The 122,990-nt window shown below is 48.2% G+C and overlaps 3 protein-coding genes and 1 non-coding gene across 11 annotated transcripts; 2 read left to right on the top strand and 2 right to left on the bottom strand.

Moving 5' to 3' along the window:
* Positions 1-6,053: 6,053 nt before the first annotated feature.
* On the bottom strand, positions 6,054-29,453 carry NUDT19 (nudix hydrolase 19). Of its 2 annotated transcripts, none has more exons than XM_014342610.6 (3): positions 26,719-29,439; positions 10,472-10,679; positions 6,054-8,093 (listed from the first exon to the last, which is right to left on the bottom strand). In XM_014342610.6, the coding sequence occupies exons 1-3, from the start codon at positions 27,430-27,432 to the stop codon at positions 7,888-7,890; spliced, it is 1,128 nt and encodes a 375-aa protein (XP_014198096.2). In that variant the 5' UTR covers positions 27,433-29,439; the 3' UTR covers positions 6,054-7,887. The 2 variants fall into 2 exon arrangements, with proteins under 2 accessions (XP_014198096.2, XP_054959136.1); XM_055103161.2 differs by lacking the exon at positions 6,054-8,093 and adding an exon at positions 14,843-15,126 and having other exon boundaries at positions 10,546-10,679; positions 26,719-29,453.
* A 6,784-nt stretch (positions 29,454-36,237) lies between these two features.
* RGS9BP (regulator of G protein signaling 9 binding protein) lies at positions 36,238-42,836 on the bottom strand. The gene has a single exon (XM_055104316.2). The coding sequence runs from the start codon at positions 42,823-42,825 to the stop codon at positions 42,118-42,120; it is 708 nt and encodes a 235-aa protein (XP_054960291.2). The 5' UTR covers positions 42,826-42,836; the 3' UTR covers positions 36,238-42,117.
* A 1,031-nt stretch (positions 42,837-43,867) lies between these two features.
* ANKRD27 (ankyrin repeat domain 27) lies at positions 43,868-121,537 on the top strand. 7 transcript variants are annotated; one of them, XM_063599540.1, is made up of 29 exons: positions 43,868-44,018; positions 59,835-59,966; positions 69,016-69,126; positions 72,366-72,522; positions 74,489-74,643; positions 75,334-75,393; positions 75,481-75,534; positions 75,613-75,678; positions 75,766-75,842; positions 76,829-76,950; positions 78,588-78,666; positions 79,485-79,617; positions 87,476-87,568; positions 89,728-89,855; positions 90,412-90,494; positions 91,729-91,844; positions 92,595-92,687; positions 95,928-96,125; positions 99,006-99,065; positions 99,180-99,299; positions 100,919-100,963; positions 102,777-102,899; positions 110,686-110,883; positions 112,592-112,711; positions 114,122-114,283; positions 116,421-116,532; positions 118,491-118,569; positions 118,765-118,837; positions 120,167-121,537. In XM_063599540.1, exons 2-29 carry the CDS (start codon positions 59,865-59,867, stop codon positions 120,185-120,187), a joined length of 2,940 nt encoding a protein of 979 aa, XP_063455610.1. In that variant the 5' UTR covers positions 43,868-44,018; positions 59,835-59,864; the 3' UTR covers positions 120,188-121,537. The 7 variants fall into 7 exon arrangements, with proteins under 7 accessions (XP_063455610.1, XP_003816255.3, XP_008967511.3 ...); XM_003816207.6 differs by having other exon boundaries at positions 120,163-121,537; XM_008969263.5 differs by lacking the exon at positions 75,334-75,393 and having other exon boundaries at positions 120,163-121,537.
* On the top strand, positions 110,047-110,179 carry LOC112437957 (small nucleolar RNA SNORA68). Its single transcript, XR_003026454.3, has one exon. It is a non-coding gene; the product is annotated as a small nucleolar RNA SNORA68 (small nucleolar RNA).
* Positions 121,538-122,990: the final 1,453 nt, after the last annotated feature.

Here is a 122,990-nt window from a genome sequence, read left to right as displayed (position 1 = left end):
GAGGCAATGCGCTCCGTCCTGGCAGTAACCAGCCCCTCGCTGCGGGCTCCCTGCCTGCCTGGCCTCGGGCCTCCCGCACCCACCGGATGCCCGCGCACGCTGAGCAGGCCTTGAGGCGTCGGAGACCACGTGGTCCACCCAACGGCCCAACAACGTAAGGCACAGCGCCACGCGGTGGCCAGGAGGACTGACGCGCGGAGGCCCCGGGAGGCCCGGCTAGGGGTCGCGTGATTCTCTCTTTTGCAGCCAGCAGGACTCCCCTGCAGGCCCCGGGGACACTCGCCTGTCCCCCCGGAGGGACAGAGGGGCCGCGTGCGGCTGAGACCGTTGGAAACCACCTTTGCAAAATTGTAACTGAGGAAATTGTGATGGTGAAAGAAATCAGACCTAACCAACTCCATCTTGCTTCTAACCTTTAAGCTGTCCTTGTTTATATCCTGGGCGGAAGCCCAACTAACCTTGGGAAGGAATTCAGTCCATGGTTTGACTCTGAAACAAAATTGATAAGAGCCTGTGAATCCTGAAAATGTGAGACAGGTCTCAGTTCATTTAGAAAGTTTATTTGGCCAGCAGAGCGAGGTGGCTCAGGCCTGTAATCCCAGCGCTTTGGGAGGCGAGGGGTGCGGATCACCTGATAAGGTTAGGAGTTGGAGACTAGCATCCTCGACATGGTGAAACCCCGTCTCTACTAAAAATAGAAAAATTAGCCGGGCATGGTGGGGAGCGCCTCTAATCCCAGCTACTTGGGAGGCTGAGACAGGAGAATCTCTTGAACCCGGGAGGCAGAGGTTTCAGTGAGCTGAGATCAGGCCACTGCACCCCAGCCTGGGCGACAGAGTGAGACTCTGTCTCAAAAAACAAAACAAAACAAAAAATTTCGCCAAGGTTGAGGACAGGCGCCCCTGACACAGGAAGTCCTAACGACATTTGCTAGACGTGGTCGAGGCACAGCTTGTGTTAAAGTTGGAGGGTGTCCAGGTTCTTGGTGTCTTGAAGAAAGAATTTGACAAAAGGCACACACAAAGCAAGGAAGGAATGAAGGGTTTTATTGAAAAAGTACACTCCACAGTGTGGGAGCAGGCCTGAACACAGGGACTCAAAGGCCCGGCAGAATTTTTGTGAATTTAAATAACTTCTGCTTGGGGTACGCCCGATGTAAATGAAGACGGTGAAGTAAAGTTACGAAGTCATTTACTCGGTGTATGCCCTATGGAGAGGGTATTTCCCCTTATAGCTGAAGCGTGAATCGGCCTTATCCGGACCCTATTTTCCTGCCTCACTTGGTCTTTTACATTTTAGGGAGGCATGAGACAACAATCCTTGGATCAGCTCAGTGGATCAGCTGACACCACCCACACCGATAATCTGCCTCAACCAGTTCTGCCAAACCAACCAGGAAGAGTAAATAGCAAGAAAAACTCCAACAACCTCTGATTCCATCTTCAACCTGGCCAATCAGCACTCCCCACTTCCCAAGCTCCTACCCGCCCAATTGTCTTTAAAAACTCTGTTCCTCGAATGCTCGGAGAGACTGATTTGAGTAATAATAAAACTCCAGTCTCCCACACAGCCGGCTCTGCGTGAATTACTCTTTCTCCATTGCAATTCCCTGTCTTGATAAATTGGCTCTGTCTAGGCAGCGGGCAAGGTGAACCCATTAGGTGGTTACAAGTTCATTATTTTATTTTTAAAGAGACAGGATATGGCTCTCTTGCCCAAGCTGGAGTGCAGTGGCACAATCATGGCTCACTGCAGCCTTGAATTCCTGGGCTCAGTTGATCCTCCATCTTCAGCCTCTCAAGTAGCTGGGACTACAGGCATGCACCACCACGCCTGGATAATTTTTTAATTTTTTTGTAGAGATGGGGGTCTCGCCGTGTTGCCCAGGCTGGTGTTGAACTCCTGGGCTCAAGCCATCCTTCCACCTCAGCCCCCTGAGCAGCTAGGATTACAGGCATGAACCACCACACCAGGCCCTCAGTTGGTCCTTGTTGCCTGCTAAGGGGCCCCTGTCCTCCTGCTTTCTCTAGGCCAGCCTACACCCCTTAAACGCTGTGAGCTGGAAGCCTTGGTGGTGAGGAAGAGTCCTGGTCAGCCATGAATCCCTGGGTCTTCGTGGCCTCCTGGCAACATTTCCACTTGATCTGCACCTTTTGGAAAGGTTCCTGGTCCTGGATTTCTTCCCAGCTGGCCTTCAACTGGCAGGGCTCTCCGAGTCTAAACGAGTTAATTTGCTAGTAAGGGAACCAACAATATGACAAAAGACTGCAAGAGTTTGGAGAGAGCATGGAAACTGTGGAGTTATTATTTGGGGAACAGAATGCTCACATGAGTATGCAGTTCTATAAGAAAACTGGATTGCATGAGGTCCCACAGATAACATGCACTTAAACTCTCAGGCAGGATGGTTGCAGAGGAAAGGTGTGTAGCTGCCAGTCGGGAGAAAAACACAGCTGCAAAGTGCATGATGTTCACCTGTTCCTGAAATTAGGTTGACAAGCCCTCACCTCCAATCAAGGCACCTGGTATGGCCAACTCACCTGAAAGCTCAAGACCTTGCCAAAAAGAGATGGAAAATGACAGGATCTGATTTAAACAGGAGGTCCTGGCTGGGCGAGGTGGCTCAGGCCTGTAATCCCAGCACTTTGGGAGGTGGGTGGACCACTTGAGGTCAGGAGTTCGAGACCAGCCTGGCTAATATGGTGACGCCCTGTCTCTACTAAATATACAAAAATTAGCCGGGCATGGTGACAAGCACCTGTAATTCCAGCTACACAGGAGGCTGAGGCAGGAGAATCGCTTGAACCAAGGAGGCAGAGGTTGCAGTGAGCTGAGATCATGCCACTGCACTCCAGCCTAGGCAACAGAGCAAAACTCTGTCTCAAAAAATATATAAAATAAAATAAAATAAACAGGAGGTCTTGTAGCCAGGTGCAGTGACATGTGCCTGTAGTCTCAGCTACTTGGGAGGGTGAGATGGGAGGATCCCTTGAGCCAGAAGTTGGAGCCCAGCCTTGGCAACATAGCAAAACCCCATCTTAAATAGGAAGTCCCAAAACAGTTCCCAATCCACAAAGATGGGTAATATAGACTTCTCCCAGTTCTTGGTGTGGGGAGACCCTTTTTTCTTTGACTAGATCCTGTGCTACAGTACGGTATTTCCCAATCTTTTTACAACATGGCTCACAGAAAATGGAAATATTTATATATTACACTCCCATAGTCAAGACACTCACTGCCCTGGGGCTCCAGCCACCCAGTCTCCCCAAGGTTAAAAGGGGTCTGCATTTGTACTGTAACCTGCCCTCCTCCAACTCTGGTGCTAGCGGAAAACACTTTTTAAAAGATTCACAAGGCTTCCTTTTTCTTCACCCTGTCTCATGGTGCTTTTTTTTTTTTTTTTTGAGACAGGGTCTCGCTCTGTTGCCCAGGTTGGAGTACAGTGGCGCAATCTTATCGCTGCTCACTGCAGCCTCTATCTCCTGGGCTCAAGTATCTTCCCACCTCAGCCTCCTGAGGAGATGAAACTATAGGGATGCACCACTACACCCAGCTAATTTTTTTTTTTTTTTGAGACAGTCTTGCTCTGTCAGTCAGGCTGGAGTGCAGTGGCACGATCTCAGCTCACTGCAACCTCCGCCTCCTGGGTTCAAGCGATTCTTCTGCCTCAGCCTCCCAAGTAGCTGGGACTACAGCCATGCGCCAACACACCCAGCTAATTTTTGTATTTTTAGTAGAGACGGGGTTTTACCATATTGACCAGGCTGGTCTCAAAACGCCTGACCTCGTGATCCACCCACTTCAGCCTCCCAAAGTGCTGAGATTACAGGCGTGAGCCACCATGCCCGGCCCACCCAGCTAATTTTGAATTTTTTTATAGAGACATGGTCTCCCTATGTTGCCCAGGCAGGTCTTGAACTCCTGGGCTCAAACGATTCTTCCACCTTGGCCTCCCAAAGTGTTGGGATGACAGGTGTGAGCCACCATGCCCAGCCGAATTTTGTTTTTAACTTTAAAAATATTTCTGACCCAGCACAGTGGCTCACATCTGTCATCCCAGCACTTTGGGAGGCTGAGGCGGGCAGATCACTTGAGGTCAGGAGTTGGAGACCAGCCTGGTCAAATGGCGAAACCCTGTCTCTACTAAAAGTACAAAAATTAGCTGGGTGTGGTGGTTGACACCTGTAATCCCAGCTAATTGGGAGGCTGAGGCAGGAGAATCACTTGAACCCAGGAGGCAGAGGTTGCAGTGAGCCAAGATCGCACCACCGCACTCTAGCCTGGGCAACAAAGCGAGAAGGTGTCTCAAAAAGAAAAGAAAAGAAAAACTGTGTGTCATAAATGCCATGAACACCAGTAATCTGAATTCTAAAACTATTAATTTTTCAGCTCATATTATTTGGGGTTACGGGGTATGGGCAAGATATCACTATAGGTAGGAAGTCATGTGACAAGTCTCCCAAAAGGAATTCTTGGAAGGAGACCAGGTTCATTCAGATTAAAAACAACAACACACAGGCCAGGCGCAGTGGCTCACACCTGTATTCCCAGCGTGACGTGGATGGACCACTTGAGGTCAGAAGTTCAAGACCAGCCTGGCCAACACGGTGAAGCCCTGTCTCTGCTAAAAATACAACCATTAGCCAGGTGCAGTGGCACGTGCCTGTAATCCCAGCTACTCGGGAGGCTGAGGCAGGAGAATTGCTTGAACCCAGGAGGCAGAGGTTGCAGTGAGCCGAAAGCACGCCACTGCACTCCAGCCTGGACAACAATGTGAGACTCCATCTCAAAACAAACAAACAAACAAAAACAAAAAAAAGCATACATGAGGGAAACATGTGGTGTGAAAACGATCTTTTCTATGAAGAAAAACTAGTCATATTACTTTATCATGACATCTTCTAATATCACCCACTGAGCCATGGCAACTCCAGTGAAGAGGGAGTTGACTGTGGCACTAACCAGCTGCGTGTCTGTTTTCTCACTGGCAAAATCATGGTGTTCAATGAGGTCCCTTCCAGCAGCAACATTCTAGTAATCTTTGAGAGTCAAAAGACAAAGCTAGGCTGGGCATGGTGGCTCATGCCTATAATCCCGGGCACCTTGGGAGGCTGAGGCGGGCAGATCACCTGAGGTCAGGAGTTCAAGACCAACCTGGCCAACATGGTGAAACTTCGTCTCTACTAAAAATATAAACATTAGCTGGGTGTGGTGGCGGGCGCCTATAGTCACAGCTACTTGGGAGGCTGAGGCACAAGAATTGCTTGAACGCAGGAGGTGAAGGTTGCAGTGAACTGAGATTGCACCACTGCACTCCAGCCTGGGCAGCAAAGTGAGACTCTATCTCAAAAAAATCAAAAGACAACAAAAATTTTTGTACACTTTGTTTTTTTGTTTTTTTGAGACAGTTTTCCTCTTGTCACCCAGGCTGGAGTGCAATCTGGGCTCACTGCAACCTCCACCTCCAGGTTCAAGCGATTCTCCTGCCTCAGCCTCCTGAGTAGCTGGAATTACAGGCATGTGCCACCATGCCTGGCTAATTTTTTTGTATTGTTAGTAGATGGGGTTTCACCACATTAACCAGGCTGGTCTTGAACTCCTGACCTCAGGTGATCCGCCCACCTCAGCCTCCCAAAATGCTGGGATTATAGGCATAAGCCACTGCGCCCAGCCCAGCCAACTTTTTTTTTTTTCCAATTGGACATAATTTCCCATTTTTGTAGATTCAAAAGGCAGACAGAATAATAGTATCTGTGGTTCTCAAAATTTACATATTGGAACCATTTACTTTAAAAAAAAAAAGATTTTACTTTAGATTGGGTGTCTCACCCTTGGTCAGGTAATTCTTTGCTGTGGGTGAGACTGCGCATTGCAGGCTGTTCAATTGCATCCCTGGCCTCTCCCTACTAGATGGTAGTAGCATACTCCCCAACCCACCCACTCTGCCCACAGTTTCAACAACCAAAAATGTTTCCAGACATAGCCAAATGTTCCCTAGGGCAAAAGTGCCCAGGCTGAGGACTGCTGCGCTAGATATAGTTCTCTAATCTGGATTAAATCATACACATAAACTTTATTCATCACTGTCTTTATGTTATAGTAGGAAAATTAAGGCATTTCATAAAATATGAAATCAATTGTACAATGCATGATACAGTCGAAGATCTGGACATGGAATTGGTGTCTTAACTATCATTTCTCACCTTTAATCAATAAACATTATTCCTCTTGAAAGATGATGAAAAATTACTCATATTAAATACAGTAAAAATAAACGTCATTAATCAAACACTACATTTCTAACCTCTTTACATTCATTAACAGTGTGGAATACAAACAATGATGGTTTTTGTTATGGCTTTGTGTTTCTTTAAAATGCTAACTAGGCCAGGCGTGGTGGCTCAAGCCTGTAATCTCAGCACTTTGCGAGGCCAAGGTGGGCAGATCACCTCAGGTCAGAAGTTCCAGACCGGACTGGCCAACATGGTGAAACCCCGTTTCTACTAAAAATACAAAGATTAGCTGGGCGTGGTGGTGGGTGCCTGTAATCCCAGCTACTCGGGAGGCTGAGGCAGAAAAATCGCTTGAACCTGGGAGGCGGAGATTGGAGTGAGCCGAGATTGCGCCATTGTACTCCAGCCTGGGCAACAGAGCGAGACTCTGTCTCAAAAATAAATAAAATAAAATAAAATAAAATGTTAACTAAAATCGATTTCTAATTTGGGAAACATAATAACTAATACCATTTGATTTTTAAAAGAATTGTATCTTAATCATTAAGCTAAAGACATAGCAAGAAAACAATGACATGGTCACTTGAAGGGTGTCTCAGCCAACTTTTCACCATCTAATAAGACACCCTTAAAGTAATTCCAGCAGAAAGTCTCAGAAATTCATTGATCAACCTCCAAAGCACATCAGGGAAGGTGTTAATACAGTGGACAACAAGAAAAATAAACAGCAGAACATGTTATTTAAATTTTTGAGATAATAAAACAATACAGAAGTAGGAACCCTTGTGAAATTATGTTCTGGTTTTGGGTAATGAGATCATTAATATGTTATAAACTTCATACGTGTGGCACACTGTAAGGATTAAAGAATGGAATAAGCAAGCGAGCTCCCTAAAACACCTGATATAAGAAACACCATGCTGGGCACGGTGGCTCACGCCTGTAATCCCACACTTTGGGAGGCCAAGGCGGGCAGATCATGAGGTCAGGAGATCGAGACCAGCCTGGCCAACATGGTGAAACTCTGTTTCTACTAAAAATACAAAATTTAGTGGGGCATGGTGGCGCATGCCTATAGTCCCAGCTACTCAGGAGGCTGAGGCATGAGAATCGCTGGAACCTGGGAGGTGGAGGTTGCAGTGAGCCGAGATTGGGCCACTGCACTCCAGCCTGGGTTCTGGGCAAGAGTGAGACACTCTGTCTCAAAAAAAAAAAAAAAAAAAAAAAAAAAAAAAGGCTGGGTGTGGTGACCCACACCTGTAATCCCAGCACTTTGGGAGGCCAAGGCGGGCGTATCACGAGGTCAAGAGATTGAGACCATCCTGGCTAACATGGTGAAAACCCGTCTCTACTAAAAATACAAAAAAAAATTAGCTGGGCATGGTGGCGGGCGCCTGTAATCCCAGCTACTCGGGAGGCTGAGGCAGGAGAATGGCATGAACCCCTGAGGCAGAGCTTCCAGTGAGCCTATATCATGCCACTGTACTCCAGCCTGGGCGACAGATTGAGACTCTGTCTCGAAAAAAATAAAGAAATACTGAATTGCAGTAACTTTTATAGGCACAAACTTCCTTAAGTTTCAAGCAAATGAAAGTCAACCCTCATTATTCATGAGGACTTCAAGTAGGCCATTTTACAAACAAGCTTAAGCACCCTACAAATGGCTTTTTCTTACTACAGAGTTCTTAGGATAAACGTGTTTATACTTTGGCTGAACAGTCACGTGGATATCATAAAGGTGGCGATGGTATGTCACTATCCGGTGAAACTGCTTGCCTTCCTTCATGATTTCCTCAGTCTTTTTTTCAGTAGACATAAGATTTTCCAAAAAGTCTGAATCTTCTAAATATAGCTCATCACCTGAAAAAGGAAAAAATCTGATTTTATTTTTAAATACAAAATTATTTTTCACCATGGCAGAAAGTATAAAATTTTAATTCCATCGAGTATTATTTTATAAATCACTCCAATATACTAATGACATACAAATCAGTATTTTTATCTATTTCATATGTTTGGAACTGAGATAGTTGTTAAATCAGTATTTATTTTGATCTATTTAATATGTTTGGAACTGAGATAGTTGTTAACTAATCTAATTCTATGAGCTTACCTCAATTTCTTTATTGTGTTTTTTTATCTTTTTTTTTGAGATGGAGTCTCATTCTGTTGCCCAGGCTAGAGTGCAGTGGCGCAATCTCGGCTCACTGCAACCTCCACCTCCTGGGCTCAAGCAATTCTCATGCCTCAGCCTCCCGAGTAACTGGGATCACAGGTGCCTGCCACCACGCCTGGTTAATTTTTGTATTGTTAGTAGAAACAGGTTTCGCCATGTTTACCAGGCTGGTCTCAAACTCCTGACCTCAAATGATTCACTCACCTCGGCCTCCCAAAGTGCTGGGATTACAGGCGTGAACTACTGTGCCTGTCCTCTTTCTTGTGTTTCTAATATCCCCTTACAACACCCCAGCCAAGAGTTTTTGGGCCCGTAAACATCTGTGACTGGTATGTTTCCACTGTGAACTGTAACTATTATACTAGTTCATGACTCTCTTTATTCTATTCAATACTGATATTAAGATTGGCCTTGATATTCATATACTTTTGATGTTTCAAAGTGGACTGTTCTTATCATCTTCAGGTTAATTTAGAGAAATTCCATCAAAACTGCTAAATTTTCCCACTGTAGGTTGAGTAATAAATCTTTTTTTTTTTTGAGACGGAGTTTCGCTCTTGTTGCCCAGGCTGGAGTGCAATGGCGCAATCTCAGCTCACCACAACCTCTGCCTCCTGGGTTCAAGTGATTCTCCTGCCTCAGCCTCCCGAGTAGCTGGGATTACAGGCATGCGCCCCCATGCCCAGCTAATTTTGTATTATTAGTAGAGACGGGGTTTCTCCATGTTGGTCAGGCCGGTCTCGAACTCTCACCCTTAGGTGATCCACCCGCCTCAGCCTCCCAAAGTGCTGAGATTACACGTGTGAGCCACCGTGCCCAGCCTTTTGTTTTGTTTTGTTTTTGACAGAGTCTCGCTCTGTCGCCCAGGTTAGAGTGCAGTGGCATGATCTTGGCTCACTGCAACCTCTACCTCCTGGGTTCAGATGATTCTCCTGCCTCAGCCTCCTGGGTTCAGATGATTCTCCTGCCTCAGCCTCCTGAGCAGCTGGGATTACAGGTGTGTGCCACCACGCATGGCTAATTTGTTTTTTTTTTTTTTTGTATTTTCAGTTGAGATAGAGTTAACATTTTACTTTATTTTCTTCATAATTTCATAATTCATAATTTCAATTGAAATTATGTTCAACTGAAAAAAAAAAAAAGTTGGCTGGGCACAGTGGCTCATGCCTATAATTCCAGAATTTGGGGAGGCTGAGGCGGGCAGATCACCTGAGGTCAGGAGTTCAAGACCAGCCTGGCCAACATGGTGAAACCCTGTCTCTACTACTAATACAAAAAAATTAGCCAGGCGTGGTGGCACATGCCTGTAATTCCAGCTACTCGGGAGGCTGAGGCAGAAGTATCGCTTGAACCCAGGAGGCAAAGGTTGCAGTGAGCCCAGACTGCACTCCAGCCTGGGTGACAAGAGCAAAACGCTGTCTCAAAAAAAAAAGCTCCCTAATTCAAATTAGATGACAACTTAAGAGTTCTCGTAATTCAAACTTAAAATGCAAAAAAGTGAGAAATCAGCCAGGCGTGGTGGCTCATGACTGTAATCCCAGCACTTTGGGAGGCCAAGGCGGGTGGATCACAAGGTCAGGAGTTCAAGACCAGCCTGGCCAAGATGGTGAAACCCCGTATCTACTAAAAAAATATACAAAGATTAGCCGGGCACAGTGGTGGGCACCTGTAATCCCAGCTTCTTGGGAGGCTGAGGCAGAGAATTGCTTGAACCTGGGAGGTGGAGGTTGCAGTGAGCCAAGATTGTGCCACTGCACTCCAGCCTGGGTAACAGAGGGAAACTGTCTCAAAAAAAAAAAAAGTGAGAAATTATATGAGAAAGACCTTTGTCAATGTCTAGGAAATATATTAATATAAATGTATGTGTATGTATATGACATTATGCAGAATTTCTGGTTATAATAATATGGATATTTTATAGGCTTTGATCTTACTTAGCTAATACCCTGTAGATTACAAAACACAGACTGTAATTCCTATCTCTATGTTGGGCAATACAGCCATGCAGCCCAGGGCACTGAATGTGAATACTAACAAAAGCACTGATGCTTCACTGGTTTACCTGGTAAAAGATGGACCATCCCATCAGCAGTTAACAAGATGATCGGCAGCCACCTTTCCAGTCCTTCTAATGCACGACCCAAACAAAATTTGTGCAAGTCAGAGAGAGAGGCAAAGTTTGCAAGTCTTCTCACTTCGTAGAACTGTGGGGGTGGCAACCAAATTTCTTTTGATAAGAAACTTTCAGTTGCCTCTGACGGAGATGACCACTGTGAAAGACAAAAGCAGGGTTTCCTAAGGTTTATGGCATAGACAATGCGAGACTTGAGACAGTCAGACCAGTACCTAAGGTAGAACTGAATGTGTAAAATGAATTCATTAATGCACCCTGTGAGATCCCTCAAAGACAACATGAAAAGATTCAGTGAAGAAAGCTGGGTTGATCCTCTTAAGAGGTTGCTTATTAGGACACTGATCCTCAGAACTAGTAAATAAACCAGGGCAGACCCCCGAGGCTTGACCTGGGAGAGCTGTTCAGCATAAGAGGCGGGAGATGCAGAGAGGGTAAGGTGGTTCTGGTCCCTGCTGAAAGAAGAAAGACTCTGAAGGGTAAACTCATCACAGTAGATGGAGAATTTGGTGCCTGTTCATTCCTCTGGGAAATGGATACTTGGCTAGATCCTGAGGATATAATGATGGACACCACAAAGCTCTCCTAGGCCCTATGGGGACTTCAGCAACCAAAATGCTTTGTGATGTGGTGATGTGTGCCACATGGTACAACGGCGGTGAAGCATCAGGAGCAACAGCAGCTTTCAGGAAGTCACCCGGCATGACTCAGCCTACAGTCGAGAGAGTAATAACTTGGTAGGGTTTCAGCCAGGCAGTATTTGCCCGGAAAACTTCAGTGGCTTCATTCTACAACCTCCTCTCCTTCCTGAGCCTTCTTTCCATAGACATTTAGATAAAAAGAGCTGATTCAATGGATATGGAATAACCTCAAAGGTTGTTCTTTTTTTTGAGACGGAGTCTCACTCTGTCACCCAGGCTGGAGTGCAGTGGCCCGATCTCGGCTCACTGCAAGCTCCACCTCCTGGGTTCACGCCATTCTCCTGCCTCAGCCTCCCGAGTAGCTGGGACTACAGGCGCCCACCACCACACCCAGCTAATTTTTTGTATTTTCAGTAGAGACGGGGTTTCACTGTGTTAGCTAGGATGGTCTCGATCTCCTGACCCCATGATCTACCCGCCTCGGCCTCTCAAAGTGCTGGGATTACAGGCGTGAGCCACCGCGCCTGGCCTAATTTTTGTATCTTTAGTAGAGATGGCATTTCACCATCTTCGCCAGGCTGGTCTTGAAATCCTGACCTCGTGATCCACCCACCTCGGCCTCCCAAAGTGCTGGGATTACAGGTGTGAGCCACCGCGCCTGGCCATAAGGTTGTTCTTTACTTGGTTTACTAAATATCCACTTATACACCTAGGAGAAACTGATTCTCGCCCCCAAGCCCTGGGATTTGGAATTGATTTCTGCTTTAGATGACTGTAGGTCAAAGGTTTGCAAGCTCGTACATGCTTAAACATTGACTGAGAAGTCTGTGAAGGCTTCACATTCCCAGGGCCCTGGTATGGTGCCCAGCAATCTATGAGTTCAGTGAGTCCCCTAATCATTCTGCAGGTGGCCAAAATGGCATTTAAAAAACAGAGCCCTGGGCCTCAAAGGACCACCCAATCTCTCTATGTTATTTCCAAGGCAACCGTATGAGTTCAGTGATAACAACGAAGACAAAGGGTTAAATGGCAGGCATCAACCCACTTAATCCAACCTGTTCAGGGGAGTCCAGACCACAGGTTACAATACCTTATCACTTACTGATTACTTCTTACTAGTAAAGCATTGTACAAAATGCAATGCTTTCCTGCTGAGTGCAGTGGCTCACGCCTGTAATCACAGCCACCTGGGAGGCTACAATGGGAGGTAAGTCCTACCATGGCCAGGGTTACTGCTTAAAGGGAATTCCCAGACTGCAACCCAAGGAGCAAGAGACTAATCAGAGCCTGGGATTTTCACTGACTTGAGACACAGCTTGAATTTTGGGAAGCCCATACAGCAGAATTTGGGAAGCAGCATACAGTAGTCTCCCCTTATGCAAGAGGAATACTTTCCCAGATCCCTAGTGGATGCATGAAATCAAGGAAGTGCTAAGCCTTATACAAACTATGCTCTTCCTACACATACACACCTATGATAAAATTTAATTGATGAATTAGGCCCAGTAAGAGATTAACAATAACTTATTATTATTATCATTTTGAGATGGAGTTTCGCTTTTGTTACCCAGGCTGGAGTGCAATGGCGCGATCCCTGCTCACTGCAAACTCCACCTCCCGGGTTCAAGCGATTTTCCTGTCTCAGCCTCCCGAGTAGCTGGGATTACAGGCATTTGCCACCACACCTGGCTAATTTTGTATTTTTAGTAGAGACGGGGTTTATTCCTGTTGGTCAGGCTGGTCTCGAACTCCCGACCTCAGGTAATCTGCCCGCCTCGGCCCCCAAGGGGTTGGGATTACAGGCATGAGCCACCGTGCTCAGCCAACAATAACTTATAATAAACTAGAACAATGATAACAATTCGTGTAGTAAAAGTTGGTGAATGTGGTCTCTCTCTCTCTCTCCAAATATCTTAATATTTTCAGACCTTGGTTGACTGAGGGTAACTCAAACCATGGAAAGAGAAACCAGGGATAAAGCTGTACCTGAGAGGAAAGACCTACAGAGTAGAGCTCTAGAAATCTGTGTAGGGTGCACTTGAATCTTTGCTCAACACTTATCTATGTATGCATAAGGTGAAACCACATGAGACCAGGAAAGAATGATGCCTCTTTTTTTTCCTGTTATTAGTATTTTACTTTACTCACCATTGTATACATAAGGAGAGAATGATTTCTGAAGAAAGAAGAATTACCTGAGAGCCTTAAGATTAAACTCCCAGAGATCACCTGGAGCCAAGGATTATTCGAATTCCTTCCAATCACAGTGGAGAGATCATGTTGAACATAAGCAGCACTCAAGTAGACCTTATGAGGGTCATACATTTAGAAGTGCAGCTAATGGCCAGGTGCAGTGGCTCATGCCTGTAATCCCAGCACTTTGGGAGGCAGAGGTGGGTGGATCACCTGAGGTCAGGAGTTCAAGACCAACCTGGCCAACATGGTGAAACTCGGACTCTACTAAAAATACAAAAATTAGCCAGGGATGGTGGCACGTGCCTGCAATCCCAGCTACTCAGGAGGCTGAGGCATGAGAATCACCTGAACCAGGGAGGAGGAGGTTGCAGTGAGCCAAGACCACACCACTGCACTCCAGCCTGGGCGGCAGAGTGAAAGTATGTCTCAAAAAAAAAAAAAAAAAAGTGCAGCTAAATTAGCTCTAGAATAAAGGCTACTATAGGCCCATGCTAAAATCACTTAAAATCATTTAAAATTAAATCTCAAGACAATTAAGGTAATTTGCAATCACTTAACTGCTTGCTAGGAAATGTCCAATACTCTCTTTTTGTTTTTCTTTTTTTTTTTGAGACAGAGTCTCGCTCTGTCACCCAGGCTGGAGTGCAGTGCTGTGATCTCATCTCACTGCACCCTCTGCCTCCTGGGTTCAAGCGATTCTCCTGCTTCAGCCTCCAGAGTAGCTAGAACTATAGGCGCCCACCACCATGACTGGCTAATTTTTTTGGTATTTTTAGTAGAAACGGGGTTTCACAATGTTGGCAAGGCTGGTCTTGAACTGCTGACCTCGTGATCCACCCACCTTGGCCTCCCAAAGTGCTGGAGTTACAGGCGTGAGCCACTGCACCCAGCCAAGTTCCAATAGTTTTTTTTTTTTTTTTTTTTTGAGATGAAGTCTTGCTCTTGTCCCCCAGGCTGGAGTGCGATGGCGTGATCTTGGCTCACTGCATCTCTGCCTCCCAGGTTCAACCGATTCTTCTGCCTTGGCCCCCCAAGTAGCTGGGATTACAGGTGCCTGCCACCATGCCCAGCTAATTTTTGTATTTTTACTTGAGACGGGGTTTCACCATGTTGGTCAGGCTGGTCTAGAACTCCTGACCTCAGGTGATCTACCTGCCTTGGCCTCCCAAAGTGCTGGGATTATAGGTGTGAACCACCATGCTCGGCCCAAAGTCCAATACTCTTTAAAGGAATGTGACAAGATTCAGCACTCAACAACATAAAGTCACAATACCCAACATTCAATAAAAATTGCAAGACATGATGAAGTGGGAAAACGTCATCCAAAACTAGAAAAAAAATAAGTCAACAGAAACAGACCCAGAAATTATAGCAAGGATTAAGTTAGCAGAAAAGGGCATTAAAAACAATGCTGTAAAGATACAAAGGAAAACATCAACATGATGAAAGAAATAAAAAATATTACCTGCAAGAGGCTGGGCATGGTGGCTCATGCCTGTAATCCAGTACTTTGGGAGGCCAAGGCAGGTGGATCACAAGGTCAGGAGTTCGAGACCAGCCTGACCAACATGGCGAAACCCCGTCTCTACTAAAAATACAAAACTTAGCTGGGCATGGTGGCATGTGCCTGTAATCCCAGCTACTCAGGAGGCTGAGGCAGGAGAATTGCTTGAATCTGGGAGGCAGAGGTTGCAGTGAGCCGAGATCGTGCCATTGCACTCCAGCCTGGGTGGCAGAGCAAGACTCTGTCTAAAAAAAAAAAAAAGTTACCTGCAAGAGTGGTAACAGACCTCTCCTAAGAAATTTATGCAAACTAGCAAATAAGGGAGCAATATTTTTAGGTACATAAGGAAAAAAACCTATCAACCTAGAATTTTATACCTAGCCAAAGTATCTTTCAAAAACAAAGGCAAAATATTTTCAAGCAAGCAAAAGTTAGAGGATTCATTGTCATAGGATCTATACTACAAGAAATATTAGAGAAACTTCTTTAGGCAGAAGGATACCAGAGATAGATTTAGAGCTACACAAAGGAATAAAGAGTGCTAAAAATAGTAAATATGTGGCTGGGCATGGTGGCTCATGCCTGTGATCCCAGCACTTTGGGAGGCCCAGCTGGGTGGATCAGCTGAGGTCAGGAGTTTGAGATCAGCCTGGCCAACATGGTGAAAACTCGTCTCTACTAAAAGTACAAAAAGTAGCTGGGCATGGTGGTGGGTGCCTGTAATCTCAGCTACTCGGGAGGCTGAGGCAGGAGAATCACTTGAACCAGAGAGGCGGAGGTTGTAGTGAGCCAAGATCACGCCACTGCACTCCAGCCTGGGTGACAGAGTGAGACTCCGTCTCAAAAAAAAAAAAAAAAAAAAGCCTGGGCACAGTGGCCCACACCTGTGATCTCAGCATTTTGGGAGGCTGAGGCAGGTGGATCACCTGAGGTCAGGAGTTCAAGACCAGCCTGACCAACATGGAGAAACCCCATCTCTACTAAAAATACAAAATTGGCTGGCCATGGTGGGTGCATGCCTGTAATCCTAGCTACCTGGGAGGCTGAGGCAGGAGAATCACTTGAACCCAGAAGGCAGAGGCTGTGGTGAGCTGAGATGGCACCATTGCACTGCAGCCTGGGGAACAAGAATGAAACTCCATCTCAATAAAAAAATAGTAAATATGCAGGTAAACATAAGACGTTTTTTCTCATTGAGACTGATGGTCTAGGCTGGGTGTGGTGGCTGATGCCTGTAATCCCAGCACTTTGGGAGGCCGAGGTGTGCGGATTACCTGAGGTTGGGAGTTCGACAGCAGCCTGACCAACGCGGAGAAAACCCGTTTCTCCTAAAAATACAAAATCAGCTGGGCGTGGTGGCGTATGCCTACAATCCCAGCTACTGGGGAAGCTGAGGCAGGAGAATCACTTGAACCCAGGAGGTGGAGGGTGCGGTGAGCCGATATCGCGTCATTGCATTCCAGCCTGGGTGACAAGAGCGAAACACTGTCTCAAAAAAAAAAATTGATGGTCTAAAGCAAAAATAATCACAGTGTATTGTAGAGTTTATAATAAAAGTCAAATGTATGACAACAATAGCATAAAGGACAGGAGGGAACAAATAAGTATATTGCTGCAAGGTTCTAACTCTATAAACGAAATGAAAAATGTATATTGCAAATTTTAGAGCAACTACAAAGAGACATAGTTAATAAGTTAATAATGGAAATAAAACAGTCATAAGAAAAACAGTACAAATAGATGGGAACAAAAAATGAGCAGTAAGATGGTAGATATGAATCTAACCTTATTGACAATAACAAATTTAAATAAACACTCCAACTAAAAAGCAAAAGTTTTTATATTGGATAAAAAGCAAGACTATATGCTGCCTGCAAGAAACACACTTTTTTTTCTTTTTTTGGAGATGGAGTCTCGCTCTGTCGCCCAGGCTGGAGTGCAGTGGCATGATCTTGGCTCACTGCTACCTCTGCCTCCTGGGTTCAAGCAATTCTCCTGTCTCCACCTGTGTGAGGGTTCAGTCAGGCTGGCGGGAAAAAATTTAGTTATAATAGCCAGAAACCCTCTTGGAAGGCCTGAGAGTTGCATAACTTCAGTAACAGATCTGGCTGAAGGCAGCTTAGTCCACTTACCTTTAATTAAATAAATTAAAGTAGATACAAAGGAATGTGGGGAGTTTATCTAACTAGCTTGTTTACTCATGTGGTCCTAAGACTAACCTTGGATCTACCGCAGGTGCTTAATTGCTTTCTATCTGGGATGTCTGCAAGGTCAATTACCCTCTAGTGGTGTTGACTCAAGCCTTTGTCAATTAATCTTTACTGAATAAACATGAGTCTGGCTGGCTGGTCAAGGTCGAGGTCGCAACTTTTTACAGCACTCTCCTGGGAGTCTGTAAGTAGCCTTGATGCTCAGTCAGACTGGCAAAGCAGAGTATCTGTATCAGTGCACGTTATTCATCCATCATTGGGTCAGGGTCTGCAGGACAGACCCCCGCACACCTGGATAATTTTTGTATTTTTAATATAGATGGGGTTTCGCTATGTTGCTGGGCTGGTCTCAAACTCCTGAACTCAGGTGATCAGCCCTCCTTGGCCTCCCAAAGTGTTGGGATTATAGGTGTAAGCCACTGCACCCAGCCAGAAACACACTTTAAATAATAAAGACACAGATAGTTTAAAAGGATAGAAAAATATACTAACATGAATCAAAAGAAAGTCAGAGGGGCTATATTAATATCAAACAGAGTAAACTTCAGATTTCAGAATAAAGATTATAACCAGGAATAAAGAAGGATATTTCATAATCATCAAAGAGTTAATCCATGAACTTTTAAAAGTCCTAAATGTGGATACAGTCAGTACCTTACATGGGAGCTTCAAAATACATGAAGCCAAATCTGATAGAACTAAAAGGTGAAAAAGACAACTCCACAATTATTAGTTGAAGATTTCCGCATTCCTCTCTCAGCACCTGATGAAACAAGGAAATGATATAGAAGACTTGCAAGACTGGCCAGGCACAGTGGCTCACACCTGTAATCCCAGCACTTTGGGAGGCCCAGACAGGTGGATCACCTGAGGTCAGGAGTTGGCCTGACCAACCCAGTGAAACCCATCCCTAGTAAAAATACAAAAATTAGCTAGGCATGGTGGCAGGCGCCCGTAATCCCAGCTGCTTGGGAGACTGAGGAAGGAGAATTGCTTGAACCTGGGAGGCGGAGGTTTCAGTGAGCCAAGATCAGACCACTGCACTCCAGCCTGGGTGACAGAGCAAGACTCCGTTTCAAAAAAAAAAAAAAAACCTGCAAGATGCTATGAACAACTCAACCTAATTTTACATTTTTACCAAAATACCAACAAGTAGCAGAATACATATTCTTCTTAGGTGCAAAGGGAACATTCACCAAGATAGAACATATTCATGGCCGTAAAACAAGTCTCAATAATTTTTTTTTTTTTGAGAAAGGGCCTGACTCTGTTGTCCAGGCTGAAGTGCAGTGGTGTGATCATGGCTCACTGCAGCCTCAACCTCCAAGGCTCAAGGGATCCTCTCACCTCAGCTTCTTCAGTAACAGGAACCACAGGCATGTACCACCATGCCCAGCTAAGTTTTAAAATTTTTTGTAGATATGAGGTCTTAGTATGTTACAGTCCAGGCAGGTCTTGAGTTCTTGAGCTCAATTGATCCTCTGGCCTTCTTCTCCCAAAATGCTGAGATTATAGGTATCAGTCACTGTACTGGCCAATAAATTTTAAAAGACTGAAACTGGCCAGGCACAGTAGCTTATGCCAATAATCCCCAAGACTTTGGGAGGCTGAAGCTGCACGGTCGCTTGAGGCCAGGAGTTCAAGACCTCCCTGAGCAACATAGTGAGATCCGGTCTCTACAAAAAATAAAACAATTAGCCAAGCGTGGTTGCAGGTGCCTGTGGGCCCAGCTACCTGGGAAGCTGAGACTGGAGAATCACTTCAGCCCAGTGAGAGGTGAAGCCAGCTGGACTTCCTGGGTCAAGTGGGGACTTGGAGAACTTTTCTGTCTAGCTAAAGGTTTGTAAACACACCAATCAGCACTCTGTAAAAATGCACCAATCAGCACTCTGTGTCTAGCTCAAGGTTTGTAAACGCACCAATCAGTACTCTGTAAAAACGCACCAATCAGCACTCTGTGTCTAGCTAAAGGTTTGTAAATACACCAATCAGCACCCTGTAAAAACGGACCAATCAGCACTGTGTAAAATGGACCAATCAGCACTCTGTAAAATGGACCAATCAGCGCTCTGTAAAATGGACCAATCAGCAGGATGTGGTCAGGGCCAAATAAGGGAATAAAAGCTGGCCACTCAAGCCAGCAGCAGCAACCCGCTCGGGTCCCTTTCCATGCTGTGGAAGCTTTGTTCTTTCGCTCTTCGCAATAAATCTTGCTGCTGCTCACTCTGGGTTTGCACTACCTTTATGAGCTGTAACACTCACCACGAAGGTCTGCAGCTTCACTGCTGAAGCCAGCGAGACCAGGAACGCACCAGGAGGAACAAACAACTCCAGACATGCCACCTTTAAGAGCTGTAACACTCACTGCAAAGGTCTGTGGCTTCACTCCTAAAGTCAGCGAGACCACGAACCCAACGAAAGAAAGAAACTCTGGACACATCTGAATATCTGAAGGAACAAACTCCGGACACACCATTTTTTAAGAACTGTAACACTCACCGCAAGGGTCTGCAGCTTCATTCTTGAAGTCAGCGAAACCAAGAACCCACCGGAAGGAACCAATTGTGGACGCATTTTGGCGACCACGAAGGGACTATCACCTATCACTAAGCGGTGAGTACCTTTGGACCCCTTTTGCTTGCTATTCTGTCCTATTTTTCCTTAGAATTTGAGAGCTAAATACCGGGCACCTGTTGGCCAGTTAAAAGCGACTAGTGTGGCTGCTGAACTAAAGACACGGGTGTCAGGCTTTCCGGGAAAGGGCCAACAACCCCCGACTCTTTGGAGGTGGGAGCGTTGGTTTGCCTGGAACCAGCTTCTGCTTTTCCTGTCCTTCTGGGCTGAGCCTAGGGTCGACAGCGAGGAAAGCCATTCAGCTCCGGGGTCCCGACAAGAAGTTGGTTGACCCTGCGGCCATGAGTGGAACTCTGAAAGTCACATCACCCAGGCGAGACTCGCCCATCTATCCTATCTATCCTGACCCTTGCCTCCTGGGTCCTAATGACTGTCAGACAAACTTCCTCTCGCCTTTCTTTGAGGCTAGTCCCACTTCCAAAAACCACTCCGCCTCTGGTGCTTTTCTAGTTTCTCCTGTAAGAATGATTTCTAGTATAAACTTCAGGACTCTGTTACCTTCTTTAGACACCCGGGCTCACCAATCAGAAAGACACAATTTTTGCTCAAAGCCCCATCATAGGGGGGACTATCTGGAATTTTAGAATACCTCCTTAGAAAAGCAGGCCTAACAAAAGCTATTCCTGAAGCTAAGATATCGGGAGCCTCAGAAATTGTATCCTTCCTATTCATATAACTGGGGACAAAAGGCTTCACTCTTCCAACTCTGGAGATCCCTTCCCTCCCTCAGGGTATGGCCCTCCACTTCATTTTGGGGGCATAACATCTTTATAGGACATGGGTAAGGTCCCAATACTAACAGGAGAATGCTTAGGACTCCAACAGTTTTCCGAGAATGCATCAGTAAGGGCCACTAAATCTGATTTTTCTCGGTCCTCTTTGTGGTCTAGGAGGACAGGAAAGGGCGCAGGTTTTCGAGAATGTGTTGGTAAGAGCCACTAAATCCGATCTTCCTCATTCCTCTTTGTGGTCTAGGAGAACTAGTGTTTCTGCTGCTGTGTCAGTGAGCACAACCATTCTGATCAGCAGGGTCCAGGGACTGTTGTGGGTTCTTGGGCAGGAGTTGTTTCTGCTGCTGCGTTGGTGAGCACAACTATTCCAATCAGCAGGGTCCGGGGACTGTTGCAGGTTCTTGGGCAAGAGATGTTTCTGCTGTTGCGTTGGTGAGCGCAACTATTCCGATCAGCAAGGTCCAGGGACCGTTGCAGGTTCTTGGGCAGGGGGAGAAACAAACAAACCAAAACCGCAGGCAGTTTTGTCTTTCAGATGGGAAACACTCAGGCATCAACAGGCTCACCCTTGAAATGCATCCTAAGCCATTGGTACCCATTTGACCCGCAAACCCTGAAAAAGAGGTGGCTCATTTTTTTCTATACTACAGCCTGGCCCCAATTTCTCTCTCTGATGGGGAAAAATGGCCACCTGAGGGAAGTATAAACTACAATACTATCCTGCAGCCTGACCTTTTCTGTAAGAGGGAAGGCAAATGGAGTGAAATACCTTATGTCCAAGTTTTCTTTTCATTGAAGGAGAATACACAAGTATGCAAAGCTTGCAATTTACATCCCACAGGAGGACCTCTCAGCTTACCTCCATATCCTAGCCTCCCTATAGCTCCCCTTCCTATTAATGATAAGCCTCCTCTAATCTCCGCTGCCCAGAAGGAAACAAGCAAAGAAATCTCCAAAGGACCGCAAAACCCCCCAGGCTATTGGTTATATCCCCTTCAAGCTGTAGGGGGAGGGGAATTTGGCCCAACCTGGGTACGTGTTCCCTTCTCCCTCTCTGATTTTAAGCAGATCAAGGCAGACCTTGGGAAGCTTTCAGATGATCTTGATAGGTATACAGATGTCCTACAGGGTCGAGGGCAAACCTTCTATCTCATTTGGAGAGATGTCATGCTAGTGTTAGATCAAACCCTGGCCTTTAATGAAAAGAATGTGGCTTTAGCTGCAGCCCAAGAGTTTGGAGATACCTGGTGTCTTAGTCCAGTAAATGATAGAATGACAGTTGAACAAAGGGACAAATTCCTTACTAGTCAGCAAGCCGTATGTCAGTAAGTCAGTATGGATCCCCACTGGGACCTCGACTCAGATCATGGGGACTGGAGTCATAAACATCTGCTGACTTGTGTTCTAGAAGGACTAAGGAGTATTAGGAAAAAGCCCATGAATTATTCAATGATGTCCACCATAACTCAGGGAAAGGAAGAAAATGCTTCTGCCTTCCTCAAGCGGCTACAGGAGGCCTTAAGAAAATACACTCCCCTGTCACCTGACTCACTTGAGGGTCAATTGATCCTAAAAGACAAGTTTATTACCCAATCAGCTGTGGATATCAGGAGAAAGCTCCAAAAGCGAGCCCTGGGCCCTGAACAAACTCTGGAAGCATTATTAAACCTGGCAACCTCAGTGTTCTATAATAGGGAGCAAGATGGACAGGCCCAAAAGGAAAAGTGAGATAATAGAAAGGCCGCAGACTTAGTCATGGCCCTCAGACAAACAAACCTTGGTGGTTCAGAGGGGACAGAAAATGGAGCAGGCCAATCACCTGGTAGGGCTTGTTATCAGTGTGGTTTACAAGGACACTTTTTTAAAAAAAGATTGTCCTATGAGAAACAAGCTGCCCCCTCACCCATGTCCACTATGCCGAGGCAATCACTGGAAGACACACTGCCCCAGAGGACAAAGGTTCTCTGGGACAGAAGCCACCAACCAGAAGATGCAACAAGACTGAGGGTGCCCGGGGAAAGCACCAGCTCATGTCATCACTCTCACTGAGTCCCGGGTATGTATAACCATTGAGGGCCAGGAAATTGACTTCCTCCTGGACACTGGCGTGGCTTTCTCAGTGTTAATCTCCTGTCTTGGAGCTGTCCTCAAGGTCTGTTACCATCCGAGGAATCCTGGGACAGGCTGTAACCAGGTATTTCTCCCACCTCCTCAGTTGTAATTGGGAGACTTTGCTCTTTTCACATGCCTTTCTTGTTATGCCTGAAAGTCCCACACCCTTATTAGGGAGGGATATATTAGCCAAAGCTGGAGCTATTATCTACATGAATACGGGGAACAAGTTACCCATTTGTTGTCCCCTGCTTGGAGAGGGAATCAACCCTGAAGTCTGGGCACTGGAAGGAACAAACTCAAGCTCCAGCCTTAAGCCTTCCCACAGGACGAAACTTTTCTTTAAACGTCACAGAGAGAGCAGGAATAGCTCTTGGGGTCCTTACTCAGACTCATGGGACAACTCCACAACCAGTGGCATACCTAAGTAAGGAAACTGATATAGTAGCAAAAGGCTAGCCTAACTGTTTAGGGGTAGTTGTGGCAGTGGCTGTCTTAGTGTCAGAGGCTATCAAAATAATACAAGGAAAGGATCTCACTGTCTGGACTACTCATGATGTAAATGGCAAACTAGGTGCCAAAGGAAGTTTATGGCTATCAGACAACCACCTGCTTAGATACCAGGCACTACTCCTTGAGGGACCAGTGCTTCAAGTGCATACGTGTGTGGCCCTCAGCCCTGCCACTTTTCTCCCAGAGGATAGGGAGCGGGTCAAGCATGGCTGCCAACAGGTAGTAGTCCAGACTTATGCCGCCTGAAAGGATCTCTTAGAAGTCCCGTTAGCTAATCCTGACCTTAACCTATATACCGATGGAAGTTCATTTGTGGAAAATGGGATACGAAGGGCAGGTTATGCCACAGTTAGTGATGTAACCGTACTTGAAAGTAAACCTCTTCCCCCAAGGACCAGCACCCAGTTAGCAGAACTAGTGGCACTTACCCGAGCCTTACAACTGGGAAAGGAAAAAAGAAAAAACGTGTATACAGATAGCAAGTATGCTTATCTAATCCTACATGCCCATGCTGCAATATGTAAAGAAAGGGCGTTCCTAACCTCTGGGGGAACCCCCATTAAATACCACAAGGAAATCATGGAGTTATTGCACTCAGTGCAAAAACCCAAGGAGGTGGCAGTCTTACACTGCCGAAGCCATCACAAAGGGGAAGGAGAAGGGAGAACGGCAGCATAAGTGGCTGGCAGAGGCAGGGAAAGACCAGCAGAGAGAAGGAGAGGCAAAGTCAAAGACAGAAGGAAAGAGAGGAAGAGACAAAGGAGTCAGAGAGAAAGAGATAGAAGTAGTAAAGAAAAAACAGTGTACCCTATTCCTTTAAAAGCCAGGGTAAATTTAAAATCTATAATTCATGCCTGTAATCCCAGCACTTTGGGAGGCCAAGGCGGGTGGATCACAAGGTCAGGAGTTTGAGACCAACTTGGCCAACATGGTGAAACCCCGTCTCTACTAAAAATACAAAAATTAGCCAGGTGTGGTGGCGGGCGCCTGTAATTCCAGCTACTCGGGAGGCTGAGGCAGGAGAATTGCTTGAACCCGGGAGGCAGAGGTTGCAGTGAGCCTAGATCATGCCACTGCACTCCAGCCTGGGTGACAGGGCAAGACTCTGTCTCCAAAAAAATAAAAATAAAAAATAAAACCTACAATTGATAATTGAAGGTCTTCTCTGTAACCCTATAACACTCCAATACCACCTTGTTGTCAGTGTAAACAAGGGCATAGCCCGAAAGCACTGAGGCCACTGACAAACCGTAGCCTTCCTATCAAAAATCCTTAACCCAGCAGGTTTCCTAACAGGGGATCTAAATCTGAAGGTCTGACCAGACATAGGAGGAACCCCCTTCAGGATAGGATGATAGATGTTTCCTCCTGGGCGATTAAGGAAAAAGACACAATGGGTACTCAGTACGTGATAAGGAAACTCTTACAGAAGCAGAGTTAGGAAAATTGCCTAATAATTGGTCTGCTCAAACGTGCAAGCTGTTTGCACTCAGCCAAACCTTAAAGTACTTACAGAATCAGGAAGGAGCCATCTATACCAATTTTAAGTTAATATGGACTGAATGAGGTCTTATTAATAGCAAAGAATAATTGAAATCCCAAACTTAAGGTTTTCAACAAAAGTAAAGTTTGCTAAAAGTTAACAGTGTAACACATATTATCCTAACTTCTAATCTTATGGACATCAGACCCTATCAGTGCCCCTCAAAGCTCAAGTCCATCAGCAAAGGGCCATACAACTGATAACCCTACTTATAGGGCTAGAAATGGCCACTGCTACAGGAACCGGAATAGCCAGTTTATCTACTTCATTATCTTACTACCACACACTCTCGAAGGATTTCTCAGACAGCTTGCAAGAAATAACAAAATCTATTCAGTAAGGATAATAACTACAATCCCAAATAGACTCTTTGGCAGCAGTGACTCTCCAAAACCCCCGAGGCCTAGACCTCCTCACTGCTGAGAAAGGAGGACTTTGCACCTTAGGGGAAGAGTGTTGTTTTTACACTAACAAGTCAGGGATAGTGCGAGATGCCACCCAGCATTTACAGGAAAAGGTTTCTGAAATCAGACAATGCCTTTCAAACTCTTATACCAACCTCTGGAGTTGGGCAACATGGCTTCTCCCCTTTCTACCTCCTGTGACGGCCATTTTACTATTACTCGCCTTCGGGCCCTGTATTTTTAACCTCCTTGTCAAATTTGTTTCCTCCAGAATCAAGGCCATCAAACTACAGATGGTCTTACAAACGGAAACCCAAATGAGCTCAACTAACAACTTCTACCGAGGACCCCTGGACCGACCCACTGGCCCTTTCACTGGCCTAGAGTTCCCCTCTGGAGGACACTACAACTGCAGGGCCCCTTCTTTGCCCCTGTCCAGCAGGAAGTAGCTAGAGCAGTCATTGCCCAACTCCCAACAGCAGTTGGGGTGCCCTGTTTAGAGGCAGGATTGAGAGGTGAAGCCCCTGGACTTCCTGGGTCCAGTGGGGACTTGGAGAACTTTTCTGTCTAGCTAAAGGTTTGTGAATGCACCAATCAGCACTCTGTAAAAACACACCAATCAGTGCTCTGTGTCTAGCTAAAGGTTTGTAAATGCACCAATCAGTACTATGTAAAAACGCACCAATCAGCACTCTGTCTAGCTAAAGATTTGTAAACGCACCAATCCGCACTCTGTAAAAACTGACCAATCAGCACTCTGCAAAATGGACCAATCAGCAGGACACCAGCTGGGCCAAATAAGGGAATAAAAGCTGGCCACCCAGCCACCAGCACCCAACCTGCTCTGATCGCCTTCCGCTGTGGGAGGTTTGTTCTTTTGCTCTTTGCAATAAATCTTGCTGCTGCTCACTCCTTGGGTCCGCACTACCTTTATAAGCTGTAACACTGACCACAAACGTCTGCAGCTTTGCTCCTGAAGCCAGCGAGACCACAAACCCACCAAAAGGAACAAACAACTCCAGACGCACCACCTTTAAGAGCTGTAACACTCACTGCGAAGGTCTGCAGCTTCACTCCTGAAGTCAGCAAGACCACGAACCCACCAGAAGGAAGAAACTCCAGACACATCTGAACATCTGAAGGAAGAAACTGGACACACCATCTTCAAGAACTGTAACACTCACTTCGAGAGTCCGTGGCTTTATTCTTAAAGTCAGCGAGACCAAGAACCTACTGGAAGGAACCAATTCTGGACACACCAGGAGCTGGAGACGAGCCTGGGTGTGCAGCACAGAGAGACAAGACCCCCATCTGTACCAAAAATAAATAAAAATAGGAAGACTGGAATCATATTAAGTCTGTTCTCCAAGAAAACCAAATTAAACGGCTGTGGAGATGAACTATGTCTACACACGTACAAGTGCTTACACAGTGGCCACGCTGGAGGAACCACATAGAGAGACAGGCTCCAGGCCTTGAGACCCCAAAGCCTAGGAAAGCAGAGAGCACTTCACCAAGAGCATGGCTTTGGTCTACAAGGGTGAGAGTTTCCTGCCCGTCTAAGCGTTCCTTGCTGCTTAATCTCTCTGGGCTTGGCCTATGCGGGGGTCCCTGGGGGGCCTGGGCCGCTGGGAGGGGTCCTCCCTCTCACGTCCTGGCGGTCCGCAGCAAGGCCCTGAGCAGGCCCTACCTGGTAGCCCACCACCTCCGCCAAATCGGGGTAGACGGGCGGCGGCTCGCGCAGGCAGCACAGGAAGAAGGCCGTGTCAAAGCGGCGAGTGGTGCCCCGCAAGAAAGGGGTGAGCCAGGCGCTCCAGTTGTGCAGCGCCCAGATGTCGGGTGTGCAGTCGAGGTGGACGCACAGCCGCAGGAAGTGGCGCGGGTCCCGGCGCACGCGGTCGCGCCAGGAGGCCAGGCCCGGTGGCGGCTCCAGGGCGAGGCCAGGCCCGGGTGCTGGGCCTGGTGGGGAAGTCCTGGGCCGCAGCAGCAGCACGCCCGCCTCCTCGAAGGCCTCCCGCACGGCGCAGATGCGGAAGGCTACGTCCTCAGGCAGCGTCCCAGTGTTGTCGGCCTTGTGGTCATCGGTGTCGGGCAGCGACGGGAAAGCGGTGCGGCTGAATGGCGCCGGGCCCAGGCCGAAGCGCGGCGGCCCGTGGTGCGGCGCGAAGAGGCCCAGCCAGTCCGCCGAGCGGTCGGCCGCATCCAGCACTCCGCCGGAGAAGACGTGCGCGCCCGGCATGAAGCCTTGGTGCGGGGAGCGCTGCAGCAGCAGCAGCCGGAAGCCCTCGGCGGGCGGCGGGCGCGACGGCGGGGTGGCGGTCTCCGGGCGCGACCAGCCAGCCGCCAGGACGATGCTGGCCGCCCGCCGCCAGCGGCTGGGGCCCGGCCGCAGGGAGCTGCTCATGGCGCGCAGCTTCCCGGATCCGATTCTGGCGCGGCCGGAGCTCCTCGGCAGGTGGCCGGGCCCTGCAGGGACCCCAGCACCTCCGGGGGGCTCGCGGGGATTGAGGACGAGCCTCCGGCGCTGGGTGAACCTGGGCGTTTGGTCGGCTGAGGCGCCTGCCTGTGGGAGGGGCACCCGAGCAGGCACCGCCTCCAGTGCACTGGGGCCCAGCTAGGGCACTCTCGCGGGACAATGGGTGTCACGGCAGCCAGCGACCGTTTGTCATTCACAGCTGCCTGAAAGGAGGACCGCAGTGTTCCCACGCAGGAAGCTTGGACCAAAAGCAGGAATGCTTAAGGGCGCATATGACTTGCCATGGTAAAAAACAGGATGCCAACCCAGGCCTGATGACATCCACCTCACTAAAAGCTCAGGACTAGGACTTTCTGCTTTAAACAAGGATCCACATGTGGGTGTTTTCTGTGGGAGAGGGAGAGAGGACATTCGAAGGGCAGAAGTCTGACCTTTGCAAGCACACACGAACCACACCAATGAGAAATGAATGGATGAGCCAGATGCCAAATTATAAATTTCCTACTGCACACCTTGAATGTGAAAGGTACTCCCAGAGTAATTTCTCTCGTGTTCTGGTTACCTTTTATTGTCAGGGCGCTTGGGGATGGCCTTAGGTGTCTTAGGACATTTGACGAGTTCCACTTTGATGGGAGATGTTTAATCTGGGCTTCCACATGGAGATTTCTCTCCACCTTGTTAGTGTCTAGAAGACTCCCACCTCCAATAGCAGGATTATGATCTTTTGAAAAGCCTGTGTAAATTTGAGTCTTTTCTTTTATAACTCCTTATCAGTCACCGACAGCTTTTCCCATAATTGCTATTATAATTGGATCACACATTTGTTATGTTTTTGGATGAAATACACTATACCCCTGCCGACCCTCACAAACCATCATTTTAATGTGGGTTATTTCCTGGGTAGAATCCACAGATGACATTGTCAATATTTAGGGGTTTTGTTTGAAGAGACCTGGTCTCTGGCCAGGCGCTGTGGCTTACACCTGTAATCCCAGCACTTTGGGAGGCCGAGGCGGTCGGATCACCTGAGGCCAGGACTTCAAGACCAGCGTGGCCAACATGGCAAAACCCCGTCTCTACTAAAAATACAAAAATTAGCTGGGTGTGGCGGCCCGCGCCTATAGTTGCAGCTACTCAGGAGGCTGAGGCAGGAGAATCACTTGAATCTGGGTGGAGGTTGCAGTGAGCCAAGATCCTGCCACTGCATTCCGGCATGGGTGACAGAGCGAGACTCTGTCTCAAAAAAATAAATAAATAAAATAAAAATACAGAGCAAGGGAGAGAAAGGAAATAAGGCACTCAGGTGATTAAAGTAACATGTCTTCAATACTAGGAGTAATAATAATCCTAGGGGATAATAATATTAGTAGTTACTGGGTACAGTGTGTGAGGCACTAGGAACTTAATTAGTATTAGTTGTGTAATTCTTACAAAACCCCATGAAGTGGAAACAGTTATCACTATTTTACAGATGACTAACCATTTATGGAGGGATTAAGGGTCTTAAGAACATACTGCTCCCTTTGCTGTAACATAACACCGTGGTTTTGTGGGTGAATGTGTGTGTTTCAACATCACCTGGTTTTCACAGAAGCTGGTTACTCATGAGTGAGATGACCAAGTCCTGGTCCTGGGTGCATAGCAAAACAACAGAAACTGAACCTTTTTTTTTTTTGAGAGGGAGTCTGGCTCTCTCACCAGGCTGGAGTGCAGTGGTGCGATCTCGGCTTACTGCAATATCTGCCTCTCGGGTTCAAGCAATTCTCCTGCCTCAGCCTCTGGAGTAGCTGGGATTGCAGGCGCATGCTACTACGCCTGACTAATTTTTGTATTTTTAGCAGAGGCAAGGTTTCATCATGTTGGTGAGGCTGGTCTCAAACGCCTGACCTCAAGTGATCTGCCTACCTCAGCCTCCCAAAGTGCTGGGATTACAGGTGTGAGCCACCACACCTGGCAGAAACTGGACCTTAACCAACACAGAACAGTGTCCAAAATGTGCACACTGCCATGACTGTCATATTTGGGGCACTGAGATGACACAATTACAGTTTATGGATTCAGAGATCATGTCATATAAACTCAGTTATCTGAGCTGTAGCCAAGAAATGATACAGAAGCAAAGAACTATCCATGAGCATTCAAAGAGATACAGATATCATATTCATATCTAAAGTGCTCTGCTCACAGGATAATTTGTGGATATGTTATTTACTTAATGCTGTTAACAAATTAGTCAAAAACTTGGTGGATTAAATCAATAAACACTTATTGTCCAGGCATGGTGGGTAATGTCTGTAACCCTAACACTCAGGGAGGGCGAGGCGGGAGGATAACTTGAGGCCAGGAATTCAAGACCAGCCTGGGAAACACAGTGAGACCCCTCCTCTTAAAAGAAAATTCGTGGGGAGGTGCAGTGGCTCACGCCTATAATCACAGCACTTTGGGAGGCCAAGGTGGGCGGATCACAGGTCAGGAGATCGAGACCATCCTGGCTAACACGGTGAAACCCCATCTCTACTAAAAATACAAAAAAATTAGCCGGGTGTGGTGGCAGGCGCCTGTAGTCCCAGCTACTCAGGAGGCTGAGGCAGGAGAATGGCGAGAACCCGGGAGGCAGAGCTTGCAGTGAGCTGAGATTGCGCCACTGCACTCCAGCCTGGGTGACAGAGTGAGACTCCGTCTCAAAAAAAAAAAAAGAAAAAGAAAATTAGCTGGGTGTGGTATCACATGCCTGTAGTCCCAGCTACTCAAGAGGCTGAGATGGGAGGATCGCTTGGGCCCAGGAGTTGGAGGCTGCAGTGAGCCATGATCACGCCACTGCACTCCGACCTGGGTGACAGAGCAAGACTCTGCCTCAAAAGAAAAAAAAAGATGGGGCACAGTGGCTCACACCTGTAATCCCAGCACTTTGGGAGGCCGAGGTGGGTGGATCACCTGAGGTCACAAGTTTGAGGCCAGCCTGGCTAACATGGTGAGACCCCGTCTCTACTAAAAATACAAAAAATAAAAATAAAAATTAGCTGGGTGTGGTGGTGGGTGCCTGTAATCCCAGCTACTCGGGAGGCTGAGGCAGGAGAATCGCTTGAACCCGGGAGGCAGAGGTTGCAGTGAGCTGAGATAGTGCTACTGCACTGCAGCCTAGGTGAGAGAGCAAGACTCTGTTTCAAAATCAAAAGCAAAACAAAACAAAAAAAACAAGAAAAACAAACAAAAAACAATGGACATTGATTATCCCACCTTTTCTGTTGATCAGGGATTAGGGACCACCTCCATGTGGTGATCCTAACTCAGTATCTCCCATGAGGCTGTGATCAGCATGTCAGCCAGGACTTGTCCAGCACTGGGAGATCCACTTCCTCAATGGCTCACTCACATGGCTGTTGGCAGGGGGCCTAGTTCCTTACCGCATGGATCTTTCCATAGGGTTGCTTCAATGTCTTCAGGACTTGGTGGGTAAACTTCCCCCAGAAAGAATGATCCATGAGAGAGGAAGAAGCCATGATGCCTTTTATGACTTAGCCTCAAAAGTTACACTTCAGGCTGGGCACAGTGGCTCATACCTGGCAATCCCAGAACTTTGGGAGGCCAAGATGTGTGGATCACCTGAGGTCAGGAGTTGAGCCCAGCCTGGTCAACAGGGTGAAACCCCGTCTCTACTAAAAATACAAAAATTAGCTGGGTATGGTGGCACAGAAGAATTGCTTGAACCCAGGTGGCAGAGGTTGCAGTGAGCCAAGATCATACCACTGCACTCCATCCTGGGCGACAGACTTAGACTCCAGCTCAAAAAAAAAAAAAAAAAGAAAAGAAAAGAAAAGAAAAAAGAAAAAAAACCTTTTTAAAAATCATTCTGAGAAATTATTTTTAGGTGGTTATTCATTTTTTTTTTTTTTTTTTTGAGACAGGGTCTCACTCTGCGGCCCAGGTGCAGTGATGTTATCACAGCTGACCAGAGCCTGGACACCCCCAGGCTCAAGTGGTCCTCCCACCTCAGCCTCCTGAGGAAGCTGGGACTACAGCACCACAACGGGCTAATTTTTGTATGTTTTGTAGAGATAAGGTTTTGCTTTGTTGCCCAGGCTGGTGTTGAACTCCTGGGCTCAACCAATCCACTTGCCTCGGCCTTGCAAAGTGCTGGAATTACAGACATGAGCTAACGCAGCAACATGAGCCTTTATTTTTATTTTATTTTTTTGAGGAGTCTTGCTCCTGTTGCCCAGGCTAGAGTGCAGTGGCATGATCTCGGCTCACTGCAACCTCCGCCTCCTGGGTTCAAGCGATTCTCCTGCCTCAGCCTCCCAAGTAGCTGGGATTACAGGTGCCTGCCACCGCATCTGGCTAATTTTTATATTTCTAGTAGAGACAGGGTTGCACCATCTTGGCCAGGCTGGTCTTGAACTCCTGACCTCGTGTGATCCACCCACCTTGGCCTCCCAAAGTGCTGGGATTACAGGCCTGAGCCACTGTGCCCGGCATTTTTTTTTTTTTTTTTTAAAACAGGGTCTCACTCATTCTGTCACCCCAGGCTGGAGTGCAGTGGCATGATCTTGGGGAAGGCTGGTCACCCCACCCTAATCTTATCATGCAAATGGGCTTTCCAGTTGATTGGTGTCATCTTGTCTGCTTCTTACAGTACATGTGGCCGACAAAGAGAAGGGAAGATGGAGCCACCATCTTCAACAGGAGTGGCACAACTGTCGGATCTATGTCTGCAGCTGGATTTTACAGGCTGCTCTTCGTTAGAAAGGGAAACTTTACGGAGGACTTCCATGCCTTCACTATCTGCCTAAGTAAATTCTTCTTAACTCCTGTACCAGTCTCAGCCTCATTTTGTCCAGCCCCTATACAAGATGGAGTTGCTCTGGTTCAAACGCCTGACACAACCTTGCTCCAAAATAAACATGGGGGATGTATGTTACCTATATGTTTACCCATTGCACATGTGGTCAACCCCCCCATAAATATGTACAGCTTTCCCCAAAAACCTGCTGAATATGACTTTCTTGTGTAATACAGACCCTGGGATGCATAAAACCCAACCTGCCCTTTCCCTCTTTGAAGAGAGAGACCTTTACAAACTGATATCCCATGGTGTTTTGGATGAGAACTACAAAGTGACATGGGGGAGCTTTTTAGGGGTGATGGAAATGTTCTATATCTTCTTGGCTGTAGTAGTGTTTACATTATTGGTACATTATTGCACATCTTTAGAGTGAATTTAACTGTGTTTACTTTTTTTTTTTTTAGACAGAGTCTCACTCTGTCGCTCAGGCTGGAGTGCAGTGGTGCAATCTCAGCTCACTGCAACCTCTGCCTCCCTGGTTCAAGTGATTCTTGTGCCTCAGCCTCCCTAGTAGGTGGGACTACAGGCGTGCACCACCACACCAGGCTAATTTTTGTATTTTTAGTGGAGACGGGGTTTCACTGTGTTGGCCAGGCTGATCTCAAACTCCTGACCTCAGGTGATCCACCTGCCTCAGCCTCCCAAAGTGCTGGGATTACAGGCGTGAGCCACCACAACTGGCCTGTATTTACTTTTGTTTTGTTTGTTTTTGAGATGGAGTTTTGCTCTGTCGCCCAGGCTGGAGTGCAGTGGCATGATCTCAACTCACTGCAAGCTCTGCCTCCCAGGTTCAAGTGATTCTCCTGCCTCAGCCTCCCAGGTAGCTGGGATTCCAATTTAAACAACAGAATAATATTTTCTAGATGACAAAATTATTCAAAATTTTATCGTAAGAACAATATAATCTCATTCCGGAAAAATACTGAAAAACACCATTCATAAGCCTACCACTTTGTTAATATTAATATATATTAATAATATTTTTATTTCTTTACTTCCCTGTAGATCTTTCCATATGCCTAATATGTACATACAAGCAGGGGACACTCAACTTTGCTTTCTGGTACTAGCATATTAAAAGTACTCTTTAAATATATGTATTTTTGAAACAGAGTCTCACTCTGTCGTCCAGGCTGGAGCGCAGTGGTGTGATCTCGGCTCACTGTAACCTCTGTTGCCTGGCTTCAAGTGATTCTTCTGCCTCAGCCTCCCAAGTAGCTGGGATTATAGATGCATGCCACCACGCCCGGCTAATTTTTGTATTTTTAGTAAAGATGGGGTTTCACCATGTTGGCCAGGCTGGTCTCGAACTGCTGACCTCAAGTGATCTGCCCACCTCAGCCTCCCAAAGTGCTGGGAATTACAGGTGTGAGCCACTGCACCTGGCCAGAAGTACTCTTTAAATCCTTTTGACAACAGGAGCTCTTATTTGGCTTATTTACATTGGTCTTAATAAGCCTTAAAGTTTAAAAATTCTCGAGCCAGTGCGGTGGTTCACATCTGTACTCCCAGCACTTTGGGGGGACCAAAGCAGGCAGATCACTTGAGATCAGGAGTTTGAGACCAGCCTGGCCAACATGGTGAAACCCCATCTCTAGCAAATACAAAAATTATCTGGGCATGGTGGCATGCACCTGTAATCCCAGCTAGTCTGGAGGCTGAGGCATGGGAATGTTGAACCCGGGAGGTGGAGGCTGTAGTGAGCTGAGATCACACCACTGCACTCCAGCCTGGGTTGACAGAGCAAGGCTCTGTCTCAAAAAAAAAAAAAATTCTCAAACACCAAAGAACAAGTATGCCCAAGATCTCATGGTACTGCGATAAAAACATCCAGAATCTCTTCTATGGAATTAGATGAAAAATAAGTGAGAAAAACATCTTTCCAGATATTATTCATCTTGTCCTCATGGAGAGAAGACTGCAACATGACCTTTGGTCAGTTCCTAACAGCCAGAAAAAACAATATTTGAAATATGACTTTGATCTGTGTTGACCATAGCCAAAGATCTTTCATATGGAGACCTATCTTCTTGGATTGCATCCTGCATTAAAATCTGAGTATAATCATATTGTGGGCTGGGCTGGGCAGGGTGGCTCACACCTGTCATCCCAGCACTTTGGGAGGCTGAAGCAGGCAGGCAGATTGCTTGAGCCCAGGAGTTTGAGAACAGCCTGGGCAACATAGTGAGACCCTGTCTCTACTAGAAATATAAAAATTAGCCGGGCATGGTGGCACCACATGTGTAGTCCCAGCTACTCAGGAGGTTGAAGTAAGAGAATCACCTAAGCCCAGGAAGTAGAGGCTGTAGTGAGGCGTGATCGTGCCACCACACTTCAGTGTGGGCAGTGGGAGTGAGACTGTCTCAGAAAAAAAAATCACATTGCAGAAAAGCACTTGGAAATTTATAATCCTGAACATCTTCTTATGTAATGAAATCTGTGAAGGGTAAATACATTGATCAGGATGTTCACTCCCACTCAAATATCAAAAATTAAGAATATATATATTTTTAAAAGGCCAGGTGCAGTGGCTTACGCCTGTAATCCCAACACTCTGGGAGGCTGAGGCGGGTGGATCACCTGAGTTCAGGAGCTTGAGACCAGCCTGGCCAACATGGTGAAACTCCATCTCTACTAAAAACACAAAAAATTAGCTGGGCGTGGTGGCAGATGCCTGTAATCCCAGCTACTTGGGAAGTTGAGGCAGGAGAATTGCTTGAACTCAGGAGGCAGAGATTGCAGTGAGCTGAGATCATGCCATTGCACTCCAGCCTGGGAAACAAGAATGAAACTCCATCTCAAAGGAAAAAAAAAGAGGCCAGGTGTGGTGGCTCATCCTTGAACCCAGGAGGTGGAGGTTGCAGTGAGCCACGATTTCACCACTGCACTCCAGCCCGGGTGACAGCGTGAGGCTCCGTCTCAAAAAAAAAAAATCACAAGTTGAGACTGGGCACAGTGGCTCCTACCTGTAATCCCAGCACTTTGGTGGAGGATCACGTGAGGCCAGGAGTTTGAGACCAGCTTGGGCTACATAGCAAGGCCCTGTTTCTTTTTTTTTTTTAATTTTATTTTTATTTAACTTTTTTCCCTATTATTTATTTTTCGTTCTTTTAAATCACAAGTTGATGTCTGAATCATTGGAAGGTGCCTTTTCCCACTGTTATTATTTTTAATTATGGCATGCTATCCTTAATTTTTTAAATTAATAGACCTTCTAGTTTGAGACATCATTCAAAAAGTAGACAAAGCCAGGCATGGTAGGGCATGCGCCTATAGTCCCAGCTACTAAGGAGGCTGAGGCAGGAGGATCGCTTGAGCCTGGGAGCTCAACAATGCAGTGGCCTATGATCACACCATGCACTCCATCCTGGGCAACAGAGCCAGACCATGTCTCCGAAGATGAATAAATGAATAAAACAAAATACAAAATTTCTAAAAATAAAATCAAAGAGTAGACAGGAAGTCCTGAATTCCATCCACCTTAGATCTGATACCACATACAAAATCAAGCTAGGCTGTGCTCATGTTTCCCAGTGGTAAAGCAGCTCATGCAGTTCTAAGGCTACCAAGTTACTTATGGGATAGGATTCTCCCAGCCTCCAAGACAAATGACAGAGCTTCCTATCTACTGTTTCCCAGGCTCTGATGTTCAGGTGGCCTGGATTGCTGGGTAAAACAGACTGTTTTAATAATCAGTGGGCTTTCTTAGACTCCGACTTAGAGCCTGAATTTAAATTCCTAATCTAATTTAAATACTACCAATAAGTAGCATTTACACACATTTGCTTTTAAGCCCATACACTAATTCTGATGTGCACTGAAAGCATGATATGCTTAGTTAATTCTGATTTTGAAAATTAATTTGAAGTTTAAAGTATTATTAGTTTTTGAAACTAATATTAGACAATAACCAGCAAATGATATGATTCTATTCCATTATACACAAAAACCAACCAACTACACCAAAAAAGACAAAACAAAACCAATAAACATAGCCCTTTCTTGTTTAACTGCATTTTGTTCAATGTTTTAAGCTCTAGAAGGGGAATCTTTGAGTTAATCAGGTAGGACCCTCATTTTGCAAATGAGAGATATGAGGCACAAGTAGGTCAATGACTTACTGAGGTACTTGGAGAGCGAGGCAGTGTCCTCTGCCCATCGCAGCTGGCCAGGCCTTGCAGGAGGAGACACACCCAAAAGAAATGTAGAGGCCAGTTCTACCACATTCATTTCACGCCCTGGGGCTTGCACCCTTAAAAAGCATTCATTGCAGAACAGAGAAGTACATTTTGAACAGGAGTAGAGTAGTTAAACGTGTACCAATGTGCACATTAAAAAGCAAAATAAAATGTAGCATTGTCAGAGTCCTCATGGAAACTAGAACTCTCTTTAACCAAAACTACTTTTTAGTCATTCAGTATCACATATCTTTTATGTTGCTTACGGTAAACGTCAGGTAAATCATGATATTTATGCTTTAATTTTATTTACCAAAAATATTTTTTTCCTTATGGGATTTAAAAGCACATATTCTTAGCTTGTGCACAATAGCTCATGCCTGTAATCCCAGAACTTTGGGAGACAGAGCTGGGAGGATCACTTGAACCCAGGAGTTCAAGATAGCCTGGGCAACATAGGGAAACCCCATATCTACACAAAATTTTAAAAATAAATTAGCTGGGTGTGGTGGCATGCACCTGTAGTGCCAGCTACTCGAGAGACTAAAGTGAAAGAATCACTGGAGCCCAGGAATTCAAGGCTGCACCGAGTCATGATCTTGCCACTGTACTCCAGCCTGGGTGACAGAGCGAGACTCCGTCTCAAAAAAAAAAAAAAAAAAAAAGCAGCTAGGCGTGGTGGCTCATGCTGGTTATCCCAGCACTTTGGGAGGCCGAGGCTAGTGGATTGCTTGAGCTCAGATGTTCAAGACAAGCCTGGGCAACATGGTGAAACCCCATCTCTACAAAAAAAAAAAAAAAAAAAAAAAATTAGCTGGGCGCCTGTAATCCCAGCTACTTGGGAGGCTGAGGCAGGAGGATCACTTAAGCCCAGGAAGTGGAGGCTGCAGTGATTCAAGGTTGTGCCACTGCACTCCAGCCTGGGTGATAGAGTCAGACCTTGTCTCAAAAAAAAAGAAAAGAAAAGAAAAGAAAAGAAAAGAAAAGAAAAGAAAAGAAAAGAAAAGAAAGCATATGTTCTTAGAACACATAAAAATAATTTGCCAGGCATTTTTTTCTCCTACAAATATTATTTTTACTAATAACAAACGCCCAGATCACATTCTTCTGAAATCAAAGTTTCCACGATAAAAGCCTTGACATTCCAAGTTTTTGTCTTTTCAGTGTCAGCTAACACAGTTTGAATTTTTGTTTTTTTTTCCTACACTTGTATCATAGTTTAAGGTCATACTAAATGTTCACAGAAAATTAATGACTTATGCATCAAACATCTCAATTTAATCAGGCTTCTATTAGAAAGCAATCTCTTGCATTATATATAAAAATAAGAGCAGAGATGCTAGTTAGAGAGCAGCCTATTGCACAAGGCAGAAAGTGATTTTGCTTGTCGTATAGCAAAAGTTCTATTAGGCAATGTCATAACTCCAAATAATACCAAATACCCCTAATACTTAAAATTTTCAAACTCAAAGAGCTGTTTACGTTAATAGGTCCAACAGGGTGAGTATATTTATTGTAATTCAGCTTTTTTTTTTGCAATATTTTATCAGTAATTTCAGTGAGCAGAAGACCTTCAGAATCAAGTACACATCTGATCCACATATAACTAAATACCCAAAGATCAGCCAAATGGGTAGAAAGAGTGACAACAACAAAAACTTGTTTATCCTGCCGGGCATGATGGTGCAAGCTTGTAGTCCCAGCAATTCAGGAGGCTGAGGAAGGAGGATCGCTTGGGCCCAGGAGTTTGAAGTTGCAATGAGCTACAATTGCACCACTGCACTCCAGCCTGGGTGACAGATTGAGACCCTGTCTCAAAAAGAAAAACCTTGTTTTTCCCACTGCCCTCAGTGAAACACACATCTGATGGGTTGTTTCAACAATAGGTTCTGCTAAACCATTTTTTTAAAAAAAATTCATAACCCAAAACACCTTGATAAGAACAAAGGTTCCCAGTCTTAGAAACAGTAGAATACCTTTAGGACTTCATTTTTAGATACATTTTCTTTTCTTTCTTTTTTTTTTTGAGACAGAGTCTTGCTCTGTTGCCCAGGCTGGAGTGCAGTGGCACAATCTTGCTCATTGCAACCTCCACCTCCTGCATTCAAGCGACTCTCTTGCCTTAACCTCCTGAGTAGCTGGGACTATAGGCATGTGCCACCATGCCTGGCTAATTTTTATATTTTTTAGTAGAGATCGGGTTTCGCTGTGTTGGCCAGGCTGGTCTCGAACTCCTGGCCTCAGGTGATCCACCTGCCTCAGCTTCCCAAAGTGCTGGGATTACAGGCTTGAGCCACTGTGCTGGCCTAGGTATATTTTCCAACACAGGGTAATGAAATGTCCCAGCCTTCTCTTGCCAGAGATGAGACTCTGGGGAAGGTAACGAGAGAGTCCATATATGGGAGGAGTGGCTTAAAAACGTTCTATGTCATTTTCAAAGGCACTCTGGGCAACCAGGTGCAAAAGAATTTGAAGTGGCCCCTATTCAGATTCACCCACACTGGGTGAAGCAAGAGGTTCTTGTTATTAGTAATTGTCAGCTAAGCATGGTGGTTCACGCCTATAAATCTCAGGGTTTTGGGAGGCTGAAGTGGGAGGACTGCTTGAGCCCAGGAGTTTGAGACCAGCCTGGGCAACATAGTGAAGGCTCCATTTGTACAAGAACTAAAAAATAAAAATATTTAAAAAATTTGCAGGGTGTGATGGTGCACGCCTGTAGTCCCAGACAGGAGGCTGAGACAGGAGGATCTCTCAAGCACAAGAGTTTGAGGCTTCAGTGAGCTATGATTGTGCCACTGTACTCTAGCCTCGGTAACATAGAGAGACCCAGTATCTAAAAAAAAAAAAGAAAAAAGTAATTGCAAAACATTTAATCAGCTTAAGACCTTGTGGGTCTTTTAAAAGCATGATCACAGACACAAACACAGATCCCACATTTGCCCTATCTGAGCTGCTGGAATCTCTTGGTCCTCCTGAGGAATAGTGGGGGTTTGGGGGGAGAGTGAATCTTAAGTCTGGGTGTCCTGACAGCATCCCTTCTGCTATCCACCTCTGCCCCTTGGTCCTCCAAGCTGCCCATGTGAAAAATGGCCAATTCCTTTCCCCTGGTCACCCCTGTTCTCACTTCTGGGGTAAAAAAGAATTAAAAAAAAAATCCTGGTCAGTTTTCAGCCAAAGTCTCTGGAATTTATTGCAAATTACCTTTAGAAAGTTAAATGTGGCCCGGCGAGGTGGCTCACGCCTGTAATCCCAGCACTTTGGGAGGCTGAGGTGGGCAGATCACCTGAGTTCAGGAGTTCAAGACCAGCCTGGCCAACATAGTGAAACCCCATCTCTACCAAAAATACAAAAATTAGCCGGGCATGGTGGCAATCGCCTGTAATCCCAGCTACTCGGGAGGCTGAGGCAGGAGAACTGCTTGAACCCAGGAGGCAGAGGTTGCAGTGAGCCCAGATCACGCCACTGCACTCCAGTCTGGGCAACAAGAGTAAAATTCCATCTCAAAAAAAAAAAAAAGAAAAAAAAAAGAAAAAAAAGTTAAATGCATCTGTTTTTACAGCCTAACTTACCCAAGAATGGGACAGAGCTCTCTCTGGACCACAGGCAGGATTTGGTAGCACTGCTCAGGCAGATGTCATCCTGGGACCAAGGACCAAGCATTTTCTTACTTGTTGATCAAAAGAATTAAAGGCCACTTAACATTCTGTCATTTACACCTGTGTGGCTACTCAAGAATATAGATTTTATTTTGCAGTGAAATTGTAGAAAAAAATAAAGAATATTGATTTTAGACTGAGCATAGTAGCTTATGCCTGTAGTCCCAGTACTTTGGGAGGCCTAGGTGGGAGGACCACTTGAGGCCAGGAGTTTGAGACCAGCCTGGGCAACATAGCCCAACTCTGTCTCTACAAAAAATTAGTTGAGTGCCGTGATGCACACCTTTAGTCCCAGCTACTTGGGAGGGTAAGGTGGGAGGAGAGCTTGAGCCCAGGAGTTCAAGGCTGTGGTTTGCTGATTGCGCCCCTGCACTCCAGCCTGGGCGACACCACAAGATCCTATCTCTAAAGAAAAATAAAAATAAATAAATAAATTAACTGCCTTAAAAACATTAGCCAGGTGTGGTGGCACACACCTGTAGTTTCAGCTACTCAGGAGGCTGAGGTAGGAGGATAGTTTGAGCCCGAGATTTGGAGGCTGCAGTGAGCCACAATCACACCATTGCACTCCAGCCTGGGTGACAGAGGGGGACCCTGTCTCAAAAAAGAAAAAAGTCGGCGGGGGGGGGAAGACTATCAACTTCAGAAGTAGATGCAATATATATTTAGTAATCTAAGTATCTACATAAAGATACTATGTTTGACTCATTGGCAGGTATGAGTTCATGGCCCAGCGTTCTTTATTAAAATAGCAGCTTTCATAGTACACGCTGTGGTTACGTCATTTTTCTTTCAGAGGATTATTACCTTTTAAAAGCTTCTTAAAAAGCTTCTTAAATCCCAAGTTAAAGCTGTTACATTCTAACCCAGTCTCAGAGCTGATTGGCTCAAAACCTCTGTGGGCCAGTAATGCCACATTACCCCGGAGGGGCGGGCAGCGCGGGGGTCAGAGAGCTGCCAAAGCCAGCCCTCCTAGTGGCCAGCACGCACATTCCAGGGGATAAATAGGATTAAGTGCTCTAAAGAGGATTCCCAGCCCTCCTGCAAAGGAGGTTCAAACACTCTGGTCTAGTTCTGAACAAAAATAAGCCCCAGAGAAGGAGAAAGTGCCTGTTTAAACACCAGGTGGCCCTACCCCAAGCCTCTGCTCTTCCTCTTACCCCCATCTCCGGGTGGCTGGGGAGAGCCCTTTTCCGCAGGCAAGTGTGCGCACTGGATCCAAGTCCGTGAGAGTAGGTTCAACCCACCCTCTTTGGTTTCCTAAATAGGGTCAGCCTCTGAGCGGCAGTGGGAGGTCATGACCTCAAATCTCTTCTAGCTGCTCTTGGGGACGAATGGATAAACTCTGCTAGGAAGCGCTGTAGCGCGTCTTAGAGAAAGCCCTTTGTATGAACTGCTCTCAGGACACTCTCCTAAATTTAGGCCCTGAAAGATTAAGGTAATAAAAGCTGCTGACATTTGATTGCAATTTTTCTTGTCCGGGAAACAGACCAACCACATAGAACCAAACAGCGTCCCTCTCCAAACTTCACTCCACCCCACCCACCTTTTCAAACTGTCCCACGCGGAGAGGGGGCGACGCTGGCAGGGGTGGGCACCGAACTCGGACTCCCTGTAAAGACGCCCCGACAGCACATGTGTTAACTCATTAACTCGGAGGGATCTAGGGTCACTGTGACGGTTTTCTATTAATAGGGAATAAAGCTCCGGCAGACGTTAGCGGTAATGCCCTGACGGCCGGCGCAAAGTTAACTCCTCCCGGGCCAGCAAGAGGAAACCGTGTCCTGCCCAGGCAGATGTGCACTGGAAATGCGCGTGTACTCATGCACACACGGGGTTTTAGGACCACTCCCCTTGCATAGGCCAGACCCCACACCCATCCCGAGTCTTTTCTCCGGGGAGGGAGCGGCAGCAGCAGGCGGCCGTCGGGTGTCCGTCAGCTCAGCTTCGCCACGCACACGGCTAGGGCCACAGCCGCCAGCAGCACGGCGCCGAAAAGGATGGCGGCCAGGACCTTCCTGGGGTCGCAACCCCCCCCGCGCTCCTGCAAGGACACGACCGAGGAGGGGCCGGCGCTGACCGTGGACAGGAGCTCGGCGCCCGCCGCCTGCCGGGCTTGCACGGTCCAGCGGGGCACGTTGACCTTCATCTCCATGTTGTCGATCATCTCGCCCACCTGAAGGACCTCGCGCTCCAGCTCCCGCAGGTCCGCGACGTCGAAGTCGCCCTCCGCCTCGAGCCGCAGGCTGCGGGTGCTCAGCGCGCGCGCCGCCACGCCGGAGGAGGCGCCAGCCACACCTGTGCGCACCAGCGGCCGCCGCGGCGCGTGCAGCGGGAACGCGGCGCCCAGCTCCAGCGCGCGTCGCATGTCGGCTTCCAGCAGGTCCAGGCAGCCCGAGAAGGCCACCCAGAGCCGCTCGAACTCGGCGCGCTCGTCGGCGGCCAGGCTCCGGTCGCGCAGCACAGCAGTCAGCCGGGCGCAGGTGGACACCGCCAGCTCCTGCGCCTTCTGGCGCGTCTTTTGCAGCTCCTGCCGCAGGTTCTGCGAGTCCGCCGAGCCACCGACGGTCAGCACCAGGTGGTGGTAGCACGCAGTCGTCTTGTTGAGCCCGTCCAGCAGCGCCTTGCACTCCTCCCTTGCCATCGCGGTGGGCTCCGCCTGGGCCCGGCCGCCTGCGCCCGTTAGCCTCCCCCTCAGCGCGGCAGGACGTGGCTAACCCCCATCCCGGCCTTGGGCCGCGCGGCACGAATGCTCTTCATGGTCCGTGACTCGCTCGGCGCTACCGCCAACGTCCACGGAGCCCGCCCGGGACCCTCGACGTGCGCCTCTGCGGACGGGGCGCGGAGAGGGAGCCCCGTTAGCGGTCCCCCGCTCCCTCGTCCATCCTCCCCAGGCGCACTCCGAGTCACACGTCGTGTCTCTGCGCCGCCCTGGCCTCCACGGTGGCTCCCTGCGAAGCTGAGGGTGCGGTCCCCATCCTCCGTGGGTGCCAACTCCGGGGCAAGCAGGCTGCAGAGCCGCGCGCTCCGCCTTAGGCGCTGCCAAGGGCGGCCGGGTAGGGTTTCCTAGGACCCGCCCACCCCGCTCGTCCCGGCCGGAGCTGCCACCCCCTGGATCAGTGGTAGGCGGGGCTCCACGCGGGGAGGTCACGTGTGGGTGGCCCATCCCTCCTTCCCCTTCGCCCCATCCGAGTTCTGGAATGTTAGCGCTCGGGAGATCCAACCCGTTCTATTTTACGGATGGGGAAACTGAGGCCCAGGTAAAAAGCGGACCAGGCTCCCGCGGAGTTTTTGCCTGTGATGGGACTAGAACCCAGCTATACTGACTCCCGGACCCTGTCGGCGACAGGACGTGGGGTGCCTCGCAGGACTGGGCACCTCCGTGCCCCAAAGCGAGCAGTGACTGGCAATCCGAGGGGCTGGGCGCTGCTGGGATCAGGTGTCCCTGCCGCGTTGCGCTCACGTTGGTCGGTGCTTCCAAGCGCTAACCCCACCTCTAGTGTCAGCCCGGCTCCTAGCCCCGCCCCTCACGTTATGGGCACGCGCAGTTGCGGGCGCGGGGCGGGGCCAGCTGGAGTAGGACGCGCAGGGAGCCGCCTGAGCCCCGCCCCCGGCTGGGCTGGACTCCATGATTGCTCTGCTCACACGTCACTCTGGGAAACGACGGTTTCTCATTGGGTCAGCTGTGGCGCGGCTCCGCCCCACGGCGGAGTAAGGGGTGGGCTGTAGGGCCTGATCGCCGCGCGAGGGTGGTGGGCATCGAGGTCCCAGCAGCGGACGAGGGAGGTGCCGCGGTCGCCCAGGATGGGCTGGGAATGAAGCGATGTAGCCTTTTAAGTAAGTGTCCTCGCGCTGGCCTCCTCCTGCGCCTCCCCTCCCGCGGGATGGCTGCGCCTCGGGGCGCGGCGGCCGGGCGGGGCCCGGAGAGTGAGGGGGGAGGGGCTCCCTGCTCTCCGGAGTCCGCTCCCGGGTCCGCCAGGGGGCCCCGCGCCGCCCCAGCCCCCGCGTCCCCAGGTGGGTGCCCGGTGCGCAGCCGGCGCGCCCTGCCCACTCCGCCCCTCGGGTCTGGAGGAGAGGGAGCGGTCGGCGCGGAGAATGCACCCTCCGAGCCCCGCTGCGTCGACACCGGCGGGTGTGGCCGGGGTCCCGGGTCCGGCGGTTCGGATCTGGCGCGGCGCGGGGCGGTCGCCGCGCGGTTTCCCGGAGGCCTAGGGGCTGCTGGAGGGGAGGCGGCGGGTGGGGGTCCGAGGCGCGCGCAGCGGTTGTGGTTTCCGGGGGGTGATGAGGCCGCGGAGCGGGGAATCCCTGGCTGCCGGCCTCTCGCGGGGCGGGGTCTCTGCGTTTCCACAGGTAAAGATTGTTAAAGGAAAACTCTTAAGCACCGAGAGATGTTCCGGATTCTGAGTCTGTTCCGTCTTGTGGTTGAAAATGGACTGCCCAGGAGCACACGAACCACGCGGTGCCCCCTTGGCTGCCCCACGAGGTGCAGGGGACGTGGGCACTCGCGACCTGTGCTGGGCGAGGGAGCAAGGGACGGGTCTTCGCTGAGGATTTAGAGCATGCAGGGAACGAGGGCTGCTGGCAGTGCTGGAGGGACTGTGAGGCTGCAGAGAGCTCGGATTTTACAAGTTGATGGGTTTCATGGATAGAGGCCCCTATTTTGATTAAAAAATGCACTCTTCCCACTGGCCGAAGAGTAGAGCAGTGGATATTTTTTTTTCTTTTCTTTCTTTTCGTTTTTTTCTTTTTGAGACAGGGTCTGGCTCTGTTGGCCAGTCTGGAGTGCAGTGATGCCATCATAGCTCATTGCAGCCTCAAACTCCTGGACTCAAGCAATCCTTTCACCCCAGTCTCTGTAGTAGCTGGGACTACAGGCGCATGCCACTATGCACGGCTAATTCTTAATTTTTTTTTTTTTTTTTTGTAGAGATGGAGTCTAGCAGGTTGCCTAGGCTGGTCTTGAACTCCTGGACTCAAGCCATGCTCTCGTCTTGGCCTCCCAAGGTGCTGGGATTACAGGCACTAGCCACCACATTTTGCTGAGCAGTAGCTATTACGTTTCGAGATCAGCCTGGCATGAGGACTGGTGTTGAGGTGGCCTGAGGGTCCGGTGTACTGAGCCCCGGGGCCTGCTGTCACCCAGGGGTCCGTCCTTTAACTGGGTGAGCAGTAGGCTGGGTGTTTGCTGCCAGGGCTTGGGTACTCCTGGCCTTGACCATTGTGTGGAAGGGGGGTTCTCAGCCACCCACACGCTACATAGGGTCGTTCCCAGGGGGATAGCAGTTTTCAGGACAAAATGGGTGGAAAGAGGGAAAATCCTCTTTCCCTTCGGGGGAAGCTTTGGAGACAGCAGAGGGTGAGGAAGCTGCAAAGGTGGCCAGAGGCCAGATGTGCCAGGTCCTGAGCACCTAGCAGAGAAGTTGAGGGCTCACCTGGTGGGGAGTGCAGGGGAATCCTTTGAGGAATCCTGCAGAGCTCGGCGTTGGAAAGATCGCTTTGTTGTGTTGCTGGTGGACAGGCGTGAGTGAAATCCAGGGGGCAGATCCAGGAGGCACAGCCCGTAGGCCTTGGAAGGAGGGGATGCAGGATGGGAGCAGGAGCAGAGACTTCTTCTGACCAGCCATAGGGACAGGAATGCACCTGGGGATCTGACGTTGGATAGACTTACATTCCCAAGTTACACCCAGTCTTGCCTGGTGACCTGAAATAATCTTGGCCGGCAGCTTCCCTGGGAGGGCAGGCAGAGGTGTCTGCAGAGGGCCAGGGGTTAGGGTCTCCGTTGTGCCTCTTTGTGACTGTTAGACTGTGTCTCCCTCACCAAGACAGCTGCTGGGTGTTTGTTAGTGATGTTTCTGTGTCCCGGTTAGGGTTTCTGTGGCATCTGCCCTGCTGGGGCTCTTCCTGTCTGTCATTTGCCAGCAGCATTAGATTGGTGTCCAATGACTCCATCCTCTCATAGAGGAGTGGAGGAATGTGACCATGTCATGATAGGTACCAATCCTAGAAAGGATTCAGCCCAGAAGGATCCAGACTTGATTTGTCCTGAGGTTGATTCTCCATCTGAGGAACACTGAGAAGTGGCCCTAGAGCTCCTGCCCATCTGCCCAAGATACTGGTGGAGGGTGCATGGTGGTTCTTCTCCCTGTGGTCCGGGAACAGGGTGATGCGGTGGCATTCGGAGGGGCTGTTGTGCTCCTCCAAACTTTCCCGCTCCCTGCATGGTCCCGCCCTGGTTCCAGTCCTGGCTTCTCTCTAGCCCTGCTCATTCCAGCTATCACTGTGTTGGGCTGGCACTGAGCATCCTGATTGTTTTGGGCTTTTTGCCTTTGTGCTTGCTTGGCTATGACCTGGGGTTAGCCCCTCACCTACCCTGGATATGGACAGTGGAGTTCCAGCTCTTGTGAGAGATGACCTCTCCCTGGGAGCTGGGGCTTCCTCTTAATGCCCCACTATCGTTTTGTTCAAGTGGGTGAGCAGTTACTCCATCTCTGCAGGGAACCAGGCGCAGGGCTGGGTGCTTTAATGAGAAGCTTTGAGAAGAATATGGACAGGATCTCTAAATGTTATAGGTCAGGAGGACACAAGTGACTGTAACAGCATACATTACATCACCACATTGCTTCCATTGGTATGAAAAATAGATGAATAGAAAGTTTTCGTTTTTCGCCTTTTCCGTCTGAATCATAAATTAGACCAAATGGAGAATACTGCTCATCTGTTGGGAAGTGTTCCTGGTCAGAGTGTTTGGTCAGAGCCCCGGAAGGGCGGGAACGGCCATCGCAGTGAGATTTCAGCAGGGAGTGCATCTCTAAGGAGGCTGAATTCCCCCATGCTGAATTCTGCTGAGCTGGGCTGCACGCTGTCACCAGACGGTTCTTGACCACCCAGACTTATCTGGGCTAGCAGGACGGTTGAAGACCACAAAACCACGAGTGTGCACGCTGCTGCCTGAAATACTAGTTTGAGGCCTCACATGGCTCTCCTGTTCGTAGAATAACTGCAGATAACTCACATTTAGAGGTATTTGGTATCTCCAGCTAACTCAACTGGATTTTCTGTACATTTTCCCATCATTTGAGCCCAGGCAGGGATGAAATTTTTTGAAAGAAGTTTTATAAGAAGATTCACTTATCTTTCCAGTTTTACAAGAAAAAGTCCATTTTCTTTGCATGTTATTTTAAAATAGCAAACTAATTCTTTTGTTTGTTTTTTTTTTTGAGCTAGGTCTCACTCTGTTGCCCAGGCTGGAGTGCAGTGGCCCGATCTCGGCTCACTGCAACCTCCACCTCCCAGGTTCAAGAGATTCTCGTGCCTCAGCCTCCCAAGTAGCTGGGATTATAGGTGTGGGCCACCACAACCAGCTAATTGTATTTTTAGTAGAGATGGGGTTTTACCGTGTTGGCCAGGCTGGTCTGAAACTCCTGACCTCCAGTGATCCGCCTGCCTTGGCCTCCCAAAATGCTGGGATTACAGGTGTGAGCCACTGTGCCCAGCCAGCAAACTAATTCTTGCAGGTAAACTTGACAGGGTATAAAACTGTTTTTTTAAGCATTTACCCTTATGTAAGAATTCAACTCTGGCATTAAGCACCAGATCATATGAGATTATTACTTTTTTTTTTGGAGACAGGGTCTTCCTCTGTCGCCTAGGCTAGAGTGCAGTGGTGCAGTCATAACTCATTGCAGCCTTGACCTCTTGGGCTCAAGTGATCCTCTGGCCTCAGCCTCCCCTGGCTGGGTGTGTGCCACCATACCCATAGATAATTTTTTGATTTTCCTGTAGAGACAGGGTCTCACTTTGTTGCTCAGGCTGGTCTTGAACTCCTGGGCTCAATCATCTGTCAGCCTCAGCCTCCCAAAGTGCTGAGATTACAGGTGTGAGCCACTGCACCTGGCATATTACAGATTTTTTTTGTCTTTTTTTGAAATGGAGTCTCACTCCGTCACACAGACTGGAGTGCAATGGTGTGATCTTGGCTCACTGCAACCTCTGCCTCCCAGGTTCAAGTGATTCTTCTGTCTCAGCCTCCCTAGTAGCTGGGATTATAGGTGCCCATGCCTGGCTAATTTTTGTATTTTGAGTAGAGACAGGGTTTCACCATGTTGGCCAGGCTGGTCTTGAACTCTATCTCAAGTGATCAGCCTGCCTCGGCCTTCCAAAGTGCTGGGATTACAGGTGTTAGCCACTGTGCCCGGCCCTTTTTTAAATTTAAATTTAAATTTTTTTATTTTTTATTGAGACAGAGTCTCCCTCTGCTGCCCAGGCTGGAGTGCAGTGTCATGATCTTGGCTCACTGCAGCCTCCGCCTCCTGGGTTGAAGTGATTCTTATGCTTCAGCTTCCTGAGTACCTGGGATTACAGGGGTTTGCCACCATGCCCGGCTAATTTTTGTATTCTTAGTAGAGACAGGGTTTTGCCATGTTGGCCAGGCTGGTCTCAAACTCCTGACCTCAGGTGATCTGCCCACCTTGGCCTCCCAAGCCACTGCACCCTGCATGTTACGTATTTTTAACACTAGGACAGAAAGGTTGAGAACAGTGTTGGACAGAGGTCCTTTTTCTTCTTTTTTTTCATGTGACAGCACGGATGAAAGGACAGAGCTCTTTGAATCCCTACTCCTGGACAGAGGATTCAGTCTTTAGTGACCAGGAAGACTGAGGTCCAAGATAAAGCAGATGACTTGGGGCTAGATAACAGCAGGCCCTGTCCGCGCAGCAGTGCTTGTTAAGGGCGTGGTGTGTTTACACAGTTCTTGCATGTGACCTGCATGTTTTGATGTGGCACTCAGTGACCTTCCCGTCTCTTGCTATTCTGCCCCTTTCTGGCCTCTGCTTGGAGTCTTACTACTTTCCCATCCTCTACTTCATCCCCTTCCCTGCCGTTTTCTTTCATTTTCTTTCTTTTTTTTTTTTTTTGTGACGGGATCTCAGCCTGTCACTCAGGCTGGAGTGCAGTGGTGCCATCTCGGCTCGCTGCAACCTCTCCTTCTTAGGTTCAAGCAATTCTTCTGCCTCAGCCTCCAAGTAGCTGGGACTACAGGTGCCCATGACCACGCCCAGCTAATTTTTGTATTTTTAGCAGAGACGGGGTTTCACCATTTTGGCCAGGGTGGTCTTGAACTCCTGACTTCAGGTGATCCACTGCCTTGGCCTCCCAAAGTGTTCAGATTATAGGTGTGAGCCACCACGCCCGACCACTGCTGTTTTCTTCTGTCTCTGGTCCTTACCTTCCAGCTCTGTTTTTAGTTCGTCCATGGAAGCCTGTCCTTGTTGCCTCATCTTGCGGGGTGGAAGTATTGGTGTTCCTCCAGCATCTTTTCTGAAGCAGAAGGAGCGCCTTTTCCCAGCTTGAGTCTGACCATATTGCATCCTGTTTCTCACATGGCTTTCATCCAGAGCATCTTTACTTTTGCAATGTGCCACATAGAACCAACTATGTCAGGAACTAGAAAGAGTTTTGTGTTCTTGTGACTCTGTCCCAGCAAAATTGCATTATCTCATTGTGGTGGAGACTCATAAAAGGATTATCTGGGCTCCAGTAATAAGTGAATTTAATGATTCAAATAGCTGAGTTATTGCAGAGGCACCCCTGGGGCCCAGGCAGGGATTATATGCGACCATTTTTATGTTAGTCTCTTCTCCCTAGGAGGACTGGCCGAGAGCTCACAGGCCTTTTTCAAGCAGAACCCAGGGCACCTGCAGCCAAGACAGTTCTGGCTGGACCTGGGGAATTAGTTGAGGGGCCTGTGTGGCTGTCTGTCTTGTGGACTTTTCTTCTGTTGAAATAAAATATGACTCTTAGGCTGGGCATGGTTGCTCACGCTGTAATCCCAGCGCTGTGAGAGGCTGAGGCGGGAGGATTACTTGAGGCCAGGAGTATGAGACCAGCCTGGGCCACATAGCGAGACACCATCTCTACTAAATGAATGAATGAATGAATGGCTCTTATTTATCCTTGAGTCAGCCAGCTGCATCTCAGTTTCTTCATCTGTGACACAGGCTAGTGATACCTACTTGCCTAGAGTTATTGTGAGCATTAAGATAGGATGAGTGCTGGGTGCAGTGGCTCACACTTATAATCCCAGCACTTAGGGGGAGCTGAGGCAGGAGGATCACTTGGGCAACGTAGCGAGACCCCATCTGTACTGAAAATTAAAAAATTAGCTGGGCACGGTGGCTCACGCCTGTAATCTCAGCACCCTGGAGTCCGAGACAGGAGGATTGCTTAAGTAACTTAGTGAGACCCCATCTCTACAAATAATAAAAAAAAAATTAGCTAGGCATGGTGGCTCATGCCTGTAGTCCCAACTACTTGGGAGGGTGAGGCAGGAGGATCACTTCAGCCCAGGAGGTCAAGGCTGTAGTGAGCTGTGATTGTACCAGTGTACTCCAGTGTGAGTGATAGAGCAAGACCCGTCTCAAAAAAAAAAAAAAAGATGAAGATAAGACTGGGCACAGTGGCTTATGCCTTGTAACCCCAGCACATTGGGAGGCCAGGGCAGGAGGCTCACTTGAGGTCAGGAGTTTGAGACCAGCCTGGGCAACATAGTGAGACCCTGTTTCTACCAAAAACAAAACAAAACAAAAAATTTAGGCTTGGCCAGGTGGCTCATACCTGTAATTGTGGCACTTTAGGAGGCTAAGGTGGGAGGATTGCTTGAGGCCAGGAGTTTGATGGTGCAGAGAGCTATGACTGTGTCACTGTACTCCAGCCTGGTCAGTAGAGTGAGACCCCAACTCATAAATAAATGAAGGTAAGTAAGTAAAGATGAGGATGTATAGAAGTTATTGCAGTGCCTGGTACAAGGACTCTCCCAAATGGTGGCTATTTTTACCATTAGTTCCAAGGAATAGAATTCATCATGCAGTTATGTATGCATAGTGTTTTCCCAAGGAAGCATTCTGGATCCCTGTTACATAGTGAGAGAGTAGCTCCTATTTCATATTTCATTCATTTAATTATATCAAGGATAAATTCACTTTTACGCTTTTTAAATAGTTGTTGATTTTCTCATTTTAATGAAGAGAGAAGGCCCCAGGCTCAAGCTTAGCATCTAATGACTTTTTTTTTTTTTTTTGAGACGGAGTTTCACTCTTGTCGCCCAGGCTGGAGTGCAATGGCATGATCTCGGCTTACTGCAACCTCCATCTCCTGGATTCAAGCGATTCTCCTGCTTCAGCCTCCTGAGTAGCTGAGATTACAAGTGTGTGCCACCACGCCTGGCTAATTTTTGTATTTTTAATAGAGATGGGGTTTCACCACGTTGGCCAGGCTGGATCCGCCCACCTCGGCCTCGGAAAGTGCTGGGATTATGAGGTTTTAAATAACAGTAATTACCTTTATAATTTTTAACTTTAAGATGATCTTCTCTTCGTTGGAAGTGATACCATTTTTCTATTTAAAGTAGTAATAAGATTTCTTTTTAAAATAAATTTTAGGCCAAGGATGGTGGCATATGCCTGTTGAGCCAGGAGTTCAAGACCACCCTGGGCAACACAGCGAGACTCCATTTCTACAAAAGTAAACAAAAATAAAACAGAAAGGAAAATACATTTTTATAAAGACAATAAGTTATTGAAGGAAAATGTCAAACACTAGCAAGAGAGCCATTATGTGTAATTGTTGGGCAAAATTGTGCTCACATTGTGGGCAGGTTGTTCACTGCCCAGCAGCAGGGGCCGTGCAGCATGTTACCTAGGAGCTGCTCACTAGCCTAGTGCCCTTGCACAGGGCTGCGCCCCCTGGGAAGTCGGGTGCCTGTTTCTAATTCTCACAAAGGTCCCATGTGAGCTTGCAGTAACTGGTGCTACGTTGATATGCAGTACTGCATGTCACAGATAGTGAAGGTGGCATGTAAGTGACCCTCATAAGAGTCCTGCAGACAGGTATTAGCATTCTCTGTGGTGCAGGCCCAGATGGAGGCTCAGAGAGGTGGGATGACGTGGTTAGAAATCTGATCTCCTGGCTGGGCATGGTGGCTCACGCCTGTAATCCCAGCACTTTGGGAGGCCGAGGTGGGCGGATCACTTGAGGTCAGGAGTTTGAGACCAGCATGGCCATCATGGTGAAACCCCGTCTCTACTAAAAATAAAAAAATTAGCCGGGAGTGGTAGTGCACACCTGTAATCCCAGCTACGAGGGAGGCTGAGGCAGCAGGAGAATTGCTTGATCACAGGGGTGGAGGTTGCAGTGAGCCGAGATTGCACCACTGCACTCCAGCCTGGGCAACAGAGTGAGACTCTGTCTCAAAAAAAAAAAAGAAAAAGAAGAAATCTGATTTTCTTTTCTGTGCCCATTTTGTAGGCACCCCCTCTGAGAGCTCATTGGCTCAGAGGAGCAGACCAGGGGTGATGAGGAGCAGCTGTAGAATGTTTCATGAAACACACAAACCACTGGTTCACATTAGTTAGCAGCATGGAGCAGTCTGCAGACAGCAACATCCTTCAAACAGTTTACTTCCTAAAGTGAGTTGAACACTGACCTGTAATCTTCTTTTGGCCGTTCACAGACCTTTCAGTCATGAATCATGGAAGGGTCTTCTCTGGTTTCAGAAGTCCCAGTTCTGATGGTAGTGGTAGGTGTGTTCCATACTGATTCTTATTTTATCTGTACAGCATGACTCTGATGTAAGTCCATTTGGCTTTTGCTTTTAGAACCTTACCTAAAATAAGCAATCTAATTTTAGCAACCCCTTTCACAACAGCAGCAAAGTCTATACAGGATATATAAATAGTCTAATAAAAGTCGTATACGATCCTTATGGAAAAGTCGGAGGACATCGAAGAAGACATTCATGGAAAGATATACCATATATGTGGATGATAAAATTCATAATTATAGGGCTGAGTGTGGTGGCTCACGCCTGTAATCCCAACAGTTTGGGAGGCCGAGGTAGGAAGATCACTTGAAGCCAGGAGTTCAAGACCAGCCTGGCCAACATGGCGAAACCCCGTCTCTACCAAAAAATACACACAAAAAGTTAGCTGGTGTTGTGGCATGTAGTCTGTAGTCTGAGCTACTTGGGAGGCCGAGGTAGGAGAATTGCTTGAACCCAGGAAGCAGAGGTTGCAGTGAGCCAAGATTGCGCCACTGTACTCCAGCCTGGGCAGCAGAGCAAGACCTCTGTGTCGAAAAAAAAAAACTGCAGGCTGGGCGCGGTGGCTCATGCCTGTAATCCCAGCACTTTGCGAGGCCGAGGCAGGCGGATCACCGAAGGTCAGTAGTTCAAGACCAGCCTGGCCAACATGGTGAAACCTCGACTCTACTAAAAGTACAAAAATTAGGCCGGGCGTGGTGGCTCACGCCTGTAATCCCAGCACTTTGGGAGGCCGAGGCGGGCGGATCACGAGGTCAGGAGATCGAGACCATCCTGGCTAACACAGCGAAACCCCGTCTCTACTAAAAATACAAAAAATTAGCCGGGCATGGTGGTGGGCGCCTGTAGTCCCAGCTACTTGAGAGGCTGAGGCAGGAGAATGGCGTGAACCCTGGAGGCAGAGCTTGCTGTGAGCCAAGATCATGCCACTGTACTCCAGCCTGGGTGACAGAGCAAGACTCTGTCTCAAAAAAAAAAAAAAAAAAAAAATTAGCCTGGTGTGGTGGCGGGTGCCTGTAATCCCAGCTACTTGGGAGGCTGAGGCAGGAGAATTGCTTGAACCCGGGAGGCAAAGGTTGCAGTGAGCTGAGATTGTGCCACTGCACTTTAGTGTGGGTGAGAGAGCAAGACTCTGTCTCAAAAAAAAAAAAAAAAATTCATGAATTTATTGCAGGTCCAATAAAAATCCTAATAGGATTTTTCATGTAATTGACAAGGTGATTCTGATTCATTTGATATTATAAAGGGCAAGGAATAACCTTTGGAGAACAAGCTGGAGGGGAGCTTTTCTCTGTGAGTTAGTAACGCTTATTATGAAGCTGTAGTCATGTAAAATAAATGTTCACATGTGGTCTCTCCCTGCCCTGTCCAGTGTAATAGCTGCTAGTGGCTATTGAGCACATGAAATGTGGCTAGTATGAATTGAGAAGTGCTGTAAATGTAAAATGAACACTAGATTTTAAAGACTTAAGAATAAAAAAGAATGTAAAATATATCATTAATAACAGTTTTTGTTTTTTTTTTTGAGACAGAGTCTCACTCTGTCACCCAGGCTGCTGTGCAGTGGTGCAATCTCAGCTCACTGGAGTCTCTGCCTCCTGGGCTCAAGCGATTCTCCTGCCTCAGCCTCCCGAGTAGCCTGGCTAATTTTTGTATTTTGTGAAGATGGGGTTGCCCAGGCTTTTCTCGAACTCGTGGACTCAAGCAGTCCACCTGCTTTGACCTTCCAAAGTGGTGGGATTACAGGCATGAGCCACTGTGCCCGGCCATCATGAAGAACTTTTTATTATTATTATTATTATTTGGGGCTGGAGTCTTGCTCTGTTGCCCAGGCTGGAATGCAATGGCACAATCTCGGCTCACTGCAACCACTGCCTCCTGGGTTCAAGCAGTTCTGCCTCAGCCTCCCAAGTAGCTGGAATTATAGTCACCCGCCATCATACCCGGCTAATTTTTGTATTTTTATAGAGACGGGGTTTCATGATGTTGGCCAGGGTCTTGAACTCCTGACCTCAGGTGATCCACCCACCTCAGCCTCCCAGAGTGCTGGGATTACAGGTGTGAGCCAGTGTGCCCAGCCAATAACTTTTAAATAATGATCAAGTCAAGTGCAGTGACATATACCTGTGGTCCCAGCTACTTGGGAGGCTGAAATGGGAGGACTGCTTGAGGCTGGGAGTTCAGGGCTGTGGTGAGCTGAGATTGTGCCTGTGAATAGCCACTGCAACATAGCAAGACCCTGTCTCTAAAAAACAAAATAAATAATGGTCATATGTTGAAAATATAATATTTTGGATATATTAAGATAAAATATATCATTAAAACTAATTGCACCCTGTTTCTTTTTTAATGTGCTACTAGAAAATTTAAAATGACATTGTGTATTTCTATGTAATATATACATAATTGTATTTCTCACATGTGACAGTAAGACCCTTGAAACAGAGTAGAGCCTGGAAACAGGCTAAACATACGTGGGATCTTGGAGTGTGACAGCTGTAGCATTATCAACCTGTGTGAAATGGATAGAATATTCAAAAAATGATGATGGGACAATTGGCTTACTATATGGAGAAATATAATTAGACACTCGATTTATAGCATGTACAAAAATCCAGATGGATTGAAGACCTAAAAATAGAAAACTTTACTCTTTTTAGAAATCATAAGGACTATCTTTATGGGTTTGAAATTGGAAAGGACATGGTTTCAGGTAGCCTTTGCTGTGTAACAAACCCACCCAAAATGTAGTGACTTCAAACTGCCACAATTTATTACTTCCTACGTTGTGTGAGTTGGGTGGGTGGTTCCTCTACTAGTCTCAGCTGGGATCCCTCAAGGGGCTGTATTCTGCTGGTGGGTTGGCTGTGCTCGCTGGGCCACCTAGGCCTCGCTCTCCCCCCATGGCCTTTCATCATGTGGGCTTCTTCATAGCATTGGGATCTTGGGGTACCAAGAGAATGAGAATGGAATCCGCAAGCCCTTTTATAAGTGTGTATGTATGTATATACATTTACTTTTCTTATTTCTTGAATGTACTAAGACTTTTTGTTTTGTTTTGTCTTTGAGACAGAATCTCACTCTGTCACCCAGGCTGGAGTGAAGTAGCATGATCTCGGCTCACTGCAACCTCTGCCTCCTGGGTTCAAGTGATTCTCCTGCCTCAGCCTCCCAAGTAGCTGGGATTACAGGCACATGCCATCACGCCTGGCTAATTTTTGTATTTTAGTAGAGATGGGGTTTCACCATGTTGTCCAGGCTGGTCTCAAACTCCTGACCTCAAGTGACCCACCCGCCTAGGCCTCCCAAAGTGTTGAGATTAGAGGTGTGAGCCACCATGCCTGGCCTTTTTTTTTTTGTTTTTTAAAGAGATGGGGTCTCACTCTGTTGCCTAGGCTGCAGTGCAGTGTTTCAATCATAGTTCATTGCAGCCTCAAACTCCTGGGCTCAAGCAATCCTCCCATGTCAGCCTCCCGAGCAGCTGGGACTGCAGGCATGTGCCAGCACACCTGGATAATTTTTGTATTTTATTATTTGTAGAGACAAGGTCTTGCTGTTTTGCCCAGGCTGCTCTCGAACTCCTGGCCTGAAGTGATCCTCTTGCCTTGGCCTCCCAAAGTGCTGGGATTACAGGAGTGAGCCATTGTGCCCAGCCCCTGTAAGACCTCTTGAAGCTGACACTCACAAATTGTACAGCATCGATTCTGCCTGTTGGTTGAAGCAAGTCACAGGGCTGGCTCTGATTCAGGGGCTGCGGAAATGAGTCTACTTCCTTTTTTTTTTTTTTGGAGACCGAGTCTTTCTCTTTTGCCCAAGCTGGAGTGCAGTGGCAGGATCTGGGGTCACTGCAATCTCTGCCTCCTGAGTTCAAGCGATTCTTTGCCTCAGCCTCCCAGGTAGCTGGGATAACAGGCACATGCCACCACGCCCCACTAATTTTTGTATTTTTGTAGAGATGGGGTTTTGCCATATTGGTCAGGCTGATCTCGAACTCCTGACCTCAAGTGATCTGCCCGCCTCGGCCTTCCAAAGTGCTGGGATTATAGGCGTGAGCCACCGTGCCTGGCCTACTCTATCTTCTGATGGGGAAATAGTGAAGTCACTTTGCAAAAAGACCTGCCAGAGAATAGACATGCCAATTACAGATTTCCTAAGGCTCAAAAAGCACTGACCTTAAAAGCAAAGAGTGGCAAATCCAATTATTGTTGACCCTTGAACAATATGGGTTTGAACTGTGTGGGTCCACTTATATGTGTTTTTTTCAACCAACTTCAGGTTGAAAATACCATACTCACAGGTTGCAAATTTCTGTATATGGAGGGCTGACACAGACATGTGAGTTCCACAGGGCCGACCATGGGATTTGAGTATGTGTGGACTTGGGTATACAAGAGGGTCGCAGAACCAATCCCCCAAGTATACTGAGGGATGACGGTCCATTCACATCAAAACTTCTGGCCAGGCACAGTGACTCACGCCTGTAATCCCAGCGTTTTGGGAGGCTGAGGTGGGAGGATTGCATCAGGCCAGGAGTTCAAGTTCAGCGTGGGCAACACAGCAAAATCTCATCTCTACAAAAAGTAAAAAATAAAAAAAAGGTTGGGCGTGGTGGTGCATGCCTGCAGTCCCAGCTGCTCTGGAGGCTGAGGTGGGAGGTGGGAGATCACTTGAGCCCAGAAGTTCAAGGTTACGGTGAGCTACGATCATGCCATTGGACTCCAGCTCTAGCCTGGGCGACAGTGTGAAACCCTGTCTCAAAATAAATAACATCCAAAGTTCTATTTCTGAACACACCCATTTGACAAAATGAAAAAGCAAGTTACAGACTGGGAGATGGTGTGAGTATATGTGTGTGTGTGTGTGTGTGTGTGTGTGTGTGTGTGTGTGTATAATTTTTTTTTTTTTTTTTAGACAGCATCTTGCACCATCACACAGGGTGGAGTGCAGTGGCATGATCATGGCTCATAGTGGCCTTAACCTCCTGGGCTCAAGTGGTTCTCCTGCCCCAGCCTCCTTAGTACCTGGGACTATAGGCACGGGCTGCCACACATGGCTAATTTTTAAAACTTTTTTTGTAGAGATGGGGTCTCGCTATGTTGCCCGGGCTGGTCTTGACCTCTTGACCTCAAGTGATCCTCCTACCTCATCCTCCCCAGGTGCTGTGATTACAGCCAGCCTGGGAGATGATATTTAAAACTTACTTTAGTATACAGATGTGTAAAGAACTATAAATCCTAAGAAAAAGGCCAAGAACCCAGTGGGAAAGTGAGCAAAAGACATGATCAGGCAGTTTACATAACAGAAAGAAATTTAGTTCATTTAATTAATGAACCAATGAAAATGAAAAACAGTGGGATATGGCTTTATACTCATAGACTATCTCAGCCCATGCAGGCTGCTGTAATAGAAGGCTTGAAAATGACAGAAATGTGTTTCTCACAGTTCTGGAGGCTGGGAAGTACAAGGTGAAGATCCTGCAGGTCGGATGTCTGGGGAGGGCCTGCTTCATAGACAGCTGTCTGTTCTCTGTAACCTCACGTGGCCGGAGGAGCAAAGGAGCTCTCCCAGGCCTCTTTCTTTTTCTTTTTTTTGAAACGGAGTCTCGCTTTATCACCCAGGCTGGAGTGCGGTGGCGTGATCTCTGCTCACTGCAACCTCTGCCTCCTGGGCAGTCCCAAGCTGGGACTATAGGCATGCACCACCACACCCAGCTAATTTTTGTATTTTCAGTAGAGACGGGGTTTCACCATTTTGACCAGGCTGGTCTTGAACTCCTGACCTCAGGTGATCCGCCCGACTTGGCCTCCCAAAGGGAGGATTACAGGCATGAGCCACTGTGCCCGGCTGCATAAGGGCACTGATCTCTTTCATGAAGGCTCTGCCTTTGTAACCTAATCACCCCCAAAGGCCCCGCCTAGCGGGTTAGTGTTTTAACATATGAGTTTTAGGGGGACATAAACATTTAGACCATAGCACAGACTAACAGAAATTTTATTATTTTATTATTTTAATTTTTGAGGAGATAGTGTTTTACTATATTGTCCAGGCTGGTCTCCAACTCCCGGTCTCAAGCGGATCCTCCTGTCTTAGCCTCCCGAGTGGCTGGGACTACAGGCACATGCCACCATACCCAGATAATTGTTTATTTTTGTAGAGGTAGATAATTGTTTATTTTTATTGTTTATTTTTGTAGATAATTTTTTTTTTGTAGATAAATTGTTTATTTTTGTAGAGGTGAGGGGTTTGCTGTATTGCCCAGTCTGGTCTTGAACTCCTGGGCTCACGGGATCCTCCTGCCTCAGGCTCCCAAAGTGCTGGGATGACAGGCATGAACCACCACACCTGGCTTCCACTTTATTTCTTAAAAGAAAATCTGAGGCAAACATGGCAAAATGTGACGATTCCTTAATTCTGGTGCTAGGTTTGCATTATTACTCAGTACTTTTCCATGTGCTAAAATATTTCATTAAAAATACATGAGTATCTTGAGAATGTCATAATTTTGGTCATGTAGGATATTATAAAAATAGCCATTTATACTTTAGCCAAGACTTGGAGTTTAACAAGATTTTCTGAGCATAATTTACACGTTAGCCAATAAATGGGTCATCTTGGAATTGGTGGGTTGTATTTGAGATTTCCTGGTGGAGTGAGTCTGTGGGAGAAAAAAATGGCACGTCATGAATCCTTTTTTATTTGGAGGATACTCTTTAGAAATTGCCAGATGCAGGTCGGGTGTGACAGCTCACGCCTGTAATTCCAGCACTTTGGGAGGCCGAGGCGGGCAGATCACCTGCTGGTCAGGAGTTCAAGACCAGCCTGGCCAACATGGCAAAACCCTGTCTTTACTAAAAATACAAAAATTCGCGGGTGTGGTGGTGGGCGCCTGTAGTCCCAGCTACTCCCGAGGCTGAGCCGTGCTCCAGCCTGGGCGACAGAGTGAGACTCTGTCTCAAAAAAAAAAAAAAAAGAAAATGCCAGATGCATCAGATGCAGACTTTCATGTGTTACGTAAACTCGAAAATGGCTATTCACTGCTTTTCCCTCCCTTATTGCAGGAGATTTGCTCTGACCCATCTGAAGTCCATATGGCTCTGTATGATGAAGACCTCCTGAAAAATCCTTTCTATCTGGCTCTGCAAAAGTGCCGCCCTGACTTGTGCAGCAAAGTGGCCCAAATCCATGGCATTGTAAGTGCACTGAGCCTCGGGGTTGTCCTGAGGCATGAATGGTTCCAGAGACGTGGTAGACTAAGGCTCAGTTTGGAGGGAGTTTGTTATAAACTCAGCTTAACAAGCTCCCAGCAGTGTGCTTGGTCTGTGAGTGAGCAGCGAGGGGCCCCCATGAGCCGCTCCCTCCAGGAAGCCTTCTGGGACTGCAGTCCAGGCTGTAATACTTTCTCTGAACTCCTGGCCCCCGCCTGTGGCTAACTGTGCCCTTTCGTGGAGCACCCCCAGTGACACTTGGTCTCACGCTGCGGTGCTCTCGTTTCTCTCTTGCCTATGGAGGCTTCTCCAGGGCTAAAATGAGTTGTGCTCCCTGGGGCCTCACGAGTCCTGGTCTGTCTGGGAGGTGGGTGCTCACCCTCATAGAATAAGGGACCGAGTAAACGCATTCATACACTGCTTTGAAAGGTTTTTCCAAAGGGAAAGCACCATGATGAAAGAACTTTTCTGGTAGAGGCCACAACCTCAGAAGCCTTCAGGGGCAGCCAGGTAACAGGAATGAGAAGCAGGCAGGAGACGCTGTCGCCTGTCATGGTGGGGGCATCTGCCTGGACGGGGGCGGGCCCCGCATTGTGGGTCTTTCCAGTTCTCAGGTCAGTGAACTTGGCGGGCATCCTACTTAGACGGCACTGGGGGACACAGTGTCCCGGGTGCATTTGTGTCGTCTGTGGCCTCTGCTTCAGGAGTCTTCCGTCTTCTTTTTGTCTGTTGTCCCCTACTCTCTCAAATGGATGTCCACTTCTCTTATCCCGTGGGGCGACTTTACTTAGATATGTGAGGTGCCTGAGGGTTTGAACTGAAGGAGAAGTCAGGTTAGCTGAGTGTGGCTTCAGGTTCTCAGCGGCCTCTCGGACGCTGGAATTGACTTTCATTTATTTTTATTTTTATTTATTAATTTTTTTTGAGACAGAGTCTTGCTCTGTCACCCAGGCTGGAGTGTGGTGGCGTGATCTCAGCTCACAGCAACCTCTGTCTCCCAGGTTCAAGCGATTCTCCTGCCTCGGCCTCCCAAGTATCTGGGATTGCAGGTGTGTGCAACCACGTCCGGCTAATTTTTGTGTTTTTACTAGAGATGGAGTTTCACCCATGTTGGCCAGGCTGGTCCCGAACTCCCGACCTCAGGTGATCTGCCCACCTCGGCCTCCCAAAGTGCTGGGATTACAGGCGTGAGCCACTGTGTCTGGCCTGGACTTGACTTTGATTTTGCCCAGGCCACGCTCTGCCATCAGAAACTGGGTTTCTTTTTTTTTTTGAGACAGAGTCTCACTCTGTTGCTCAGGCTGGAGTGCAGTGGCACAATCTCGACTCTGCAACCTCTGCCTCCCGGGTTCAAGTGATTTGCCTCAGCCTCCTGAGTAGCTGGGATTACAGGCACAAACCACCATGCCCGGCTAATTTTTTTTTTTTTTGAGACGGAGCCTTGCTCTGTCACCCAGGCTAGAGTGCAGTGGCGCAATCTTGACTCACTGCAACCTCCACCTCCGGGGTTCAAGCGATTTTCCTGCCTGAGTCTCCTGAGTAGCTGGGACTACAGGTGTGTGCCACCACACCCAACTAATTTTTGTATTTTTAGTGGAGACAGGGTTTCACCATGTTGGCCAGGATGGTCTCGATCTCCTGACCTCGTGATCCACCCACCTCAGCCCCCCAGCGTGCTGGAATTACAGGTGTGAGCCACCACACCTGGCCTAATTTTTGTATTTTTAGTAGGGACAGGGTTTCACCGTGTTGTCCCGGCTGGTCTTGAACTCCTGGCCTCAAGTGATCTGCCCGCCTCCATCTCCCAAAGAGAAGCTAGGTTTCTTGACATCTTTTCCAGTTTTTATGATTAGTTTTGTGATTCATATTTCTTCACCACAATCTTCTTACTTTAGATTTTAGAAGGCAAAAAGTTCATTATTTTAAAAATTAGAATATATAGCTCTTTCCAAATAAAAATCTCATAAAATTCACCAAAGACATTCACTGTCATCTCTTCATTTCACAGCAATTATTAAAAGCTGCTGTATACAAGATACTTTGCTTGATGGTGAGGATTCACCAAGAAACAGAAACACACATCACTCTTTTTTTTTTTTTTTTTTTTTTTTGAGATAAGGTCTTGCTTTGTCCCCCAGGCTGGGCTAGAGTACAGTGACATGAACATGGCTCACTGCAGCCTCAAACCTCTAGACTCAAGCAGTCCTTCTGCCTCAGCCTCCCAAGTAGCTGGGACTACAAGCATGTGCCACCACGCCTGGCTGGTTTTTATTTTTTATTTTTGTTGCCCAGGTTGTTCTTGAACTCCTGGCCTCAAGTGATCCTCCTGCTTCAGCCTCCCAAAGTGCTGGGATTACAGGCATGAGCTGTCACGCCTGGCCCTAGATCACCATCTTTACCCTCATGGAGCTTAAATTCTAGTGCGAAAGATGGTCATTCACTGAGCGAGTGCATACTAATTACGGTAGTGGTGAGTGTCGCAGAGGAAAAGTACGGGACGCAAGGTGGGCATGGATCAGGGAGGGCCTGGCCGTACTGCGGGAATATTTCCTCTCTTCCTGTCTTCGTTGTATGATATTTTAAACTACTGTCTAGACAAGTGCATATTTTCATATATATCTTTATCCAGCTTTTTAGAAGTGTCACACTGTGGCATAGTTATTTCTGTGAAAGCTTTTTGGGGAAGCTCTATCTTGCTCAGCATGGTGTTAGTGAGCCTGGCGGCTGCCACTTCAGGCTTTTCTTTTTCTTTCTTTTCTTTTCTTTCTTTCTTTCTTTTTTTTTTGAAACAGAGTCTCACTGTGTTGCCCAGGCTGGAGTATAGTGGCTCTATCTGGGCTTGCTGCAACCTCTGCCTCCTGGGTTCAAGCGATTCTCCTGCCTCGGCCTACCAAGTAGCTGGGATTACAGACACCCACCACCATGCCTGACTAATGTTTCTATTTTTAGTAGAGATGGGGTTTCACCATGTTGAGCAGGCTGGTCTGGAACTCCTGACCTCAAGTGATCCATCTGCCTTGGCCTCCCAAAGTGCTGGAATTACAGGCGTGAGCCACTGCGTCTGGCCTAACTTTTGTAATTTTTGTAGAGACGGGGTTCTCAATTTCTTGCCCAGGCTGGCCTTGAACTCCTGACCTCAGGCGATCCTCCTGCCTTGGCCTCCCAAAGTGCTGGGATTACAGGTGTGAGCCACCATGCCTGGCCAACTAAGTGCTTTTCAGCTACAAGTCATGGGATCCCACTCAAGCCCACTTTAGCAAAAGGGGGATTTTGAATGAACTTTTCTGCCTTGTCGCCTTCCTTTTGGGGACAGCGGAGAATGGAGATTCTTCTTAGGCTCTGCCATCCGGGGTTCCCCCACAGAACCCCAGACCCTCAGTCTAGCTCCTCCTGAGATCCAAGGCATCCACAAGGAACTGCTGGGGTCCATATGGGGCAGCAGTGAGCCTCTGGTCTTCCTCAGCCTTGTTTGGTGGACTTGAATCAGTGAGGTTGCCAGGCATGTTGGTGCAGGCCTGTAGTCCCAGCTACTCAGGAGGCTGAGGCAGGAGGATCGCTGGAGCCCAGGAGCTCTGGGATGTCGTGAGCTATGCTGATTGCATCTCCACACTAAGTTTGGCATCAATATGGTGACCTCCCAGGAATGGGGGACCACCATGTTGCCCAAGGAGGGGTGAACACTGCCATGCTGGAAATGGAGCAGGTCAAAACTCCTGTGCTTTTGCCAGGCGCAGTGGCTCATGCCTGTAATCCCAGCACTTTGGGAGGCCAAGGCAGGCGAATCATTTGAGGTCAGGAGTTCAAGACCAGCCTGGCCAACATGGTGAAACCCCATATCTACTAAAAATACACAAATTAGCCAGGTGTGGTGGTGCGCACCTGTAATCCCAGCTGCTTGGATGGCTGAGGCATGAGAATCTATTGAACCTTGGAGGCAGAGGTTGCAATGAGCTGAGATTGCGCCACTGTACTCCAGCCCAGGAGACAGAGCAAGACTCTGTCTTAAAAAACAAACAAACAAAAAACAAACAAACAAAACAAACAAAAAACCCTCCCGTGCTGATCAGCAGTGGGATTGCACCTCTGAATAGCCACTGCACTCCAGCCTGGGCAACTTAGTGAGACCCCATCTCAAAAAAAAGAAAAAGAAAAAAGAATCAGGGAGGCCAGCATCTCAGCAGAAATCAGCAGAGTGTAGGAGCTGCCATCACTGTCACACTGGTCAGGTTTGCTGGCCCATGCTGGCCCCCTCTTGTCCGTGTGAGGAGGGACATGGACCCACACCTGTCCAGTCCGCAGTTGTGCTCTACCTATGTTTATAGATTGAAAGAAAAAGTTGAATATCTCGATGGTCTCCAGAAAAATGCCATCCTTTCTGTCACCTCTAAGGGATCCCTGTGGCCTCAGCAGTTGAATGCCAAATATCTTTCCATGAAGTTTGGACATTGTACCAACTTTATTTCATTTTTAATATTTTGGTAGAGATGGGGTCTCACTGTGTTGCCCAGGCTGGTCGTAACCTTGTACCAAGTTTGACTGCCCTTGAGTCTGCCCTGGAGATCAGAGTCCTTTATCAGGCTCCAAAAAGTGTGAAATCACTTAAAAACGTGTCTCAGCCAGGCATGGTGGCTCACGCCTGTAATCCCAGCACTTTGGGAGGCCGAGGCAGGAGGATCACTAGGTCAGGAGTTTGAGACCAGTCTGGCCAACATAGTGAAACCCTATCTCTACTAAAAATACAAAAAATTAGCCGTGCGTGGTGGCAGATGCCTATAATCTCAGCTACTGGGGAGGCTGAGGCAGGAGAATCGCGTGAACCCAGGAGGCGGAGGTTGCAGTGAGCTGAGATCATGCCACTGCACTCCAGCCTGGGCAGCAGAACGAGACTCTGTCTCAAAAAAACAAAAACAAACAAAAAAAAAAACCATGTGTCTCCCGCAGAGTGAACTGCACCACGCTTCTCCCTGCGTGCACACTGCTGGGCCGCCTCATCTCTGTGTGGCCCTGCAGCAGTGTGTGTGGGGCAGCTGAGGGTGCAGCTTGACTGCTCCTTCCCTCCCCACCCCCACCCCATCCCTGCCCCCGCCCCGCCACGCCTCGAGGCGCCTTCCTTCCCAGGTGCTCCTTCTGTGGGGATGCCCCCACATCCAGGCAGCTGTCTCCTTCCTGCCCTCCTCTGCTATCTGATTGGACAGTGGAAGCGCCTTCTCCTGTGCTCACCCAGATTTCAAATTTCAATTTCAGAGGCCTGTGACACCCCCACTGCTTCTAAAAGTCACCTCTGTGCTTGCAACTATCCGGCTAATTACACACCTGTGGCGTCCTCAGAGCAGGCTGGGCAGGTCTGCGTCCCTGGGGCTTTAGTGCAGAGTTGAAAGTCCTCCAGGTTTCCCAGGTGCACCAGGAGACCGGCCCCTTTGCCTACAGGAAAAACAAAAATTTCAAAGGAGATTGAACTTGGTCCTTTTATTGAGGTGTCTGATTTAATGGGGTAAGTAGGCTCCGGGGGCCTAGTCTGGGAGCCTAGCAGCATGTCTTCTAAGCCCCAGGAACTAACTTTCATCCAAGCTAAGGGCGCTGAGACCCCTGCTCCAGTTCTCAGAATTTATTTAGTATAGATGCTTCCAGCAAGCCGTGGCCATCCACTCCACGCCAGGCACCGTGCCAGGTTTCAGGGTTACACGATCAATGGGGAACTTGGCACGCCTTCAGGGAATTCCAGAAACCGGCCATTTGCAGGCCAGAGGAATGAGTATCAGGACAGAAGGCAGCGTGGGCAGTTGTGGAGTGCTTAATCCAGCCTGGGGAGGAAGCAGGAGAGTGCCCTGGAGTAGGTGCCACTCAGGCAGATTCTTGCCTTTTATTTGACTTTTCTTTTCTTCTTTCTTTCTTTTGAAATGGGGTCTTGCTCTGTCACTCACGCTGGAGTATAGTGGCGTGATCTTGGCTCACTGCAACCTCCACCTCCTGGACTCAAGTGATCCTCCTGTCTTAGTCTCCTAGGTAGCTGGGACTACAGGCGTGCACCACCACGCCTGGCTAATTTTTGTATTTTTTGTAGAGACAGGGTTTTGCCCTGTCGCCCAGGCTGGTCTCGAACTCCTGGACTCAAGTGATCCACCCGCCTCAGCCTCCCAAAGTGCTGTGATTACAGGCGTGAGCCACCACACCTGTCTTCTTTTGTTTTTCCCCATAAAATGCAGCTCCTGCAGGACTTTCTTTCCCCCAACCCCACGCCCTACCCCCGGGATGGAGTTTCGCTCTTGTAGCCCAGGCTGGAATGCAGTGGTGCGATCTCGGCTCACTGCAACCTCTGCCTCCCGGCCTCAGCCACCTGAATAACTGGGATTACAAGCAGTTGCCACCGCGCCTGGCTAATTTTTGTATTTTTAGTAGTAGAGACGTGGTTTCACCGTGTTGGCCAGGCTGGTCTCAAACTCCTGACCTCAGGTGATCCACCTGCCTCAGCCTCCCAAAGTGTTGGAATTACAGGCGTGAGCCACCACACATGGCCTTTCTTTAATTACTGTGATTTTAAAAATTCTTTCTAAAGGGGCTAGAATAAACCATTTTTTGGTTAAGACTTGAAATTTCTAGGTCCCCACCTTCTGGTCAACGCAGTAACTCTGAACTTCGTCTGTGCCGGTAACTCTGAAAAGTCTTTGCCAGCAGTAAAAACTCCACAGCTACTCCAGAAGTAGTCTGAAGCCCCCTAAGGGGTAGCCTGGAGGCCGTTGGCCTAGCTCTCTACCCCCCATCCCAGGCAACTCCTCCCCGGTCTCAGCAGGATTGCTGTGGGGATGGTGGGTGGAGCCAGGGAGCCCAGCGTTGGCTTCTGGTTGCTATGAAATGCTCTGGGCAGCAGGGGCCTCTCTCTTTCTTGGCATAGGAGGAACTAGAGCTCCTTTATATGTCTGCCAGAAAACTGGTTGGGGGAAGGGTTGGTCCTGAGGGCCCCCGATTTACCCAGTAAACATGCACTGGGCACCAGCCTCGTGTCCAGCAGTGTGCTTGACAGTGGGGATGCAGTGAATGGGGCCAGACGTGTGTTATGCAAGTCAGGGAGGCGGAGAAGGTGACGCAAACAAGCGGGCAGCATGTGGGCACAGTGGGGCAGAGTTCTCTGAGGCCCCTTAGAAGTTCCTGCTTCGAGGCCAGGCGTGGTGGCTCACACCTGTAATCCCAGCACTTTGAGAGGCTGAGGTGGGCAGATCACGAGGTCAGGAGATCGAGACAATCCTGGTGAACACGGTGAAACCCCGTCTCTACTAAAAATACAAAAAAATTAGCCGGGTGTGGTGGTGGACGCCTGTAGTCCCAGCTACTTGGGAGACTGAGGCAGGAGAATCGTGTGAATCCGGGAGGCAGAACTTGCAGTGAGCCGAGATCACGCCACTGCACTCCAGCCTGAGCAACAGAGCGAGACTCCGTCTCAAAAAAAAAAGAAGTTCCTGCTTCCCAGAGGCCACATGAAGGCCCTCCAGCCACGGCCCTTCCTTGAATGGGATGGTGTGAGTCCTTCATGCTGCAGCTGGAGGGGGGGCCATCTCCGACTTCAAGCATTAAATACCCGAGGACTGGCTCTTTAGATCCCATTGCCTGTGGCCCACTTTGGCCTCTAGGATCTTCTTTCTTTGTCTGCCAACTGCAGTGGTGAGGCCACTTGGGAGCCTTGAGGTCGTTTCTTCTAGCCTAATATCTAAGGGCCTCCCTTTATTTTAATTTTTTATTAAAATTTCAGATTATTATGTTTAATTTCAAACAAAGAATAATACAATGGACCAGGCACAGTGGCTCATGACTGTCATCCCAGCACTTTGGGAGGCCAAGGTGAAAGGATCACTTGAGGCCAGGGATTCAAGACCAGCTTGGACAAAATAGTGAGATCTCATCTCTACTTAAAAAAAACAAAATGCTGGTCATGGTTGTGTGCACCTGTTGTCCCAGTTACTTACGAGGCTGAGGCAGGAGGATGGCTTGAGCCCAGAGGTTGAGGGTGCAGTGAGCTATGATTGCACCACTGCATTCCAGCCTGGGTGAGAGAGCAAGACCCTGTCTCCAAAAAAAAAAAATATAAAAGCGTAAAGAAAAGAATAGAAGGAAACCATCATCCGTGTGAAGTGTTTTTTTTTTTTTTTTTTTTTTTTTTAAGACAGAGTCTTGCTCTGCAGCCCAGGCTGGAGTAGTGCAATGGTGTGATCTCAAGTCACTGCAACCTCTGCCTCCTGGGCTGAAGCACAACCTCCCGAGTAGCTGGGATTACAGGCACATACCACCATACCTGGCTAATTTTTGTGTTTTTAGTAGAGACGGAGTTTCACCATGTTGACCAGGCTGGTCTCAAACTGCTGACCTCAAGTGATCTGCCTGCCTCAGCCTCCCAAAGTGCTGGCATTACAGGCGTGCGCCACCACCCCCGGCTAATTTTTGTATTTTTAGTAGAGCCAGGGTTTTGCCATGTTGGCCAGGCTCGTCTCAAACTCCTGACCTCAAGTGATCCGCCTGCCTTGGCCTCTCAAAGTGCTACGATTATAGGCATGAGCCACCACGCCCGGCCATGTTTCTTTTTTGAATGGTGGGAGAAAGTGTGATTTTTTAGCTTCCCTTTTCTGTACTTTCCAAGTGCTCCTCTCTTCATCTGGACTTGTCCCTGAGCCCCTGGGTCCTTATAACTGCGCTGTTAAGAATAGAGAGGGAGCCTGGGGCCACTAGCCTGGGGGGGACCCAGCGATTGTAGGAAGGAGCCGTCAGCCTCCACATCTGAAGGTGGAGAAGGATTTGTACTGTTCACCTCCTCCCTCTGCCTGTGGTGGGGTGAGGCTGATTCCATCACAACAGCAACAACAACAACAACAGCAGCAGCAGATCACCTCAGCTGGCAGCCACTGTGGCCGTGTTGGCAAGGGACCTCGGGCGTTCTCTCTGCCAGCAGGTCCCACTGTGTGTCCAGCTGGAGCGCCTTTGGGGACACCTTGTTCTGCTGAGGTGGTAAATGGCACGTCTGTCTAATGTTCCCCCGAATTGTTTTTTCCAGGTCTTAGTACCCTGCAAAGGAAGCCTGTCGAGCAGCATCCAGTCTACTTGTCAGTTTGAGTCCTACATTTTGATACCTGTGGAAGAGCATTTTCAGACCTTAAATGGAAAGGTATTCATTTCTTGGTGGATCAGCCAGGGTCACCTACTCGGTGTTTGGGGCCAGAGGGGAGGAAGAGAGTCCCGTTCTCAGCCTTTCACAGCTACTGGCAATGGTGGCATTTGACACACACTGCAGCCCCGTGGGGGGCTGGAGGGACCCTGCCTTTGTGGTGGAGGAAAGGGAGGTAGTGACAGTAAGCTGGACCCCAGCTGTTGCCTTGGAGGCCGGGAGGTGCCGAGCATCTCTCCCTGATCCCGTGATGGGGTTTCTGCCGTGTGTCGCTGGAACACCTCCTCCTTGCTGATGTCCGAGCCAAAGGAAGTTGTTTTATCCCAGTGCCATGAAAAGCTTGTCAGTGTCTTGGTCCCGAATAGGACATCAGGGATGAATATTTTAGTTTTTAAAAGCTTTTTGTGTCAGCTGGACATGGTGGCTCACGCCTATAATTCTAGCACTTTGGGAGGCCGAGGCAGGAGAATCACTTGAGGCCAGGAGTTTGAGACCAGCCTGGAAAACATAACGAGACCCCATCTCTGCCAAAAATAAAAAATAAAAAAATTAGCCAGGCGTGATGGTGCGTGCTTCTAGTCCCAGCTATTTGGAAGGCAGAGGTGGGAGAATTGCTTAAGCCGAGGAGTTTGAGCTTGCAGTAAGCCATGATTGTGTCACCACACTGTAGCCTGGGCAACAGAGTGAGACCCTGTCTCAAAAAAAACAAACAAACCCAAAAAACAATCTTTTTGTTTTGAAATAATTTCAAATGTTTTAGTAAAGTTGAAAAAACTCTTAAATGTGCTTCCCCCCAAGCTGTTAACATTCTTGCCACATTGGTTTTATTGCTGTCTCTCAACACATATTATTATTATTTTGAATCTTTTTTTTTTTTTTTTTTTGAGATGGAATCTCGCTCTGTCACCAGGCTGGAGTGCAGTGGTGTGATCTCAGCTCACTGCAACCTCCACCTTCTGGGTTCAAGCGATTCTCCTGCCTCAGTCTCCTGAGTAGCTGGGACTATAGGTGTGTGCCACCATGCCCAGCTAATCTTTTTTTTTTTTTTGAGGCGGAGTCTCGCTCTGTTGCCCAGGCTGGAGTGCAGTGGCGCTATCACAGTTCACTGCAAGCTCCGCCTCCCAGGTTCACGCCATTCTCCTGCCTCAGCCTCCCGAGTAGCTGGGACTACGCGCACCCGCCACCATGCCCAGCTAATTTTTTGTATTTTTAGTAGAGACGAGGTTTCACCATGTTAGCCAGTATGGTCTCGATCTCCTGACCTCATGATCCACCCGCCTCGGCCTCCCAAAGTGCTGGGATTACAGGCGTGCGCCACCGTGCCTGGCCTGAATCTTTTGAGAGTAAGTTGCAGGCACTGTGCCCTTTAGCCCAAGACAGTTCAGTGTGTATTTCCCAAGAACAGGCATTCTCTTACGTAACCACAACGCAGTGATCACACTCAGATAATTTAGCATTGATAGAATGTCCTCCAGCATAATTGTCCTCATACAGACTGTGCTGATTATACCAATTATATCTTTCATAGCAAAAAAAAATTTTTCTTCTTCTTAGCTCTAGAATCACACACTACATTTTTTTTTTCTTTTGAGGCGGAGTCTCACTCTGTCACCCAGGCTGGAGTGCAGTAGCTCGATCTCAGCTCACTGCAACCTGCGCCTCCCAGGTTCAAGTGATTCTCCTGCCTCAGCCTCCTGAGTGGCTGGGACTGCAAGCACTCGCCACCATGCCCGGATAATTTTTGTATTTTTAATAGAGACGGGGTTTCACCATATTAGCCAGGCTGGTCTCAAACTCCTGACCTCAAATGATCCACCCCCCTTGGTCTCCGAAAGTGCTTGGATTACAGGCATGAGCCACTGCACCCGGCCTGGATCCTTTTTAAATGTTGCAACAGGAAAGACATTGAGCTGTTTCTTTAGTAGAAGAAATCCTGTGTTCTTTGTGAAAAGAAAAGGTAAGAAAGCTGTCCCTATCTAAGAGATGGAAGTAATCTTGTGCTGCAGTGTGGCCAGGGCTGAATCCCACCTGCTACTCCCTGCACGGCTTACTGTGGTCATGGCCGGGTGCTGGGGGCAGACCAGCCGTGCAAAGCCCGACTCCTGTCCTTTTTGTAGATCTAGGTGTCCAAAAGAGAACAAATCAACTAAGCTGACTGACAGCTGGGGTGAGCAGATCTCTAGCAGGAAGACGGCAGTGTGTCTTGTGAGCCACAGGGCAGAGCAGATGCACTGACAACCCCGTGCTTCCTCTCCCTGTCACAGCGCCACAAACCTCAGCTGCCGCATCTGAACACAGCCCCTGCCCCAGTGAGGACACTGTGGCCGGGCTTCCCTGACTATGGGGATGCCGGGAAAAACAGGGCCATTCCTGAATGGGAATAAAATCTCCCTCTCTCAGAACCTACCTGCTTCCGCTTTAAAAGCAAAACAAAACAAAACAACACATACCCCATGGTTAACATCAACAGTGAAAAAAGCTGACATCATGTGCCTTCCAACAGGATACACAGAGGGAGATAAAACATCCCTTTCAGGGCGTTCCTATCAGAAACGTGTAACTGTAAAACCGTAATCTAATTGTCAGGAAACATCAGACAAACCCTCCCAAACACACAGAGGGAGAGTCTGCAATACGCAACAAAAATGTCAATGTCGTGAAAGGCAAAGAAAGACCGAGGCACTGTTCCAAATGAAGGAAACTAAAAAGATGAACAAATGCATCGTGTGGGCCAGGTGTGGTGGCTCATGCCTGTAATCCCAGCACTCCAGGAGGCCAAGGCGGGCGGATCACCTGAGGCTGGGAGTTCAAGAGCAGCCTGGCCAACATGACAAAACTGTGTCTCTACTAAAAATACAAAAATTAGCTGGGTGTGGTGGTGGGTGCCTGTAGTGCCAGGTACTCAGGAGGCTGAGTCAGGAGAATTGCTTGACCCTGGGAGGCGGAGGTTGCAGTGAGCCGAGGTCGCACCACTGCACTCCAGCCTGGGTGATGGAGTAAGACTCTGTCTCAAAAGAAAATAGAAATGATTCAGGTATCTTGCAGCCATAGCTACTAGGCCAACAAAGAGGAAACATTTTAGTATCAAAACGAGCAAAACAGGAGAGTATTTGTGCCCCAGCAAACCCACATTGGGGTGAAGGCCGTAGGGTCTGGTTAAGGGCTGCATCGGGGGCCAGGCTGAGAATGGGATGTGGTTGCCCCGGCTGCTGGTGCAGTGATGGCTTTCTTGTTTCCAGGATGTCTTTATTCAAGGGAACAGGATTAAATTAGGAGCTGGTTTTGCCTGTCTTCTCTCAGTGCCCATTCTCTTTGAAGAAACTTTCTACAATGAAAAAGAAGAGAGTTTCAGCATCCTGTGTATAGCCCATCCTTTGGAAAAGAGAGAGAGTTCAGGTATTCTGGGAGAAAAAACCTTTTTCTCCTGTTTTAGAAAAATGTGTTTGTTGAACTTGTTCCTGACTTAGCTGTTGAAAGGTTAAACAAGGCCAGGTATGGTGGCTCGCGCCTGTAATCCCTGCACTTTGGGAGGCCGAGGCGCAAGGATCACTTGAGGCCAGGAGTTCAAAACTAGCCTGGAAACATAGTGAGACCCTGTCTCTATAAAAAAATAAAAAAAATCAAGCCGGGCGCAGTGGCTCACGCCTGTAATCCCAGCACTTTGGGAGGCTGAGGCAGGCAGATTACTTGAGGTCAGGAGTTCAAGATCAGCCTGGCCAACGTGATGAAACCCCATCTCTACTAAAAATACAAAAATTAGCTAGGTGTGGTGGCATGCACCTGTAATCCCAGCTACTCGGGAGGCTGAGGTAGGAGAATTGCTTGAACCCAGAAAGCGGAGGTTGCAGTAAGCTGAGATCACGCCGCTGTACTCTATCCTGGGTGAGAGAGTGAGACTGTCTCAAAAATAAAAAGTAGGCTGGGCGCGGTGGCTCACGCTTGTAATCCTAGCACTTTGGGAGGCCGAGGTGGGCGGATTACCTGAGGTCAGGAGTTCAAGACCAGTGTGACCAACATGGGGAAACCCCATCTCTACTAAAAATACAAAAAAATTAGCCACGTGCAGTGGTGCGTGCTTGTAATCCCAGCTACTCAGGGGGCTGAGGCAGGAGAATCACTTGAACCCGGGAGGCAGAGACTGTGGTGAGCCGAGATCGCACCACTGCACTCCAGCCTGGGCTACAGAGTAAGACTACGCCTCAAAAAAAAAGATAAAAATAAAAATAAAAAGTAAAAAAAAAAAAAATTAGCCGGGCATGGTGGTGCATGCCTGTAGTCTCAGTTACTCAAGAGGCTGAGGTGGGAGGGTCACTTGAGCCTAGGAATTCAAGGCTGCACTGAGCCATGATCACACCACTGCACTCTAGCATGGGCTACAGAACAAGACCCTATCTCCAAAAACAATAAAATAATAATTATTATTATTATTTTTGGGATGGGGTCTTGCTCTGTTGCCAGGCTGGAGTGCAGTGGCGCAATCTTGGCTCACTGCAGCCTCCAGCTCCCGGGTTCAAGCGATTCTCCTGTCTCAGCCTCCTGAGTAGCGGGGATTACAGGCGCCCGCCACCACACTCAGCTAATTTTTTTATTTTTAGTAGAGACGGGGTTTCACCATGTTGGCCAGGTTGGTCTTGATCTCTTGACTTCATGATCTGCCCGCCTCAGCCTCCCGAAGTGCTGGGATTACAGGCATGAGCCACTGCGCCCGGCCAATAAATTATTTTTTTAAAAAAGGTTAAACATCATGGAAAATATTCAAGAGCCACATGGAGACCTATATAATTGTTTTCAGTGGTTCCTACTAGAACTTAAAGTCACTGGGCTAAGGAGGTGTGGATCGGGGCTGCTGTTGCACAGGTTGGGCATTGCACAGTTCCAGGAGGCAGCATTCACATAGACAGCCTACCTGTGATCAACCTGGGATGTGACTGTTGCCCCCATGAGTTGTGCAAAGCAGTAGCCCCAGCTTTGTCTCTGGGTGTCAGCTTCAGGGCTGTCTCTTATAGCGCCCAGCCCCAGCATTGTGCCTCTTTGAGATTTCGTTATTTTTAATAAATAATAAGTCTTCATTTGCCCCAGAAAATTGAGATAATAATGTGCTGGATGCACACTGATGCTCTTATTGTCAGGAATTGGGGTCTTGCCCATGGTCCCAGATAGTTTGGTTTTGTCCCAGGAAGAGGCCTTGAGAGGACCAGGCTCTCTGGACTCCAGGGTGTCCTGTAACTGGGCTGTTCTTGTGCAGTGTCTTGAAATAAGGACATTTGCCCTCCTCCCCAGAGGGCCTAGACCCTGTAGGATAGGACAGAGTCGGGAACCAGCAGAGGCTTCAGCCGGCCTGACCTGTTTGTTTCTTTTTCAGAAGAGCCTTTGGCACCCTCAGATCCCTTTTCCCTGAAAACCATTGAAGATGTGAGAGAGTTCTTGGGAAGACACTCCGAGCGATTTGACAGGAACATCGCCTCTTTCCACCGAACATTCCGAGAATGCGAGAGAAAGAGCCTCCGTCACCACATAGTCAGTAGCCGTGCTGTCCTCTGCCTGGCGTGCCTTGTCTTGGATCAGTGCAGGGCGCTGGGAGCCCTCAGTTTCCTCTGGAACTGCCTGGTGCTGCCTCACTGTTTGAAGTCTTTTAAAAATGTTTCTCTCTAACTATAAAAGTAGTTTAACCGGGCATGGTGGTACAAGCCTGTCTTCCCAGCACTTTGGGAGGCCGAGATGGGAGGATCTCTTGAGGCTGGGAGTTCAAGACCAGCCTGGGTAACATAAAAAGACCCCATCGCTACAGAAAATACAAAAATTAGCCAGTCATGGTGGCATGCACGTGTATTCCCAGCTACTTGGGAGGCCGAGGTGGGAGGGTGACTTTAGCCCAGGAGTTTGAGACTGCAGCGTGCTATAGTCATACCACTGCACTCCACTCTGGGCAACAAAGTGAGACCCTGTCTCTTAAAAAAAAAAAAACCAAGTGGTAAAGTCATGGGGAGGTATAAAAATGAGTATTATTATCCTCTGTGTTAACCCCAAGGGGAAGTTTCTCCTGCTTTTAATGCATATACACCTAAAAAAAAAGTTGAGAAAAATCATGTAATTGACTTGATAAAGCTTGCGTTAGCACTTGAAGCTCTGGGCGCCTTACCCGCTCCGGCTCCCCCGTCATGGCCTCGCTGGTAAGGGTGGCCTGTCCCTCTGCTCTATGTGGTTTAGGACTCAGTGAATGCTCTCTACACCAAATGCCTCCAGCAGCTTCTGAGGGACTCTCACCTGGTAAGCAGCAGGACTTCTGAGAGGGAGAATTGCGGTGCACCCCCATGCAAATCCAAGCCCTTTCACTGTGCTTTTCTTGCCCTCTAGAAAATGCTCGCCAAGCAGGAGGCCCAGATGAACCTGATGAAGCAGGCAGTGGAGGTGAGGGTGGGGCGGAGTGGCTGGGAGGCACACCCTGTTGCCCGCTCACACCCTGAATGGGGTCTGTTGATTCCACAGATATACGTCCATCATGAAATTTACGACCTGATCTTTAAATACGTGGGGACCATGGAGGCAAGTGAGGTAGGTTCTCAGTTATTATCACCCAAGATGGAAGCCTTCTTCTGTGCTTTTTGAGAAATTTGAAGGTTCGTTAAAATCTGTTGTTAGGATGCCGCCTTTAACAAAATCACAAGAAGCCTTCAAGATCTTCAGCAGAAAGATATTGGTGTGAAACCGGAGTTCAGGTAAGGGTTTGCGCCACAGCGGCTTGGTGTCCTCAGAGGCAGGGGTGCTGTCTTCTCCCGGAAGCAGGCCCTCTCGGTGGCAGAGGTGACACGCTGGTTTGATGTGGTTAGTTCTGAGGAGCAGTGCAGTTACTTGCAACCAAAGATAAAGGGCTGCCCTTTACAGGTGACTGTGTATGGCTGTCCTCCTCCCACACTGCACCAGCACGCCGGCTGGATGGGAGCCGCTGGGCATGGGGTTTTGTGCAGCTGGTCCCCAAGTGGGCATGTAATTTGCCCATGTGGGTTCTGCGTGCAGGGGATATCCCACCTGCCCACCCAAGGGAACCTTGCCATAGAGGTACCTACTTAGGAGTTAATTTAAGTTTCATTTCTTTAATTTTTATTCTTTTTGAGACAAAGTCTCCCTCTGTCGCCCAGGCTGGAGTGCAGTGGTGTGATCTTGGCTCACTGCAACCTCTGCCTCCCGAGTTCAAGTGATTCTCCTGCCTCAGCCTCCCGAGTAGCGGGATTACAGGTGCACACCACCACGCACTGCTAATTTTTGTATTTTTAGAAGAGATGGGGTTTCACCATGTTGGCCAGGTTGGTCTTGAACTCCTGACCTCAAGTGATCTGCCCACCCTGGTTTACAAGTGCTGGGATTACAGGCGTGAGCCACTGCGCCGAGCCTAATTTAAGTTTCATTAGGACACAAAAATGTTTCACCTCCCACAACCCTCTTTGGGTTGTTTCCCTCTAGGAATAGGATTTTTTTTTTTTTCAACTTTTCTTGTACAACTCTATCACCTGGCAGCCTGAATGGGATTGAAGGCTCTTCTGTTTTGCCGCTGACTTGAGTCAGATGACTTCTCAGTATCTGTTTTTGTGTTTCATTCCTTCTGGTTTGTTGTGAGAAGTGTAGATCCTGAGATGTGTTCTTAGATCCAGGCCAGAGGGTTCTCTTACTGTGCTCTGAAGTTGTCACTTTCCAAATTATTTTACAGCTTTAATATACCTCGTGCCAAAAGAGAGCTGGCTCAGCTGAACAAATGCACCTCCCCACAGCAGAAGCTTGTCTGCTTGCGAAAAGTGGTGCAGCTTATTACACAGTCTCCAAGCCAGAGAGGTTTGTGCTTGGGAAGGGGACTGGCCAAGGGGTAGATGCTACATCCAGATGAAAAAGCAAAGAGTGATGCTGTCTTAAGGGATTTTTATGGGGCTGGGTGCAGTGGCTCACCTCTGTAACCCCAGTGCTTTGGGAGGCCAAGGTGGGAGGATCACTTGAGGCCAGGAATTGGAGGTTGCAGTGAGCTGTGATCACACCAGTGCACTACAGCCTGGGTGATAGAGTGAGACCCCTTCTCAAAAAAAAAAAAAAAAAAGAAGTAAAAGAAAACAAGTCAAGAAAAAGTCAGTAAGGAAGAGACATAGCTGTATGTGTAGATAAGGGATGATCCTGAGTGTATGGAATGAAATAAACAGGAATGCATATGGTAGACTTCCAGCCAACAGCATCAAAGAATGGGGGATAGCTGTTTAGCCACGATATGATGGTGAGCTCATAGCTGTCCTGGACAGATGTGCAGGAAGGAACAGCAGGAGCCTCTGGGAAAAGAGACTGGCTGGCAGGGATGGGAGGAACATTCACAGTTTGCTCTTTTGTATTGTTTGAATTTTTAAATGTGAATGAATTACTTAAAATTTCAAAATGGAAAAAAAGTGAAACTCCACATGGGCAGTGGACTCCATGTCTATAAAACGGAAGTGACCTTAGGAAGGACCTTAGTGACTTTAGGAAGAAAGAGACTTTTGGTGATGGCTCTGGGCTCATCTTCATTTTTTATCACTGCAGCCACCTCCCTGGGCTCTTTCAGCGTCCAAGGGGGTGGCAAGGCATGGTCTGCTTGGAGTTAACATATATTTTTTTTTTTCTTAAGAGACAGGGTTGGCTGGGCGCGGTGGCTCACACCTGTAATCCCAGCACTTTGGGAGGCTGAGGCGGGCAGATCACGAGGTCAGGAGATCGAGACCATCCTGGCTACCACGGTGAAACCCTGTCTCTACTAAAAATGCAAAAAAAAAAATTAGCTGGGCATGGTGGCGGGCACCTGTAGTCCCAGCTGCTCGGGAGGCTGAGGCAGGAGAATGGCATGAACCTGGGAGGCGGAGCTTGCAGTGAGCCAAGATTGCGCCACTGCACTCCAGTCTGGGCGACAGAGCGAGACTCCGTTTCAAAAACAAACAAACAAAAAAAAGAGACAGGTCTCACTCTGTCACCCAGGCTGGGTGCATTTGTAGATCACTACATCCTTGAACTCCTGGGCTCAAGTGATCCTCTTGCCTCAGCCTCCCAAGTACCTGGGATTACAGCCATGCACCACCACCCTTGGCTAATTTTCATATTTTTTTGTAGAGGTGGGGGTCTTGCTATATTGCCCAGGCTGGCCTCAGACTCCTGGCCTCAAGCAATTCTCCCGTCTCGGCCTCCCAAAGCACTGGGATTACAGGCGCGTGCCGCCGTATCTGGCCAGAGTTACTGATACCTTGTTTTGGTCATGTTCTGAAATTGCTGGGCATTCTTTTCCCCCTGGACCTGACATCTGATCAGGACGCTGTAAAGGAGCTTGTGCAATGACATTTCTCCCCCAGTGTATGATCTCCCTGATATGTGGTTTCACAAGGTGTGCGGTGGTAGGGAGTTGATATGCTTGTCAGTCTGTTTGAATCTCATGATGGCATTGAATGTGTGTCTCACCTTTGCAGTGAACCTGGAGACCATGTGTGCCGATGATCTGCTATCAGTCCTGTTATACTTGCTTGTGAAAACGGAGATCCCTAATTGGTAACATTTTCTTTTAAGATACTCTTTTGAAAATGGCAGTGCTTGGCCGGGCACGGTGGCTCACGCCTGTAATCCCAGCACTTTGGGAGGCCAAGGCGGGCAGATCACGAGGTCAGGAGATCGAGACCATCCTGGCTAACACGGTGAAACCCCGTCTCTACTAAAAAATACAAAAAAATTAGCTGGGCATGGTGGTGGGCGCCTGTAGTCCCAGCTACTCAGGAGGCTGAGGCAGGAGAATGGCGTGAACCCAGGAGGCGGAGCTTGCAGTGAGCTGAGATCGCGCCACTGCACTTCAGCCTGGGCGACAGAGCGAGACTCCGTCTCAAAAAAAAAAAATGGCAGCGCTGCACTGCGGTAGTTCTAATGTAACTCTAGGAAAAGCCCATCTTCAATTGGACACCTGTTATGAGCTAGGTGTGGGGCCTCCCCCTGCTTCATCCATCCACTTACAGATGGGGAAACCAAGGCCCAGAGAGCTTACGTTTCTTGTTCTGGAATGAGTGTCTAGACAGTGGTTGAGCAGAAAGCTGATTGCCATTCTTTCTGGCCCCAAAACCCATAATCTCTCCCCCGGAACCCACAGCTCAGTTTACGGTAATCAGCTTGCTAAAGACTATTTCAGGGAACTAGCTAGTCATTTTACTTGTCTTCCTAATCGCGCACACACTGCAGAGAGACCCAGGGGTTGGTGGTCATAGCTTCCTGAGCGAACCGACCGACTAGATATTTGATCAGTTGCCCAAGCCAATAATATTTTTTTTGCAGAAGTGTGACTTGGATAGACAACAACATAACTTTTTTCTTCCTTTCGTTAGGATGGCAAATTTGAGTTACATCAAAAACTTCAGGTTTAGCAGCTTGGCAAAGGATGAACTGGGATACTGCCTGACCTCATTCGAAGCTGCCATTGAATATATTCGGCAAGGAAGCCTCTCTGCTAAACCCCCCGTAAGATCTCACCCCTGCCCTGGCCTTCCTTTGTGGGCATCATGGTTCCCTTGATAGGGTGCTGGGGTTGGTATGTGGGCAGACGGATTCTTAAATTGCCTCCCAGGAATGGCGCCTCAGCTGTTTGAGGGCTGTGAGTCTTAAAAATCACTCAGTGAAGAGAACACCAAGCCCCCAATTGGTGGTAAAAGTTGGTGGGTTATCATTGGGATTTACATTGTTAATATCCTACTTCATTAGTCCCCATCCTCTCCAAAGACATGTGGGTGCAAAGGGAAGCCAGAAATAGGGAATTTGGATTTCTTGACCTTGATAGTCAAGAAGTGATGTCACGGGATCCCTGGACTGTCGCTTTTCCAGCCGGAAACCTCTGTGGCTGGTGGCTCCTTTGCCTGAGTTTTGTTCGGGCCTGCTGGGCTCATTTCACGCTCTTGGCCTGGCAGGCTGCGCTCGGCTTGTGCTACTGGCCTGGATCCCATGCCTGCCAAGGGCGAGCCAGGTGTGGAGTGGCGGAGGGTATGTGAGCAAGTGCAGGGTCTGGCCACTGCACACAACCAGGTGTGCCGACTGAGGTGGGGTGGGCAGCTCCAAGTTGCTTGTACAGGGTTCTGCTCTATGCAAGGCTGCAGCTAGAGCAGGCGTACTGTAGGCCACTTCCACGGTGGGCACTGGGGAACACAGTGGTGCCTGGAAGCTTGGAGACACCAGGAACTGCAGAGCCCCAAAGAGGGTGTCATAGCCCTGGCTCGGGGAACTCCTAGGTTGGGTTCCCTGAAGGGCCAGAGCTCTTCTCTCCTCTCGTCACCTGCAATGTAGTGAGTCGGGAGCATGTTTTAGCTCTCTTTATGTTACAGCTCTTTCAGTCCAGCCATTTGGTGGGTCCCGAGTTCTTGTCCCATGTCGAGGAAGAATGAGGTACGTAGACTAGTGGAGGGTGAGCAAGGCAGAGAGGAGCTTTACTGAATGGCAGAATAGCTCTCAGGAGACCCACAGTGGGCAGCTTCTTTCCACAGGCAGGTCGTCCTGATGAGTCAAAGAGGCCTGATGTAGGTAGCTCCTTCCTGCAGTTGGTAGTCCCGACATCTGTCTGAGTCTGGCTGAGTCCGGGGTTTTTTATGGCTCAGAAGGGAGGGAGTATGTGCTGACTGGTCTATGGGTGGGCCTGGAGAAAGCACCATGAGTTCTCACTCTGGGCCGTGGACTCCACTTGGAACTGACAGCCCGGCCCCCAGGCTTTAGGCTGTCCCTGTCTTGAAGGTGGGGCTTCACTGGGCACCTGCACCTTTTCACCCAGAAGCGTGTCTGCCTTCTGCCACCATCAACATGCTGGCCAGTGCACCCAGGCTGTTTGTGCCAAGGGGCATCTGCAGGCCTGCGCTGAGCTGCCCTCAGCCCCTACCTCGACTACTCTCCCATGCTTATCAGCGCCCAAGATCTTGGAGGGGTCTGAGGCATCAGGAGGCTGGTGTGTCAGTGTCACACCAAGCATGTGCACACATGGCTGGGTTGCAACAGTACCCGGGCTTGGCCTCAGCTTTGCTCTGAAATTGAAGTCGGTGCCAGGAGTGGGGAGGAGCAGGAGCAGGCACTTACGAGCCTGCGGCGGCAGGGGTGCTTCCTGGGCCCCTGAGAGTGCAGAGATTCCTGGATCCAGAGCTGCGGCTGGGTGGCTGCAGCTGCGCCTGGGAGTGCAGGGCTCCCGCCCTGCCAGCTCAGTAGGAGATGGGGGCTCCTGCCTATTCCTGGCTCCTGTTGGCCCTGCAGAGTGCACAACCCTGGCCGCGCTTCCTCCACTGCAGCTTACGTCTTTGCGGCAGCCACTCCTGATGGGCTGCCACTGCCATCTGTGAGACCATTAATGTGTGCAATTCGAGGACTCAGTGGCCTTGCCATTGTTTCCTTGGTTGTTATTGAGCATTGGCTGGGGTCGGCGAGGGGATGTGATTATATTTCTGTGTGAATCATGAGAATCTTGAACCATAGTTGTCCTGCTGGCCTGTTTTACTACATACCAATGAGTAAAATGTGATCATACAGAAATCACAAAGTTGAAATCTATAAAATGAAAAGATCTCTGTATTATAAGGTGAGAGTGCCAAGGATTGAACATTCATCTTTGTCAGACTTTGATGTAGAATATCCCCAAATAATGATGAGCTAAAGCGTCTGGGAGACAGCATCAGCCTGTCCAGGTGCTCTCAGGTGCAGGCATTTCCACCACATTCATTCATTATTGACACATTCATGCATTTTCAGTCTTTTTCCTACCCATGTATATTTTACATAATTGAAATTATATTGTGTGCTGGGCCGGGCACGGTGGCTCACGCCTGTAATCCCAGCACTTTGGGAAGCCAAGGCAGGTGGATCATCTGAGGTCAGGAGTTTGAGACCAGCCTGGCCAACATGGTGAAACCCTGTCTCTACTAAAAATACAAGAATTAGCTGGGTGTGGTGGCAGGTGCCTGTAATCCCAGCTACTTGGGAGGCTGAGGAGAATTGCATTAATCCGGGAGGCAGAGGTTGCAGTGAGCTGAGATTACACCACTGCACTCTAGCCTGAGCAACACAGCAAGACTCTGTCTCAAATATGTATATATATATAGAGAGAGAGAGTACTGTTTTTTTCCCAAAAGAATAGCTTAATTGTTTCCTAATTAGAAGACTAATATTTGCTTACAAATAGTATTTGCAGTCTATAAAATGGCAGTGAAGACAACAAAAACTTCCCATAAACTTACTAGCCAGGGGTGACACTTATTAATATTTTAGCATTTGTCTTTTTTTCTGTGCATACACAATTGTATCTTTTTTTTTTTTTTTTTTGAGGCATGTGAGCCAGCATTTTATTCGTTCATTTCTTGCATGTGAAGCACTCCTCAATCACATCCTTGGCCCGAGATTCTTTGCCAAAGTCCTTAACTGCTACATAGCTGCAGCTAGCCCCTTCATAGGGTCTCCCCTCTCTGTTGGTTTTACAGAGGCCTTACCCATTCCCTTCGTTTCTCATTGTCATCAATCTTAATTAGTTTGACCTGGTGTTCAGCACCTAGGGTCTCCCTAATGTGGCACATGCAGGCTTATCACAGTTGGATGCAAGCACACCAAGATGGGCTCAGCAGTCGTCTGAGGCTTTGGCAGCTTGGCGAATTCCATGTGCTAGGCCACCATGGATGAAGGCGTCCTTCAGCACCCCTTGTAAATCAGTGTTAACGTCCATTACACCGCCAGCAGCAATGTCTTCCTCGGCCATGGCAGTGGGTCACGGGTGCAGCAGTGCAATATCTTCCTCAGCCACGGTTGTGGGTCATGGGTGCAGCAGTGCAAGACCTTCCTCAGCCATGGCAGTGGGTCACAGGTGTAGCAGTACAATGCCTTCCTTGGCTATGGCGGTGGGTCACGGACGCAGCTGAATCTTGAACACACCTGAGCCTCTGCCTCCACATGACTTGGCGGTAGCAAGGAATGAACACAGTTATCTTTTTAACCAAAATTTTAGATCATGATCTTGCTGTACTCGTTGAAAGTATTCAGGTACTTGATGAAGAATTAATCTCTGCTCTTCTCTGAAGTCTGATTTAATTCCCCCACTCGGCTGCCAGTGAAATTGGGGGTCATCCATCGCATCTCGGATGTGGCTGGCTGTGGCTCTTCTGAAAAGTTTCTTTCTTCTGCCTTGTTTCCATATTTAGGGGGAAATCAGCAATCTAGAGTATGTATGTGGGCTGGGTGCAGTGGCTCATGCCTATAATCCCAGCACTCTGGGAGGCTGAGGCGGGTGGATCACCCGAGGCCAGGAGTTGGAGACCGGTGTGGGCAACATAGTGAGACCTTGTCTCTACAAATAAATAAATAAAAAAGAATGCGTATGTGTGTGCTCTTGTGTCTCTACCTATGCGTGCGTGCAGATCAGAATTTCTGTTCATTTTCAAGGCTGGGGAGTAAGAGTTGTGAGTTTGACTTGTTTTCTATGAGGCTGTGGGAACTTGTGTTTCTCTCACCGTGCCTGCAGTGGTTTCTGCCCTGCCCTCTGGTTCTTGCAGGGCAAGAAACAGATTGGTCTGAGAGTTCACTCCCTGGCCGGCTTTCCTGCCCTGCAGAGGAATCACTCTGCTGTGCCTTGCTGGGCCCAGGGTGTCTCTGGTCACCTGGAAGGAGGTGTCCACCTCTCGAAGATGCTCCCATCCCCTTGCTGCCCCCCTAGCGTGGCTGTCTTCTGCTTTCTCATTTTCTGTGGAGGCCTTCACCAGGTTGTAAGGAGGTGGCTGACCAAACAGTATCCATCGGCTTCTCACACCTCCTTTTATTTCAGAAAATATTGCAGGCACATTGGCAGTAATATTTGAGAGGTTCCTTCTCTCGTGCTGGTGTTGGTTTGAGGGTTTGAGTCCAGTCTTTCTTTTTTTTTTTTTTTTTTTTTTTTTGAGGCTGAGTCTCGCTCTGTCACCCAGACGTGAGTGCAGTGGTGCAATCTCAGCTCAATGCAACCTCCACCTCCCGGGTTCAAGCGATTCTCCTGCCTCAGCCTCCCAAGTACCTGGGACTACAGGCACGCACCACTACACACGGCTAATTTTTGTATTTTTGTGGAGATAGGATTTTGCCATGTTGGCTGGGCTCGTCTTGAACCCTTGACCTCAAGTGATCCGCCTGCCTCAGCCTCCCAAAGTGCTGGGATTACAGGTACCAGCCACTGCGCCCAGCCTGAGTCCACTCCTTCTATAGGCTCAGATGTCTTGGGCATGTCTGTTTGTCTCTGCATCTGGGGTGTAAGGATGCCCCTAAGGATAGTGTTTAGTTTGGATGGGCAAGGGAGGGTCACAGCCCAAGGCACCCCTCTTGTTGTCAGGGTGTTGGACCCTGGTTCTGCCCTCCTGGATGGAGTATGGTTGGTTCTGGTGAAACCTTGAGACAGGTATGCATCATCCTCTCCTCACGGCTGGCTGTGAAGCCCACCCTGCAGGTATTGAGAGATGCTTGTATCTTTACTGTGGCCTGTAATTGACGGAGCAGGCATCGTGGCTTCCTTGTTGTTGTGATTCTGTCTGTATCATGGCCTCTGTCTTAGCTGCTCACTGGTTTAAGTAATGAAGTTCCCTTTAAGAATGTAGAGAGTCATTGGTATGTATTGATGGTGTTTCCTAGGGAAAAATCCTAAGTGTATCTCCTCACAGCAGAAGAGGTTTCTGAAAAGTATTAAGGACTAAATATGAGGACATCCAGTTAGATTTTACTATTGATTTTATGTAATATAGTTTCATGGAAATTTTCTCTGCAAAATATACTTGAGATGACCATAAGCTTTTATTTTTCTTAGAGACAGGATCTCGCTCTGTCACCCAGGGTGGAGTGCAGTGGTGTGATCCTAGCTCACTGCAGCCTCCAACTCCTGCGCTCAAAGGGATCCTCCTGCCTCACCCTCCTGGGTAGCTGGGACTACAGGTGTGTGCCACCACACCCGGCGAATTTTTTAATTCTTAAATTTTTTGTAGAGACGAGGTCTCGCTATTTTGCCCAGGCTGAGCTTGAACTCCTGGGCTCATGTGATCCTCCCACCTCAGCTTCCCAAAGTGCTGGGATTACAGGCATGAGCCACCACACCTGCTCAACATTCTTTAAGCATGTTCATAAATGAAGACTTCAGCTTTCTGAAAATAAATTACTTGGATGACTCTAGAGTTACCTTTGTGAATGAAAAAAAGAGAGAACTTTGAAAGAATCTGGGTTGGGCCTGGTCACTCATGCCTGTAATCCCAGCACTTTGGGAGGCTGAGGCAGGAGGATCACCTGAGGCCAGGAGTTCGAGACCAGCCTGGGCAACGTAGCGAGACCGCCATCTTTACAAAAAATTAGCGGTGCACGGTGGCACACCTTTAGTCCCAGCTACTTGGGAAGCTAAGGTGGGAGGATCACTTGAACCTGGTAGTTCAAGGCTGCAGTGAGCTATGATTATACCACTGCAGTCCAGCTTGAGAGACAGAGCAAGACCCCGTCTCAAAAAAAAAAAAAAAAAAAACAGATAAAAGAAAAAAACAAGAAAGAACCTGTACCATTCTTGTCTGCGGCTTTGCATGCTTCTGGCCTTCCTTACGTTACTGGGTTTCTCATAAAAAGGATTTACCCATTTCTTTAGTAAGTCCTTGCTGATACCCCCTCTCTTCCAATAGCTCATCCTTCCCTGAAGATTCAGTCTTGGGAGACCTACCTGTCTTCATCACTGCTGTCTAAATCGTTAACCAGAGTTGTGGAAAGAGTGCTGGATTTACCCGGATAACAATGTGTGATGTTTCTCTGACCCTAAGCTGCTCAGCTGCGAATTGCGGTGTAAAGCGGATTGTTAGAGCTTTATATGGCACACAGCAGCTTGGGGCAGAAGTGCCTCTCACAGGTGCTGGTATTCATTTGCTAAGTTAACCCTCCTGGGGGACTGCTGGGAGGACCCTGCATGGCAGAGGACCCCAGGAATGACCTATCCCCAGAGATGCTGTCAGCTCTATCTTTAGGTGGACCTCCAAGTCCAAACTTAGAGGGCTATAAAGAGACATCCTTATTCCACAAATTTATCAGGGTTTGGGGGTCTTCTGGCAGCCGCTGGCTGGAAAAAATTCCCTTGACTTCTCACCAAGACCCTTTTTCAGGAAGCGAGTTTGTCATTACATGGTTTGGTTGCAGGTGCTCAAGGAAGCATTGAACTGTCTTGCGAGAAATGATTTCATAAAGTATTATGAAAAGTATCTAGAGTTTTGCCTTTTTTTTTTTTTTTTTTTTGAGATGGAGTCTTGCTCTGTCACCCAGTCTGGAGTGTAGTGGCACCATCTTGGCTCACCGCAACCTCCACTTGTGGGGTTCAAGTGATTCTCCTGCCTCAGCCTCCTGAGTAGTTGGGATTACAGGTGCCCGCCACCACACCCGGCTAATTTTTGTATTTTTAGTAGAGAGGGGTTTCACCATGTTGGCCAGGCTGGTCTCAAACTCCTGACCTCAAGTGATCCACCCGCCTCGGCCCCTCAAAGTGCTGGGGTTACAGGCATGAGCCACCACGCCTGGCCTATTTATTTATTTTTGAGATGGAGTCTCGCTCTCTCGCCCAGGCTAGAGTGCAGTGGTGTGATCTCAGCTCACTGTAACCTCTGCCTCCCAGGTTTAAGTGATTCTTCTGCCTCAGCCTCCCAAGTAACTGGGACTACAGGCATGTACCACCATGCCCTGCTAATTTTTTGTGTTTTTAATAGAGATTGGTTTCACCATGTTGGCCAGGCTCGTATTGAACTCCTGACCTCAGGTGATCCGTTCACCTCAGCCTCCCAAAGTGCTGGGATTATAGGTGTGAGCCACTGCGCCTGGCCATGTGGCCATATTATTTAATAGGCACGTCCAAAAAGCAAGACCCCTCTCTCTCCTGCTGGTTGACAGTGGGAAATTGAGACCAGCTTGTGAAAGGGCTTTCCTGCCCAAAGGCCCCAGATAAGACAGCAGGGAATTGGGCTGTGCAGGCATTTGGTCAGAGGCTTGAAGAGGAAGGGAGGCCACAGCAATGTGAGTTTCCACCTGGAGGACAATGGTGTGTGTGCGCCGCATTCCACGCTGGAGATGGCACATTCCACATATACACGCAGTCAGGGTGCCGCCACCATCCCCATCCCCCACAGGGAGCAACCGTCAAAGCCTCCACTTCCAGGAAGCCTTCTCCCCGCCTGACGTCAGCCCGTCCTCCATGTCAGCGAGCAGGTCCCATATGAGACCGGAGAGAGGCGCAGCCGATACTGCTCTGAAGAGACAGCCGGGGTTGTTGCTGAGGCGCTGGGTTTTGAAGGATCTGCACTGACATCTCGTGGTGTATTTGGTTTTTTCCCTGTAGGAGTCTGAGGGATTTGGAGACAGGCTGTTCCTTAAGCAGAGAATGAGCTTACTCTCTCAGATGACTTCGTCTCCCACCGACTGCCTGTTTAAGGTGAGATACCAAGACATCTCTGTGGGTAAAGGTGGGTGAGGAACACTGCATCTCTTGGTGTCTCTATAAAATCCATCAGGGTTGGCCAGGCATGGTGGCTCATGCCTGTAATCACAGCACTTTGGGAGGCCGAGGTGGGAGGATCACTTGAGGCCAGAAGCCCGAGACCAGCCTGGGTAACATCATGAGTACCCGTCTCTACAAAACAATACAAAAATTAACCAGGTGTGGTGGCGGGCACCTGTAGTCCTAGCTGCTCAGGAGGCTGAGGTGGAAGGATCAGTTGAGGCCAGGAGTTGGAGGCTGCCGTGAGCTATGATTGTGCTGTTGCACTCCAGCCTAGGTGGCAGAGTGAGAGCGGCATGTTTCCCCACCTCCCCCAGCGTGCTGTGCTGTAGCTGTGCTGGGCGGCACACTGTGGGCGCAGGCCAGGCCTCTTGCTTTCTCAGTTCCTCGCAATACTACTCATTCTTCCAGGCCAGCTCAGTGGTGCCTCCGCTGGCAGCCCTGGCAGAGCCGATGCCTCCGCTGGGCTCAAGGAGCGTGTGCACTGGGCGTGTGCACTGGGTTGGGAACACGGTGCCTGACTTCCTGGTGGTCTGGTCACCTGGCACATGGGGGCAGCTCCCTGCTCAGACACTGGCCACAGGCAGGCCGCTGAGGTGCCCGCAGGGCAGTCCGTGAGCGCTGGGCGAGGGCAGAGCCCCCTGGGGGAGGCTGCTGTGCTTCCAGGTGACCTGGAGCCAGAGTGGGTCCTGGGGAATGAGCACGTCCAGGAAGCACCAGGTGAGCTCTGCAGGTTTGTGTGTTGATGGGGTTTCCTGCTCATTGCAGCTATTCTCTTTCCTTTGCAGGCTGAGGCTCTATTAGAATAAAAGAGGATCCCCTAGTCCATAGCAAGTATAAAAATAATAATAATAAATAAAAAAATACAAGATGAAGCTGGGCATGGTGGTGTGCACTTGTAGTCCCAGCTATATGGCAGGCTAAGGTGGGAGGATCACTTGAGCCCGAGAGGTTGAGGCTGCAGTGAGCTCTGATCGTGCCACTGTACTCCAGCCTGGGCAACATAGCAAGACCTTGTTTCTAAAAAAATAAATAAATAAATTTTGTTATTTGTCACCCTGTAGGGATTCACTGAAAAAAAAAAAAAAAAAGAATACAAGAGGAACAGGGCTGAGGCTTTTTCTAGTGAGGTGGCAAAATCCACACTGATGTTCAGAGATGTGTTGTCTGCCCGCCATTCCTATTGCTTTATGAATTTTGTCATGTTGTTTTTTTGTTTGTTTGTTTTTATTTTTTGGGACAGAGTCTCACTCTGTCACCCAGGCTGGAGTGTAATAGTGCGATCTTGGTTCACTGCAACCTCCATCTCCCAGGTTCAAGTGATTCTCCTGCTGCCTCAGCCTCCCGAGTCGCTGGGATTACAGGTGTCTGCCACCACGTCCGGCTAAGTTTTGTATTTTTAGTAGAGACAAGGTTTTACCATGTTGGCCAGGCTAGTCTCCAACTCCTGACCTCAAATGAGCCACCTGCCTTGGCCTCCCAGAGTGCTGGGATTATAGGCGTGAGCCACCGCTCCAGGCATGTCATTGTTTTTTTAATTATGGAAAACTTTTAACATTTCCAGAAATAAAGAGAGTAGTAGAATGAGCCGGCCACCATTGTGCAGTTGTTTCATCTCTCCTCACCTGCTTTCCCTACCACCAAGATGATTACAAAGGAAATGCCAGAGAGCAAATCATTTCATCCATAAACACATAGATGAGCATTTCTAAAAGGACTCTCGGCCAGGTGCTGTGGCTCACGCCTGTAATCCCAACACTTCGGGAGGCCGAGATGGGTGGATCACTTGTGGTCAGGAGTTTGAGACCAGCCTGGCCGACATGGCAAAACCCCGTGTCTACTAAAAATATAAAAATTAGCCAGGTGTGGTGGCAGATGCCTCTAATCCCAGCTACTTGGGAGGCTGAGGCAGGAGAATGACTTGAACCCGGGAGGCAGAGGTTGCAGTGAGCTGAGATCACGCTACTGCACTCCAGCCTGGGCGACAGGACGAGACTCCGTCCCAAAAAAACCAAAAAGGACTCTCAAAAAATTTACTCCTAATAATTGAGTAATTCCAGCATGTGGATAGCATCTTGGATGTCACTTTTCAGCACATTGCATCAGGTAACCAGAAAGAAGTGGAGAGGCTTCTGAGCCAAGAGGACCATGATAAAGATGCCGTCCAAAAGATGTGTCACCCTCTCTGCTTCTGCGATGACTGTGAGAAACTTGTCTCTGGGTAAGAGGGTGCTGGTGGAGGCTCAGAGTGCCAGGAAGCAGGAGACAGGCCTCCTGGACCTTCTCCACTGTGCGCTGTGTGACTGCAGATAAGGACTGTCCTCCCTGCCCCCCAGCTGCCTCTGCTGTACAGTGGAGATGATAACAGCTGCCCCTTTGGAGAATCAGATAGGTTAGAGGTTGTCAAAGCACTTGCTCACCGGCGGGCTGGCTGCCAGGGTAGGCTGGTTATAGGGCCTGCCCCAGCCTCAGAAAGAGGGTTTTAGGATGGGAGGAATGTCAGTTTTTCTCAGTAACATTTTTGGTTTCCCATTATCCTTGTCAGGCTATTTTGCTGGGTGTGGAGGCCTAAAGGGTTGGTGGGGGAGAGACTCCAGGGCCAGGTGCCTCTGTTCCTCATGCTGGGTGAGCGCTGGGACAGTGCCGGAGACACACATCTCTTGGGTGGCATCCTGTGAGCCGCCTTCTGTCTGTGGTACCTGCCTATCTACCTGGTCAGGGAGAGGATTTGCTGTGCCATTCCCCTGTGTAGTTTTCTGTCTCTTTCTGTATTTTAGGAGGTTGAATGATCCCTCAGTTGTCACTCCATTCTCCAGAGACGACAGGGGGCACACCCCTCTCCATGTGGCTGCTCTCTGTGGTATGTGGTCCTGGGCTGGCCCCTAGGGGCTGTCACAGCAAAGGGATGGTGCCCAAGGTGACCCAGCAGAGAGGCCTGGCTGATGGGCTGGGTGGGGGTTGGCAGTTGGGGCTGCATCGTGGGTCCACCCTCCAAGGGCCGGAAGGAGAAGAGGAGCAAATGTTCCACAGGCCTCGACGGCCACCCTGCTGCCTCCTGCGCTGGCTGAGCCCCTCTGTGTGGTTCCCACGGCATGGAAACACTGCCTAACGCTGCCCCAGGCTGGGGGCCCAGCAAGGGAAGGCTTGAATCTGAACTATGAGAACGGTCTCAGAATCGTCAGCTTGCAGTTCTTGTGGCCCTGCCTTTAAAAAAATATTATTATTGTCTTTTAAAGTATACATTTGGCTGGGCATGGTGGCTCATGCCTGTAATCCCAGCACTTTGGGAGGCCGAGGCAGGCAAATCACTTGAGGTCAGACATTCGAGACCAACCTGGCCGACATGGAGAAACTCTGTCTCTACAAAACATACAAAAATGAGCCTGTCGTGGTGGTGCACGCCTATAATCCCAGCTTCTTGGGAGGCTGAGTCAGAAGAATTGCTTGAACCTGGAAGGTGGAGGTTGCAGTGAGCTGAGATAGCACCACCGCACTCCAGCCTGGGTGGCTGAGTGACTCTGTCTCAAAAAATAAATAAATAAATAAATAAATAAAATAAAGTGCACGTTCAAGATAGAAAACATAAGGTCCTCCAGAGTCCCCGGCCATCCCTGTCTGTCCCAGAGATCGTTGTGATTGATGAGCGTCTGGGGTGTCTGCATGCTTGTGTGGATGTGTGGATGCATAAAGTGTGTGGTGCTCTAGGGCCCATAATATTCTGTTGTGTGCTGTTTTTCTCCTAGCACTATGCAAGAATATGTTTACTTGTCAGTATTTTTTAATGGCTGCATAATACTCCATCTTATGAACTGATGAGTCATGGAGCCTCTGGAAGTCTAAGCCTCTTTTCCATTATTGTTTATTGCTGAGAGGTGGACTTTTGCTGGGTCCCCTCCAAGGCCCACCCCAACATGTCTGGAGTCTGCGGAGCCTTACTTTATATTAGCTGTAGTTCCTCTCTAGCAGAAAAATTATCTACCGTGTGTTTCATGCCCAGGACTAGGAGGGTGCAAAATAGTGTTGTGGTTTTCCAGTTAAGGTGTGGAAGGCCTCTGCGCCTTCCTTCTCCATCGTGACGTCCTTCTGCTCTGCAGGGCAGGCATCCCTCATCGACCTCCTGGTTTCCAAGGGCGCCATGGTAAATGCCACAGACTACCACGGGGCCACTCCGCTCCACCTGGCCTGTCAGAAGGGCTACCAGAGCGTGACGGTGAGCAGTGGTGCCTTTGTGGCGGGCTGTTGCGTTGCTCCTGTGAGCTTGGTTCTGCGTGGTGACTGTACGGTCATGCTGGCTACCCTGCACCCCCGTCTCCTGGTGCTGTGCCCCCCTCGTTCCACACCAGCTCTGCTGCAGCAGTAGTCAGGGAGTCCAAGGACTCCCGGGGTCTCCTGGGAAGACTTTCTGAGTCTCCTGTACAAGATCGTTAGGTTTAGATTTGAAACTTCCTGGCCGGATGTGGTAGCTCACGCCTGTAATCCCAGTGCTTTGGGAGCCCAAAGCAGGAGGATCGCTTGAGCCCAGGAGTTCAAGACCAGCCTGAGCAACCTAGGGAGACCCTATCTCTACCAAAAAATATTTTTTTAAAATTATCTGGGCATGATGGTGTGTTACTATAGTCCCAGCAACTTGAGAGGCTGATGCAGGAGGTTTGCCAGAGCCCAGCAGGTCGAGGCTGCAGTGAGCAATGATCGTGCCACTGCACTTCAGCCTGGGAGACAGAATGAGACCCTCTCTCTAAAAAGAAAAACTTCCTGATCATATGGGGGAAGAAAAGGTGGGGCTTTAGACTTTTTTCTTCAGTCTCTCAAGTGTCAGGAATGATGGGTGTTGGTTTAATTTGAATAGTAGCATAAATAAGATCGAAGATGGGAGCAAATGACCTCCCCCTGCTAAGACTGGAGGCCGGGCCTCCCAGGGAGCCGGCTGTGCCCTGCTCATTGCTTTCCTTTATCTCCGCAGCTGCTGCTGCTGCACTACAAGGCCAGCGCAGAAGTGCAGGACAACAATGGGAATACGCCACTCCACCTGGCCTGCACCTACGGCCATGAGGACGTGAGTGGCTCTTGCTGTTCCCGGGGGGGCTGCGTTCACCCTTTCCCACTCGTAGAGAAGTCGGGATTTCTCATTAATGTATTTTGTGTCGATAATTATTGGAACATTGGGTGTGTAAATTTTTTTAATATGAAAGAATGTTAGGCCAGGCACAGTGGCTCACGCCTGTAATCCCAGCACTTTGGGAGGCTGAGGTGGGCAGATCATCTGAGGTCAGGAGTTCAAGACCATCCTGACCAACATGGTGAAACCCCCATCTCAACTAAAAATACAAAAATTAGCTGGGCGTGGTGGCGGGCACCTGTAATCCCAGCGACTCGGGAGTCTGAGGCATGAGAATCAGTTGAACCTGGGAGGCGGAGGTTGCAGTGAGCCAAGATCGCACCATTGTACTCCATCCTGGGTGACAGTGAGACTCCATCTCAAAAAAAAAAAAAAAAGAGAATGTTTAATATATTACAGATGCCATATTGAAGTAACAAAGTTTAAAACAAGTCACTCGTTATCTTATCCTGAAGTCAAATCATTTTCATTTCTCCTTGCTACCATCTGGTTCTTACTTGTGTACATATTCAATTTTTACATTTTCTGTTTTTATTATTTACTTATTATTTATTTTTGAGACAGGGCCTCACTCTGGCACCCAGGCTGGAGTGCAATGATGGGATCTTGGCTCACTGCAACCTCCTCCTTCCAGGTTCAAGCGATTCTCCCACCTCAGCCTCCCGAGTAGCTGGGATTACAGGTGTGTGCCACCACACCCAGCTAATTTTTGTATTTTTAGTAAAGTCGGGGTTTCACCATGTTGGCCAGGCTGGTCTGGATCTCCTGGCCCCAGGTGATCTTCCACCTCAGCCTCCCAAAGTGCTGGGATTACAGGAGTGAGCCACCGCACCTGGCCTTTATTTTTTACTTTTTAAAATTAGAAAAACAAATTTTTTTTTGAGACAAGATCTTGTTCTGTTGCCCAGGCTGGAGTGCAGTGGCATGATTTTGGCTCACTGCAGCCTTAGCCTCCTGGCTCAAGCCATCCTCCCACCTCAGCTTCCCCTGGGACTAAAGGTACACACCACCACGCCTGGCTAATTTTTATATGTTTGTAGAGAAGGGGTTTCGCCATGTTGCCCAGGCTGGTCTTACATTCCTGAACTCAAGTAATCCTCCCACCTCAGCCTTCCAAAGTTCTGGGAATACAGGCATGAGCCACCATTCCTGGTTCACTTTTATAATAATATCCAAGAATTGCGTAATTTCCATTTTCACGTCCTGTTTCACCACTATGTGCTTATTTTTTCCTACCCGCCCTCCTTCTGGCTTCTCTCCATAGTGATATATGGATAGATTTACACACGTGTGTGGGGCTCAGGCCTGGCCAGGTGGTTGATGTATGAAGATGACACCATGCCCTGTATGCTTTTATGCTACTTGCTTTCCTAACTTAGCTCTACGTTACAGAGATCCTCTAGGTCAGTCCCCGTTGATCTAGCACATTCTTTTTTTTTTTTTTTTGAGATGGAGTCTTGCTCTGTTGCCCAGGCTGGAGTGCAATGGCACGATCTCGGCTCACTGCAACCTCTGCCTCCCGGGTTCAAGCGATTCTCCTGCCTCAGCCTCCTGAGTAGCTGGGACTGCAGACACGTACCACCACACCCAGCTAATTTTTGTATTTTTAGTAGAGACGGGGTTTCACCATGTTGACCAGGCTGGTCTTGAACTCCTGACCTCAAGTGATCCGCCTGCCTCAGCCTCCCAAAGTGCTGGGATTACAGGCGTGAGCCACCGTGCCTGGCCATCTAGCACATTCTTTAATAGCTATCGTGTGTTGTGTCAGTGGTCTCCAAGACCACCCTGGGCTCAGTGATTTGCTGGGAGGACTCACAGAACTCAGCATGTAGTCACACTCACAGCTGTGGTTTGTTACAGCAGAAGGACACAGAACAACATCAGCAAAGGGAACAGGCATGTGGTGGGGTCCAGAGAGGAGAGCAGGGGTGAGCTTCAAACAGTCTCTCTCAGCTGGGCACAGTGGCTGGCACTTGTAATCCCAGCACTTTGGGAGACCAAGGCTGGCAAATTGCCTGGGGTCAGGAGTTCAAGACCAGCCTGGCCAACATGGTGAAACCCCGTCTCTACTAAAAAAATAGAAAAATTAGCTGTGTGTGGTGGCACACACCTATAATCCCAGCTACTCAGGAGGTTGAGGTGGGAGAATCACTTGAACTAGGAGGCGGAGGTTGCAATGAGCTGAGATTGCACCGCTGTACTCCAGCCTAGGCGACAGAGCGACACTGTGTCTCAAAAAAAAAAACAAAACAGGTCTCTTTTCATGGAGCCACACAGGATGGGCTCAGTTCTTCCAGCAGTGAGTTGGAACAACACACAGGAAGTGTGGTCCACTCGGGAAGCTCATTAGGAACTCAGTCCCGAAGAGTTAATGAAGGCTAGTCCTGTAAGCACCTTCTGGACAGCATGTATCAAAATGCCATACTCCCAGAAGAAACTCGGGCGTTCAGCATAAACCACATTGTATAAAACAATTCAGGCCCAGTGTGAGCCACCTAATCAGTTAGGGAATTTTGGGAACACTCCCCACATCCAGGCACCCATAGAATGTTTCAGGCCAACAGGCAGTCTTGCAAGCAGGCCTCTCAGTGGTTAGCAGTCTCAGGCCTGCTGCAGTAACTCTGTTCTGTACATGGAGACATCACAGTTTTTGCAGCCACTTCTTACTGATTGGCAGTTTCATCCTTTTGAAAGCATGAGGTGTCCTGGCTGAGCGCAGTGGCTCACATCTATAATTCCAGCGCTGTGAGAGGCTGAGGTGGGAGGATTTTTTGAGCCCAGGAGTTTGAGTCCTGCCTGGGCAACAGAGTGAGACCCTGTCTCTACAGAAAAAACAAACAAACAAACAAAAAAACCATCCAGGCATGGTGGTGCATGCTTGTAGTCCCAGCTGCTCGGGAGGCTGAGGTGGGAGGATTGCTTAAGCCCAGGAGTTCAAGGCTGCAGTGAGCTATTATTGCATCACTGCACTGCAACCTGGATAACAGAGAGATCCTGTCTCAAAAAAGAAAAAGAAAAAAAAAATGAATGAGAATGAGGTGTCCTGATCAGACACTGTGACACCTCTGAGTTCTGTCTGTTACTGCACATTTGCTTGGTGAGGAGGTCGAGGAGAGCACGGACCTTGTCGAGGCTTGGTACATCCATGAGCGATGCCATTTCCCCATCTCTTTGCAGTGTGTGAAGGCTCTGGTTTACTACGACGTGGAGTCGTGCAGACTTGACATTGGCAATGAGAAAGGAGACACCCCTCTACACATTGCTGCCCGCTGGGGCTACCAAGGCGTCATAGAGACATTGCTGCAGAACGGAGCGTCCACCGAGATCCAGAACAGACTGAAGGAGACGCCCCTCAAGTGTGCATTAAACTCAAAGGTAGCTCTTCCCATCTCTGAGGGGCAAGATGACTTTGAAAGAAGATCGATGTCCATAGCTTAGGTCTTGGCCTACTAGACAAATTGTGCATTATTGCCTGAGGGCAGAACTTGGCTTGCACCCTTTCTGCCACATGTGGGACGTCATCATTAATGGGTTTTACTGATATATTATTTTTGGTTTGAGTGGGCGTTTTTCTCAGGGTTGTTCCAGGAACTCCTGCAGGCAGAGTTTGTTCTGGCTGCCGAGTGCTATTGATTTATTGGCAAATGGAGTGGGTAGAAACGAGGCTCCGCAGGGGCAGGAACTGGGGAGGGAGCAGGATGTGTTGGAACTCTTTTTTCCCGGTGCTTCACCTTCAATGCCTAGAATCTTTATTGAGACTCGGCCAGTTCTGGACATCATTGAGTATGGTTTCTTTCATACATAATTTGTTAATGAGCTCACCTTTTTCTGGTAGTAATTTCTGGAGACATAGTTTGGGGAGCATGTTGTGAAGTGCTCCCCTCTCGTGAGTCAGTGGGGCTTGGAGGTGGCTTGCAGAGGCCAGTTCTCTGTACTCTCGTCTCCCGGCAGCAGAGCTGGTGAATGGCATCGTTAGAGAGGCATGTGGCAGACCGACCAGGGGGAGCACAGGGCCCTGTGAAATGGAGACCCCAGCATGGGCGCCCAGAATATCTGCAAGCTGAGGCTCCCCTGAGGGATTCTGTTCCAATCCAGGTCTCTAGGGGAGCCCCCTTTGTACAGGCCTGACTTTCTGCCTTTTTACAAAAATATTTAATTTTTTTTGTTGTTTTGAGATGGAGTCTCGCTCTGTTGCCCAGGCTGGAGTGCAGTGGCACAATCTTGGCTCACTGCAACCTCCACCTCCTAGGTTCAAGTGATTCTCCTACTTCAGCCTCCTGAGCAGCTGGGATTACAGGCGCCCACCACCACACCTGGTTAATTTTTTGTATTTTTAGTAGGTATGGTGTTTCACCATGTTGGCTAGGCTGGTCTTGAACTCCTGACCTCAGGTGATCCACCCACCTTGGCCTCCCAAAGTACTGGGATTACAGGTGTGAGTCATTGCGCCCAGCCCCAAAATATATGATTTTAGAGAAGTAATAGAGATGAGATCTTAGTGTGTTGCCCAGGCTTGTCTTAAATTCCTGGCCTCAAGTGATCCTCTCGCCTTGGGCTCCCAAGCTGCTGGCATTACAGGCATGAGCCACTGCGCCTGGCCAGCTTTCTGCCTTTTGATGTTTTACTGGCTCCCTTTTATAATTTCCAGCTCTTCCAGGTTGTTCTTTCAGTTTGTTCACATCTTATTCTTGGAGTAGCACAGTTTGAATTTGTTTTTATTTTTGTTTTCTCTAAACCTCTTTATTGAGGCATGATTGGCATACAGAAAGCTGTATATAGTCAGTGTATAGTGTATACAACTTGATGAGTTTAGAGATGAGTGGACATCCATGAAACCATCACCACCATCTACGCCATAAACATATCCATCACCTCCAAAAGTTTACTTCTGTTCTTCTTTTTTTTTTTTTTTTTTTTTGAGACAAGGTTTGGCTGTATTGCCCAAACTGGAGTACAGTGGTGCGATCTCAGCTTACTGCAACCTCTGCCTCCTGGGCTCAAGGCATCCTCCCACCTCAGCTCTCGAGTAGCTGGGACTACAGGCATGCGCCACCACACCCGGCTAATTTTTGTATTTTTTATACAGGTGGAGTTTCACCATGTTGGCCAGGCTGGTCTCAAACTCGTGACCTCAAGTGATCTGCCCGCCTTGGCCCCTTAAAGTGCTGGGATTACAGGTGTGAGCCACCGCCCCTGCTTTCATCTTTCTTTTTTATTGTTTTGGTTTTTTTTTTTGAGACGGAGTCTCGCTCTGTCGCCCAGGCTGGAGTGCAGTGGCATGATCTTGGCTCACTGCAACTTCCACCTCCCAGGTTCAAGCAATTCTCCTGCCTCAGCCTCCCTTGTAGCTGGGAGGTATAGGTGTGTGTCACCAAGCCCAGCTAGTTTTTTTTTTTTTTTTTTGTATTTTTATTAGAGATGGGGTTTCATCATGTTGGCCAGGCTGGTCTTGAACTCCTGACCTCAAGTGATCTGCCCACCTAGGCCTCCCAAAGTGCTGGGATTACAGTTATGGGTCATCTCGCCCGGCTTCCCTCTTTTTTTTTTTTTTTAAATTATTTTGTGTGTGTGTGGCAGGGACACAGCATAAGAACTACAGTAAAGCACAGTTTGTGAAGGGTTAGATTCCTGTTTCTGGCTTCAGGGGCCTCCGGCTGTACCCCCTGAATACTGCAAAGGCCGCAGCTTTCTGGCAGGCAGAGCTGACTGGGCTGAGCAGTGCCACCACGGCCGGGGCTGCTGGGATGTCTTGGGAGGAGGGTTCTATTGCCGTGGCGTTTGTTTACCAAAGGCCCTTCCAGAGGGAGATCTGCAGAGGAAAGGAGAGGCCGCCTTCTCGGCTTGGCTCTGAGCTGTTCCTACTTGAGACCTGTGGGTGCTGGAGGAAAGGCCACACCTCATGCCTGTGGACAGACAGGCCTGGGGGCTGGATGCAGTCACCTTTCAGGCTCCATGCGGGTCTGGCTTCTCTTATCCCTTGCGTCCATGCGTGGGAAGCCCTGAGCCCTCCCACGGGACAGGAGGAGCCGTGAAGGGAGGAAGCCCCGACTTTGGGGTGATCGTGCGTAAGTTCCCACCTGCTCTGGGTCTTGGTTTTTCTGTCCATCCAAGGGTGCGACTGGGCCACGTGACCTAAGGCTCACTGCACTGACATTCCGAAGAGCTAGGCCGGCAGTGGGGCGTGTGGGTGATGGCACTGTGCTGAGACGACCCCCATCTCACTGGGTACTGTTGGCATCCCCCTTGTCCCCCTAGATTCTGTCTGTAATGGAAGCCTGTCACCTGTCCTTCGAGAGGAGGCAGAAGTCGTCTGAGGTAAGTCAGCCGGGCTGAGCAGGTCGGGTTACCTTGGAGACCAAGGGCGCCTTCTCTGGTCCTCACGTGTCCTTGTGCCCTGTCCTCTCTCTCGTTGGGGCTCCTTGGCTGCAGGCCCCTGTGCAGTCCCCGCAGCGCTCTGTGGACTCCATCAGCCAAGAGTCCTCCACTTCCAGCTTCTCCTCCATGTCAGCCGGCTCAAGGCAGGAGGAGACCAGGAAGGACTACAGAGAGGTGAGGCTTCCAGAGGGAGGGCTGGGGAGGGGAGGCCTTGGTGGCCCTGGGCAGTGGTGTCCAGCTGAAGAGCCGTGGCCTGACAAGGGCCGCCCTCTCAGCCTGCTTGCCCATGCTGGGGCTGCTGCTGCTCTGTGGTGGCCGAGGTTGGTGCCTTCGAGCTGGGCCCAGCGGCATCTCGCGGTGCTGTATATTTTGGTGTGCCTTCATGGACCACTCCCTGAGCAGCAGTTAGTGTGGTAGAGGGCGTTTGTGTATTAGAGAGAGGATAGGCTAAGAAAAAGACAAGTCAGGTCATGTAGAAGTCCGCTGATTTCAGATCATTTTATTTTTATTTTTTATTTTTTGAGATAGAGTCTCGCTCTGTTGCCCAGGCTGGAGTGCAGTGGTGCAATCCAGGCTCACTGCAACCTCCACCTCCCAGGTTCAAGCAATTCTCCTGCCTCAGCCTCCCAAGTAACGGATTACAGGCGTGAGCCACCATGCCCGGCCAGATCTGCCTCATTCTTTAGCTGAGGAGTGGACTGTTGAATGGATGTACCACCTTCGATGGCCCCTCCATGGGTGCTGAACCCTCAATGACCCTACCATAGTGTCCCACTACCCACAAGCCGTGACATGCTCTTGGAGGACCAAGTAAGCTTAGCTCCATGCAAAACCATAGCAGAGACAGCCAAGAGACATGGTCCAAAGTCTAACGGAGACCTGAAGTTGTCCCTGGGAGGGGTGTCCACCCTCATGGTGTCCCAGCTAGCAGATACTGATAGCTGAGTTCAGTATTTTTTTTTTTTTTTTTTTTTTTTCTTTTTGGGACAGGGTCTCACTGTGTCACCCAGGCTGGAGTGCAGTGGTACAGTCATAGCTCCCTGCAACCTCAAACTCCTGGGGATGGCCTCCAAAGTGCTGGGATTACAGGCCGAGCCACTGCACTTAGCTAAGTGTATTTTTCTAAATCATAGGGGTGGCTGGCGTCTTAGGAAGGACTTGTGTTCCAAGGCGACCATGGCCTCACCTTTCCACTGATAAATATACATTTATATGTATATACAGATAAATATACATATACATTTATACAATTCCACTGATAAAGTTACAGTTTATATTCCCTAAATGGCAGTGGGTTCTGTGCACACCAGCAACTTCCTAGGATGCCCTCTCTGAGCAGTTTTAGGGACACGTTTACAGGATACTAAATCAGCTGGGCGTGGTGGCTCACGCCTGTAATGCCAGCACTTTGGGAGGCCGAGGTGGGCGGATCACCTGAGGTCGGGAGTTTGAGACCAGCCTGACCAATATGGAGAAACCCTGTATCTACTAAAAATACAAAAAAAATTAGCCGGGCGTGGTGGTGCATGCCTGTAATCCCAGCTACTAGGGAGGCTGAGGCAGGAGAATCACTTGAACCTGGGAGGCGGAGGTTGCGGTGAGCCGAGATTGCGCCACTGCACTCCATCCTGAGCAATAAGAGCGAAACTCCATCTCAAAAAAAAAAAAAAAAACTAAATCAGACGTTAAAAGTCCACAAATCAAACCAATAGATTTTCAGAATGTTTATATTATTTCTATTATTATTTTATTGTTGAAATCATTTTTCTAACATTCTTGTTCCTTTTATTAAGGTAGAAAAACTTTTGAGAGCAGTTGCTGATGGAGATCTAGAAATGGTGAGTTTTTAGAAGTGCTTTTTATTTTATTTTTATTTTTTAGAGACAGGGTCTTGTTCTGTCAGCCAGGCTGGAGTGCAGTGGCGTGATCATGGCTCACTGCAGCCTTGAACTCCTGGACTCAAGCGATCCTCTTGCCTCAGCCTCTTGAATAGATGGGACCACAGTTGTGCGCGGCCATGCCTGGCTAATCATAAACAAATTTTTTGTAGAGATAGGGTCTTGCTATATTGCCCAGTCTGATCTTGAACTCCTGGCCTCAAGCGATTCTCCTGCCTTGGCCTCCCAAAGTGCTTGGATTACAGGTGTGAGCCACCCTGCCCAGCTTTAGAAGTGCTTTTTATTATAAAAAGCTTGTTCTAGCTTAAAACAGCCACCCACCTGTGTTTCTTGTCTCCAGTTCAGTTTCGGGCCGTGTGGACTCTGATTTTGTGCAGAGGGCGCTATGTTTAATGCATATTTGGTAATGGTGATGTTATATTTTCCTGACAAGTAATGAGGCAGATCAACATACAGGCACATAGCGAGTGTGGGCCCTGCCTTTCAGATGTCCATATTCCAGGAGCGTGATGAGACGTTGCCAAGACCAGAGACCATGTCCGAGGCACAGAGTGTGGGCTCAGAGCCCAGGCCCACTAGCCAGTGTGCAAGGAGGGCAGCTTGGTTTTAAGAGAGGGCAGCGTCTTGGGGAGAGGAGGAAGTAGAGAGGCAAAGGCAGAGCCCAGTGGTGTTTGTGAGGTTCTGCAGAAGCTGTGGTCGGCTGGGACTCCTGGGCCACGAGAGGGGGCCTGAGGCTTGAGGCTCCGAGGAGTCATAAGCAGGTATCTGGATAAAGATGGGGCCGCCAGCCCTGGGCTGGCACCTGGAGAGAATGTCGTGGCTTGAAGGAAGGCGTCTGTCCTAACCATTAGGTACATCTGACAGTGAAATGAGTGGACATTGGAGACAGCCTTCCTCAGATTCTGACGGACAGGTTCCCCTGGCTTGCCTTTGGCCCTTTGAAAGGACTGTGTCTTCCACTTTTTTTTTTTTTTTTTTTTTTTTTGAGACGGAGTCTTGCTCTGTCATCCAGGAGTGCAGTGGCATGATCTCAGCTCACTGCAACCTCCACCTCCTGGGTTCAAGCAATTCTCCTGCTTCAGCCTCCTGAGAAGGTGGGACTACAGGCATGCGCCACCACACCCAGCTAATTTTTGTATTTTTAGCAGAGACGGGGTTTCACCATGTTGGCCAGGCTGGGCTCGAACTCCTGACCTCAGGGGATCTGCCTGCTTAGGCCTCCCAAAATGTTGAGATTACAGGCGTGAGCCACCATGCCTGCCCGTATCTTCCACTTTTAATGGAGGAGGGGGTGAGGTGCTCACTAAGTGACCTAGGACCAGGATGGGTTTATTTTTTTGAGAGTTTTGCTCTGTTGCCCAGGCTGGAGTGCTATGGTGTGATCATGGCTCACAGTAGCCTTGAACTCCTGGGCTCAGGCGATTCTCTGGCCTCTGCCTCCCAGAATGCTGGGATTACACCTATAAGCCACTGCGCCCAGCCCTAGGACTAGAGTTTTAAAGCCATCACCCTGAGGCAGCACCGATCTGCCTGTCCTTTTTTATGATAGAAGAAAATAATCTCTGGCATAAGCTGTGAAGTGGAAGGACTGAGGAAGGCTTCATGAGGGAGCAGAAACCGGTTATAAATGGCTGTGGGGTTGGAGAAGGAAGCGTGGGCCCTGACTGGGAACGGTTGACGGTGTGTGTTGAAGATATCGTGCATGCGAAGACGCTGAGGATGTTTTCCTGTTTCCCTTACTCTCCATCACCAGGTGCGTTACCTGTTGGAATGGACAGAGGAGGACCTGGAGGATGCAGAGGACACTGCCAGTGCAGCAGACCCCGAATTCTGTCACCCGTTGTGCCAGTGCCCCAAGTGTGCCCCAGCTCAGAAGGTTCGGCTTTGTTTCTGTTGGTGGAGGTCAGGGAATGTAGGCAATTTTTGTTTTTGTTTTTGTTTTTTTTTTTTTGAGACAGGGTCTCGTTCTGTCACCCAGGCCGGAGTGCAGTGGTACAGTCATGACCCACTGCAGCCTCAACCGCCTGGGCTCAAATGATCCTCCCACCTCAGTCTCCTGACTAGCTGAGACCACAGGCATGCACCACCACACCTGGCTAATTTGTTTCTTTTTGTAGAGACTCGGCCTTTCTGTGTTGCCCAGACTGGTCTCGGCCTCCCAGGCTCAAGCTATCCTCCTGCCTCAGCCTCCCACAGTGCTGGGATTACAGACGTGAGCCACTGCTCCTGGCCAGCAAATCCTTCCTTTTTCCCTCAGGAAAGTTCTCGATTTCTCAGCCAGATAATTACTGTACTGCATGTCTGTGAATAGATATTCCCCAAGATATGGTGGGACTCATTAGCCTAGGGCGGGTGCCAGCTCCCTGCGCGGCAGGTAAGTGAGCAGAGATGTGTCCCATGATTAGCGTTTTGGCTGCTATCTGGGCCCCTGAGTCCCGTGGCAGGAGCTTATGAACAGATGCTCAAGGGTCTCCTTCCAGGTACCTAAAGCCCCCCAGGGAAGCTGCACGCATGTTCTGCTGTTGCTTTTACTCAGGTGAGTTCACTCTTCATGGGGACTCTCCCTCCAAGTGCAGAGAAATCCCCAAACCCTCTCCCAGCTTTCCCCAGGGCTAACATCCTTGCAAAACTGTGGTACAGAATCACAGCCAGGATATCGACATTGATGCAATCCGTGGATCTTAGTTCAGATTTCCCCAGTTCTGCTTGTTCTCAGGTGTGTGTATGTAGTTCTGTACAGTTGTGCCACATGTGTAGGTTTATGGATCCACCATCACATTCAAGATATTTTCTGTGACAGATACTTTTATATACTCCTTGTTCTTTTTATTTATTTATTTATTTATTTATTTATTTTTTGAGATAGAGCCTTGCTCTGTCGGGCGATCTTGGCTCACTGCAACCCCTGCCTCCCGGGTTGAAGCGATTCTCCTGCCTCAGCCTCCTGTGTAGCGGGGACTGTAGCACCCACCACCACGCCCAGCTAATTTTTTGTATTTTTAGTGGAGACAGGGTTTCACCATGTTGGCCAGGCTGGTCTCAAACTCCTGACCTCAAGTGATCCGCCCATCTCAGCCTCCCAAAGTGCTGGGATTACAGGCGTGAGCCACTGCACCTGGCCTCCTTGTTCTTTTACAGCCTCTTGTTCTTGTTTTGTAATGTCTCAAAAAGACAGCACTAAACTGCTTTATATCCTTGATTAAATTAAAACCCACCCCGCCGTTCTTTTCTAGCCCAGTGTTTTAGAATTGGTCTTTAAATCCTTTATTGAAGTATAATTCACAGACAATAAAGTCTATGTATTTATACAACTTGGTGAGCTTTTACAGATGTAAAACCTGTGAAGCCATCACCACCATCAAGACGCAGCACGTGTCTGTCACCTGAAAGCACAGTTCTCTCACAAGACCAATCATTCAAACTGCCCTCTTACAGCCACACCCACCTGTCTCCCTGCCACGCCCACCCCACCATCCCCAACCGCTGGCAACCACTCACCTGTTCTCCATTTCGCTAATCCTGTCACTTCAAAAACGTTACATAAGTGGTTTATGCCTGTAATCCCAGCACTTTGGGAGGCAGAGGCAGGTGGATCACGAAGTTAGAAGATCAAGACCATCCTGGCTAACATGGTGAAACCCCGTCTCTACTAAATATACAAAAAATTAGCCGGGCGTGGTGGTGGGCGCTTCTAGTCCCAGCTACTCGGGAGGCTGAGGCAGGAGAATGGCGTGAACCCGGGAGGCAGGGCTTGCAGTGAGCTGAGATTGTGCCACCGCACTCCAGCCTGGGCGACAGAGCAAGACTCCGTCTCAAAAAAAAAAAAAAAAAAAGTTACATAAATGTAATCACAGTATACAATCCTTTTGGGATTGACTTTCTTCGCTCCGTTTGATTCCACACTGTTGCCTAGAATCAGGTCTGTTTCTCCATGGCGGGGTGGCATTCCATTTGTTTAATGGTGGCATATACTCACTGTGGAATGTCCAAGGACATGTAGTTTGTTGCTAGTTTGGGGAATGTTACCAATAAAACTGCCACGAACAAACATTAGAGTAGATGTTTCGGTAAGAACACAAGTTTTCATTTTTCTTGGATAAGTGCCCAAGAGTGCAATTGTGGAGTCATGTGGTCATTGCACGGCAATTCCATGGTTCATTTTTATGAGGAACTGACAGTCTTTTCCCAAGCAGGCTGTATCGTTTCACATGCCCACCAGCGAGGTATGAGTGATCCAGTTCCTCCTCGTCCTCCCCAGCACTGGGTGTGGTCATTCTTTTCTGTTTTAGCCATTCAGATAAGTGTGTAGTACTATCTCAGTGTGGCCTTAATTTGCATTTCTCTAATGGCTGATGCTGTTGAACAGCTTTTCATGTGCTTATTTGCCATCTGTATATGTTCTTCAGTGAAATGTCTGTTCATTTGTTTTGCCCATTTTCTAATTGGTTTGTTTTTGGCTTTATCGTTGATTTTTGAAGGTTCTTTATATATTCTAGATATGTGGATATTTGTCAGATACATGCTTTGCAGACATTTTCTTTCAGTCTGTAGCTTGTCTATAATTTCCTCACATGGGCTTTCACAGAGAAAAAGGTTTTTAGACATCTCATTTGTCAGTATTTCCTTTTATGGATTATACTTTTGGTGTCAAGTCTGAGAATTCTTTGCCTTGCTCTAGATTTCCAACTTTCTCCTGTTTTTTTTAAGTTATAATTTTATATTTTATAGTTAAGTCCATGATCCAATTTGTGTTAATTTTTACTCAAAGTGTGAGATTTAGGTTGAGGTTCTTCTTTGTTTTTTCTTGCCTACAAGTGTCCACTTGCGCCAGCACCATTTGTTGAAAAGCCTCTCCTTCCTCCCGTGACTTGCCTTTGCACCTCAGTTGGCTATAGATTGTGTGGATCTATTTCTGGGTTCTCTGTTCTGCTGCATGGATCTATGGGCCCATCCTACCAGTACCGCACTGTCTTGATGACTGATGCTGTGTAGTAAGCCTCAGTATTGGATTGAATGATTCTTCCTAATTTATTCTTCTTTGCCAGGAATATTTCAGCTATTCTATGGCCTGTGCCTTGCCATGTAAATTTTATTTATTTATTTACCTATTGCTTACTTACTTACTTACTCACTTTTATAGTACCCAGACTGGTCTGAGCTATATCAATTTTAGAATTAGCTTTTGTATGTCTACAAAATACCTTGCTCGGATTTTGATAGGAATTACATTAAACCTATAGATGAACTGGGGAGAAATAACATCATATGACTCAACGTATGTTGAGTCTTCATGAACATGGTACATCTCTCCAAGTATTTAGGCCTTCTTTGACTTCTTTCATCAACATTTTGTGATTTTTTTTCAGCATACAGATCCTGCCTGTGTCGTGTTAAGTGTACACCTCAGTATTTCATCTTCTTTCAAGCAGTTGTAAATGGTATTGCATACATAGCATGCATTCATTTGTTAGCTATCTAATTATAGATATGTATGTCCCATACTAAGAGAATTAGGCTGGGCTCAGTGTCATACACCTGTAATCCCAACACTTTGGGAGGCCAAGGCTAGAGGATCACTTGAGGCCAGGAGTTTGAGACCAGCCTGGCCAACAGAGTAAGACCCTGTCTCTAAGAAACTAAAATATAAAATATAAAATAGAAAATGAATTTGGCCAGGCACGATGGCTCACGCCTGTAATCCCAGCACTTTGGGAGGCCGAGGCAGGTAGATCACCTGAGGTCAGGAGTTCGAGACCAGCCTGACCAACATGGAGAAACCCCATCCCTACTAAAAATACAAAATTAGCTGGCCGTGGTGGTGCATGCCTGTAATCCCAGCTACTCGGGAGGCTGAGGCAGGAGAATCACTTGAACCCAGGAGGCAGAGGTTGCGGTGAGCCGAGATCGTGCCATTGCACTCTAGCCTCGGGAACAAGAGTGAAACTCCGTCTCAAAAAAAAGAAAATGGATTTGACTTTACAAAATAGATAGAGTGGTGTTAGCCTTTATATTGTAGGATAATTTTACCATTTCTAAAAAGAACTTCAGCGTGGGTGACTCTAAGGATATTGAAAATGACTAAAGTTTTCCCTCACACGTTTTTCAGCTGTGAGGTAACATGTACATTAGGGATGTGCACCTTTTGACCTGGCCCCCTGCTGCTGGATGCACATGGTCCAGAACACAATTTCCCCGAGGTGGGTGGCTATGAAAACACAGGATAAGAAAGGCAGATGGTGTTCCCTAGCATCTGGTGGGAAGTGATGAAGCCCTCGGGCCCTCAGTACCTGTGTGTGGCGAGATTGCTGCGTCTCCGCTGCTGCTGTTTTTGCCATTTTTCTCCTCCCTGTGTTTTCCCACTTTAATTACACAGTAAAATACTGTGGAACTCAATTGGGTGAAGTCTTAGGTTCCCTGTACTTCTAAAACCTCTTATTCTCTTTTTGTGATTTCTCAAAAAGACACACCACTAAACTGCTTCATGTCTGTGATTAAATGAAAATCCACTCCCGCCATCCTCTTCTGGCCCAGTGATTTATTTTATTTTATTTTATTTTAATTTTTAGAGATGGGGTTTCACTCTGTCACCCAGGCTGGAGTGCAGTGGCACAATCATAGCTCACTTACAGCTTGGGACTCCTGGGCTCAAGTGATCCTCCTGCCCCAGCCTCCCAAAGTCCTGGAATTACAGGCATGAGCCACCACACCAGGCCTCCAGTGGTGTTTTATGTATTACTTCTTTTTTTTCTTTTTTGAGACAGAGTCTCCCTCTGTCGCCCAGGCTGGAGTATAGTGGTGCAATATTGGCTCACTGCAACCTCTGCCTCTTGGGTTCAAGACATTCTTCTGCCTCAGCCTCCCGAGTAGCTGGGACTACAGGCGCATGCCGCCACACCTGGCTAATTTTTGTATTTTTAGTAGAGACAGGGTTTTGCCATGTTGGCCAGGCTGGTCTCAAACTCCTGACCTCAAGTGATCCGCTTGCCTCAGCCTCCCAAAGTGCTGGGATTATAGGCATGAGCCACTGCGCTTGGCCTAAACCTTTTTTTTTTTTTTTTTTAGAGACAGTCTTGGTCTGTCACCAAGGCCAGAGTGCAGTGGTGCAATCATAGCTCACTGAAGCCTCAAACTCCTGGGCCCAAGGCATCCTTTTGCCTCAGCCTCCCAAATGGTTGGAACTACAGGCACATACCACCATGCCGGGCTATTTTATTTTATTTATTTATTTATTTTTTGAGACAGGGTCTTGCTCTGTCGCCAGGCTGGAGTGCAGTGGCGCCATCTCGGCTCACTGCAACCTCTGCCTCCTGGGTTCAAGCAATTCTCCTGCCTCAGCTTCCTGAGTAGCTGGGACTACAGGCGTGCGCCACCATGCCCAGCTAATTTTTGTATTTTTAGTAGAGATGGAGTTTCACCATGTTGGCCAGGATGGTCTCGATCTCTTGACCTCATGATCCACCCGCCTCGGCCTCCTGAAAGTGCTGGGATTACAGGCATAAGCTACCTCGCTGGCCTATTTTTTTTATTTTTGTAGAGACAGGGTCTTGGCTGTGTTGTCCAGGCTGGTTTCGAACTCCTGGGCCCAAGCCATCCTCCTGCCTCAGCCTCCCAAAGTGCTGGGATTATAGGCGTGAGCCACCACACCCGGTCTCCAGTGGTGTTTTAGAATTTGTTTTTAAATCTTTTATTGAAATATAATTATATAAATTATAATTTATATAATTTATATTTACATAAAGCATATGTATTTAAAGTATACAATTTGGCAAGTTTTACAGATATATAAACCTGTGAAACCATCACCACCATCAAGATACACAACGTTTCGCTCACTTGCAAGAGTTTCCTGTGAGATTTTGCCTTCCCCCCCACTCTGACCCCCCCATTCCCCCATCGCCTCTCCTAGGCAACCCGTGACCTGCTTTTCATCATCATGGATTAGTTAACACTTTCTAGAATCTTTTGTAAGTGGAATTCTAACGCATGTCCCTTTTCGTGTCTGCCTTCTTTGACTCAGGATATTTTTGAGACCCATGTTGGATCAGGAGTTCATTGCTGGATAGTAGTTGATTGGGTGGACACACCAGAATTTGTTGTTTCATTCACCTGTTGATGGACATCTGAGTAGTTTTCCTGCTTCTGGATTTGTAAATAAAGCCATTGTGAACATTTGTGTACAGGCCTTTGTGTGGATATATACGTTGTTGGGTAAACACCTAGGAGTATAATTGCTGGATTATATAGTAAGGATATGTTTAACCTTATAAGAAACTGCCAGTTTTCCAAAGTGGTTGGAGTAGTTTCTGTTCCCTCCAGCAGGGTGTGAGCATTCCAGTTGTTCCACATCCCTGCCAACATTTGGTATTTTGACTTTTTTTTTTTTTGGAGATGGAGTCTCGCTCTGTTGCCCAGCCTAGCCAACGTGGCAAAACCCTGTCTCTACTACAAATACAAAAATCAGCCAGGTGTGGTGGCACACGCCTGTAATCCCAGCTACTCGGGAGGCTGAGTCAGGAGAATTCGCTTGAACCCGAGAGGCAGAGGTTGCAGTGAGCCAGGCTGGATGGAGTGCAGTGGTGTGATCTTGGCTCACTGCAACCTTCGCCTCCTGGGTTTGAGCGATTCTGCAGCCCAATGCACACCTGTAATGTAGCTGGGATTACAGGCAGGCACCGCCACACCTGGCTAATTTTTGTATTTTTGGTAGAGATGGGGTTTCACCATGTTGGCCAGGATGGTCTAGAACTCCTGACCTCAGGTGATCTGCCCACCTCGGACTCTCAAAGTGTTGGGATTACAGGCATGAGCCACTGTGCCCAGCCTTGAGTTTTTAACTTTAGCCATTCTGATAAATATGCAGGGTATTTCATTTAGCGTGTGTATGTATGTGCACGTGTGTGTTTTCCAGCTTCTTTTTTATTTTTGAGATATAATTTACATATAATAAAATTCAGCCTTTAATTTAGCATACAGTTTTTTTTTTTAAAAGAGGTAACATTTTTAATCATCAAAAAGTAAAATTATTCTCACCTAAACCCAAGAATTACTGTTTCTTATAGCAGTGGTTTAAACAGAGGTGCAAACAGCAAGTGAATCTCGTCGCCTTTGCGGGGCTGTGGCCATGCCCCTCAAAGTAAATTTGGAGGCTCTATAGCCCTGGTGAAAAAAAAAAAAGTGAAATTAGCCAGGCACAGTGGCATACATCTGCAGTCTCAGCACTTTGGGAGGCTGAGGTGGGAGGACCACATGAACCTGGGAGTTCAAGACCAGCCTGGGCCAGCTGGTGAGACCCCATCTCTACAAAAAATAATAAAAAAAAAAAATTAGCTGGGCACAATGGCTTGCACCTGTGGACCTAGCTACTTGGGAGGCTGAGGCGGGAGGATCATTTGAGCCTAGGAGATCGAGGCTGCAGTGAGCCATGATGGTGGTGCCACTGCACTCCAGCCTGGGCAACAGAGTGAGACCCTGTCTCAAAAAAAAAAAAAAGGAAGTTGTTTTTTGGCATGCCACATACTTCTAAACGAATTGGAATCCATCCTGGATCCCGCCATGATCCCGCATTGTGTGTGGGAGCTGTGCGGGGCACACGGCGCCAATCACTCCAGCCCAGTTTCTTCAATACTGATGACGTTTGTGTTTCCATCTTCTGCGCTTCCCAGAGGCTGGCGAAGGTTCCTGCCAGTGGGCTTGGTGTGAACGTGACCAGCCAGGACGGCTCCTCCCCGCTGCATGTCGCCGCCCTGCACGGCCGGGCGGACCTCATCCCCCTCCTGCTGAAGCACGGGGCCAACGCAGGTGCCAGGAACGCAGACCAAGCCGTCCCGCTCCACCTGGCCTGCCAGCAGGGCCACTTTCAGGTTCGGGCTGTGTGTCGGGGGTGGTGGAGCAGGGTGTCCGCTTTGGGCTAGGACCTTGTGCTTGGTAGGAACGCTGCAGGGGTTTGGTGGCTACCCTGGAGGACACTGCTCCCCCGAGCCCTGAGATTCTGAGGTGCACACGGTAGGCCACTCAGCCTCAGAGCACAGAGCCCTGGTGCTCCCTGGGGGTGGAGCCAGTCTCTGCCCCACTGCCACTCCCATCTGGGTGGTACCGAGGTTGTCATTCTGATTCTTGCCCCCAGCAGGATCTGGCTCTTGAGCTCGTGTGGTGGCCACCGAGCGCTGTCCCCATGGTCATCTTACCACCTTTACACCCCGACAGTGCCTTGCTCTGGGCCAAACAGTTCAGCACTTCATAAAGAACAGTCAGGGCCCCATAGAGGGGCTCAAGGAAGAATTTTGAATTTTGGAGTGATTAACTTTTTGAAAGTGCTGGGGTTTTTTGCCTTTTTTTTAAGACATCGCCTTGCTCTGTCTCCCAGGCTGGAGCGTGGGAGTGCAGTGGTGCAATCTCAGCTCACACTGCAGCCTCAATCTCCTGGGCTCAAACAATCCTCCCATCTCAGCCTCCCTCCCTAGTAGCTGGGACCACAGGCGTGCACCACCACACCTAGATACATTTTTCTTTTCTTTTTTTTTTTGTGGAGACGGGGTTTCACCATGTTGTCCAGACTGGTGTTGAACTCCTGACCTCAAGCGATCCTCCCACCTTGGCTTCCCAACGTGCTGGGATTACAGGGATGAGCCACAGCACCAGGCCCTGCTTTTCCTTAAGGAAAACTGTGTGTATATTTTTTCATTTTCCTTTATCAGTTCTACTGTTAACTTTTTAAAGAAAGGACCCATGTTTCAGGTCTTGCATCTCTCTCGCCAACACCTAGCATAGAGCTTCAGGCATGGCTTTCCTAATCTGTAAATTCGGAGTGGCGATTGCAGCTCTCCCTGAGGTAGAAAGGATAGAAAGGTGAAGTGAGATCACTTGCCCAGCACACTGGGTGAAGTGAGATCACTGTCACCCAGCACATCGGGTGAAGTGAGATCACTGTCGCCCAGCACATCAGGTAAAGTGAGATCACTGTCACCCTGCGCTTCAACCGCACAGAGCAGCCCCGCAGCAGACGGTAGCCCTCCCCTCTTCACCTGGTCCCTTTTCTCCTGAGAGTCTAAAGTCTTCTCAATAAGCTCAGAGACGGCTGGGTGTGGTGGCTCATGCCTGTAATCCCAGCATTTTGGGAGGCCGAGACGGGTGGATCACCTGAGGTCAAGAGTTCGAGGCCAGCCCTGCCAACATGGTGAAACCCCGTCTCTACTGAAAATACAGAAAATTAGCCAAGCGTGGTGGCAGGCGCCTGTAGTCCCAGCTGCTCAGGAGGCTGAGGCGTGAGAATCAGTTGAACCTGGGAGGCGGAGGCTGGAGTAAGCCAAGATCACGCCACTGCACTCCAGCCTGGGCGACAGAGCGAGACTCTGTCTGGAAAAAAAAAAAAAGAAAGAAAGAAAAACCAAAAAGAACAACAAAAAAAATAAGCTCAGAGACAAGTCAAAAGAATATCAAACTTGAGGATTTCTCTCCAGAAACTTTGTTTTCTTATTTTATTTACTTATTTATTTATTTTTCATAATTTTTCTCTGGCAGGAAATGACAGAAATTTTGATTAAGTTTGCACGTTTTCCTTCTCTGGCCCAGGTGGTGAAGTGTCTGTTAGATTCGAATGCAAAACCCAATAAGAAGGACCTCAGTGGAAACACGCCCCTCATTTACGCCTGCTCTGGTGGCCATCACGAGGTTGTGGCACTGCTGCTGCAGGTGAGGGCCCCTCCCTGTCCCCGTTCTACACACCTGCGCCAGTTAACAGGGCGCCTCCACCCAGCGACCCCCACAGCGCACTGGGGATGGAGAGGCCTGGCCACCCATCAACCCCAGGCCTCTGGGGAGAGGAGCAGGGCGTGCGTCTTCCCACACGGGGTTCTCCGATGGGAACAGACGGTGCCTCAGCATCCGGGATGCGGTCTCAAGGGCTCCGACGCTGCTTTTGCCAAGGGTTTGGGTCTCACCTCACTGACCGGGAATGTGTCACGCTGTTACCTGAGCATGGGCTGAGTGGCCGCCTCTGTCCCTGCTGCTCTTGAAAAAGGTTATGTGAATGCATTAGAATTTCTTAAAGAAGTAGGGAAAAACCAACCTGTCCATGACTGTGCTACTCAAGGGAAACTCATTATGGTGGACTTTTAACAAATGTGTATAGTTTCAGTGTTATTTATTAATTTTTTTTTGAGACAAGGTCTTGCTCTGTGGCCCAGGCTGGAATGCAATGGCACCCTCACAGCTCACTGCAGCCTCAGTCTCCCAGGCTCAGGTGCCTCAGCCTCCCAGCTAACTGGGACTACAGATACATACCACTGCACCTGGCTAGTTTTTGCTGTTTGTTTTTAGTAGAGATGGGGGTCTCACTATGTTGCCCAGGCTGGTCTCAAACTCCTGAGCTCCAGCGATCCTCTTGCATTGGCCTCCTAAAGTGCTGGATTACAGGTGTAAGCCATGGGGCCTCGCCAAGTATTGTTTTCTCTTTTTCCGAGATGGAGTCTCGCTCTGTCACCTAGGAATGCAGTGGCTTACTCTCAGCTCACTGCAACCTCTGCCTCCGGGGTTCAAGCGATTCTCCTGCCTCAGCCTCCTGAATAGCTGGAACTACAGGTGCCCACCACCATGCCCAGCTAATTTTTTTGTTTTTTGGTGTTTTTTTTTAGTAGAGATGGGATTTCACTATGTTGACCAGGCTGGTCTTGAACTCCTGACCTCAGGTGATCCACCTGCCTCTGCCTCCCAAAGTGCTGGGATTATAGGCATGGGCCACTGCGCCTGGCCCCAAGTATTGTTTTCTGTCTTAATGTTATTTAATGTAGAAACTTATTTACTCAAACTTAGATTTTTAATGGTTGCATAACTATGGATATACCATAGTGATTTTTTTTAACCTGTTTCTGCTCTGTACATTTAAGTGGCTTCTGTTTTCTCTGCTATTAGGATAAATGCTGCAGTGAACTCTTTGTCTATAAATCTTTTTTTCTCAGTATTACTTTTCCCCCCCAAATTTTAAGGAAACTTTCAGACATAAGAAAAACAATGTGTTTTATAGCGAATACCTGTATACCCACAGCCAGATTCCATGCTGATGTTTCGTAGCGTTCCTTTTGATCGTGTGGTTTCTCTTTCCAGCACGGGGCCTCCATTAACGCTTCTAACAATAAGGGCAACACAGCGCTGCACGAGGCTGTGATTGAAAAGCACGTCTTCGTGGTAGAGCTGCTTCTGCTCCACGGAGCGTCAGTTCAGGTGCTGAACAAGCGGCAGCGCACGGCTGTAGACTGTGCTGAACAGGTAGGTGGAGAGGGTCGAAGAGCCAAGGGAATCCTGAGCTCCTCACAGCTCCCTCTGGATCCCTTTGTTTAAGCTGGATCTAAAATAGCAACACCTGGCCCTTGGCATCGCTGGGCTGGGCGTAGTTGGTGTGCCAGAAGTCCACAGCGTGGGTGGATGGCTGGTCCTCAGTCTCCTGGTCAGAGGTGGTGCTCTGGGAACCAGGAATCATTCTTTTCACAGGTGGTTTTCAAAGGCCTGAGTGGAGGGGGCCCCCCCAGCCAGCAGTAGGGCTGTGGTCCGGTAGTTACATAGAGTCAGGCACTCAGGAAGGAGCAAGTCATGATGTTCTGGTCTCACCATCCTCGCAGTGTGAACACAGCCGTTGTCTTAGCAGCACGATGGAGAAGGTTTGTTTTGCTGGTGGATTTAAAACTCCTTGAGGCCAGGCACAGTGGCTCATGCCTGTAATCCCAGCACTTTGGGAGGCCAAGGAAGGAGGATCACTTGATCGCAGGAGCTCATGACCAGCCTGGGCAACCTAGTGAGACCCCCTCTCTACAAAAAATCAAAAAATTAGCCGAGCATAGGGGTGCATGCCTGTAGTCCCAGCTACTCAGGAGGCTGAGGTGGGAGGATCGCTTGAGCCCAGGAGGTCAAGGCTGTAGTGAGCTGAGATTGTGCCACTGCACTCCAGCCTGGGCGACAGAGACTTTGTCTCAAAAAAATGAAAGTAAAAGTCCTTGAGTCCTGTAGGAATCGTGATGATTGGCCTCCTGCCTTCTCCAGTGCTGTGGATGCTTGCGTGGAGAGCGGTGGGGAAGGGTCCTTTTCCCCTGGCGAGCGGCAGCTCTTTCTGTTCCTGTTTTCCTGCTGAGTCTTTCTTTTGTTTTCTACCCAAGATAGACAGCGAGTAGGCTGTTAAGTGACACAACTGAGAAGCTAACATCACCATCAATCCACTCCATGGATAGGCTCCTCAGAGTAATTTTTTGTTTCTTAAGACAGAGTCTTGCTCTGTTGTGGCGTGATCTTGGCTCACTGCGACCTCTGCCTCCTGGGTTCAAGCAATTCTCGTGCCTCAGCCTCCTGAGTAGCTGGGATTACAGGCACGTGGCACCACACCTGGCTACATTTTTGTATTTTTTGTAGAGACGGGTTTCACCATATTGCTCAGGCTGGTCTTGAACACCTGACCTAACTGATCCACCTCCCTTGGCATCCCGAAGTGCTGGGATTACAGACGTGAGCCACTGTGCCTGGCCTCCTTATATTAATTTTCAGTGACAGAATTGAAATATTTTAAATTCTCAGTTTAGTAGTTTCTTAAATGATTATGTTGAATTTTTTTTGGTTTTTAAAATTTTTAATTTTATTATTATTATTTTTTGAGACAGAGTCTCACTCTGTTGCCCAGGCTGGAGTATAATGGTGCAATCTTGGCTCACTGCAGCCTTAACCTTTGGGTGCAGATGATCCTCCAACCTCAGCCTCCCAAGTAGCTGGGACTATAGGCATGTGCCACCATGCCCAGATAATTTTTTTTTAATAGAGACAGGGTTTTGCCATGTTGGCCAGGCTGGTCTCGACTGCCTGGGCTCAAGCAATCCACCCGCCTCAAAAGTGTAATCTCAAAAGTGCTGAGATTACAGGCGTGAGCCATCGTGCCTGGCCTTTTATTATTTTTAAATAGAGACAGGGCCTTGCTATGTTGCCCAGGCTAGTCTTGAACACCTGGGCTCAAGCAATCCTCCCACCTCAGTCTCCCAAAGTGGTGGGATTGCACGTGTGAGCCACCGTGCCCAGTTAATTAATGTGTTTCAATGAGTACTTACTATATGTGGGCCCTCAACAGCCTCGTGATAAGCATATGATAGTAGATCTTATTATGGTTGAGCTGGTTGCATGGAGTGGTTGAATCCCCAGCGTGGAGTCCACGGAGAGGGCAGAGCTTTTACCCAGTGGTAAAAGCAGAGCCGGGCTCCCCATGCAGGCCTGCTTTTACCACTGGGCTTTATGGCCTCCAAGCTCCATTTGTAATTATTTCTGAGCTTTTTCTGCCCAGTCACACTAATACTGACATTTAGATCAAAAACAAATAATAACCTATTAAAAAAGAATAAAAACATTACTGTTCCTTTTCCCTTTCAAATTGCAGAATTCAAAAATAATGGAATTGCTTCAGGTGGTACCAAGCTGTGTTGCTTCATTAGATGATGTGACTGAAACTGACCGCAAGGAGTATGTCACTGTTAAGATCAGGAAAAAATGTAAGAGTTTACGTTCTTTCTGTCACGCTCAAGTTGGGTATATTTAGACAGTCATGAGTAGTTGCTGGTGTTCATTTAATTGTATATGTAAAGTGTAATTATAATCATGCCTGGAGGAGATACAGGCACCAAAGAAATGTATGTTACCTCCCAATTTATCAGACTATGGGTAAGCTTTTTTTGTTACTAGTTTTCTGGTTGATGGTAATGATGTTTCCTGAGGAAATAAGATAGAAACTGTCAACACTACCTTGAAGGTTCAGGTGTCTGCCTATGGAGATGGGGAACAGTCTCTGGGATAGTTTCTTTCATGCCTCATGTTCCAAAGTCAGGTGTTCTGGGCATTTCCTGGACATCCAGGGTAAATGCTACCTTTCAAGATTTTTTTTTTTTTTTTTTGAGACAGAGTCTCGCTCTGTCACCCAGGCTGGAGTGCAGTGGTGTGATCTCAGCTCACTGCCAGCTCTGCCTCCTGGGTTCACGTCATTCTCCTGCCTCAAGTAGCTGCCTCCCACTCTCAAGTAGCTGGGACTACAGGTGCCAGCCACCACGCCCAGCTAATTTTGTTTTTGTATTTTTAGTAGAGAGGGGCTTCACCGTTTTAGCCAGGATGGTCTCCATCTCCTGACCTCGTGATCCGCCCGCCTTGGCCTCCCAAAGTGCTGGGATTACAGGTGTGAGCCACCAAGATTTTTTATTTAGTTAGTTTTTTTGAGACAGAGTCTCACTCTGTCACCCAGGCTGGAGCGCAGTGGTGCAATCTCAGCTCACTGCAACCTCTGCCTCCTGGGTTCAAGCGATGCCCCTTCCTCAGCCTCCCGAGTAGCTAGGATTACAGGCACGTGCCACCATGCCTGGCTAATTTTTGTATTTTTAGTAGAGACGGGGTTTCACAATGTTGGCCAGGCTGGTCTCAAACTCCTGACCTCAAGTGATCCGCCCTCCTTGGCCTCCCAAAGTGCTGGAGTTACAGGTGTGAGCCACCGCGCCTGGCCTCAAGATTTTTTTTTAAGTTTGTACGTGTACAGAGGTTGATTATAATTAAAACAGCAGTTGCCGAACAGCAGTGGGACTGAAGTATTTTCTTCTTTTTAAAAAGTTTAGAAGGGGTCCTTGTTCTACTTTTTTTTAAAATTTACAATATGAAATATTATTATCCAGTGAGGTATGCAATAATGCAATACAGTACTATGGATAAACCCATTCACATATCTGGATAACCCTGAGACTGTCTCACCGTAATTGGTTGTGGCTGGGGGAGTTAAGGTTTTATTTTTCTATTTCATGGGGGTTCTCATAATACAGGCTGACTACCCCCTATCTCAAATGCTTGGGACCAGCAGTGTTGTGGGTTTTGGAATATTTGCATTATACTCATTGGTTGAGGATCCAAATCAGGAAATCAAATTCTTCTGAGCATGATGTCAAAGAGTTCAAAATGTCTCGGATTTTGTAGCTTTTTTTTTTGAGATGGAGTCTTGCTCTGTCGCCCAGGCTGGAGTGTGGTGGTGCAATCTCGGCTCACTGCAACCTCTGCCTCCTGGGTTCAAGCGAGTCTCCTGCCTCAGCCTCTTGAGTAGCTGGGATTATAGGTGCGTGCCACCACGCCTGGCTAAGTTTTTGTATTTTGGGTAGAGATGGGGGTTCTCCATGTTGCCCAGGCTGGTCTTGAACTCCTGACCTCAAGTGATATGCCCACCTCGGCCTCCCAAACTGCTGGGATTACAGGCATGAGCCACTGCACCCAGCCTGTAGCATTTTAGGCTTTAGATTTTTGGATTGGAGATACTCAACCTGTTATAAAATAGGTACTAGCTGTGTTTCTTTAAGCAAATTCAGTGCTTCAGTTTCTAAATTTTGTAAATCTGAGAATAGAAAGATTGTGTCTGTGCTGTAATTTTAAAATAATCTTTACAACTGTTTTTGCAGTTTTTAGATGTTTATCTTTTTATCTACAGGGAACTCAAAACTGTATGATCTACCAGATGAGCCTTTTACAAGACAGTTTTACTTTGTCCACTCAGCTGGTCAGTTTAAGTGAGTATGAAAATCAAGTTGATTTCTGTGCTTTTGCCCCTAGTTTACTCCAAGCTGCACGTAAGCTGCTTCAATTGTAATTGGTTATGGACAAATCTGCACCTACTAATGTCAAAAATGCTGCCACCTTGTGGCCAACCAGAGTGTTTCATGCCACTGTCCCAAATATTTATTTTCGTTTATTTTGGGTTTTAGGGGAAAGACTTCAAGGGAGATTATGGCAAGAGATAGAAGTGTCCCTAATTTAACCGAAGGTTCTTTGCATGAAGTAAGTTATTAAACACTGGCTTTTAATCATATTTTCTAAAGCCCGGCTTTGTCAAAAGTAATCCATGGTAAACACGTCTCCTTGATCGTCATCTTCATTATTCCCTGCGCCGTATGAGTTAGCAGCAGTTAAAACTGGAATTATTTCATGGGACAGTGTAGAGTACAGACTTCACTGATTGTTATAACTAAAAGTACATTTCTGAGCAGAGGAGTGGAAAGTGTTACATGTGTGGGAAACCACAGGTCTTGGTGCTTATAGGAGATGAAACATCCCACATTTCACTATGGTTTTAATCACCAAAGAAAGAAAACGACAGTTTGTATATAGATGGGTAAATGATGTCTCCAAGTATGGTGTACAGTTGCTCAGACAATTCTTTATGTGGCCATCTTCCCACTGCCTTTTATTTATTTATTTGAGACAGAGTCCTGCTCTGTGGCCCAGGCTGGAGTGCAGTGGCACGATCTCGGCTCACTGCAGTCTCCACCTCCTGGGTTCAAGCATTCTCCCGCCTCAGCCTCCTGAGTAGCTGGGATTACAGGCATGTGCCACTATTCCCGGCTAATTTTTTTATGTTTTTAGTAGAGACGCAGTTTCACCACGTTGGCCAGGCTGGTCTTGAACTCCTGACCTCAAGTGATCTGCCCGCTTTGGCCTCCCAGTGTGCTGGGATTACAAGTGTGAGCCACCGTGCCCGGACCCTACTGCATTTTTAAATCACTCAGAAGCTTGACTGAAAACCTGTGATCGGAGACAGTGATTCTTCTCAGAACCACAGCTTTCCTTATTGCTGATGAGAATTTATAGCATATGTAGCATAGGCTTGTTGGAACAAATACACAAAAGTTCTAAATTGTTGTTTTAGATAATTAAAATGATTTTAATTAACATGACTAATTTTGATACCATATTTAGTCTTACGTGGTGTTGCTAGGAGACCTGCTGCTTTGTGGGAAAGCCAGAATCGTTGAAATCTGCCTGAGTTCCATCAAGTGCTAGCTTTTCCCTTGCTAGCTGTAGGACTTTAGGCAGGTGGCTTAACTTTGCTGATCCTGTTTCCTCAGGTGTAAAACGGGGATAACAATAGTAGTACATGCCTCCTAGAGTCATAAAGATTGTGAAAACAAGTGAAACATTTACTCTGACACATGTAGTATGCACATGCCATGTTACCACGACAGGGATGTGAGAATTGAAATTATGCCTGTCAAGCACTGAGCACATTATGTGACACTAGGCACTAAGGGGCAGCTGTCACTGTCATGGTTGTGGCTTCCAGTACAGTGAGGACGTCAACGGTTAAAAATATACTTTTTCTTTAGCCAGGGAGGCAAAGTGTCACACTGAGACAGAATAACCTGCCAGCTCAGAGTGGATCTCATGCTGCTGAGAAAGGCAACAGCGACTGGCCGGAGAGGCCTGGACTGACACAGACTGGCCCTGGACACAGACGGATGCTGCGGAGACACACGGTAGAGGATGCGGTCGTGTCCCAGGGCCCGGAGGCTGCTGGCCCCCTCTCCACTCCCCAAGAGGTTAGTGCTTCCCGGTCCTAACAGGAATGAGGAGTTGTTGAACCCACTGCCAGGAAGCAAGGATGCAACAAGATGATGCTGAGCGTGAACACATCTGAGAACTAAATGTGCTTCCAAGAGACTGGCTTGAGAAGTCTTCAGCACCAAGTTCCTGAAAGCTTTTCTGTGGCAGGAAAGAATGCAACAAAAAAGTTAACCACCACCATCTCTCTCCTCTTCAAAGCTAATGAATACAATTGAAACAGACAAAAATTCCAGTAGCATCCAGATCCTTAAGCCAGAGGTGCATGCTTCTTTTTAAGTATGAGGGTTTGTTGGTCACAGTGGGAGAGGTTTCACCACCGCATTCTGACCTCCTCCTCCCAAAAGGTGCTAAACCTCTCTGACCTGTGTACATTCACAAACCACAGCTAGAATTCCTCCACCTAGGATTAAGCTGGAGAGAAGTAAGTAATTTAGGTTTCGTGGTACTGTAGAGGCCAGGCTGAAATGTCATATCTGAAGGAAGAAAGCAGCAGCTGGACAATGTTTCTTTGCAAAGCAACACTCGAACCAAAAGATGCCTCAATCCCATTTTGATATTCATTTTAGTGAAAGGATGCATCAGACCTGTTCCACATCATGCACATGGGAAAGGGTGGTTATCATTTTCCTTCTAACAAGTAGGTACAGATATTCGGTTACTACACGTGCACCTGTAGCAGTGTTTCTAGAAACATCCCTTTTTTTGTTGTTGAGAACCTCCCTTGAATGTCACACTCACACCTGACGGGATGGTTACTGGATTAGAGAGTAGATTTGGCACATCTTTTCTTAGTCTTTTGATTCAAATTCAAAACTTAACAGCACAAACCAGGTCAGAGTTACTTTCGGTTAGAATTTATTGCCATTTATTCCTTTTTATAAATTTCTATAGATGATTATACTGTTATTTTTATGTTATTGGCCTAGAGCTACACGTATATGGGTTTGTCCTGAGTCCGTTTTCAAATGACCTTGTAATAGGGAAATGGTTTTGTCCATGTTCTTGGAAATACTTGTGTGTATGTACAGAAGGGAGGGATTATTTTTCTACAAAGTAATTTATGATTTCTAATTTTCTAATGTGCCTTGGATATGTGCCAAATGATGGAAAAGAAACAGTAAACTTTATGATTCTTGACTGTGTCATGGTATTTTTTTTAGTTGTTTGGCTGCAGGTATGTTTCTCAGCCTGTCTGCTGTAAACGTGCTTTGTGTGTGGGAAAAATGGTCCCCATTGAATGGATATACATTTTTCAGTTATAGATGTGAGATTGAAACAACATGGGAACTTGATCACTTAGCTCATTATTCATCTACTGACCAAGGCCTACTTAACCCAGTAGGCACAGTGTCCAGGGCCCACAAAAATGTTTTTCTTTGGAAATCAGAAGAATAAAATGAATACAGCTTCCTACCCCAAACAAACAGGAAATGAGCCCTGTTGCTTTGCTAATTTCTTTGTTCTGATTTTTCCTTTTCCCTTTTTTTTTTTTTTTTTGAGATGGAGTCTCGCTCTGTCACCCAGGCTGGAGTGCAGTGGCACCATCTCGGCTCACTGCAGCCTCCGCCTCCCAGGTTCAAACAATTCTTCTGCCACAGCCTCCTGAGTAGCTGGGACTACAGGATCCCACCACCACGCCCGGCTAGTGTTTTTTGTTTTTTGTTTTTTTGTATTTTTAGTAGAGACAGGTTTTTCACCGTGTTAGCCAGGATGGTCTCAATCTCCTGACCTCGTGATCCGCCTGCCTCGGCCTCCCAAAGTGCTGGGATTACAGGTGTGAGCCACCATGCCCAGCCTTCCCTACTTTTAAACAAAACCACCTTATAGACTGAAGCTGCTGTGGTTCTACACCATCCTAATTAATACATCCTATACAGTTTATCAGCACAGGTATTCTCAAGATACAAATACACACATTTGACACCACCTAATATTTTGGGGTAGTGCAATATAATTTTGAAAACATTTTCTTGAGATGGAGTCTCGCTCTGTCACCCAGGCTGGAGTGCAGTGGCACCATCTCGGCTCACTGCAGCCTCTGCCTCCCGGATTCAAGCAATTCTCCTGCCTCAGCCTCCCGAATAGCTGGGATTACAGGTACCTGCCACCATGCCTGGCTAATTTTTATATCTTTGGTAGAGATGGGGTTTCACCATGTTGGCCAGCCTGGTCTCGAACTCCTGACCTCAAGTGATCTGCCCACATTGGCCTCCCAAAGTGCTGGGATTGCAGGCATGAGCAACCGCGCCCAGCTGAAAACATTTTCACATATACCCATTTAATTTCAACAATCACTGTGAATGGTAGAATTATCAAATGAGGAAACAGGTTCAGAAAAATAAGGGGGCTGCGAGGGATCTCACAGCCAGGATCAAGGCCTGGTTGGCAGTGGCAGCTGCAAGCTTGGTGTACCCTTCCTCTGGAGAGGTAAATGCTGTTTCTTTTTGAGCTATTCTGGTCATCAGTAATGTTTTCCATCTTAAGTGACTCCCTCGATTATTTTTAAAAAACAGTTGTCATCCTGGCCAACATGGTGAAACCCTGTCTATACTAAAAGTACAATAAAAATTAGCTGAGTGTGGTGGCATGC

This window comes from Pan paniscus, chromosome 20, assembly GCF_029289425.2.
Source record: "Pan paniscus chromosome 20, NHGRI_mPanPan1-v2.0_pri, whole genome shotgun sequence".
Lineage (NCBI taxonomy): Eukaryota > Metazoa > Chordata > Mammalia > Primates > Hominidae > Pan > Pan paniscus.
Note: the sequence above shows the minus strand (reverse complement) of the source record. Positions and strands in the feature narration are given on the sequence as shown.

Bases quoted from the DNA above. Each gene is read 5' to 3' on its own strand.
- NUDT19 (XM_014342610.6), bottom strand. From the start codon at position 27,432: ATGAGCAGCTCCCTGCGGCCGGGCCCCAGCCGCTGGCGGCGGGCGGCC. The intron at 10,680-26,718 runs GTAGGGCCTGCT...TGTCTTTCACAG, and splicing joins CGGAGGTGGTGGGCTACCAG to TGGTCATCTCCGTCAGAGGC. The intron at 8,094-10,471 runs GTAAACCAGTGA...TTCCTTTTTCAG, and splicing joins GATGGTCCATCTTTTACCAG to GTGATGAGCTATATTTAGAA.
- RGS9BP (XM_055104316.2), bottom strand. From the start codon at position 42,825: ATGGCAAGGGAGGAGTGCAAGGCGCTGCTGGACGGGCTCAACAAGACG.
- ANKRD27 (XM_003816207.6), top strand. From the start codon at position 59,865: ATGGCTCTGTATGATGAAGACCTCCTGAAAAATCCTTTCTATCTGGCT. The intron at 91,845-92,594 runs GTGAGCAGTGGT...TTATCTCCGCAG, and splicing joins AGGGCTACCAGAGCGTGACG to CTGCTGCTGCTGCACTACAA. The intron at 99,066-99,179 runs GTAAGTCAGCCG...CCTTGGCTGCAG, and splicing joins GGAGGCAGAAGTCGTCTGAG to GCCCCTGTGCAGTCCCCGCA.